The 136,260-nt window shown below is 39.4% G+C and overlaps 8 protein-coding genes across 15 annotated transcripts; 3 read left to right on the forward strand and 5 right to left on the reverse strand.

Annotated features, from left to right (window-relative positions):
• Positions 1–1,972: 1,972 nt before the first annotated feature.
• On the reverse strand, positions 1,973–12,415 carry prph (peripherin). Its single transcript, XM_017704705.2, has 9 exons — positions 11,728–12,415; positions 7,765–7,825; positions 5,982–6,077; positions 5,677–5,841; positions 4,523–4,648; positions 3,660–3,880; positions 3,523–3,572; positions 3,306–3,379; positions 1,973–2,689 (listed from the first exon to the last, which is right to left on the reverse strand). The coding sequence occupies exons 1-9, from the start codon at positions 12,255–12,257 to the stop codon at positions 2,612–2,614; spliced, it is 1,401 nt and encodes a 466-aa protein (XP_017560194.1). The 5' UTR covers positions 12,258–12,415; the 3' UTR covers positions 1,973–2,611.
• A 9,832-nt stretch (positions 12,416–22,247) lies between these two features.
• Positions 22,248–32,788, reverse strand: LOC108431527 (tubulin alpha-1C chain). Of its 2 annotated transcripts, XM_037532269.1 has the most exons (5): positions 32,681–32,788; positions 31,646–31,868; positions 31,395–31,543; positions 30,363–31,307; positions 22,252–22,522 (listed from the first exon to the last, which is right to left on the reverse strand). In XM_037532269.1, exons 1-5 carry the CDS (start codon positions 32,681–32,683, stop codon positions 22,415–22,417), a joined length of 1,428 nt encoding a protein of 475 aa, XP_037388166.1. In that variant the 5' UTR covers positions 32,684–32,788; the 3' UTR covers positions 22,252–22,414. The 2 variants fall into 2 exon arrangements, with proteins under 2 accessions (XP_017560230.1, XP_037388166.1); XM_017704741.2 differs by lacking the exons at positions 30,363–31,307; positions 31,395–31,543; positions 31,646–31,868; positions 32,681–32,788 and adding exons at positions 23,471–23,619; positions 23,830–24,052; positions 27,268–27,399 and having other exon boundaries at positions 22,248–23,389.
• Positions 32,789–34,675: 1,887 nt separating this feature from the next.
• LOC108431526 (tubulin alpha-1B chain) lies at positions 34,676–39,463 on the forward strand. Its single transcript, XM_017704740.2, has 4 exons — positions 34,676–34,828; positions 37,621–37,843; positions 37,946–38,094; positions 38,179–39,463. Exons 1-4 carry the CDS (start codon positions 34,826–34,828, stop codon positions 39,157–39,159), a joined length of 1,356 nt encoding a protein of 451 aa, XP_017560229.1. The 5' UTR covers positions 34,676–34,825; the 3' UTR covers positions 39,160–39,463.
• A 1,351-nt stretch (positions 39,464–40,814) lies between these two features.
• On the reverse strand, positions 40,815–54,468 carry suox (sulfite oxidase). 3 transcript variants are annotated; one of them, XM_017704738.2, is made up of 4 exons: positions 54,366–54,468; positions 46,165–46,237; positions 45,608–45,800; positions 40,815–43,357 (listed from the first exon to the last, which is right to left on the reverse strand). In XM_017704738.2, exons 2-4 carry the CDS (start codon positions 46,221–46,223, stop codon positions 41,891–41,893), a joined length of 1,719 nt encoding a protein of 572 aa, XP_017560227.1. In that variant the 5' UTR covers positions 46,224–46,237; positions 54,366–54,468; the 3' UTR covers positions 40,815–41,890. The 3 variants fall into 3 exon arrangements, with proteins under 3 accessions (XP_017560227.1, XP_037388267.1, XP_017560226.1); XM_037532370.1 differs by lacking the exon at positions 54,366–54,468 and adding an exon at positions 53,779–53,936; XM_017704737.2 differs by lacking the exon at positions 54,366–54,468 and adding an exon at positions 52,050–53,406.
• Positions 54,469–57,022: 2,554 nt separating this feature from the next.
• mcrs1 (microspherule protein 1) lies at positions 57,023–73,759 on the reverse strand. Of its 2 annotated transcripts, XM_017704735.2 has the most exons (15): positions 73,615–73,759; positions 72,328–72,429; positions 70,830–71,001; positions 69,847–69,985; positions 67,490–67,654; positions 64,914–65,023; positions 63,496–63,604; positions 63,116–63,254; positions 62,895–62,970; positions 61,947–61,975; positions 61,703–61,795; positions 60,599–60,681; positions 60,278–60,365; positions 59,871–59,998; positions 57,023–59,356 (listed from the first exon to the last, which is right to left on the reverse strand). In XM_017704735.2, the coding sequence occupies exons 2-15, from the start codon at positions 72,335–72,337 to the stop codon at positions 59,270–59,272; spliced, it is 1,428 nt and encodes a 475-aa protein (XP_017560224.1). In that variant the 5' UTR covers positions 72,338–72,429; positions 73,615–73,759; the 3' UTR covers positions 57,023–59,269. The 2 variants fall into 2 exon arrangements, with proteins under 2 accessions (XP_017560224.1, XP_017560225.1); XM_017704736.2 differs by lacking the exon at positions 72,328–72,429 and having other exon boundaries at positions 73,615–73,745.
• A 13,673-nt stretch (positions 73,760–87,432) lies between these two features.
• inpp1 (inositol polyphosphate-1-phosphatase) lies at positions 87,433–103,337 on the forward strand. The gene is made up of 6 exons (XM_017704733.2): positions 87,433–87,724; positions 93,230–93,435; positions 93,542–93,602; positions 96,131–96,331; positions 97,239–97,413; positions 99,065–103,337. Exons 2-6 carry the CDS (start codon positions 93,232–93,234, stop codon positions 99,564–99,566), a joined length of 1,143 nt encoding a protein of 380 aa, XP_017560222.1. The 5' UTR covers positions 87,433–87,724; positions 93,230–93,231; the 3' UTR covers positions 99,567–103,337.
• A 1,269-nt stretch (positions 103,338–104,606) lies between these two features.
• On the reverse strand, positions 104,607–116,098 carry dnajc14 (DnaJ (Hsp40) homolog, subfamily C, member 14). 2 transcript variants are annotated; one of them, XM_017704732.2, is made up of 8 exons: positions 115,962–116,098; positions 112,363–113,770; positions 109,007–109,105; positions 108,736–108,842; positions 108,299–108,418; positions 107,807–107,967; positions 107,575–107,677; positions 104,607–106,317 (listed from the first exon to the last, which is right to left on the reverse strand). In XM_017704732.2, the coding sequence occupies exons 2-8, from the start codon at positions 113,491–113,493 to the stop codon at positions 106,014–106,016; spliced, it is 2,025 nt and encodes a 674-aa protein (XP_017560221.1). In that variant the 5' UTR covers positions 113,494–113,770; positions 115,962–116,098; the 3' UTR covers positions 104,607–106,013. The 2 variants fall into 2 exon arrangements, with proteins under 2 accessions (XP_017560221.1, XP_017560220.1); XM_017704731.2 differs by having other exon boundaries at positions 115,839–116,098.
• Positions 116,099–121,467: 5,369 nt separating this feature from the next.
• On the forward strand, positions 121,468–133,833 carry nab2 (NGFI-A binding protein 2 (EGR1 binding protein 2)). Of its 3 annotated transcripts, none has more exons than XM_017704729.2 (7): positions 121,474–121,943; positions 122,870–123,860; positions 125,875–126,008; positions 126,295–126,361; positions 128,194–128,323; positions 128,540–128,725; positions 133,074–133,833. In XM_017704729.2, exons 2-7 carry the CDS (start codon positions 122,943–122,945, stop codon positions 133,157–133,159), a joined length of 1,521 nt encoding a protein of 506 aa, XP_017560218.1. In that variant the 5' UTR covers positions 121,474–121,943; positions 122,870–122,942; the 3' UTR covers positions 133,160–133,833. The 3 variants fall into 3 exon arrangements, with proteins under 3 accessions (XP_017560219.1, XP_017560218.1, XP_017560217.1); XM_017704728.2 differs by having other exon boundaries at positions 121,476–121,943; positions 122,934–123,860; XM_017704730.2 differs by lacking the exon at positions 128,540–128,725 and having other exon boundaries at positions 121,468–121,943; positions 122,934–123,860.
• Positions 133,834–136,260: the final 2,427 nt, after the last annotated feature.

The following is a 136,260-nucleotide window of genomic DNA, read 5'->3' on the forward strand; positions in this document are numbered from 1 at the left end:
CCACACATCCTAGTGGTGAGTCAAAGTGGGTGAGGGTGGGTTATAAAGAGAACTGGGGCTTCTATCTATCTCTGTCTGCATTTCATTGTGTGTGTGTGTGTGTGTGTGTGTGTGTGTGTGTGTGTGTGTGTGTATTAAACTGTGTGAAAGAGATTGTTTAGGTGTTTAAATACCAAAATGATGGCGCTTCCAGGGTTTAAAGAAAATGGTTCTTTGTAGAACCATGAACACTCAAAAAACCTTTTGCATGTTTAAATGGTTCTTTGGATTGATGGAAAATGTGCATGTGTGCTTCAGACTGCTCTATATAGCATCCAGAAGGGCTCTTATATTATTACAAGCTGGACATCATAACAATAGAAGAACCCTTTTTGGTGCTATACAGAACCATTTTCAAAAAGAACCATCTACAGCACATTCTCAATCAATCTGAAAACCCTTTCATGATGCAAAGAACAGGACGTGTAGTAAATAAAGTATAAATAAAGTATGATCATGTTATAGTATGATTATAATATATGGATGGATGGATGGATGGATAATCATACTATAACAATCATTTATTTTAATACAACTACACAAATAGCTGTTGTTTCTGATTATTTTAATAATGGAAATGTTCTATACGATCAGAAGGCCTTAAAGGCCATATATTCCCTCCATTTTTCTGTGATAGAAGTTATTTTTGTGTTTTCTTGCGACTTTGACTTATTTATATCATTATGTCACAACACAATGAATGTGTGACGTGGAGTCAGTGAGCAGACGTGTGCGGTTAAAAGGCAACAGTGAAGCTTTACTGTGTAATCAGGAGAACACAGAGTCGTCAGAACACAGGCATGGGTCAAATCCAGAAAAGCAAGCAGCAGGAGAAAGGCAACCACAGCAGAGTTGGGGAAGACAGAGCAAGATCCAAAAAGCAGGCGAGGCGTCAAAAACATATAGCAATCAGGCCCAGCAAAGGTACAAGAAGGGCAAATCCAAAAAGCAGGGTCAAACGAAAACAGGCAGTAAGACACACACGAGAATCAAAACAAGATGCAAGAAACGCTCAGTACGTTCACGGAGGAGTAAATCGCTAATCTACAGCCTGGGCTTAAATACTAAATTAACTATCAGGAGAAAATCATGAACAGGTGAGCAAGAGCGCTGATAGGCGGAGGGTGAACGGTCAGGAGTCATGTGACTCCGCTGAGGAGTCTGGGTAATGGAGTCCGACTCCGGGAACAGCAACGAGGGAAACAGTTCAGCGTCGGGAATTCTGGGAAGTGTACTTCTTGTCCTTTGGGTGGACAGAATGTTTTCTTGAGATATTTATGTCATTGTCACGATATAACTAATATTCTCTAAAGAGCAGAACATTCATTTTGGCATAATAATAAGAAAATAAGTAATCACAGAACAACCATGTGAATCCATGGTCCTTCATGGCTTCTGTTTATAAGGGTATCAGTTACTGTCTCTAAACCTTGACACACACGGATCGTACAAGTCATATTTTCATGCGGCTGTGAAGAACAACATGAGAGCTTTTGTTCCAGTTGACTTTATTAGTTTTGAACATGAGGCTGCAGAAAACACATTAATGTAATTGCAACATATTTTCCCAGCTAATAAATATCCTATTGGCTGAAATGAGAGAGGCATTACTGCTTGTTTTGTTTAGCATCCTAAATCACATTCTAGACTAGCCTGTCTACTGAGGACAGAACCTTTTAACGCTTCCAAAACTTTTAAAACGGCACTGACGTCACAAAATTACTACGACCACTGCTACTTAGAATATAAAGCTATAGGGGAATGTGACGTGGCAGTGAAGCGGGTCGTGAAGTAAGGAGGCTCAAGTTAGTGGAGAATCCCGCGGAGGGAAAACTTTAATGCTTCGAGACAAAAACGAAACTTAACTTGCTTCAAAACAACAACTGAACTACTACCAACTAGTGCCCCCCCCCCCCCCCCCCCCCCCCCCCTCGAGTCTCTTAAAGCCCCTACAGCAGTATCTTTATCTGAAGAGTTAGTGCTGGAAAAAAGCAGTGACCAGCTCAGGATCCACAAGAGAAAACATTTCATTTCTCTCTGCATGGATCATGTAGTGAGAATGTGCATTTCAGACGCAAAGGGAACTGTGGTAGAATGTTCTTGCTGTAAATAAAGGCCACAGTTGGTGTATAAAAGATGACCTAGTTGGTTTTATTTAGTCAAAAATCATTGTTTCCTGCCAACTGTGAACTGTATTGACAGGTATATCTTAGAAAGCACAATGTTGGATTATATTTTAAGGGTCTTTGATGGTTTGTGTCAGGGCTGTGAGGTTAAGGCTGATTAGGCTGTGTTGTTAGCACCATTGCGTAGTAACATTTGCTGATTAAAACTGTCGATGTTCAACATCGTTTCGTGCAAAGTCTTCCCCCATTCAGGATCACAGTAGTGAGTAAAGATAAATGGAAATGTTCTTCCTAACACTTTTACATAATTTGTTTTCACCAACAGTGAGTAATAGATAGGCATAAGCAGCTTTTAATGGGTTTGTTGTCTTTCGGACTTGTCTATTCTTGAACCCTCGGTTGTTGAGCCTGGAACAAACGCTCATTAACAGCCTGTTCTGTTCAGCTCAGTCAGATTCTCGTTGATCATGGGCGTCCTTGGAATCACGGGGGGTTTCTCTCTCCTTCCTTGACTCCTTCACCACCTGAGCAGGAAACATGATACTGTTAGTGACAATAAGGGATTAAGTAAGAATTATAGACCTCTAAAAAGTGATAAACACTGGATTTCTGTATTATGATAACAACAAAACAACTACACTCTTTAAAAAATAGTTCTTTAAGGGTTATTTAGTAAAGAAAATGGTTCTATAAAGAACTATGAACACTCAAAGAACCCTCTGCATGATGAAATGGTTCTTTCCATAGTGAAATGGTTCCTCAGATTGATGAAGAATATGCTGTAGATGGTTCTATATAGAACATTTTTTGAAAAGGGTTCTATATAGCACCCAAAACGGTTCTTCTATTGTTACAAGCTTGACATCAAGAAGATTCTATATAGAACCATCTACAGCACATTCTGAAGAACCTTTTCAAGATGGCAAGAACCCATTAGTCATGCAAAGGTTTCCAGGAGTGTTTGTGGTCCTTTACAGAACCATTTTTTACAAAAGAACCCTTAAAGAACCATCTTTTTTAAGACTATAGAAGGGAAAAGTTATGCTGTCTGTTATATTAGGCCATTCCTATTGAATTCCAGGTGGTTGCTAAGGTGTTGCTCAGCCAACAGCTCTGAGCCAAAAAGGATGCTCAACTAACCTCTCCATCACGGATCTCAACGGTTTTGATCACAACTTTCTTGCTATGTCCAACATCAGCAGGCTGGTCAAATTCTTGTCACCAACGGATACAGATTTATGGTGTTAAACCAGAATAGTAACACATGTAGTCAAATAATTTAATAGGATTAATAGAATTTTAGAGATACAGCAAGACTTCAGTAAGCAGTTGTAGCAAAACATCATGGCTGACTTACCCCCATTGCGCATGCCCATCGATGTTATGTTCATCATGGGAACCACAATTCTGTTAGAGCAGTTGACAAACATCAGGCACAAAATATATCATTAGGACAACTTCATAGACAGCTACATTTGGAAAGGACATTATTACCTGCTCTCCTCTCCTTCTAGCAACTTCCTATAGGTAGCAATCTCAATGTCTAGAGCCATCTTGACATTAAGCAGGTCCTGGTATTCCCTCAAGTGACGGGACATTTCTTCCTTCAGGTGGCGGATCTCTTCCTCCAAACGAGTGATGTTGTCTTGGTAGTTGCCAGCGTCCACACCAAACTGGTCCTCCATTTCCCTCATCTGCCTCACCAGAGCCTCATTCTGTAGGACATGCACAAGGATTTCAAAGTGCTTCATGTGAATTCCTCAGCTAGACATATAGCCACCCAAAAGAGTGAAACTTAACATGGACTAAATCAGATGTACTCTATATAAACTAATATGTCCAACAGTATTGAGATACCAATAAAGCCCCCAAGTACTGGGCTGTGGAGCAGTGGAACTGTGTTCTCTGGAGTGATGGAGCTCTTTCTTTGATGGAGACCTTTGGGATGAGTTGGAGTGATCCAGAGCTGACCATCCAACATCAATACCTGACCTCACTAATGCTCTTGTGGCTGAATGCAATCAAATACTCATAGCGATGAACCAAGTATAAAGCCTGTTTTGAAAGAACTACACTGGTTGCCTGTATCTTTTAGAATAGATTTTAAAGTTTTTTAAATCTCTAAATTGCTGAGCACCTCCATATTTCACTGAAAATCTGTCCCACACACTTTATTATTATTATTATTGTTGTTGTTGTTGTTGTTATTAAAGCCTTACAAAAGCCAAGAATAATAGAGGCTGTTACTGCAGCAAAGGGTGACAAACTCCCTATTAATCCCTTTAATTTCAGAAGAAACACTGGATAAGCTAGTGTCTACAAATTTGTAGCGGTGTAGTGCATTTATCTGAGCTAACCGTGCTCTTGAGGGCATCGATCTCACAATTGAGACCCTGGATCTGCCTCCTGAACTCATTGGTCTCATGCTTGGACTGTCTCAAGGCATCAGCATTGCGCTTTGCAGAGTCTGTCAGGTCAGCAACCTGCAGGATGAGAAGAGAAAAGAAGCATTAGTACTTGGATAGCACAGTGGATAAAACCATTATCTTTAAAAGACTGATGATCCAATTCTAGTCCAGACATGCACGCTATACTAATTAGCTTCACCTGCTCTACTAGTACAAGTCCTTGGGCAAGACTCCTAATGATTAACTGGCCAGTCTTAGGCCCAATTCTATTTCACCCCTCACTCCTACCTCTTAGCCCTTACCCCTCCGTTTTACGCATTAACATCTAGGGTCTCATAATTTTTGTCTTCAGAAAGATGGGTAGGGTTAGAAGTGTTAGAGCTACATCGCCCTCCAAACTGAGTGTTATGAGAAAAAAAAACTGGCAAGACAGCTGCACAAGTGACCAAAGAAACCCACAAATGTGAGTATTCTGTTAAAAACTTACATTAACCATTGTATTATTTTAGTTTAATGTTTTTTTCAGTGTATTATGGTCCTTTTCTTCATAACAAGTATAGAAATTGCTAGTAGTATGCTGATGTGTCGGTAACTAGCTAGCTAAATTTCCTGTTCCACCTTAAATGAAATACATTCTGCCACCTCAGGCATCAGAACTGCTGCACTATTCAAGGTGGAATGGGAAAATTCAAACAAGAAGCTGGCGAATACCTGTCTTCAGGGTCATATCACTGAAGAATTAGGGATGGGCAAAAATAAATAATTGTCACAATCCCTTCTTGTATTTAAGCCCAACAGAGAGGTTGCTGAACATTACACTCCTCTGTCATCACTGCAGACTGGCTGGGTCACCTACAGCGCACCACTAGTATCCTGTTAATGAAGTAATGTTCTTCTTTATTTGAATGTTGTCCCATTTCGTATGGGAATCACCACCCCTTGTAAGTCCAAGAAGCAAGGTGACATTTGAAAACAAAAGTAGAGGTAAAAATAAGAAATGGGACTGGGCCTAAGTTGCTCTGGACAGTGATTCTATAAATAAATATATAATTCATTTGCAGCTGCCAGTAGACATGAGGCATGGCTTATGTTGACCTCCTCACCTTGGACTTGTACCACTCCTCAGACTCCTGCATGTTCTTAGTTGCAATGCTTTCATATTGGGCCCTGATATCCCTCAGGGCTGAGGTCAGGTCCGGACGAACTGTGGCCTCCACCTCCATCTTCATCTGCTGGGTCTCAATGCTAACCTGCACATCCTGGATTTCCTGTTTAGGTGGAATACAAGAAACTCCTGCAGTGAAAAATGCTGGAGGCACCTTTGATGGCTCCTGTGTTTATGCAGTTGAAGTGATGGTGGTCACACCATTAATTTAGACAGGATTCTGAATGGATTTTTTCACCGTACCTCATCATGTACCTTCTTGAGGAACTCTATCTCGTCCATCAGTGACTCAATCTTCCTCTCCAACTCCAAGCGGGCCAGAGTGGCATCATCAACGTCCTGCAAGCAGACATTAACATTAACATCTGTTCAGTGCATAAGCTTATCACTGATGTAGCAAGAAACCCTTCAGGTCTCCAAACATTTTAGGACAGAGGAAATTTTAATGACCAGTGTTTGCTTTTCAAAAGCTGGAGTTGCCAGACTTGATCCTTCCTTTTTGATCATCTACATTGTCATATAGGTTCCTACATCCTTTATAAAAGGGGTTCTGTAGTTTAGCCAGGTTACACATAGAACCATGACAGAAAGAATCATTTAAATGCTTAGAACCTTTTTAAGAAGTAGTCCTCTTTAGTTTTAAGAACATTTTAAGAACTATCCATATAGCATGTTCCATATAGCAACAAAAAGATTTTGTCAAATAAGCTTATTTTTATATAGCACTATTTTAATGGTTCTTGTTTCTTTACATGAAAAAAAAAATCTTTTTCACATTAACAAAAACTGATTCCTTAAAGAAACACCCATTGCACTTGTTGTTTAGAGAAGCAAATATTGCATTTATCCAAAGAACCGTTTAGTTTTAAGAGTATTCTACTAGTACAAATACTACTGATACTACATCCTTAAAAATGATGGTTCATAAAGCGTTCTTTAGTAAAGAAAATGGCTCTATATAGAACCATGAACACTCAAAGAACCCCCTGCATGATTAAAGGGTTCTTTGCATCATGAAAGGGTTTTTCAGACTGATGGAGAATGTGCTTTAAATAGTTAAATATAGAACTTTTTGGAAAAACCGGCTCTTACAACTTACAAGCTTGACATCAAAACAATACAAGAACCCTTTCTGGTGCTGTACAGAACCTTTTTCAAAGCTCTATATGGAACCATCTATAGCACATGCTTTAATGGTCTGAAGAACCCTTTCACCATGCAAAGAACCTTTTAATCATGTAAAGGGTTCTTTGAGTGTTCATGGTTCTATACAGAATCATTTTTAGAGTGCACTAATAGTAAGAAAAGTAATATCCCCATTTGTTTAATCCAACTGTAAATGTATTCCTGGCTTGGCCAAAATTATAGGAATAAACTTTCTTTGACAGAGAACCTTTACACTGCATGGAGGTTTTTAAACTATAAAAAGGTTCTTTATACTCTGACAGCATCAATTGTAAGGTTCTATGAAAAGTATTTTTCATCAATGTGAAGTTTTTATTGATGGCCTTTGTAATAGAGGTGGGCGATATGCAATACTACATTGCAATACTTCAATAAATGTTCACAGTACACAATATTTAATTTTTATGGCATCTGATCTGTTGAGAAAGAGAAAAAGAACCAGTACAGATACATTTTAAATATTACTAATAATTTTTGCACTTAATCCAGTTAAATAGGACTAACATTGCTCTGACAATATACACAATGTTCAGAAAAGCACAGTGTATAATACTGTGATATGATTTATCACGATAATTATATATACTGTCATATTGCCCAGCCCTACTTTGTTATGTGAGCTGGAAATTTTTATTTTGATTTTGTGTGTGTGACGGCCACCAGGTGTCAGTATGAGTCAGGACTAGAGCACATCTACGGAACGCCTTTCAGGTAAGAATAACATGGAATAAAGGGAACACATGCCAAACTTGGTAAGATATTGAACGCAAAAGTCATTCCTGACAGATATAATGGAATCTGCACTTAAACAAGAAAGAGAGTGCGAGTTCTAGGTCATCACCTTTCGGAACAGGACCAGTTGGTTCTCGGCATCCTGTCTTTTCTGACTCTCCTCATCCAGCCTGCAGACACACACAAGAAGAAAAACTGTTATATCTGTAGATACAGCACTGTGCAAAAATCAGAGAACATTTTGTTTCATCATTTCATTCATTCATTCATTTCTGTTCATTTTTCAGCATCATAAAAAACAAAAAATATATTATCAGAGAACAAAAAAAAACCTAAATACCAATACCAAAGTTTGATGTATCTGTCTCATTTTCTCAGTGTGGCTTCTTGACAGCTACACACCCTGTCAGACCCATAGCGCTGAGTTGTCTTCTCACAGTGGAAGGATGGACAGAAACACCTGTGGATGTTTTCAGATCTGAAGCAGCTTGATTTGCTCCTCTCAAAGATAAAAGCTTTAAGTGCTGTTTATCTCATAGGAGCAGTTCTGGTGTCCACCATGTTTTGCACAGTTGTTCTGATTTCCTTTCTGATATTTTGGATCTCCAGTTTTGGAAACTGTGTGGGAATTGTGTGGACTGTGCAGATTCCAAACTTTTAATCCATACCACAAGAGCAATAAACCATAAAAATAAAATTTTCTTTGGGGACTATTTTGCCTTACAATGCCCTGCAGGTATCCCTCCACTATCAATGGATTTTAAAAAATACAATTGGCCAAAATCTTCTCAAAACTATCGTAAAACAATGTCTCAGGCATCAGACAGTGTATTCATTTCATGCAATAACTGTATGTGAGAGAGCTCTTAGAGGCGCTAAACTCTTCAGATGTCTATCATCAAAGCACTCTGAATTACTTTGTTTACACCTTAACCATTTAATTATGTAGAAATGTTGAATTGTAGAATTCCTCTTGAACTATACCGGGGTGGGCACCAAACCGAACGAACGTAGACCATTTACATTTATCCTGCTCTCTTCATTGCAAAGTCCTGGCTTGGCTGTGCTTTTGTTTCAGCCCTTCCTGTCGGCGGTTTAAGAGGGGCTTCATATCAATACATGTCTAGCCTGCTGTCAGGGGTCTCCACACTGTAACAAACGAGGCACCAGCTGGCAAAGAGCCCAATGAACAATTAGCTAATGTGCTGGCCAGTAAAAGGATTTGGGTCAAAGCAGAAAATGGGGGGTCAATCCATCTCCTCAGCAAATTCAGTAAATTAGCCATCCTGTGGAGGTCATACATGTAAACCCAGTTTAAAGTGAATTTTGCAATCAAATCATGCCTTATATTCATTGCGGATGACGTCATGTCCCAACCACACCTTGAGTTTGGCTGGACTCCAAGTAGTCACTGAGGAAATGAGATCATCTCTGCTTTATACATTTATATACTGAAAAAAAGATTATATTCAATTAGAGACGTGTACACCATTTCATTATTCCGTCTTTCCGTTTACTTACTTTTAGGAACTAAATGTGGACATGATGTGTATTTGAATTATAAATATTGAATGCAGCACTTTTTCACTGTCGTTTCATTATCTGAATAAAACATTTTTGATTAAAAAAAGCACTTTTTATTAAAAACATAACTCTGCGACATGATCCCACCACTTTAGCAGCTTTAATATCACCTCTTACGTTCCACCTTAAATGGTGCACTAGCCTCAGACAGCAGAATGTAAGTACCAAACAATTTAATGTGGAAGCCAAAAACCTGAAGAGACTGGTGAATAACAATATCCAAATCCTTTTATTTGTATAGTTATAGCCCCACAACAATTATAATGTACTGTATTTTTAGATGTCTTATTTTTAGCTATAGCAAAGTCATCCAAAGATACCCGAGATGGAGAAAGGGTGTGGCCTGTGGCCTGTGGCCTGTGTGGGGAGGGTGGGGGGTTGGGGGGCTAAGCTCAGATTTTATTCAATTCTTATTGCAGGAATTCTGCATTCCTTAATAGGAAACCTGGCACCGGCCCACAAGCCCAGGACACCCAACACCTATAATGGAGCCCCATTGATTTTTCCCTTTCTCCCCTGTTCCCTCTGTCTCTCCATCAACCTCTCAGTCTCCACACCCTTCCTCCCCCTCCAAGACCCGCTAACGGTGCACACTGTTGCTCCTCTCTGAGGAGATACATTATAAATTTTAGTTTTTTTTCTACTGCAACACCCAAATTTTCACTTAGGGATTAATATATTATATCTGTCTGCCAGTTTACAAAAGTCTCAGTAAAAATAGAACATCTGAGAAGACTGATAAAGGTCCCACAAAGGGTTCTTTGAGCAATGCCACAGAACATTCCCTAAAAAGCCATGTTTAAAAAAAATTGTGAGATTTAAGATTATTGTTAAGGTCTAAAGAAGCTTAAAGGACAAGAATGTTAACATTATATTACATTATATTTACATTATATTTACATGATCATTTTGGAGCAGTATCAGTAGTATCAGAACATCTGAGCAGATCAGCAGTGCAGCAACTATTCTTCATTTCATTTAATGTAATTTGTGTTTGTTTTGCTATCATTAATGAAATATGAGATTAACCGGTATTAAAAGTCATATTTAACAGATTTAAGACTTCTAAACATTTCAGTGTGTGCTGCAACTGAACGTGGTACAAATGTAAGATGTTATTGGTGTTTACAATGAAAAACACATTGAATTTACTTCATTTTTAATGTGTATAGAAATTCTATATGCATGAAATGTTGTTGACCACAAGGACACATTTGCATGAAGTAAATTTAATAAGTTATGTCTCTCGGCGCAGTGATGGAGACCAGCTTCTCTTCAGTGACTCAGCAATAACTAAATTAGGCCTCAGCATTAGTTCTCAGACAGACATGTTTGGTTTCGGTTGTGGATTTCTGCAGGTTCAGGATGATGAAGAGCTGGATTGTGTCTTTGTCTCAGGATGTTGGGGGTTCTGGCATTACCTACATTTATGTGAACATTCATAAACTGCAGTATGATGAAGTGGATCCACACTGCAGGTTCTTTGTCTCTGTGTCCTTCCACCCAGTGCCACACCCACCCATCAACACAGCCCAGCTGATTATTCTGTTGAGGACTATGGGAGGCACCCATGTGATTGTGTTAAGCGGGGGGTGGGTGGGGGAGTCTGGGGGGTTGGGGTGGTGGTGAGAGCTGCAGATAAAATAAAATCTTTTGGAACCATCTAGAATTCCCATCACCACACCCTATCAGTCTGAGCACTTAAAAAACTTGCCATGCCTGAAAACTGCCCCAAAATACTACTTAAGACGTAAATCTCCAGCCTTGTAATTATTTAGTAGTTATTACTTAGTAATTACATGGGCTACAGACTTGTTCTTAGGTAACAGACGTGTGCAATACAATTTAAAGCTACAATACTCCTATATGTCTTCACTGCTAAACCTGACACTAACAGTGTCTAACTGATGCTTCTCTGAATCTGCTGAGTGCATTTAAGTCACATTGGACTTTAATGCTTATTTAGACACATTAAGCCACCCAGAGTGTGACATCTACCTTGAAAACACGCTCACCTCAAAAATACTGATATATCCCAAAATAGCTCTGTGTAATATATTTTAAGTGTCTGTATTCATTATTTATTCATACACAGTGATTTCAAAGTGTAGTGTGATCCCTCATTAATCTCTTAAACTTGAACTATTCATGCTTATTCATTTATTAATTTTAATGTTTATAATTCAGTAACTTCAGAAAAACATGTGATGAATCAACTGCATCAATTTTTGGAATGTAATTATAATATTGCTAACTTTGAATGAAAGTCATGGGAACAAGATTTGAAAGAAAGCTGTCATTTTACTGAATCGTACCAAAATAGTTGAGGTCAAATTTACGATTGAATTAGTTCCTAAAGAATTAGCTCCTAAATTAAGATATGAGGTTTACACCATGTTTAGTACATAGTTATGAGAGTAAGGACAGGTCTCTAGGGTTTATAGGGTTAAACCCAGCCCCTCCCAAAAGGACAAAACAAAAAACACACCTCTGCTTGAGCAAGGCCAGATCTTCCGCTAAGTTGTCTCGTTCCACCTGGACCTGGTCCCGCTCCTTGCCGATCAGCTCCATCTGCCTGCGCAGCTCCCTCATCTCCTGCTGGCAGATCTCACTGGCCCGGTTGGGTTGGCCCTGTTGGTGCTTGCCCTTGTACTGGTTGAGTTCCAGCTGGAGGCCAGCGTTCTGCTGCTCCAGGTAGCGCACCTTCTCGATGAAGCTGGCGAAGCGGTCGTTCAGCTCTTGCAGCTCCTGCTTCTCATTGCTGCGCGTGGCCAAGAACTCCTGGTTGACGGCTTCGGCCAGAGAGAAGTCCACCTTGTCGTAGGACAGACGGGGGGCCGGGGTGGGGGTGGCGGAGCGCATGCGGTAGCCCACTGAACGGGTGGTCACAGGAGGAGATACCGAGCTAAGGTAGCGGCCTCCGGACACAGGCAAACGGGATGGGAGCGGGGTGTAGGCCGGGTAGGAAGGTGCACCAAAAGTGCGGCGGTAAGAAGTGCGGACGGTGGAGTGGCTCATGATTGGATGCTGATTGATCGGCTGGATCTTCGCCTTATCTGGGTTCCTCTGGAGCTTTTGGTGGCAATGGTCGAAGCTGAAGCAACAGGACGTCCAGGAAAGGTTCACGGGGACTTTTATCCTCAGAGGCTGACCGTTTCTCCTCCCCCTTTGCCTACAGACCTCCCAGTCTCCAAGGGCTCTCTTCCCATCATCCATCCACCATTCTTCCACATGGCCCCTGGCCACTCCCTCCTTGCAGCCTCCTCTTTCATGTCCACCCCTCCTTGCTCCTCTCCTCCATCAACCCCCACTCCCGGCCCAGCCCAGATGTGCCCCTCCCTCCCTCCTGTCCTGCGCTACTGGCAAGCATCCTAACTGTCTCCTCCTACATTAAGACATCATATATAACACGTGTCCCCACCCTGCTGCCTTTTCTCCGAAAACAGATTCCCACTTCTTCACGAATTCTCCTAACAGAACTGCAGAAGTAAGAATTTACAGGTTTTTCCAAACATTTTAAGCATGCACCACTGCAGAATACACTTCTTTAGTTTTCCTCTCTTTGCACTTCATGTAATAGTAGAAAGTATTGATGTTCTGGTGGAGCAGACAAAGGATGAGGCATGACTCTGCAATTCTACTCCAGCACCAGATTGCAGTGTGCCATATCGAATATCTGCACTAATCTCATTTTTGTTGCAAAGGATGACATTCCCCATCCCACACAGCCCACCAGAGAACATGAGCAAGTGCTGAAAGTTGAGATACTTTACAAAAGATTAGTGACAGGAGAATCAAAAAAAAAAAAAAAAAATATAACATTTAATACTGTTACAGCTGTTCTTTCACACAGTACACTGATTCTGTTTATTTAAAAAAATGCAGTGAACCATTTTTTATTGCCAGAAATTTCCAGCTCGGTATATTCAATGTATACAAATTTGGTGCCGTTAGCAGTAAAAAAATTTAAAATCACTATTTATGCTATTTTGTCCTTACCCACCATGTAGGTGCTCAGTTAAGACGTCTAAGACAAATTTTGCTTCTTAATTTTGTCACTGGTGCTATGAGACTGACCTTGTTAACAACTGATAGAAGTCAAAAGTCACCCAAATCTTTTCCATAATTACAACATCATTGTGTAAGGTGGCTGCTGACACCATTCACCTACACCAGGGGTCGGCAACACGCGGCTCTTTTACCACCCTGGCTCCACAGCAGAATAGATTTTCAGGTAAAACTAAAATAATCCTCCTTTGGATTCCTACATTCTGGTGCTTCCGTCACCATTTAATGTCTAATGGAAAATTCTAACAAGAAGCTGGCGTATGAGAAGCTGACCTCAGCCTCGTAAAGTCAAATGGTAAAAGACATTTTACAAGAAACCGTTCTACTTTTGTGGGAAAGTTTCCTGCCAAAGATGCAAGAAAAGCAGCTGCAGCTGTATTAAATTTTAAAATGTTAAAAATTCATTTAAATTTTATTTTTTTAGTCTATACTAACACATCAGCACATACTGAGAAATATTTACAACCTAGATGGTAAAATGGAAATAAAATGTTGTGGCTCCCTAAGTGGTTTGATTTTTCTTGAAAGGACAAAGTGAGTCTTCTGAACATTTGGGTTTTAAAATTGAGAAAAATTAATTATATTTCATGAAATGAAATGTAATTCAGTAAAATACAAACTTTTCACTCACTGAAATATACTTCAATTAGCTTTCTCAATTTTACACAGATCATGTATTAATACTAATAATCTGTTTATTAATACTAATAATCTATTCTCATAGTCTCAGTTTGTAGGGGAAACAAGCTCCATTTTTTGGTCCATTCCTCCATTCATACTCTGTGTGTATTTAATCTAAATGAGCTATTTTGAGACATCTTTTCATTTATTCATTGGCTCATCTATAAAGCTGAGTATCCATCAGCGATCAGTTTTGCTTTGTATCCTGCTGCTACATCTTCTGCTGCTAATGTGGACGGCACAGTCTTTTTAAATGTTGGATAAGGAGGGGACAGGGCATCATACAGCAGTGTGGCGTGATAGGAAAATTGCTTCTCGACCTACAGGGAACCACAACACTACAGCTGGCCTCTCATGCACCACCCTCTTCTGAAGCACAGGTCATTAAACAGAGAACAATGCAGCACGTCTTCTCTCTCGTTTTCTCAGGCGTTTGTTTAAGAGATTTATTTGTAAATGATGGTGATTATATGTGCAAAAGTATCCAGACAGCTTTTCTAATTAGTTAATTCAGCTACTTTAACCTCTTAAATTGCCAGGGCACACCAGCAGGCCTGACGTTTTATTACACAATTCTGTAACCTAACAACAATCCCTGTAGATACGGAATAATAGGCCTTAGTATGTAATAAAACTGGGATTTTAAGAGGTTAAGGTGTACCTCTTGTAAGGTGTTATGATCACTGTAGAAAATGACTGGGACATTCTGGAGCAGCTGCCCATGAGCCTATATTAACCACGCCCAATACCATGGGCTAGAGGGGTATAAAGCCCACAGTTATTGGGCTGTGGAGCAGTGAAATAGTGTTCTCTGGGGATCTACCCATTGGGGTAAGTTGGGGGGCATCAGAGAGCCTTTACGAGGTGGGTCTAGGGACATGCTGTCCTAACAGAAAATATCTGTACCTTGAATGACACCAAAATGTTATTTAATTCTTACAGTAATAATAGACATAACATATAAGTATTTGTGAGAGTTGGCACACAGATTCACTCATACAGTTAAAAAAGATGATTCTTCAGGGCCTGTGATGGACTGGCGGCCTGTCCAGGGTGTATCCTGCCTTCCACCCGATGACAGCTGGGATAGGCTCCAGCACCCCCCGCGACCCTGAGGGAGAAGCGGCTTAGAAAATGTGTGTGTGTGTGTGTGTGTGTGCATGTGTGTGATTCTTCAGGGGTTCTTCAGTAAAGAAAATGGTTCTATAAAGATCCATGAACACTTAAAGAACACTTTGCATGATTAAATTGATCTTTGGATCAATTTGAACCACCTACAGCACATTCTCCCTCATTCCGAATAACACTTTCATGGTGCAAAGAGCAGTTTAATCATGCAAAGGGTTCTTTAAGTGTTCATGGTTCTTTATAGAACCATTTTCTTTACTAAAGAACCCCTGAAGAGCCATGTTTTAAGAATGTATTTTGTATCAGGCACTGATCTAATATGATCCGAATGCTATCCATCCACTTGCAACAGAAACAGATCAGGCAACAGTACTAAAGCCAAGCAATGCTTGAAAGCAAGATAAGCTGCAGCTCCTAAATATGCTATTTAAACAGACTATAGATTAGAACCTTCTTCTTACTAAATTCAGATTGACGAGAATTCAGGGCTTATTTGAACTGGCAAAAATGTCTAATAGAGGCGATACTGCACAGAAAAACGTTTCTGTAAAACAAGAACGGCCACATCAGGAACGCAGCCTTTACCTTTCATAGGCCTATAAGCTATATCTGCAAAATGGCTTTGATCTTTGGCAGAGAAAATCTCAACCAGACTGCACTGAAGTTCCTGTAGTTACTAAATAATAAGCCTTAATATGTAATACGCCTGGGATTTTAAGGGGCTAACGCACTAACAAATCAGAGCCGGGCCGGGGGGCGGGGCAAATGACCGGGCCTTTTCATTTTACAACATACACATGCCCACAACAGCGGGGCTTACAAGCTTTGCTTATCGGCGATCCACTTGAAAATTTGCGTGTCATAAAGTTAAATGTAAGAGTGAAAATAAAGCCAGTCATGCAGAACAACATTTTATTCAATATTTTACACCTACTACATCACTAAAGTCAGTCGGTCTTGTAAAGTTTTTAGAAACCATGACTCAGCTAGCTAACAAGCAACTGGGTAAAAACTCAGTATTGACCATAATTTGGCCTAAACTCGTATTAAAGGTAGCTTTAAAACAGGCTCTACTCTGTAACTGTTTTACTCTGTAGTTATATTACGTGTTTGTGATAAACTAGAGCTGGGCAATATGACCATATTTACTCATCGTCTTGGATTGCGTCATTAAGAAGATCACGTCATCGTGTTTAAGGTGAGCTGTAACTCTCACTGCTCTGATAGAGCTTGTGTCCTCACCATGACTGCAAATACAGCCCTGCAGGTGGCTGTAGACCAAAGGCATATTAGCGAAATAGATGAAAAATGACCATAAAAATCGATGTGCTAACACTATAGTTGCGTCTCCAGAAAGCGCAGGCTAGTTAGCTACGTAGTGAAGATGAGCTAGATCGGTGGACGGGATCTTTAGTTATAACCTGCAGATCAGTCTGTGAGATTTTACAAAAAAATTATAAAAGTGGCTACTAAAGCTCTTAATGATTAAACTCACACACGTATATAAAGCTGAAATTAGTGTCGTACTTGCCAGCTTCTCATTTGAATTTTCCGTTCCACCTTAAATGGTGTTGCACTTACGCTGAGCGTAGAACGAATTTCGAAAGTTGGCGAATACGAAGCCAGCATCAGCTAGCCTCAAAAATGCATTAATTTACCGCAACACGTGGATGAATTTATCACAATAAATGCGTCTTTACTCGACAAATACCTCAAACGCTCTCTTGGAGATGTTTGCTGCGAAGCTAACGAGCGAACACGTCTCACTAGCTGACCTAATGCCGCGCCCCAAATCACACACTGCTGTACTTCGCCTAGTACACTACTGTGTGCACTTCTGATTGTATATGCGCTATTTTTACACACTATTAAGTGTGCTGGTATGCGATTTGAAACGAGGCGCTATTAACGCAGCGGGAATCTCAGCCATCTAGATTTCAACTTTCATTTGTTATCACTACAGCAACAAATCAAGTAAAATAAAGACAGCAGGTTTAGTTAGGAGCCTGGTCTCTTGCTAGTTCCCCGCGTTGTCTCAAAAATATGACCGCAAAGCGCCATTTCACGATGAACCATTTCATGATGCAAAGAACCCTTAAATCATGCAAAAAGGTTCTTTGGGTGTCCATGGCTACCAGGAACATTTCTGTAAGACCAGCTCTCCTCGTCTCCCTCTCACTCCATCTTTCACTGTCTTGTGTTCTTATGTGCAGAGCCCTCCAGTATCAGTGGCACACATGGCAAATGATAGCAAAAAAAGGGTATGAAAAAATAGCCTTTGCTGTTTTAATCACTGACTGATTTTAGACTGGATTTTGGACTGATTTTAGACTGGAAATTATGAAAGATAACTGACCTAAGGCAAGATTACTTAGAGGAAAAACAACATGATTTGGAAGAAGTGAAAAAGTAACATTTTTTGTTAATAAGAAACAAATAATACTTTGTAAGGGTGTCAATACATTCACCCTGAAAAAAGAAGGCGCTTAAGGTCATTTAGTAAAGGCAATGGTTGAATATATAATCATGTATAACCACAGAACCATGCATGAAACTAGTAGACTGTACTTAGCCAAACTCAGAGATCACCCTTCATCTTTTGTCTTTAATTTTCAGGCAAAACGTCCATTAAGTAGGAGTAATTTCAGAGGAGATTAGGTATAAAATGACTGAAATAACAAGAGTGTTCAAAACTCTTTTTAACTCTTGGAGTTAAAAAAGGTTTAAAAGCTACAGAGAAAATGAGACTCCTAACAACCACCTGGAAGACCTGGTAGACACCGAAACTGCCCCATCAGATAAACAGCACTGAAGATTTCCTCTTTGAGAGAGAGGAGAAAATCAAGCTGCTTCAGATCTGAAAACATCCACAGGTGTTTCTGTCCATCCTTCCACTGTGAGAAGACAACTCAGCGCTATGGGTCTGAAAGGATGTGTAGCTGTCAAGAAGCCTCACTGAGAAAATTAGACAGACACATCAAACAAAGAAGGTGAACAATGGACTGACCACCCCAGAGTCCAGACCTCAACACTACTGAATGTGTATAAATATATATAATAAATATACATAATACATAATATATATAATCAGTTTACCACTTGCTGTGGGGCTTCTGTTCTAACCAATCTCTATGCGATTTGTCTGCTTTTTTTTTTTTGGTTCTGGTTGTGTTCATTTGTCTGTTTTGTTTTCGGGTTGCTGTACTGCACTGGTCCTGATACTGACCACATCATGCTGCATGGCACAATTCATTTCCTCTGTTTGGCCTTGCGCATGTAATCTAATCAGCCTTCTGTACTGAGAATGAGTTTTTCTCCTCCATCATTCTACCTTACAACTGCTTCCTGCAGGACTGAGCCACATAAATGTCAGTGTTCTTTCCCAGTATTCTTTAAATATGTTGTGGATCAGGCTGCTGGATATCACTTCACGTCAAAAAAGCATCTTTACCCCTAATCTTTGCCACACTTGCTCAAGATTACACAAGTGATCACAATTTTTTCACCACTTCCTTAGTTCTGTATAAACAAGGCCAAGAAAAGAGGAAGTATGTCTCAACTCAGAAAGCCGTTCAATTCAAAATACCATTAAAAGGCACAGCGATATAAACCTATTGTGGGCTTTTCTGAAATCACCTTTTTTAAAACAATAATTCTGTTTAGATGTGTTTCTAACATTTATCCCACGTTTTATTATTGGGAACTGAAACATGGTGATGGCCTCGCTCACCTTTCATTTAGCAAGAACAGAACGTGCAACTATTGTTTCAGCATGACTCAATACTGCACCATTAAAGTCTATAAAACATCTGTCGTGCTCACAGGACTAATAGTAATCTGTGGGACATACTCAGCAGTTACAGCGCAGCCACATAAATAATTCAGGCAGGAGTCTTATTCCTTCCTGTCTACGAAGCAGTCAATAGTGTAATAACACTTATGTGCTGTTCATATCAAATATCATGTACTATATCACATATCTTAGCAATACGATCATAAAAACCGCTAAAACATCACTTTATTCATTGGACATAAAAATGCACTCTATATTAATGGTGCAGTTACTTTTCAGAGCGGCAAATGTGGTAATGGTAGTAAAATAAGTGCTACATACTGCACTCCAGACTTCTTAACTCAGTAAGTAGAATTCAAAATGTAATATTACTACATGCATTAAAGTTTACTGTGAACTGACCAACCAACACTAGCAACTCCTAAGAAACTTAACTACTGCATTTAGCAAAGCTTGCTGCTTTTTGGTTGATATCTTGTGATATAAATATTTGGTATCCTGTGATATAAATTCACTGAGCACCAGTGTTAGCCTGCAAGTAGCAATATTTGAATTTTGGCTCCTTAATAACCTCTATATAATTTAGAGCAGAAATAATAGGTGAACCGCGATCCGAATCTGGACCCATATGTGGACCTGGACCTATAACTGATGCACCATGGATAATTATTTAATTTCGACCGAGTGGTCCTATTTTAATCAGCGTAACTTTTCCAGCCTATACGGTTCTGCTTTAGTAGCCTGGGAGACTCCCAGAACAGCCACATGCGTTAGAAATATCCCGTGACGCTACTCAGCCAATCAGATCTGTGCATTACTATGCGCACTGAGACTTGAGTGAGTGACACACACATAGCACATAGCGGGAGGGACGAGGCAAGAAACAGCAGTCAGAGAAGAAAGTGGTGGCACAACCATCTAAGCGTTGGCCCTATCATCCGGAGATCGCGAGTTTGATCCCTGGTGATGCTTCAACCATCCATAGCCAGGAGTCCAAGAGAGCACAATTGGCCTCGCTCTCTCTGGGTGGGTAGAATGGCCACCCTTCTCCCCCCATCACTCAATGCTATGCTTTGAGACGACTAAATTGGGGAGAAAATCGGGTAAAAAAAAAGAAATATGACTGACTTGTACTTTATTTGATTGGAAATTCAGAGGTTGGCTACATAAGATGTTGATGAGGCTACTTAAGAGGCTACCTCAGTAATCAGCATATGGCACTGAGTCATGAAAGTTAGACATTATGATGTTCTGGACCTTTGCTTGAGGAAATTTTCTCTAACTGGACCTTGAGTTCTAATTAAAGACCCCTGATTTAGAGGATCCAGTGATATTGTGCAGGAAAATGTATGCACAACAAAATGTGATGAATTTGGAACATTTGTGTGATTGTCACAATTTTCAAAAACTACACTTTTTTGTCTCATAGACAAAACCTGGTCAGTCCCGTGTGGTGGCAGAGTGCCGATTTTGCAAAATTTACAGAGCAAGAATTCTTCACTATAGTAGTATTTGGAATCAGACATCTGAAGTGTTTAATGGCTCTAAAAGCTAGAACCCATTAGGTTATTACACAAAATGGGTCTGAATGCGTTACTTCATACCTGAGACATTGTTTTGTGATAGGGATGTTATAAAGTTTTGGCCTTGAACATATTTTTGTAGAAACTATCACTCCAGGATTACTTCCGTGTTTCCTCTCAAAACCGCATTCTCAACTCATCAATCAATGCAGCATGCTGTTGTTGTTACTACAGCCGTTCAACATGGCTGCAGCAATTTTTGTGTAGTTTATTTTGATCATTTATTTGCCTATGTGGAGGACTTCAAGGAGGTGCGTTTCCAAAATATCATAGAACCATATTGCTTTGAACCAGAATACCCAAATGAGTTTCAGCAGCTTGAGGAAGAGAAAGTCAAAACGCAGAGAGAGAGAGAAAGACTGAACCTGTTGGTGCTGAAGCAGAACAACCTCGGGTGAATATAAATTGGTGGTCTCAACAACAAACTACTTGATAGTGGATTACTAGTACTACAATGGTGAACAATTCTGACCATTGAATAATCAAGTAATTTTGCCACATCGGTGGAGTTCTCCTCCACATTTAAGTCAAATAAAACAAAGAGGTTTCCTTTAAAGCTTGAACCCCTTTATTTTCATAAAGAGATAAAGAGTGTACGGGCATTTAGGCTCTTTTTTATACCTTGGCTCACTGAACCCCTTAAAACCTCAGGGTTATTTCAGACCAAGGCTAATTATTCATAACTATAAGGACTTCAACACAAATTGAACAGTTAAAAATGTTGCTTCAAGGGTTCCTTAGTAAAGAAAATGGTTGATGCATGATTAAAGGATTCTTTGCATGATTGCAAAGTTCTTTAGATTGATGGAGAATGTGCTGTAGATGCTTCTATGCAGAAGCTTTTTGAAAAGGATTCTATATAGCACCAAAAAGGGTTCTTCTATTGTTAAAAGGTTGACATTCTAACAATAGAAGAACATTTAGGACCATATACAACACATTCTCCATCAGTTTAAAGAAAAGCGATTTAATGATGCAGAACCCTTCAATCATGTACGTTCTTTGAGTATTCAAGGTTCTATGAATGAAACCATTTTCTTTACTAAAGAACTCTTGTAAGTACCATCATTTTTAAGAGTGTGGTTCAGCTGTTCTTCAGTTATATACGTGTTCTGATAAAGGGGTTCTGATCTATTTTCTATGTTTTATTACCCCAATTCCCAAATACGACAACGGAGACCCTGTACTGTTGAGCAACTGAAGTTGTACATCAAGCAAAAATGGGAAAGAATTCCACCTACAAAGCTTCAACAATTAGTGTCCTCAGTTCCCAAATGCTTATTGAGTGTTGTTAAAAGGAAAGGTGATGTAACACAGTGGTAAACATGCCCCTGTCCCAGCTTCTTTGGAACATGTTGCAGGCATCAAATTCAAAATGAGTGAATATTTGCAAAAAACAATGAAGTTTATCTGTTTGAACATTAAATATCTTGTCTTTGTAGTGTATTCAATTGAATATAGGTTGAAAAGGATTTGCAAATCATCGTATTCTGTTTTTATTTTTATTTTATACAACAAACTAACTTCATTGGAAGTGGGGTTGTATATTTCATTTTACCTTTGGTTCAAATGTCCTATTTTCTCTTGAATGTTTGTCAATAGTATTGTGTACTTGTCTGGTCTGTTTAGCATGTCATACATATGCACACAAATACACCGTACTTGGAAAAACAAACCTGATTCTGACATATAGCAAAACATCAATACTCTTGGATTCAATATTACAGGAGGTGGCAAACAAATAACAAGGTAATCTAGATTTGTTTCTCCCAAATTTATTCAATTCATGCTCCAACAGTGATTACAAACAAAAAAGTGTGAATTAGTTGAATGTGATTTAATGTCACCAAACACATATATCTAGAAAGGAACATGTAAAAGATGAATGAACTCAAAACCTCACTCAACAATCAGGTGTACACTTAGTATTCTTCTCCTTCATCATCTCCCTCCAAGCTATCTGCACCAACCTCCTCGTAATCCTTCTCCAGAGCAGCCATGTCCTCTCTGGCCTCTGAGAACTCTCCCTCCTCCATACCCTCTCCTACATACCAATGCACAAAGGCACGCTTGGCATACATCAGGTCAAACTTGTGGTCAAGCCTGGCCCAAGCCTCGGCGACAGCTGTGGTGTTGCTAAGCATGCACACAGCTCTCTGGACCTTGGCTAGGTCACCACCAGGCACCACAGTGGGAGGCTGGTAGTTGATACCAACCTTAAAACCAGTTGGGCACCAGTCCACAAACTGGATGGTGCGCTTGGTCTTAATGGTGGCGATGGCAGCGTTGACGTCTTTAGGTACAACGTCACCGCGGTACAATAAGCAGCAAGCCATGTACTTGCCATGACGTGGGTCACATTTGACCATCTGATTTGCTGGCTCAAAGCAAGCGTTGGTGATCTCGGCCACAGTAAGCTGCTCGTGGTAAGCTTTCTCAGCAGAAATCACTGGGGCGTATGTGGCCAGAGGGAAGTGGATACGAGGGTAGGGCACCAAGTTGGTCTGAAACTCAGTCAGATCAACGTTCAGGGCACCATCGAATCGGAGGGAGGCTGTGATGGAGGACACAATCTGGCTGATCAACCTGTTAAGGTTGGTGTAAGTAGGACGCTCAATATCGAGGTTCCTACGGCAGATGTCATAGATGGCCTCGTTATCGACCATGAAAGCACAATCTGAGTGCTCCAGTGTGGTGTGGGTGGTTAGGATGGAGTTGTAGGGCTCCACCACAGCAGTGGACACCTGTGGAGCTGGGTAGATGGAGAACTCAAGCTTAGACTTCTTGCCGTAGTCAACAGAGAGACGCTCCATCAGCAAGGAGGTGAAACCAGAGCCAGTTCCACCTCCAAAGCTGTGGAAGACCAGGAAGCCCTGGAGACCGGTGCACTGGTCAGTCTTAAATGAGAAGAAGAGAGAGAAAAATGTTAGTAATTTGAAGAAAATAGGATTGGAAATATTTATTCTTGTATTTCTCACCAGTTTGCGGATCCTGTCAAGCACCAGGTCGATGATTTCCTTGCCGATGGTATAATGACCTCGAGCGTAGTTGTTTGCAGCATCCTCTTTTCCAGTAATCAGCTGCTCAGGGTGGAACAGCTGACGGTAAGTACCAGAGCGGACCTCATCTAAGTGGAAGGGGAGATTCTTGAGATGGCTTTAATGTCACCATGACAGTGCAAATAAGCTGAAACCGTGTAGTATGATTATGTGGCATCAGTGATATCCACGTTTTTGATCAGCAACCCACAGATGAAGGGATTAGCACAATTGCTTTCCAGAACATATGACTAATTATAAGTAATTATAGGACATTAATGATTACAGTTTTAACTTACCAATCACAGTGGGCTCCAGATCAACAAAAACTGCCCTGGGGACGTGCTTGCCAGCTCCTGTCTCACTGAAGAAAGTGTTGAAGGAGTCGTCACCTCCACCAATGGTTTTGTCGCTAGGCATCTGTCCGTCCGGCTGAATGCCATGCTCAAGGCAGTAGAGCTCCCAGCAGGCATTGCCAATCTGGACACCAGCTTGACCGACGTGGATGGAGATACACTCACGCTGTGGGGTTTGAAAGTGAAATGGGTTTAACAGTGAGGCGGTTTTTGCTGTCTTAGTTCTATAAAAACTGCCTTTGTTCTACACTGAGCTGCTCATATACAGGTTCTGGTCTAAAGTGGTGATTAAACCGATATATTGTGTGTCCAGACAGCCCTTCTAATGAATAGATTTAGCTACTTTAAAATCACCCGTTGCTGACAAGGGTTGTTTAATCTCTATTGACAAGTACAGACCAATAGAATTGGAGCAGCTGCTTATGAAGTCTTGGTTATCATGCGCAATGCCAAGCGTGGGCTAGAGAGGTATAAAGCCTCTCAGCATTGGTCTTTGGAGCAGAGGAACTGCATTCTCTAGAGTGATGGAGCTCCATCCAATACCTTTGGGATGCGCTGGAGTTATTCAGAACTGACCATCCAATATCAGTACCTGACCTCACTAACGCTCAATGAAATCCTCACAGCAATGTTGTACCATCTAGTGTAAACATTCCCAGAAGAGCAGAGGCTGTTACTGCAGTACAAACTCAGTATTAATACCCTTCATTTTAGAAGAGCAGGTTTCTGCAAACATTTGGAGAAATAGCGTACTTATGTCTAGCTCAGTATTTGTGAATTGTACAGAAACGAGAAAAGTCTTCTCCAAAGGCTGAGACAGACAAATGCTTGGTGTTGTCAGGTTTTTCTTGTTTTCCATGTGTTGAACTTCTCTTGGTTTAGTTTTGTCAAATGTACTAATCACTTACTATGCTGAATCCCTCTGACTAGATCCCTCATATTCTCATTAGTTGTAGACTGGGACCCATGCTTTATTTTATTTCATTTTCTACACTATGTAAGTTTGGGGGATTTGGAGACCTCCCTGGTGGAAATATGTAATTGCAGACAACATGCAGAAGAATGTTTTGCAGCATGGGTTGTCCTTTTTACCCCTTCCCCAAGTGGATGAATCTGATGACCAAAAGAGAATTCAACAAGCAATCAGTCAAAACACAGTGAAAGACGCGACTTCTGAGGATGCCAATTATTTACTATTATCATCGCATCTTTATCAGAATAACGTTAAGTTTGAGATAATTTGAGATCTTAACATTGAGCCGAACCTTCTTTTTAGGCCTGTGCGTGTGAAGCCCTACAACGTGGTATGAAAAACTCTTGATCCAATGCTTCTGACTTTCAAATAATGATTTCAGGCTTTACAAGTCAACTTTAATTAACAAAGAATCTTAGTGCATTCATACAACTTTAGGCACCAATTTCCTCCTCGTGTTCTTTTTGCATATATTTATGGGAACTGCCTTTGTGTATATAATGTGCTATACAAATAAATCGGCCTGCTTTGCCTTTAGAAGGATAATTAAAAAAAATATTCTGACTTGTAAATGTGCCTGTGAATACTACAGCTTCCCAGAGAGGACATTGGGCACCCAAATAAAATTGGAGCTCCACAGCCAGTGAAAAAGAGATTTCAACAACTGTAAAAACTTCCTCATAATAGAGTGCGAGTTGCATGTGCGTCACCTGACGGTACATTTATAATCATATGGAACTAAGAGACAAAACAGCCCTGTGTGTTACTGCAGCCAGATAGAGAGCAGCACTCAGGCCACATGACTAACAGGCCCTCAACAGCTACTCTGTATTAAACACACTCTTAAAAACATATTAGGTGCAGCAGTGTTTTAATATGGAGTGAGCTACCTTTCATTTAAAATAACTGATTCAATTTAATAGGCGTACAGCTCACGCCATGCTCGTGATTGATAAAGGGGAATTCCATCACTTCTTCGAAATGTAGAAAATGTTCATGATTAAATCATTGACATGAACAAAGTCACGCTGATTGGTTTAATGTGAAATGTATTCAGAATTGTACAATCATCTGGTCATCATTAACACCGGATAATCTCTATACTATTTTCCACCGGGTAAAAAAACTGACATCTTTTGACTGTTGAGCCATATTAATTATGGCCCACTGCTTTTTGCAGAACTATGCACTTTTGCAGACCATGACAATGTAGAGTGTCAGGTCACATGATAATTCTCCCTTTTAAACACTTCTGAAAGGCATCACAGTGTTAATCTCTTTGGAATGGCCACACATGCGATTTATTTCACTTGTTCACACACTTCAACAAGCTAGCTTAGCAATCTTTCAAAGGTCTATTAAAAACCTCCTCGATTTGTAGCTGCTGTATCCGTAGCATATGGTCGATTACCACAGACCAAAGTTACAAGCGTAGGTCTGCATCACTGATTTTGAAGATAACCCACAATACAACAACAAAACAGTCACTCCAAACACATTTAATCATGAATACTGGTGCATTTGCTCATCGGCTTCTATTATATTTTATATTTATATTTGAGCACAGAGGAACTTACAGAATGAATGCCCATGTACTCAAAATTTAACTACAGATGTGGCAGATAGGGCTTACGTTAAAAGACGTTAAAGTATTCCCTTCAAATCTATTACATCAAAACAGGAAGGTTGCATTATAAATGGATTTAATAGTCAGAAGATTAACTGTTTCTCTTCTTAAAATAAACTAGTAAAATACTGTGTCAGTGATGCAAATGGATTACTAAGAATACTTTCAGTTGGAAATATGCATCAAAAGATATCATATTACCCTACTTTTGATGTTTTTACATATTATGTTTCTGATTTACATGCTTATCTCTCCTCCCTCTTTACCTCTATCACTCTCTGCGTCTCTAAATAGTTAGGTTACTCCCCTAACTGCTGTGCTTCATGGCATTATTAAAGCGTGAACACATCTTTTACTCTACAAGGTTAGCTGTGGGATGAATGCAGCGCATTTTAACAAATGAGAGCAACAGTTTAGGCCTACACTGAGAATAATGTGTTCATTAGATCCTAGTTGAACAACACAGTCAAACCTAAGAAGCTAAGCTGTGGTCTTTTTCACTTAAGCTTACACATAAACCAAGCATGGTAGGGGTTTTTGTACAAGGCTTCTAATCTTGTAGAACGTATTCGAATTTCACGTTCGACCTTAAGTGACGCTGCGAAAGTAACTGCTGCGCCAGAATGTAACTCAGGCGCCATTTAAGGTGGAACTGGAAATTCGGGGGAAAAAAAAAACAAAAAAACAGTTGTTTTAAACAAAGGTACAACTTAAACCTCGCCATCTCTAAGACGATATAACATTATCATGTGTAACTGCAGTTTAGTAAAGTTCCACGTACCATGATTACGAAGGAACGAAGCACAAAAATTGGGATGAAGCTTCGCTGCAACTCTCACGTAGAGACCGTTAAGAATCCGCTGTGAGATGAAGGTGTGAACTTCCCCAGAAAAAGAGATGTTTATACGGGTGGTGGCACGTGGTATTTTTTCCCCGCCCGTATTCCGACATGTCCCGCCCACATGCGCGAATAAACCAGCGGTTCACACTTAAAATGAGCCTTTGTGTAAACTAGCATCTTTGTGTAGCTACAGTACCTGTGCAAACGTATCCAGACACTTCTAACTAGTGAATTCATCTGCTGGTACAGGTGTTCATGTCTTGGTCTTGATTGGACACTCATGAGCCTAAGGTGGGCTAGGGGGTATAAAGACCCATCCTTTGTTAACTGTACATTTCAAGTCAATACAGCACAGCTAACTGCTAATGCAAAACACTGGAGATACTCTGTTTACACCTCACCCTCTCTCCCCCACTAAAGAGTCCCTAAAGTGCTGCTGTGGAAAAAAATTGCAATGACCTTGTGCTCCTTTAGACTGTTTTGGAATGCTTTTGCATTCTTTCACAAACATTTTGTGTCACTTGCAAAAAAATTTTTTTAACCTCTTCCAAAATTTGATGCATTTTTAAGGGAATGCAAAATGATTGCAAATGAACTAAAATCGAATCCAAAATTTTGCAAGAGAACCCAAAATATTCATGAGGGATTGCAAAATAGTTGCGAGGAAATTAAATGCCCTTTTTTTTTAAACCACAGCCCCTTAGGGGCTACATGCCCCCTTTAGTCTTTAGTGTAGAAAAATCAGTTTCTGTATTTTCATCAGGGAACTGATTATGACTATAACCTACCCAATGATTATAGCCACTCCTAACGCAGGATGGCCATATGTGGGTGAGGAAAAGATAACACCCCAAGCAAACTAGTCTTCTGCTCTCTGAGCAAGCCATCAATTTGCATAAGTCGAGGAAACTGATGTTACTAGATTAGATACTTATGCGTTATGAAAACAGCTCTAGTGCCTGTTTATGTGTGTATGAATATATATACTATTAGCTTTCAGGCAAATACACTCTTACAGCAAAAAAGGCTGCTATATAGCACATTTTAAACAGGAAAAATATTCTTTAAAGAACCATATAGTTCTCCATCTTGCAGGAGAACCATGTAACCATGCATTTCAAAGGATTCTTTGGTTCTATACAGAACCATTGCGTTAAATACAGACCCCTTGAATAACCCTTGGATTTTTTCTCGATCACTGTTCTCATCGGGTCTACTGTTGATTAAAGACCAAACTTGGCTTCAGTACATGGAGCATAACTTTTGACACACTGACACACTGGAGGTTTTAATTTAAATCTTTATCTTATGAAAAAGTACAATAGTAATATTACAAAAAAGCGTAAAAGAATCTAGTCAATTCATGCAATCACTGTAGTTTACTACTCCTGAAATATAATGGCACGCTGCTAGAATAATTTCACAGTACTATGAGCGTATTATATGGAGGTAAATACACTACACAGTAGAAGTATTACTCGGTTCTGTCGAAATCTTGAGATTTCTTATTATATTACAGATTATTTTTGTAAGAGTGAGAGCGTAAAGAGCTAATGTAGCAGTAGTTACTGGAGATTCAAACACTTTACGCTCAGCACTCCATATAACTGTGTTCCCGGATTTAACGCTACTAATTCAGTATGGCATGCAACATTACAGTAAGAAATCAATGAAATATGAATTCTGTTTTCTGTAACAGGGAGGTTTGCCTGAAGCTCCTCTCTGACATCCTATAATATCCCATGTCTGCCTTCTGATTCCTGTAAGTTTTCCACCATCTGCCCATCTCCTCCCTCCCTAAGAAAATAGTTCTATATCCCTTTGCATGACTCCAGGGTTCTCTGTATCATGAAAGAATGTGCAATTTGAATATTCTATAGATGCTTCTATATAGAAGCATTTTGAAATGTGTTCTATATAGCACCCAAAAGAGTTCTTCTAGTGTTACAAGCTTGACACCATAATAATGGAAGAACCCTTTGCGTGCTATATAGAACCATTCTCAAATAGGTTCTATACAGCACCATCTACAGGGCATCCTCCTTCAGTCTAAAGAATCATTTCACCATGTAAAGAACCCTTTAACCATGCAAAATGTTCTTTGAGTGTTCGATATGGAAGCATTTTCTTTACACTGAAGCACCATATTTTATTAAAATGTAGTTCAAAGCAGAAGGTGCCCAGAACCCCAGAGGTATCTCAAGAGTTTCCCCTCCTACATCATTAGGAATGCTTCTCTGGTCTGGTTTGCAGTCTCTGTGAAATGTAGATATGACTGTAATAGACAACATCATTAACGTCATTATACAACGCAAGATATACTCCATGCCATCAGGGGGAGCCAGAGTGCGAACTGTGTGAATTGAACCCAAACATCTAATTTTCACAAGTATCTTTTTTCACAAGTACTTCTTCAATATCTTTCTTTTATATATTACTTTATTTTAGGGGCTATAGTCTACACTGACTTATTTACATTGCTATATATAGTAATATAACATACAGTAAAATGTAACATTACTTTTTACATTTATTTAATATAACGTTTTTATTTTAGTTATACTACATTGAGATCAACAAATAATCATAATGACAAAGTTATAGATCTGTCAAGTCATCTCATACTTTAGAAAAACTAACCCAAGACTGCAGATAGCATTTTATAAATACAAGATAATAAACAACAAGAATTCAATTCCACTGTGTTTAGGACAATAAGAATCACTACTAGGTTAAAATGATACACAACAATAACTTTTTTTAAGGGTTTTATTAGGTTTTCACAGCAAATAACTGTTTTCACAATGGCAGAGTGACAACAATGACCTCCATTAACAAACTGTTTAAGGATTTCTGGACTACACTGAACCTAACACCACCAGCACTGTTACTGCCTGATCTGCTATTACATCATGGTGACAGCAGCAGTCAGTCCAAAGGATAGGCCCTACTTGGTAAATTCTAACATGGAGAGACATACTGAAGCAGCATTGGGAAATCTAATACTCCTCTCCCTCCTCCTCTCCCTCTCCCTCAATGGAGTCAACACCAACTTCCTCGTAATCCTTCTCCAGAGCAGCCATGTCCTCTCTGGCCTCTGAGAACTCTCCCTCCTCCATACCCTCTCCTACATACCAATGCACAAAGGCACGCTTGGCATACATCAGGTCAAACTTGTGGTCAAGCCTAGCCCAAGCCTCAGCAATGGCTGTGGTGTTGCTAAGCATGCAGACGGCTCTCTGGACCTTGGCTAGGTCACCACCAGGCACCACAGTGGGAGGCTGGTAGTTGATACCAACCTTGAAACCAGTTGGGCACCAGTCCACAAACTGGATGGTGCGCTTGGTCTTAATGGTGGCGATGGCAGCGTTGACGTCTTTAGGTACAACGTCACCACGGTACAATAAGCAGCAAGCCATGTACTTGCCATGACGTGGGTCACATTTGACCATCTGATTTGCTGGCTCAAAGCAAGCGTTGGTGATCTCGGCCACTGACAGCTGCTCGTGGTAAGCTTTCTCAGCAGAAATCACTGGGGCGTATGTGGCCAGAGGGAAGTGGATACGAGGGTAGGGCACCAAGTTGGTCTGGAACTCAGTCAGATCAACGTTCAGGGCACCATCGAATCGGAGGGAGGCTGTGATGGAGGACACAATCTGACCAATCAGCCTGTTAAGGTTGGTGTAGGTAGGACGCTCAATATCGAGGTTCCTACGGCAGATGTCATAGATGGCCTCATTATCGACCATGAAAGCACAATCTGAGTGCTCCAGTGTGGTGTGGGTGGTCAGGATGGAGTTGTAGGGCTCCACCACAGCGGTGGACACCTGTGGAGCTGGGTAGATGGAGAACTCAAGCTTAGACTTCTTGCCGTAGTCAACAGAGAGACGCTCCATCAGCAAGGAGGTGAAACCAGAGCCAGTTCCACCTCCAAAGCTGTGGAAGACCAGGAAGCCTTGGAGACCGGTGCACTGGTCAGCCTAGAAAAGAGGAAAATGGAATTAAAGAAACACAATCACATAATGTTTGGTGTTTTATGTTAGTTTAACCAAATTATAACCTCTTACTAGTTTGCGGATCCTGTCAAGCACCAGGTCGATGATCTCCTTGCCGATGGTGTAATGACCTCGAGCGTAGTTGTTGGCAGCATCTTCCTTTCCAGTGATGAGCTGCTCAGGGTGGAACAGCTGGCGGTAAGTGCCGGTGCGGACCTCGTCTGAGAGACAAGAAGAAGATGATGAAGCAGCAAGTTTTAGTTGAGGACACTAACCTGACAGGCATTGTAATGAATGATAATCAGTATCAGACAATTGCTTACCAATCACAGTGGGCTCCAGATCCACAAACACTGCCCTGGGGACGTGCTTGCCAGCTCCTGTCTCACTGAAGAAAGTGTTGAAGGAGTCGTCACCTCCACCAATGGTTTTGTCGCTAGGCATCTGTCCGTCCGGCTGAATGCCATGCTCAAGGCAGTAGAGCTCCCAGCAGGCATTGCCAATCTGGACACCTGCCTGGCCTACGTGGATGGAGATACACTCACGCTGTAGAGACAAAAGGAAAACAGTTTATTTATGTAGTAAGGTTTAATCAGTGTCATTTATGATGCTTTACAAAAATGAATGTTTAACTGCTGAAAACTCACAATCTGTTCAGTGCTGTATGTCACAGGTACAAAACAATATTTGTATAATGCCTAAATCATATACATTATGCCTAATGTCATAATACACAGATAATGCAGAAATACAACACTGTACAGCAACCACACTTCTTAGATCTTGTACTCATAATTAAGCCAGACGTTTGGGCCTTTCTTAAGGTTTCGGTGCTTAGAGAAAGTTCTGTTATCATGTTCTAGACATGTGTCTAGAATTTCCCTTAATCTGAATATGAGAATCAAGTTCAAAGTGTTTATTGTCATATGTACAGTATGTACACTGTAATAGATTTTACTAAAGAAAAAAGCTGGATTTTTGTTGAATTAGCCAAAATGAACTCAAAGGCCAAACATACTTCTGACAATAGGGAGTGACAGATTATGTTAAATATTCTAAGCATGAACAATCATATATCTTTTCATTCTGAATTTACACTACAACACACTTCCTGTCCACCTCTAGACCTCATCTCTATATTTTCAGAGTCCAGTTAAGACTCCTTTGTCTGTGGACAATAAGGCACGCCGTGGCGCTTTTCTGGAGGATCCACCCTGATGCTTCATGAATGAAAGAACCAAAGCGTTTTCAAAAGCCCTCTGCAGTCAAAACCGTTCGTGAACATCTATTTCCACTTATTAACAAATACAAACAAAAGCAGTCATCATGAGCAAAATCTGAAGAAAGAAAGTTCTCACCATTTTGTTCTCTCTGTGCAGATGATGCTGGCGCTGAAGAGATGGACGCTGTCCAGACAACGGAGGAAAGAGAATGAGGAGGCGGCGCTGTCACTGAGCATGCGCGGAGGGCTTAGGAGGGAGGGACGGGGTTTCTCCCACCTGTTTTCCGACAAGCCACGCCTTCCCGTACTAGGATTGACAAGTAGCTCGTGGCTATGTACTACTAGCCAATCTCAACCCAGCAATCTGGATGGTATTGGCCAATCCCAATGCAGGAGGGCGGGGCCTGTCCGAGTACATGTGTGAAAAAAAAGAGCGGTCAGACCTCCTTTGGCGCAGTGAATTCAATATGCGAATATTTATTAAAGTAGATTTGGTCCTGCATTTCCCCTTTATACCACCAGGTGTGTAATTAAAAAGGTCAACTGGGGACACATTTCCATAATTAATATATACTTCATATATGCATAATTACTATTCACATTGTTTATATTAATAAACATTGTCGTATTATTCGCTTCTATTCTATTCAAAAGATGTTTGCTAATAATATAACGTAAACAAGCTTCATAAAGAATTACAATATTCAAGTAAGAGATGATTGCATTATTTGACCACTTTGTACTTAACTCTCAAAAGCCTCCTTAAATTAGTTGAGCAGTATAACAGTCTTTTATAGTATAACTATAGCATAATATAATATATAAACTAATAAAATAGAATAGCTATAGCCCATATTGTCAAATTATATTTAATATTGATTATTAAAATTTAATATGTAGTATTTCATATTGTATTAATGGATATTCTGTAGGCAATGCAGTGCTATATATATGTATATATGTATATATATATATGTGTGTGTGTGTGTGTGTGTGTGTGAAGACAGAAATGTCTCATTACTTTTGCATGTAGTAGCACACCTCATTCACAGAAGATGCTTTTGCTTTCTAGACATTCAGAAAATCTCATCAGTGCTGGCTGGAACATGTGCGCGCGCCTGTGAGCGTGCACTCGCTGCTCCCTCCAAGCCGCCGCCCTTCTTTGTCCGGAGTTTTGCTGCAGAGCACTGACGTCATCCATCCGCAGTGCGTCACGTGACCTGTATTGCTCATCAATAATGAGCACGCCTGTCTGGTGCCTTCCATCACCACCACCCCCCCCCCCACCCCACCTCAAAATATCAGATATAACTGTATTGTATTAGCAGGTCTATTTCATTATCTGTGAGGCTGAGCGAGTTTCCTTAAGAGGCCTGTAACTTTACCATTATCACAAGTGTCACACAGCAGCGCTCAAACTGTTCCACACTGTGATGATTTTGTAATAGACTCGGACACCTTTAAACAGGCTATCCTGTCTGAGCAGATTCATGAGGCTTTCTCTTCTTTTCCAGGGAGACTTCTGTGGAAATGGTCCAACCTGCTGGTTGCATAGAGCGTCGTGTATAAATGCACACCCCAGCAAAACAACCCTTTTGAGCTATGCGCTATTTAAAACGATGGTGCTTCAAGGATTCTTTAGTATAGACGACGAATTGCATAGAACCGTGCACACAGCGGTTCTTCGCATAGCGAAGTGGTTCTTCAGATTGATGATGAACGCGCTGCATATGGTTCTAGGTGTGACCTCATTCTACATAATTCCATATTGCACAGAAAGGGTCTGACTATTCTTACAAGCCATATACAGCCCATACTCCATCAGTCTGAAAAATCATTCCATCGTGCAAAGAACAGTTTAAGCATGCAAACGAGTCTATGATTGTTCATGGTTCTATATAGGGCCATTGTCTTTGCTAAAAAAAAAAAAGCTCTTGAAGAACCATCTGTAGGACTAAACAGCAATAGCAGATGAAATATGACAGAAAGGGTAGATCGGTGATTTTAAGGAGAGATTGAGAGAAATTATTAATATTTGTGCGCAGTTGGCAGAATGAATAAAGAAACCAAAACGTGCTGATTTACAATGAAATGTGAAGTCATTCTCTCCTGCTTGGCCTCGTATTCATGAGCCCAACCCCCCAAAGCACCAGCGCCTTTATAAAGCGGTGCGCCACAGTGACGGCAAGTAGTTACTACATCGACTCTTAGCCGTCGAAGAAGGTAACCTTTCCGCTACAAGAACCCTTTCCCGTCGGGCTGATAACCTCAACGTCTCAATATGGTAAGAAATATAACTTCAATAATGAAATAACTGCAAAAAGGTGCGTTTTTGTGGCGTTATTTCTTCTTTTAGACGGCTTCTTATTCGAATATTCCCGTTCCACCTTAACTGATGCAGCAGTGCGTGTGGCGCATCGGGCGCCAGAATGTAGTGCTGCACCAGTTAAGGTCGAACGGGAAAATTCGAACAAGAATATGATGAATAAGAAGGAACTTCATCCTCGTCGCGCAAGTTGCCTACACCGGTCACCAAACGATCAGTTGTAGCTTTTGAGCTCATAAAACGCAAGTTGCGCTCGTCGACCGGCTGTTTTTCAGCTGTTTATTCGTTTTTAAAGCTTTATATCATAGATGCTGCTCCTTCCTGAGCGGCCGCGCGAACGTGGCTGCTGAATTTCACACGACTCCGAAAAAATAAATCATTTCAGTTGTGGATGGTTGTTAACGCTGCTGTTTTAGAGGAGATGCTATGGCACACGAATAAACAGTACCCACGCCAGTTTCTTGTATTTTTACTGATTTAACGCCCCATCGCTTAATCGGATTTCCAGCCATTTTCTTCTCTGTGCTGTGACGTTAACCGGCTACATTCGCGGGTTTTTTCTGTGGCAGCACGCGCTTTCCGCAAAAAGCTAAAAAAATATTTTATATATTGTCAAATTAGAGACCAATCTTTTGATTGGTCACAATTTTTGTCATTTTTCGTTTACGTATTTATTTTTAATGCCTACTTCCTTTCACGGTGCGTGATGAATGGAACAAAAGAAATCGAAGAAATCGAAAATTATTATTATTATTACGAAAATTATTATTAACTATTTGCATATTACGTAGTTATTATTTTTTAATAAGGTGTGGCCTTATTTAATAATCACCATGTCACCTTAGGGACTCTGTAATTAAATTCTTTATTGCAGTAGTTGCATGTAACGTTACAGTTTTGTCTGTCTAAAACATTGCCAGTTTGTCCTGCTATGACCAAGATAGTTAGATCGCTTCGTTTTGTCTGGCTTTCTCCAGTACCTGAATAAATAAATGAGTGAGACAACGCCTTACAGTCACCTGTGGGCATCTTTCATTTGCTTAATCTGATCTGACCTAGATTTTTAAAGCAGGTGCTCAGTGTCAATAGCTAGCCGAGCTTTTAGTTTGAACGCTTAAAACACTGTAAGGATGGAGAACCCTCGCCTGTTGTAATGTAAATGTCTTTTACGGAGCCATGTCTCCCCGAGGAGCTGTAACAGAAGGTTAGTCTGTAAAGCCGATTAGCATTTGTGCCTCCCTTCCCTCCTTAGCTGGTATCGTTTTAGCACAGTGAAGAGTGGGAGTAGCGCAGGTTCCCCGCTGAGGGCAAAAATGGGGGGAAGGGGACCCTGAAGACAGATTACAGCTCTGAGCTACTTTTGATAACATTCCTCAGCCAAAATCACGGAGCGTCTCACACAAGTGTCGAATACTGATCTCATTGTTATCTTTTGAGTCTGAAGATGAAGTGCACTAGAACTATTTCGTGACTGTGTTGTGCACTACATAGGGAGCATGGCACCGTTTGAGACTAAACCTCAGTCTGACTCCAGCCAGCTGTTGCCAAGGGATTTGCAATTTGCCTGTTGCCTGGCAACGGGGAACCGTGCAAATCCCTTGGCAACAGCTGGGTGGAGTCAGAGACCAAGAATGAATCTTATATGGCTCCATGCTCCCTATGTAGTGCACTACGTAGAGAATAAATGGGAATAGTTAAATATATTTCCATTATGTGCCCCAATAAGTGCACAGTGAGCTATTTGGGATTTAGCCTGAGAGACTAGGGAGGAGAACACAGTAGGGTGTAGACCGAATTAAAGAAGGAGCAGGGGAGGGAGGAAGGTGGCGTGATTTGTCCTAACCCGCCCCTCTGCGACACAATGCTGCTAGCGTTCTTGCTCTTCTTCCAGTAGTGCCAGGGACAGATCACGGTCTTGCAAAGCCCCTCAGCACAAGTGTCTTTGTAATCTGCCCTTTCCATGCTATTAACAATAATATGTACAAACACCAATAAAAGATAAGTGAGATTTGCTCTGGTTTCTTTCAAACTGACACAAAATCAGAAGTAGTCTAGGCACAGGGAAGGGTAAACGCTACCACAGCTGTCACATTGTCTTAAATATGTCAATAGGCCCTTAAGGCAGTAAGAGGGTCCTGAGCACAGCCCCCCACTTCCCCCCAGCCAGTTATCAATGCCTGGCTAGAGTTCGCATGACTGGTCACTGCAGTTAAAAAACTGATCCAATGTGACTGTACTGAGCACTATTTAATGTAAACATTTTAATAGCAAATAAAAAATATATGTGAAATGTTGGAAACGGGATAAGCAGATGAGAGACATGAAAGTGACAACACCTCGCCCTTCCCTCTGAGTATTCAGTACATGCCTTTTTCTCTTGTAAAAATGTCAAAAGGCGTCATGGAAGATATTAATGCCTTTTTTGTGGGGTGTCTAACTGTCACGAGTTGCTTTACTGTCATTTGGTTTGCATACAGGAAGAAATGATCTTGATAAATCTTTCCTCACCCACAGTATTCAAAAGAAGGTGTGTTTATCGTGCTGGCATGAATGGCACTTTTCACTCCTAATTCATTCATTTGTCAGTCAAAATAGGTGTGGCAGGGATAGGCATGCTCAGTAATTAGTATCTATTTATTTTATGAATTATTAATTATATCTAATCCTATGGAATGTCATATCTTTGTAAATTATTTGCTATGATTCATTTTCTGGCATGATTCAATGACTGGTGCTTTTTCTTTCAACAGCGTGAGTGTATCTCCATCCACGTAGGCCAGGCTGGTGTCCAGATTGGCAATGCCTGCTGGGAGCTCTACTGCCTTGAGCATGGCATTCAGCCAGACGGACAGATGCCTAGCGACAAAACCATTGGTGGAGGTGACGACTCCTTCAACACTTTCTTCAGTGAGACAGGAGCTGGCAAGCACGTCCCCAGGGCAGTGTTTGTGGATCTGGAGCCCACTGTGATTGGTAAGCAATTGTCTGATACTGATTATCATTCATTACAATGCCTGTCAAGTTAGTGTCCTCAACTAAAACTTGCTGCTTCATCATCTTCTTCTTGTCTCTCAGACGAGGTCCGCACCGGCACTTACCGCCAGCTGTTCCACCCTGAGCAGCTCATCACTGGAAAGGAAGATGCTGCCAACAACTACGCTCGAGGTCATTACACCATCGGCAAGGAGATCATCGACCTGGTGCTTGACAGGATCCGCAAACTGGTAAGAGGTTATAATTGGGTTAAACTAACATAAAACACCAAACATGTGATTGTGTTTCTTTAATTCCATTTTCCTCTTTTCTAGGCTGACCAGTGCACCGGTCTCCAAGGCTTCCTGGTCTTCCACAGCTTTGGAGGTGGAACTGGCTCTGGTTTCACCTCCTTGCTGATGGAGCGTCTCTCTGTTGACTACGGCAAGAAGTCTAAGCTTGAGTTCTCCATCTACCCAGCTCCACAGGTGTCCACTGCTGTGGTGGAGCCCTACAACTCCATTCTGACCACCCACACCACACTGGAGCACTCAGATTGTGCTTTCATGGTCGATAACGAGGCCATCTATGACATCTGCCGTAGGAACCTCGATATTGAGCGTCCTACCTACACCAATCTTAACAGGTTGATCAGCCAGATTGTGTCCTCCATCACAGCCTCCCTCCGATTCGATGGTGCCCTGAACGTTGATCTGACTGAGTTCCAGACCAACTTGGTGCCCTACCCTCGTATCCACTTCCCTCTGGCCACATACGCCCCAGTGATTTCTGCTGAGAAAGCTTACCACGAGCAGCTCTCAGTGGCCGAGATCACCAACGCTTGCTTTGAGCCAGCAAATCAGATGGTCAAATGTGACCCACGTCATGGCAAGTACATGGCTTGCTGCTTATTGTACCGTGGTGACGTTGTACCTAAAGACGTCAACGCTGCCATCGCCACCATTAAGACCAAGCGCACCATCCAGTTTGTGGACTGGTGCCCAACTGGTTTTAAGGTTGGCATCAACTACCAGCCTCCCACTGTGGTGCCTGGTGGTGACCTAGCCAAGGTCCAGAGAGCCGTCTGCATGCTTAGCAACACCACAGCCATTGCTGAGGCTTGGGCCAGGCTTGACCACAAGTTTGACCTGATGTATGCCAAGCGTGCCTTTGTGCACTGGTATGTAGGAGAGGGTATGGAGGAGGGAGAGTTCTCAGAGGCCAGAGAGGACATGGCTGCTCTGGAGAAGGATTACGAGGAAGTTGGTGTTGACTCCATTGAGGGAGAGGGAGAGGAGGAGGGAGAGGAGTATTAAGCTGATTCATTCTCCTGAGTCAGCCACTAGTATGCTTATCACGTGTCAGGAGATCTCGGTAGTATAGAGAGCATTCTTTACAAGCACCGTCTTGCTTTCTCATATCTATGTTCAGTGTGTCTGTTGAAGTATGTTCGATGATTATGTGTTGTGTTAAAGGGATGTCAACGTTGAAGGGAATGTTTTTCCGACCTAATGTTACACTCTTGCTCTCTGCTGTGAAAGACAAAACACTCACTAATCTAAACTCCACTGTCTGTCATCTTCTGACTGTGATATGCAATAAACTATTGAGGGAAATTTACGTTTGTGTTGCCTGCTTTATCTACAGAATCTTAATATATTTGGCATTTGATTATTTGGGGGATAGTACCTTCACTAGAACATGAATTAAGATGATGTACACCAACTTTAACAGGCTGATCAGCAACGCTTGCTTGCTGAGTGTGTAACAGTAAGTACGTGTGCAGTTAATTCGTGGTTAATACATTATTGTTAACAGATTAAACTTTATCATGAAGATATTAAAGTTTCTTTAGAAAAATACTCAAAAGAACTACATGCTTAAAGGGTTCTTTGCATTATGAAATAGTTTTCCAAAAAGGTTCTATATATAACCTAGAGCACATTCTGTAAAACTTTTAAGCTGCAAAGAACCCTTCAATCATGCAACGGGCGATTCACAGGGGGATGTCGGAGTGAGGAATTGAGGCAACATCAGTTCCAGTCATTTTAAAATCACTCTTATCTAAGTACATTTGTAAATCCTTGATTAAAATAGAGTGAAATGAGTAGACAGTGAATTAATTTTAATTTTAAACTGAATTTAATAAATCCATGTGATGACTGGAGGCATTTAGATGAATTCTGGAACCAAACACGTCAACTGCTTTTTGAAAACGACATTTTTGCTGTTTTTATGATTATTCCTTTTTATTCTAATATAGAGTTTTCACTGGCCTTGTACACTTACATTGAAATAAACGGATTTACATACATCAAAGTTTGGTCAAATTACATTACATTTTTTTTCTGTGAAAATAAGTGATGGGGGGCACGGTGGCGTGGTGGGTGGCGCTGTCGCCTCACAGCGAGGAGGGCCTGGGTTCGATTTCCCAGCCGGGTAACTGGGGTCCTCTCTGTGTGGAGTTTGCATGTTGTCTGCGTGGGTTTCCTCCGGGTTCTCTGGTTTCCTCCCACAGTCCAAAGACATGCAGTCAGGCCAATTGGACATGCTAAACTGCCCCTAGGTGTGAGTGTGTGAGTGACTGTCTGTGTCTGTCTGTCTGCCCTGCGAGGGACTGGCGACCTGTCCAGGGTGTATCCTGCCTTCCGCCCGAAGACTGCTGGGATAGGCTCCAGCATCCCCCCGTGACCCTGACGGAGAAGCGGCTTAGAAAATGGATGGATGGATGGATGGATGAAAATAAGTGAACACATCCTCATCAGGGAGCCTAAATATGAAAATGTTCAGCCAATTTTAGAGCACAATTTCTACTTACTTTTGAGTTTAACATTAAAAAAAAAAAAAAAAAAAAAAAAATATATATATATATATATATATATATATATACACACACACATACACACACACACACTGTTACTAGCAGCCATTAGTTATAAAAAAGAAAAACAACTGAAATCACAAACGAAAGTGTTTTTGTTTTTTAGTTTATTTTTGATAAAACCAGCATATAATCATTATTGAAAAAAAAATCTTCCATCAAAATTCATATGCATCATGCAATAAAATAAATATAATGAATTTCACTAAACCCACCTGCAAAACTGATCAATAAGTCAGTATTAAGTTGAACCCGAAAGATTTATATTATACTATTTTTAAATTATTATTGTAGTTATTACTATTCCTTCCAGAAAAAGCAAAAAAAAAAAAATGAATCAACCAAAATACTTTTATGATAAATTCCTCTGAAAAACATTCCAGCAGAGCATTATAACACGATTTAAGAAAGCAAAATGAAGCATGTATAATCCTGAGTGCTCATAACTCCTTTGCTTTTATACCTTTAACAACTGTCTGAGCTACTGCAGTCACAGTGTTATTACATAATAACATAATGGGCTAAAAGTGAAAATCAAAATATGACAGAAGCAATATGTGGTTTTAAATATCTTCACATGGCCAGATCTATGATCTGCACTTACAAGGATAGTTAAGATCTGAGTTCTTAAAAGTTTTTTGCTTCCTAATTTTAACTGAAATTTACATTAAAATATTTTTAAAAACTCATTTTAACTGCATTTTACATTAAAAAAAAACACAAAACCCTTTAAGCACCACCAGACGAGCTGACAAGTGCCCAGGAAAATGGAGAGCCGAGAAGTGAAATGAAAAAAATCCTGTTGTTGACAGTCAACACAAGTGATCTGCTAATCCAGTTTCATAAGCTCAATATTTATACAAAACATGTAGAGCTATGATTGTAATGATGCCCCTAAATGAAAGGAATTATTTCATCTATTTATCACAGCCAAAAACTGATGATTTGTGCCCACCTGCAGCAATTACTTTTGTTCACTTACGGATTGAGTATACCAACATACTGCAAACTCAGTTGATGTAAAAATCTCTAACTTCATTTCAGAATGCCTAAACACTGGCCAAGCAAGTGGACCCATATCTAAAATGAATATAATGCCTCTTTCTTTCCTGAGTTTAGTTACAATAAATCTCTCTTTGGGTTTTCATTCCTTTCCTTCCAGAATCTCAATTCACTTTCACCTTCACTCGATGCCAAGAATTATTCAGCACACCCCTCAAGTTCCAAATAGGCAGCACCGTGTCTGGCTGAGAATTGTAGCTACTGTCAACTGCCTTACACACAAGCTCCAGCTCCTGAGCTCCTTCCGGAAATGGGATTGTTATCTCCCACAGTTTCCACGCCCAAGCTTGCCCAGGTGGGGGAGAGAGTTCAGGCTTTTGTCCTTCCTCACTGTTCTGGAATTCAGCCACATGCCACGTCTTCCCTCCGTCGACAGAGACGTCCACTCGCACCACCTCCCTTCCCCCACCGCTCCAGGCATAACCTTTCACGGTCACTTCTTCCATGTTGCTGTCCACTATCGAACCATCTGCTGGCTGTGTGATGGCCGACTGAACGGGGAGCTCCTGGATGGCCGGTGCCGATTTGTAATCCACCGTGTCCCAGTCAGTGCCAGGAGGGAAACCTTTGTAGTCGTTTTGCTGCCAGTGACTCTGACTCTCTTCCTCGCTGACAATTATCTTGCCCAGCCATTTGACATTCCGGGCTCCAACTGTTCCGGGGACGATCACACGAACAGGGTACCCGTGGTCTTTCGGGAGATCCTCCCCATTCATTTCATATGCTAGAAGGACGTCTCCTTCTTCGCTCACTGCCTTGTTCAGTGGAATAGATGCTCCGTATGACGTACCTGTCACGTCAAGGTCTAAACCTTCAAACTGCACGTGCCGAGCCTTAGCCGTCACTTCTGTGTCAAAGCCGTAGTGATACAGGACGTCCCGCAGGCGTGCGCCTGACCAAGTGGCATTGCTTATTGCTGCAACTCCCCAGTTAAGCCCTTTGACCTGTTTAGCCTTGTGCATATCAGAACGGCGGTTTCCGGCACATTGCAGAGTTGCAGTTACTGTGTGCTTGGGAAAACGAGACTTAAGTTCTTCCAAAGTCAGAGAGATGGTACCACCAAGAAGGCCCTCTATCTGCAGCCTATACTTGCTGGGATCTACTTGGGGTACGGGAAAATGGTTGCGCTTGAAGAAGAGGGCGGAGGGAGTGATGTAGTTGTCAGTGAGGAGGGCGGGAGGAGGTTCCCCGTTGAAGGGTTTTAAGCTGTTGACAATGAGAGCAGGGTGGCGAGGTGGGTCGGTGGAATACGGGTCAGTAGAATTGGCAATCTCCTGCTTCTTGCAGTCTTCTGGTCGAAGAACACCAACCTTGTACTCTGAGAGAATTTCTAGAACGTGGTCTTGACCATGAATGGCATACAGTGCCCAAAAGGGTTCTAGAGCGCCACCTGCGGCTAGCAGGATTTTGTCACCTCCAGGATGTTTTGCTACAAAGTCAGTGATATCATAAACGCTTCCCTTGTAGGTGACCCATACGCCCTGGTCCAGGGAGGAATGTTTCGTAACCTCTTCTTGGGAATAAACAGGTAGGGAGGATGTATGAGTAACCGAGGCAGCTGCTTGCTCAGCCTAGAGTCCAGAAAGAAAAGACAAATTGAAAAATAATCTGGCGACAACTTTGACAGAAGGTACACACGGCTCATTAGATTTCTTTCTCATTAGTTTTGAGGTTACTGCAGTGCAGTAACATGCCAAGTAGGAAGTTCTTCTCATTAACATACACACATATTTCACAAGCTTATCACTTTGTGTCTCAATAAATAAAAGATTGCTTTCCTACATGCAGCATGTAGGAAATAGGAATTCTGGAAGTCACATTTTTATTCATTACTCCAACAGCTTAAATGCCTCCCTCTCTTCTAAAGATTTACCGATGCTAACTCTAACCTAACTCTCATCTAACCTAACTCATGTGTAAGTCCTCATATTTAAACAATTATATTTTTAAAAATATTTTATGTTGGTAAAATCTGCTCAGCATCACAAGTAAAACACACTGAGCGTGACTAGATGGCATTTACTTGTTGGATTTATTAGACTTATTTACTATGTACTACTGTATAATTAGTAAGTGAGAAGCATGTGTAACAACTTAAGCAAATGTTAAATACCTTTACTGTGCAAAACAGTTAAAAGCAGAACAGTCTACAGATAAACCTGTGGTGTTTACACTCAGCAGCTTCTCTGGCTCAAAAATGGGAGTTGAATATTATTTCATGTCCAAATTTCTGGTCGTTTGTCTCATACGTGCACCTTCTTCCCTTGTGCTACATCTCTGGGCGTCAGTTCAGTAAATATCAACGTCATTCAGACTGTCAGTATCAGTGTCTTTCAGTGTTTTTCTGGCTTGGTTAAAGCAACAGCCCACAAGACCCTGCTGCCGAGTGATACAGCTGACTGACAGAGGTGCACCATAGACGGGGCTAGTGCACGCACAGGCCTGGCTAAAGGCCAGCTGTGCTAAAGGCCAAATTGAGGCTCAAGGAGTACATCTGCTCTCTCAATAACATTAACTCACTCTGTAAGTGACCACACAGCGTCTGTTGAGTAATTATTGAAAGAAGCAGCTAAGCCGATTAGGTAAGTGGTTCCATTAGAGTGTTCTTCACACCAAAAACCACTGCCATAAGCCTCTCTTCCACTATATAAAGGTAATACCAATACAACGTCACCCATAAATGCTAGCAATTTGTGAAAAGCATACCTGAGTTAACAATGTTCTTAGCTAAAGTTTTTACAACATATAAACGGTGTCAACGACAACTAACATTTCCGTAACCTGCAGCATCACACGTGTGGTCATCAGGAATATGCTTATCACACAATCAACAGTTGGCATGAGGTTTGAATCAGGAGCCAGCTCAAGACAACATTATGGAGAGAGGTGTTGGAATTACATAGCACTAAAGGTCAAACCAGGAGCTCTGCTTGGCAGACACAAATGATTAACTGGTGCTAGAACGTGATGTCTTGTGACGCTGTTTGTCTCTGTCAGCAATGGGTGCATGTTAAAGTAAGGGCTTCTGGGTCGATGCCTGTGACTGTGGTATGATTGTGCTAAATTCTCTAATTATACAACAGTTAGTTCTGGCCACGCAAGCTGGTTGAGAGGCGTTCTAACCATGCTGATATTTTGCCATAACATCATGTTTTTTTTCACACTGTATCCCTCCACTAAGATGCCGTTGCTAAGCAACGACTTTGACAGCTGTAGGAGAGGCTCAAGCCATTTGAATGGTTTTACTTCTTACTTTGCGCACCGAAAATAGATACTTTTAAGATCACATGTGACCCACAGCCGATTTGGTTGGACTCTGATGATGAGACTACACTACATTCCCAAACTGTCATTACCACTGAGCAAGCTTTTCTGCCGGCAGCTGTAACAGAGGAACAGCTAAAAAACCTGGAATCAGCCAGAAATGAACCAAATACCATTCGCCAAATGTGCAGTCTCATCTTCAGAGTCTGTCCAAATCGGACTGAGCCATAAAACTGCCGCAATAAAAACCAAAATTCTGACGTAGCAACGAGGTGCTTGTTAAGGACCTATAATTTGGCAGAAGAAACTGCTAACATTAAAAGATATTAAATGCCCTGTTCACTGCCCACTGTATTTATTTCTTACTTTATTTATTTAAATATTGCATAAAAAAAATAGAACACTCTGTGGTTGTGTTGTCGCGTGATGATCTATAGAACTCGCCTTCAACTGCGACCAAATCACAGCCTTGAAGTTATTTCACGATAACACACTCCCTCTTGTGTGGGAGTGCATACAGTGTATCCTTTCCAGAAACTGTATTCATAATGTTTCACCTTATTGTGATGAAGTCCATAGGCCAGCACAGCTCCAGTCCCAGCCACTAGCCCTGTCAACACATATCTGAACCTTGGCCCCCTCGAGCTGTAGTAGTTGTGACCCTGATGGCTGCTGCCACTCCCCCAGCGAAGAGAGAGAAGTCCTGAACATGCAGATGCCAGGGGGATGTTGTTCTTCAGCTGCTGAGCACTGTGAGAAACATACATGCTTTATAGTAGGACAAACTGGCACTGGCTCCCACAAAAGGAATCTTTCCACAGCTTCCCACTCAATCACAGACGTTATCACAGCATTTTTATTCAATTCAAATATCCTCAGGTCTAGGACTGAATTTGCAGAGTTGCTAATATGTTGCATGTGAAGTTCATAGAAGCATCCAGGGAAGCTGATTACTCAAGATCCAAGTAACTGAGTAACAAAGCAACAACATAGAAAAATGATTAACCTTCAGATGATTTATTGTGGAACTATACCAGCTGCAAAGGTGTTCATAAAAATGAATAGTTTTAAAGCATTACAGCTTACCAGATAACAGCGTGACACACCAACATACCTGTGAGAGCTGGGAAGGAGAACACGAGTGAGTACTTGGCAGTGTCGTAAGTGCTGCATTGCACTGTCAATCTCTAAAAAGAAAAAATGAAAACAGAAGTCAAGTCACTGACTTTGGTTAGGCTGCATTCCACCAACAAATTTCAGAAGCAACCAGCTACAGTGGTGATGACCCTGCTCTGCTCAGTGCAATGATGTACTGTTCTGTCACATACAATCCACATATTTAGGGTCTCTGAAAAAACGAGTCTGACAAAGTGGTTCAGATTGCCCCAGCACAGCCTGAGAAGTTCACATGAGCTTCATATGCAGGTACTGCGCCAACACCTCAAAGAGATGCGCTTTCCAGTGAGCACGCAGAGCGAGACATAGGTACCGAAAAAGAAGTGTGACTTTTTTGTGGTCCTTGATAACTGTGGACTATTCATGAAATCAATTCCACTACACTGCAAGTTCTGTGCAGGTAGATTTCTCGTTCATCAAGGTACAAACAATGTAAATGTTCCCTCAAAGGTACAATAGTGGTTTTAAGGTCTAATTCTGTACCTTAAATACGTTTTTCCCAGTGAACAGTACACCTTTTAACATCCTAATCTTTTAAAACTTAAAACAATAAAATAAAAAGTCTGGAGACGAGATGGGTGTGTGGAGTCACTATTACTTAGAAAATGTAATTTCAGTGGATTATGGTACAGTTATGTTCCCTGACTAAAGATTAAGATTAAGTGACCCTTATTAGTCCCACAACGGGGAAATTTCACCTCCGCATTTAACCCATCTGTGAAGTGAAACACCACATACACACTAGTGAGCACACACACACTAGGGGGCAGTGAGCACACTTGCCCAGAGCGGTGGGCAGCCCAATCCGCAGCGCCCGGGGAGCAGTTGGGGGTTAGGTGTCTTGCTCAAGGACACCTCAGTCGTGTGCTGTCGGCTCTGGGGATCGAACCGGCGACCTTCCGGTCACGAGGCTGGATCCCTAACCTCCAGCCCACGACTGCCCACAAGGTACTGAGATGGAGCCCTGAGGGTCCCACAGTTTAGTACCTTTATTTCTGAGAGTGTACAATAATAGTAATAATACTAAATCGATAATAATACAAAAAATCGATTCTTAGATGCATCGTGATGCGGATGCGAACGATTCTGAATCGATTCAGAAATGTCAAAAATCAATTTTCTAAATTTTATTTATAACGTAATGCTGACGGAATGTAAAAAAAGGAGGAATTTGGAAGTGGGTAAGTGCAGCGCCCCGACAGTGTGTGGCGGCGCATAACAAAAACAACTAGATGAGCGAGAAATCTGAACGGCACACTGCATTAAAGCCAGGTTCAACCAGGAGTCACAACAAATGTTAACAAGAGCCATTTTGTCCTTTCAGCAAAAATCAAACCATCTTAGGAGCCGCAACATTTAATGCCCAGTATGTCTCAGTGTGTGCTGATGTGCTACTACAGGCTAAAAACTATGAATGACAACACAGACTTAAGTTACTTTGCTCTGCTTTAAGCTTTAGCTCAGCTATAGCCGCTTTCCTCCCGTCTCCGCCAGAAGACTTTTCCTCAGAAGTAGAGCAGCTTATTGTAAAATGTCTCTCATCGTTCGGCAGTTTTACGAGGCTGAAGTCGCTTCTTGTTCGAATTTTTCTGTTCCACCTTAAATTCTGACTGAGGCACCGAATGTAAATGCGGCACCATTTAAGGTTGAATGGGAAAATTCGAAAGAGAAACAACTTCTGCTTCACATCTTTTTAGTGTTTGACAGTCTCTCGTTGCAGATTTAACGTTCCAGGAAACCAACTAAGGTGCTTATAAATGCGAATAAGCCTTTTTGTAGCTACTAGCCAGGAGAGACTGTGTTGCTAAGTGACCTGCAGTCTTGTTGAGAAACGGCTTTCGCGCTGTGTTGCTCACGACCCGTCTCAGATATTTTACTGACACAGAGACCCCTGACTCTCTACAACACGAAGAAATCCGGAGTTCTAAAATCACTAAAGAAAACGGGCAGGACGGCTGTAACACGTCCTGCGTGGACGTCCATTATCACTGGATCTTATTTCACAGTAACAGCGCATTTTATCTCAGATGAGTGGCAGCAGCGTCTCATGAGCTCCAAACAAAAGCAGTGAATGAGAGACTAGCAGTTCACTAACCACATCACTTCCATTTGTTTTATCAATAAAAGATATTGGAAGTAAATTCATTATAGATCATTACAAATACTTTGCTTTAAAAGTACCAAGTCATCACAGTGAGAAAAAAAAAAAAAAAAAAGAGATCCTGTATAGAAAAAAAGATGCATCGATAATCGTTTTATAATTGCATCGCAGCCCTCTGAATCTTAATCGAATTGTGAGGTGGCAAGAGATTCCCACCCCTCATACTAAACCTACAACATGATTTTTATTCAATATTTCACATAATGCACTGACTTACAATAATATTATTATTAATGAGAAGTTCAATTTATTTGGTGTCTTTCTCGTTACAAAGGTAGGCTTAAACAAAGCCATCAGTGGGCAGAACAATGAAAGTGCTGAGAAAAAAATTCAGGACTTAAGCTTTAATGGAGGAAAGTGATTGACAATCACAAAGAGATCATGGTAATGTGTTACATAGTTTGGGGGCCATGATGACAAAAGATCTGCCTCCAATAGTGACCAGTCTAACTTTTGGGCCAGCTACACAACCTGTGTCAGAAAATAATCCAGCTAAACAGGCCTAACTACGCTCACTGTGGAATAAAACATGTAGCCAGTGCTCTTTTAGCAATGAAGACATCCACAATATGCTCAGAAAACCATATTGTGGCAGTATTGAGCACAACAAAAATAAAATACCTTCATACTGCCCATCCCTACCCACTGCTGAGTGCAGACTGGGCAGGACAGAATTGTGGAAAAGATCCATATCATTCTTTTCCTAAGTTCTCCTTGTCAGAAGGATATTGATTCTGATGTGTACAGTTGGCAACAGTAGCACCAACTGCCATAAAGGAATGAATTTTTATGTGTTAAAACACTTTTATGTGTAAATTTAAGGAAAATACTATAAATGACACTTAAACATTCAATGAAACATAAGTACATAATACACATTCTGCATAAATCCACTGATTACTATCAATATCTATTATATATTTAAGTATTATTTTATCCTCCTCCGTTTTCTCTCAGAACGGGCAGTTCTCCAACCTACCAGCTCTGTTTATAATGATTAGCAATGGAAGCTATATCATATATTCTTAGTAACATACTCCCCTCACATGTCTACTGCTTGAGTATTTAACAGCCATTTCCCAAAAGAGGTTTTTCCAAATAATGTGAGAGATTTAATTAACATGTAATATGTTCTATATATCTCTGGAACTTCAGTTCAGTTCATATCTACAGTGACATGCTTTAAATGTCTTCACCCAGTCACAGTAAAACTATGACTTCCAAAATAAAGAATATATCACCTGAAAATTACAAATATATCTCTGAATAAATATCACAGAAAGCGAATACACACTGCTGCTAGTTTGGCACTAGCATAACAAACCAGGGTGCTAACTAAATATGGGCTCTACTCTAATTAAAAACCCACTTACAGTGGAACGTGTGCGGCTTTTTCATTAAACATTGTGTTTGTAATTATATGACTGGTTCTCATTGTAAAGGAAATGTAAAAAGAAAAATAAATAAACACTTTAATCATAACTAAAGGGTTATCGATGGGCGGCACAATGGCGTGGTGGGTAGCGCTGACGCCTCACAACAAGGAGGGCCTAGGTTCGATTCCTCGGCCGGGTGATCAGGGTCCTCTCTGTGTGGAGTTTGCATGTTCTCCCCGTGTCTGCGTGGGTTTCCTCTGGGTTCTCTGGTTTCCTCCCACAGTCCAAAGACATGCAGTCAGGCCAATTGGACGTGCTAAATTGCCCCTAGGTGTGAGTGATGGACTGCGACCTGTCCAGGGTGTATCCTGCCTTCTGCCCCAAGACTGCTGGGATAGGCTCCAGCACCCTGACGGGCCGCGACCCTGACGGAGAAGCGGCTTAGAAAATGGATGGATGGATGGATGGATGGATGGGTTAAAACTCATTCAGAGCGGTTTAGTAAAAAAATGCTCTGTTCTAGAGAAACTGACAGAACCAGAATAGTTCACCATTGTGGTGATAGGAACCAGACATTCACTGCTAAAGGCCCCCCTTACATAAAGTTGTTACATGGTTATATATGTGCTCATGTCTGACACATTGTTTTATGAAAGCCCTGACAGAATAAGGATAGTGGGTCCACTGGCATTTTGCTCTGCGTTTTCTGGGTGGCCCACTGGTGTTTAAGCAGAGTATTAGACAAAATTCCACTTATCATTGCTCATTTTCCACTCACAGCCCACTTTACTTGAATTTATTTTCTTTAGTTACACTTTGTGATTTAGCTTAGAAAATCATTTTTAACCTGCAGAGCGGGTGTTTTTCACAAAGTCATTTTATTTTAGGTTAGTAATTATTTTTTTCTCTCTCAGTTATTTGTAATATTTGTTAATTTTCTAAAACAAAAGCCTCTGTGCATTTGAAATTAGTCTGAGAAGATTACAACTGGACAGAGCTTGTATGCAGGACAATAATCTGGGTGGTTCAAGGGTGGACCAGAAGTGGCAAACAGTCAGCTGGATGCCAACCTTATCAAACCAGCAGCCTGATATATGCTCTGGGAGTGTTGTGATAAAGTTTGTGCAAAATGTATTTTAATCCATTCATGGTGGAGGGATACATGCAGGGTGATGTGAGGCAAAAGATTTATCACTATTTCACATCATCAACATTCCATACAAAAACTCAGAAGCCACGTGTAGGTTCAGTGATGGTTTTGGATTATAAATAAAATGGCTTTATTTCTTCTGTAGTTATGGTGACCCCTGGTTCCTATCACCATCACTGTAAAGAAATCTGAGACATTTCACACCAAACCACTCTGAAATACTCTATTTACATCACAACCACTGAACTGTTCAGAAACTTTAAAACAATGGTGGAATTCCCCTTTAACTCCCTAGGCTTAATGTTTCATGACTTTTTTCTGTGTTCATGGGAATCATGATCATCGTGTGCCTTTTTCTTAAGAAATCCTAAGATCCTGAGGCAGATTAAACACACAGGAAGATGAACAGGCTTCCAGAGGAATAGAAGAATTATCCACACTTCTTACCAACAACGCAGAAAATGTCACGTGAGCTACAGTGTACAGAAATGCCCATAAACCCAATTGAACTGCAGTGCAGTTGAACCCATTCAAACCCCTTTCAAAAAGAGCTGCCACACAAAATTATACAGCACAAAAGTGTGCCTTATCGCTGTCAACATGTGGACCACTCTGCTGCTGCCCATAACCCCTCCCCTGAATAGTTTCAGCCCTGGTGGGCCAATCCTGTTGTGGCTCTGGGAGGTAGGGTTGCTTACAAAATCACCATGAGTCTCGGCACACTGAAAGTGGGCTGTGAGCCCACTCGGCTGAGAAAAACAGCATCTCAGCTTCCAGAACCATCCGACCAGACAAATCAAAATGAAGTACATGATTACATAAAGGCGTAAAGAGCAATGAAAACTTGTGGCTTTTCTAAGAGAAAAAGGGTCAAACTCATTTTATGACGAAGCTTCATAAGCACTTTGTGCCCAGGGTGATAAATAAGTCTGACTCTCTCAGAACAGATTATTAAAAACAACACACTGTGTCCTGGAGCACAAATTTAACCTAAGAACAACACATTTTGGGCGACATTTTAAAGAAACTACCTGAAAAAGATAAAAAATATGACAAAAATGTGTTCAAAAACAAACAAGGCAAAAAGCAATGAGCATAGAAATCCATAAATAAATCAGTAGATTCTGTTTTCCTACCTCTACTCTTTCGTAAACACCGATTCCAAGAGATGTTTTTCACGGAAATGTCATTTCTCACTTTACTTCCATTCCATTACCATTCCTACAAAAGCTGTAAGTGCAGAGCACAACACTGTGTTCCAGGACAGAATGACTAGTCCCGGGGTGAGCTGACCATACTTGGTGAGCTGTTGCTCAACGCAAAAAGGTTTTGAACCAATAGCATTTGCTCCAGGAGTACAACACCAGCTGAATTAGCCTATGTCAACAGAGGGAGTTCAAACATCTCTTTTTGCAAAAGAGGAAGCATGTGTGTCAGTGTCACCTGGCTGCCAGGGCTTAAAAGTATGCACTCGTCTAGTTTAGTCTGGCTTAGTTTATTATAGTTCTTTTGCCAGGGACCAAGCAGAAAATACATTAATCTCAAAAGGGAAGAGATGCATTACATTTAATTTCCATCTGCATGTGACTAATACTAAAAACACAAAATATAATATAAAATAAAGTGAGCAGTATGACAATATTTCATCATTACTGAGAAAAACTATGACAAAATCTGCTTTTATGAGCACATCCTGGATATCATCAGTGCTTAAAGAACAAGGGCAGCGCAGCCTGTAAAACAGTTTGTAAAAATCACTGCGGTTGAAGGTTATTCATCATTAGAATTACTAGTAGTAACAGTAGCATCATTATGAGTATTATGATTATAGTATTTTTATGTGACACTACAGTTTCTACAGAAGAAACTAAATATGAATCAGTATTATGATGATCCTGTTGCCAGATTGCCCACCCCAACACAAAATGAGATAAACAAAACACAACAAAACTCCCAATATAAATTTTATATACACCCCAAACCAAGCCGAATGTATTCCAGCCCCTCACCAAGCATAGTCCATACAATTTACACAACTGATATGAACAGCACAAATAACTCATTGCAAACACGGCTGTTTTTGTTGTTGTTTCACAAGACAAAAGTCTTAAAAGTCCACACGAGGTTTTAAAATCAGTAGTCACTGTTTAACAGCTCTGAATAAAAAAAGGAACAACCTGCAACGTTTCAAAGAAATATATCTGTTTTTTTCTCTGACAGGCCAGTACAAGCATTCGACCGGTTCAGTCTCAATATTTGGTTTAGCTGCACACTTGGTTCTTCAAGGGTTCCTCAGTAAAGGCAATTGGTTTATTTAGAAGCATGACTTCTATATAGAACCATTGGCATGCTTAAAAGGGTCTTTGCATGGTGAAATGGATCCTAAGATAGTGTTGTTTAAGGTTCTGTCCCAAACCTTTTTTGAAAATGATTCTAGATAGATAGATAGATAGATAGATAGATAGATAGATAAGGCTTTATTGTCATTCGCATCCCATGTGGTACATGAGGTGGGCGAAACATTGTACTCACGGTCCAGCTAACTCCCAAAAGTAACAAATAAATAAAAGGTGCAAATAACAGCAGCAAAAATAGCACAAAAAAGGTGACACTGTCGCATTAGCAGAACCCTTTTTGGGTGCTAAACAGAACCATTTTCAAAAGGTTCTATAAAGAACCATATACAGCTTCTTCAAAATGGTTCTATACTGCAGCAGAAAGGGTTATGCTATTATTACAAGCCTGACATTGTAACAGTAACAGAAATGGTTCGACACAGAACCAGTCAACACACTCTCCGTCAGTCTGAAGCTGTTCACATGCAAAGAAACATTTAAACATGAAGTGGTTCTTTATACAACTCACGAGCCACTGCCTTTACTGAAAAAGCCTCGAAGGACCATCTTTTTAAGTGCGTAAGCCGCAGTATGGCAGTCAGAGAGGAGCCGGTGGAGAGACAACGATGAAAACAGAGCCGACATGGCAGCGTCATGAGGTTTAACACGAGAGAGAGAGAGAGAGAGAGAGAGAGAGAGAGAGAGAGAGAGAGAGAGAGAGAGAGAGAGAGAGAGAGAGAGAGAGAGAGAGAGAGAGAGAGAGAGAGAGAGAGAGAGAATGAGGTTTAACGAGAGAGAGAGAGAGAATGAGGTTTAACAAGAGAGAGAATGCGGTTTAACGAAAGAGAAAGAGAGAGAGAGAGAGAGAACGCGGTTTAACGAGAGAGAGTGTGTGTGTGTGCGTGAGAGAGAGGGAGAGAGAGAGAGAGAGTGAGAGAGAGATTTAACGAGAGAGAGTGTGTGAGAGAGAGGAGAGAGAGAGAGAGAGAGAGAGAGAGAAGAATGCGTGCTGGTGTGAACCAGCAGCGCTTTGACTCTACCCCGCTAAACTAAACCGGCTTCTCCGTCACGCAGAGCACCGCGTTAAATCGCACCGTAAGCGGTATCGTTACTCACTCCGCGCCGTAGATGCAGTCCGGGCTCCGCTGAGCTGCACGCGGCTTCACTCTCCACACTGACTGACTGAACCGGCGAGCCGTTCTGACGTCAGCGTCATATTTTTTTTTTTGGGGTTTCTATGACAACGGTGACACCGCCTAATATGTCCAAGTCATGTAAACAAACCAATAATAAAATTTAAAAAAAAAGTTTTTCCTTATCAAAGTTTATTTGCTGAAATTAGGCTGTTTAAGAGAAGAAATAATACATAAAATGCGGCTTGTGGAAAAGTTGTCACACTTTAACTTGGATTTTATGTTTTATTTTTTCTCTACATTTTCCCCACTATGTTAAACAGACATTGTGCGCGAAAATTTGTAGGAAAAACGCCATATTTACGCAGGTATTTCTCTCACGCCATCTATACATATATGAATGTTTTACATCATATATTGTTAAATATATATTTACGTACATGTCTTACACAAATGATTGTATATGCTGAAGTATGGATGAAATAACTATGTCCCATGTTTGAAAATGACCAGTTTCAAGTAAGTTGGCATATATGGCAGATCTATATCCATCTAACATCAATACCTGACCTCACTAATGTCCAATCAAATCCTCACAGCGATGTTCCAACATTTAGTGTAAAACATTTCCAGAAGAGTAGAGGCTGTTACTGCAGCACAGTCTACCTATTAAATCACTATTAATACCCTTAATTTCAGAAGAAACACTGGTGTCTACAAACTTTTGGGCACAGCCAACGTCTGATAAGTCAGATTTATTATACACTAAAAGGTTTTATGGCCTCCAATAAATGGCCATTTGCTTATGATAAGATGGAACTGCTACTAGACACTGGGCACCACCTCTAAACACATTTTAACTGATGAAACACTGAAATCTTCTGATTGTTTCATGAAAAAAGAACATTAAGTTACTTTTTAAGTCTTAATTTATTTTGAGAAATATATAGTTTATGTATTTAGATTTGAAAGCTCATCCAGTTCAAACAACATACATTCTTAAAAATATAATTCTTCAACGGTCCTTTAGCAAAGATAAAGGTTCTATTTAGAACCATGACTTCTAAATAGAATTAACCTGGTTAAAATGGTTCTCTGCATGGTGAAATGATTCTTCAAATTAATGGAAAATGTGTTGTATGGTTCTATATTGCAACAGAAGAACCCTTTTTGGTGCTATGATATCAAGCTTGTAGCAAGAAAGAACTCTTTTTGGTGCTACATAGAACCATTTTCAAAAAGGTTCTATGTTTTCTCATGCAAAGAACCATTTAAACATGACAGTCCTATATAGATCCATTTCCATTACTAAAGAATCATTGACGTATTAATATTCAATTAATTGTTTTGCATCAATTTAGCAAACATTTAAACAACAGTTATAGTTAAACCTGCCAGTGGGGTCCAGTCTAGCATTAGCACTTCACCACTTTCTTCTGAAATTTTCATAAACCGTAAATGTTGGAATCAAAGTTTCTGCTGTTGTTTGTAGGGGGGATGGTAGACAGGGGTAGCACTTTATTTGGATAGTCCACTTTAGATGCTTTGTAGATACCTAATCTACTTTCAAGTTACATTTAAATAAATATTTACTAAATAAACCATAATTTTCTTTAACTCTAAACCTGGCCTTAATCCTAACCCTAACATTTACCTCAACCCACACCCTGACCCTAATCCTAACCCCACCACTGTTTAGAGTCAACCGCATTTCAACAGATAGTTTGTTAACAACTGGAAAATCTGTAGATAATCTATAGGGGACTGTAGTGGACTATCCAAATAAAGTGAGACTGTTACGTGCATTAAGAAACAATCTTTCTTAAACACTTTTAAAATGATTAAGCTCAATCAATTGGAAATAGGTAAACAAAACCATTCAGAGTGGGTTGGTGTGAAATGTTATTTTCCAAATAAACTTACCAAATTAAAACTGCCTCAAACATTCCCTCACAGAAAGTTATTACCTGAAATGCTGCTGTTATGAATACACTGCCTGATGCCTGAGGCACTGTTTTACAATAGACTTGAGATCAAATTTTAGCCTAAACCATATATATTTAATCCATCCATGACAAAGTCGTACAGGCAAAATAGTCCCCAAAGAAAACATTGTTTTTCAGATTTTCCACTATTTTACCGTCATCATCGGTCCATATATAACGCAGAAGACGAGTACGTTCTCCGGGGGTTTTGGACAGTAAATGTCTATATTTGTGTTGTAGTCATGGTGACCCCTGGTTCCCATCACCTCACCTGTGAAGGAATCTGAACCATTTCACACCAAACCACTCTGAATCACTCTGTTTACATCTCAATGACTGAATTATGCATTTAGAAAAATTGGTGGAAATCCCCTTCAGCAATATTTTGTGAGCTTTATACATAATGGTCTCCCTCCATTTTACGATGATTGCTACTAAATGTGATTTTTACTTGATGTTTTAGATCTGACCCAAAACAGAAAAACAGAGACATATAAGGATTCAAATAAGATTAAAAGAAGATTAAGGGCCAGTGACCCGCAAAGGCATTAAGCCGAATCTTGGATTACACAGACCTGTAAACAGAGATCCTCCACTGAAGGAGGAAATTAGCCCTGCACTAGGCTTAACCCCTTTCCAGAAAAAAAAAATACAATTTGAAGGAATCTGAAAGTATTTCTTTACTTACAGCACTGGGGTCTATGGGAGACCAAAGTTTGTGAGCACATATCTAGTCTGAGTGAAACAGGTGAGTTAAGATGATGTCAAAAGCCCATTTGTAAGTATACTGATCTAGCATAAGGCCTCTTCACTCCAGGTAATCCTATTCAGTGCCCATATAAAAAGCAATAACTGATCCCAGATCAGTATTTGTATTCGGAGAAGTCCCTAGGCCCTAATATTAACACAACATTGAGCCTCATTCACCAATATCCTCCTAAGGTTGATCCTAAACCTATTCTTGAGAAAGGTCCAAGATTAATGATGTGTTCTTAAACTGCAGAGCTGTTCTCACCTTTGTGCTCTTCAGTGTATGTAGATTCTGTTCTTACGTAAGAACAAATCCCAGATAACATTGGCGAACGTCAGAATCTTCGCAAAAACTGCGCAAGTGGGTTTTACAAAGAAATATCTTCTTAAGAATGGTTGGTGAATGAGGCCCAATAGAGCGACAGTTCTTAGAAAATTCAAATTTTCTGCCTCACCAAATGTAGTTGACCAGCCAAAAATGTTTGGTGCTCTAAATCTGCTTGATTATTATTGCAGTGGGGCTACAGGGCTAACCCAGCTAACAAGTAATAGAAGCAACCCACCAATTACCATCATGCAACACATTCATTTTAAAATAGAAAAATGGGATGTCGCATAGCTACAGACTGTAGGACACATATTCAAGAGTGAACTCCATTAATTCAGTTGTTAAAAACTCATTGAGTGGTTTGATATGAAATGGTTCAGACTTCTTTACAGTGGTGATGATAGGAACCAGGGGTCACTACGAGCACAACACAAATACAGACAGTTTTTACATGATGTTGATGATGGTAAAATAGTGGATAATCAGAAAAAAACATTTTCAATGGTAAGTATTTTGCCTTATAACACCCTGCACATACCTCTCTGCCATGAATGCACTTTAAATAATCCGTTTTAGATTTAGATAATTTAAATTTAGATAGCAAAACTAGGATAAAACAATGTCAAAGACATCAGACAGTGTATTCATAAATATTTCATGCGATAACTTTCTGTGAGGGAGCTTTTAGAGGTGGATGTCTTGCTCCAATCACCACCACTGCGAACAATTCTGACTCTAGAACAAAGCATTTCACACCAAACCACTCTGAACGAACTTTGTTCACATCTTAATGATTTGGTTCAACAGAATTTTTCTTTAGAATTCCCTTTTAAACCTGAATTTTGCCCATATATCTGTCAATTTATATAGACAGAGTAGCTTACGGGCTTTTCGACATTGATACACTACTTTTGAGCACAGTGCCATGTTAACTGTTAGCTACAGGGTTGAAAGAAGCAAACTTCAGACACCAAATACGTCTTCTTCGCTGGTCAAGTACTTAAAATCACATTTCAGAGTTATCTATGCATAACACTAATTTCTTTATTATACTACATATACAGTATATATGCACTTCCATTTTATTCAAAATTTTCATTTGAATAAAATGGAATCCAGTTCCTAAACATTGCTTTGAAACTTTTTTTGGATACGTTTTCTTTTAGTACTGTGTTTGATTTGGTGTCTCCAAGTCGTTCTGAAGTTGTTGTGTATGCAGTGGTATACCTTCTATCCTGACGTTTTATCAGTGTCTGTTATCTGCCTTTAACAACATTATTCTCATGCTCCTTTATAAATAAATAAAAAAAACAGAGTCTAAAGATTTTTTGTTAGCATCTGTAAAAGTATTCTGCACTTATTCAAAAGGACAACACAGTTATTTCAAAATAAAACAATGAAAATGATCAGTTACAGTTCCAAACTAATTCATTTACCATAAGCCAGGACAAGGTTCTGCAATATGTGCATCTCCAGGAATAGTTTCAGTTTGCTGTACATGAACTCACGCAGCAGCGGGTCTTTCGCACAAGCCCACCTGCTCAAATGGCTCTGAAGGGGCTTCTCATTGCGTAAGAAGCTTTCAGTCTGTAATTGGATTAAACCCTCTACTAAGCACTCAAAGGCCCTCTTGAGTTCCTGTTAGAACTGGTCTCTTTGTGTTCAGATTTATCTACAGCACAATCTACTGGACCAGCATCCACTCCTCTGCCTAGATATGCAGTGCATGGGTCCTGAGCTGACTGCTCATTGATTGCTGCGGTCCTTCAGCTTATTGCTTCACCACAGTGAGCAAATACAGTCGCAGTCGTTATATTGTGCAGTTCACTGCTGGTTCATCTTGGCCGTCTCTGCTTTGATAAGAGAAATCAGCTCCTGGTTGATAAGGAACACAAAACGGAGACCTGCAATCTAGACAAAAGAGAGATAAAGTCAACATTGATTTCTTTTCTTGAGCTGTATAGCAGTAATTGTAGAAAAGGCTAATCATTAATTCTAGAAAACAGGATAAAGTAGTCACCATTATTCTCTGATTTTTACACAAAATGTAAACAATTTATGTTTATTCCAATTGCAGTCAATTGATCAAGACAGTTTCTGAAGTTTGCTTCTTTACTGTGCAATGGATGTGATTTTCACAAAATGAACACCACATGCAATTTGAGCAGAGACAGCCAAACTTTTACATGCGAATATATAGTCATTATTAAAAAGAACGGATTAAGGCCACTTTTTTGCCTGCAGTGTGAACACAGCCTATTTAATCCAACAAAACCCAATCTGAGGCAGAAGTGTTATCATTTATGCATTTAGTTAGCTTTATTTCTTAGCTCCAGGGCAAAACTAAAGAAGTAAACATCAGAAACCACATCTTGATCAACTACATTCGCGAAAAGGGAGAAACTCATCGTCAAACTCTTCTGACCTCCAACACAGAGTTGTTGTTTAGCTTCCACTTGTTGCCAGACAGGACAGGTCTGCCGTCTATGTAGATCGGTCTTCGACCTTCATTTGCAATGAAGAAATCACCATTGTTTTTGAGCTTGATGACCCCTGTGGTCAAAATAAGAAAAGGAGCACAGATGAAACATGTCCAGCATTTTGAAGAAAATTTAGAACAATCCTCAAAAAGCCAAAGCTGTTCTCTATACACAGGAGCTGGACAAGAGTTGACATCAACTTAATTTCACCAAACTTGGCAGAAATTAGGCAAAAAATGTTTGTTAAATCTTGAAGAAGAAAATCCTTACTGTCTCCACACATGAGAAAAATAATGCATTGCACTGTAGAGCCCTTTATTTAAAACAAACAAGCAAACAAATAAATAAATACCCTGTTGTCTGGAAATTTTCCATGCCGGTCCCTCTAATGACAGATCCACATCTATCTGTTTGTCCTTGGTTGCACGGCCAAGAGTGATCTTAGAGGAGGTAGACAAACCGTTATTTTAAATGGGGACAGAATCAATTATTAGAAATTATTACAATTATTACAAATAATAAGTTAAAAACAAAACAGTAATACAGTATTTACATGAATATAAATCTGAATAATATAAATGCATTAATAATAAAAAAAAAAAATTAGAGCAATAAATAATATTCTGATGTAAAAAAAAAAAAAAAAAACATTTATCAAAAGAGCTTAACTCACCTCTCTAGACCTCATTAGGTATCGGACCATGCGCCCTCTTAATGCTGCCAAAGTTTGGTTATCAAAGTCTGGGGAGTTCATACCTACGAACACATTACAAAACCATAAAATTCTTGGTATGAAATCTTCCCAATTAATAATATATAGTAATAATATTGCATACATGCGTAAATAATTAAAGAAACAAAGAAATTAGCAGATCATACAATGAGACCATTTATATGTATACTAGTTAGTATGCATCCCCAATAATATCTTAATCATTTGGGTTTTGGCAGATAAATGTTAAAAATAAATATCAGAATCAGACAGATTTTTTTTAGACTTCAGCAATATTTCAAACCGATATTGGATCATATATTTATTGCATTCTAGAAAAGTGGGTTTAGGTGGCTACCATGTTAAAATCTGTAAAGTTTCATTTTACTGCATTTATAAACCTACAGAAATAACTGTTGCATTTCTCTGTAGAACTAATCCAGATAAACTGAGCTAAACTCAGTATCTGATCCAGCAAATAAGTAAAACATAAATAAGCGTTATTTGTTTTTTTAGACACATACACAAGATTTTAATCATTTTATACACTGCATGTGCACTGTTAATTGGGCATTTTTCACATTCCTGGAAGCAGTAAACACTACATACTTAATTCAACATGTCAAAAACAGAAAGAAAGCTATTATAAAAATGCTAAGAAGTAATATATTTGACACTACACCTGCAGCAACACATCAAATCCTTATCTTGTGTGTTTACTGGCCTTGCAAAGCAACTATAGAATTGCATGTCGTCATTTATTTAGATAGAAATGTGATTACTGATAGACTCATATCCGGAGACCCATTATCAGATTACTTAATTACTTCATAAACAAGTTAAATGATAATCAGATATTTTTCCATGCATTCATATTGTTTTGGGCAAATATGCAGTGTTTATATCAGGGCTGCACTGATTCTTCATGGCAGATCACCATTACGGACATTTCTAAATAATAAAATAATGTATAAAAACAAACAAACAAACAAACAAACAACATTGGTTGTGCATAAATAATAATAATAATTAAAAAAGTAAAAGACAGGGAAGACTGAAACTGACCTGTGATGCTGTCCACCAAGACCTGCCAACGAGGGAGCTCTTGTTCCAGTTGCTTGATCTCCCTCTTCTGGTGCCTGTCTGCAACCATCAGCTCTAAAAGGATAAGGGAAAATGGTCAGCATCGACAAGATTAATAATACTTGCAAAATAAATGAATGAAAGAAAGCACACAGTTTACTAATTCATATGGCTGTAGTAATGCAAATGAGGGAAGAAAACCAAATGGAATAAAACTGCAACTCACCATGCTCTAGTACCTCATCCCTGCTGTCTCTGATGGTTCCGCATTCGGTCAGATTTGAGTAATTTAACAAACAAACAAATAAACAAACAAACCCAATTAGTCAAAGTTCTTTTTAAGTGACTACATCATTCCTGAAAAAAACAAACACACAGACACACGCACACAGTCATATGCAAAAGCAAAAGTTTGGGTATTACATGCATCATGACTTTTTTTTTTGCTTTTCTAAGTGAGAAAAAGTAAACGCTTCCTCGACAGCAGGGGTGTGAAACCACTAAAAGGGCCATATTAAAAAAATCTTAGCAAATCAGTGGGCCCGCTGTGTTTTTATTTCATTTTTATTCAACATATTGCCATGACCTGAACGTGCCATTATTTATTTAAAATATGCCAAAACTGCAACAGCAAAATAGACATTGAATATGTATTCAAAAATAATTCTAAATTTTAAAAATAAAAGGGAGTTATTTAACTACCTATTTGCTTGAACTAGACACCAGGCATCTTTTCTTTCTATCTGAGCGCCGGCCCATAGATTGTTGTTGTGGGGAGGGGGTTGTTGTAGTGCATGCTGGGGACTGTAGTGCATCTCAGGATGGACCACACTAATAAAAATAGAAAATTAAAATAATTTTGTGGGCTGAACAGGACTGTGACATAGGACTGACGTGGACCATAGTCCCTGAGAACACACTAATGCACATTTTAACAAATAATTACTGTTTATTTCCTGAATTGAACATACTGGGGGAAAAAAACAAATTATATCCTGTGCAAAGGTTTCATATTTAAGTGTGTTGTCTGTAGAGAATGTGTTAACTTATTGTTCTTTTTTGTTTCTTTTTCATTTTTAAAGGTTTGATTCAACAGCATCAAAGTTACTGTGTAAATGAATTTTAAATATTTCATTCTGTAGCGTATGCATTCAAGATGTGTCAACTGTATTACTTTAGCTTGGCGTCATCAACCATCTGCTCAGCATCTGAGAAGTTAAGAACCTGGTCTGCTTTGGGAAGGGGTTGAACTGAAAAAAGAAACATACCATAATGGGATAAATTAACATCAATATAATAAAATAAACATCAAATAAAACAATTTTAACTGTCAGTTTTAATTTAAAGAGTATTTTTATTTTTTATTCCGGAAGGTCCACAACAAAATAACCTCACCACTCTGGTCATCCAGTAAGTAGTATTGTTTGAGTAGTTGCCAGTGCACCAGCAAGCTCTTAGCTGTGCGAGATGGGTAGAACACACTGGGGTGCTTGTTCAGCAAGTCCTGGAACACCTCCAGTTTTGGCTGACTGTTCTACTCAAAATGGGACACAGTCAAAAACAGGAGCTACTGACCAAACTCACCAGAACCACAAACAAACTCACAAAGACATATAAAAAGATGAAATGCAAAGAAAGAATAAACATAGCATGCACTATAGAAGTGATAACGCATGTGATGCAACTTGTGAATTTGCATTTTGACATCTGATGAACATTCTGTACCCTTGGCAAACATATCTGTTTTAGACGACCCTTAAAAAATGCTGACTCACTGAGCTAATCTTAGCCAGCAGAGCCTCCTCTGCTTGACTAAACAGAGCTTTGCTCTGTATTGCAGCGATAGCCTCTGGGTGGAGCTGTCTCATGGCCTGCCAAGCCAACCTGTGGAAGAGGAAAGAAAAATAGCATTACAAACAGATTCAATGCTGTAAATACATTCATTATAGGTGCTTACTTTTGAAATAATATTTATCTATTCTGACTGCCCTCAATTTTGTCGGATTGAGTAGGGCTGGACAACAATATTCATTGTTATTGTGATAAATTACATCAAGTAATAGACGTTTATTGCCATGCTTGAAGACGGCTGCTTACAGAGGTGGGCAATCTGATATTTTATTGTTCTGGAGATAAATGTAACCATCACGTCACACGATGTGTCAATTTTCATGAGTACATCATGAATATTTTCAGTACTTCTAGAACTGCACAATAATAACAATAAAAGGATACGAGTAAGCCAGTTTAGCTGGATTTAGTGCAAGACAGTTTTCTATAACATTTAATAAAAAAAAAAGATATATACAGTTTCTATACAGAAACCTTTTGAAAAGGGTTCTATATAGCACCCAAAGGGGTTCTTCTATTGTTACAAGCTTTACATCTACAGTATATTTCTAAGAATGCTTTCATGATGCAAAAAATACTTTAAATCATGCAAATGTTCTATAAAGAACCGTTTTCTTTACTAATTAACCCTTGAAGAATCATCTTTAAGAATGTACTACTGTTTTTTATTTGTTTCAATATGTCAGATGTCAGAAAATGGTCACAATATATTGTGAATTGTTGTTAAAAGTACTGTGATTCCATATTTGCCATACTACATTTTGCCACACAGTAAAGTACAACTTTAACACAACAGTAACGCTGCTGATTACAGAGGAACACTATGTCCAAAACCATCCAGACAGCCTTTCAAATTAGTGAAATCAGCTTTGTTAAATTGAACCCATTGCTAATACAGGCATTCAAAGTGCTTGTATGACTGCCATAGAAAAGCAGTAACCAATAGGGCTCCCTGAGCAGCTGCACATGAGCCTAATGTTGCTGCTTTGACAGTTGCCAAATTACAAGCAAGTGTAGCTTTCCATGTAGAGTTTGAGGCTAGTGCTGTGCCCTGATGAAACACTGGTGAGGAAAAAGTTAACCTTTTTTTTTGTTTTTGGTGAACTATTGTAAAAGCATTTCACTAATTTCTCCTTCTGATTTCTAAGTCACTGATTTTTATGTTTATGTAGCATGCAAACTAAAGATAATCTGTGTGGTATAGTAGGTTAAATTACTTGCCAGATCTCTGTTCATCTATTTAATGAACAAACTTCCCTGACTAGAAAAGGGTAGCAAAACATTTTGGCTTGGCAAGAATATAACATCAGAGATTCATTTTCAAGCTGCTAACACCACTTACTTTGAGATGACAGGGTCGTACAGCAGAGCATACCACCGCTCCTGAATCTCTCTAAGTGTGAAACGGCAGCTGAACTTCACTCCAAGATGAACAGAGGTGAGGTCAGTAGTCTGAACACAAAAACATGCCACATGAACGTGTGATACATGTGCACTTCGCAGTCAGCATAACAGTATGCATCATTGCTTAATTACAACACACAACCTGTTATACTGCAGGGGGCCCAAATGTGATCCTACACTTCATAACTTACATATACACTAACAAAGGTTTGAAATCACCATTCAAAAGTTTGTTTTTATTAATATAAAAGCAATGTTTTCGAAGACAAATGCATGGTTGTATTCTGATAATACATCTGATAAAACTTTATATGCTAATAATTACTAATTAGATTGTGCCAAATTGTACAGCTGTAAATAATTTGGCATCTTGTATAGATGTGTCTAGAATAAGCAGCAGAGGTATAGTTGACTCCATAGTAATTGAGAAACTTCTTTGTTACAATAAAGTTACCATCCAGAATGTCCTGTATATGAAAAGTGGTGATCAAATCTCAGGCAGATAATGTATCAAGAAATTACGGTGAAAACTAACAGCATTTTATTTATCGTTTAGTAACTTCCAAAAGAAAAGTTGGGACGCTGTGCAAAATGTAAACGAACAAAATACAATGATGTGCTAATCATTTAAATCCTATACTTACTTGAACAGACTAGAAAGACAACATATCAAATGCTCAACAAACTTGGAGAAACCTGAAACTGAGAAATTGTTTTTTGAAAAATATATGCCCATTTTGAATTTTATGCTCTCATCAGGTTGAGACAGGGCAATGAAGCACTGGTTATGTAATAATAATAATAATAATAATAAAAAAAAAAAAAAGAAAACACCTAGTGGTTAATTGGCAAGCGGTCTGCGACATGATTGGGTATAAAAAGAGCATCTCAGAGAGGCTAAATCTTTCAGCAGTAAAGATGGGGAGGGGTTCAGCACTCTGTGAAAGACCGCCCAGGCAACAATTCAAGAGTAAGGTTTCTCAACATAAAATAGCAAAAAACTTCAAAAAGTACATAATATAATTAAAAATTTAGAGAATCCACATAAATCTCTGTATGCAAGGGACAAGGCTAAAAACGCAATTCTGTAGTGGAAATCACTGCATGGGCTCAGAAAGACTTCTGAAAATCACTGTCTGTAAATACAATGTCCACAAGCTAACAGGGCCCGAGCTCAATTAAGAGGGACTGAGGTGGAAAACTGTCCTGTGGTTTGACAAATCAAAATCAAATTCTTTTTGGAAATAATGAACACCGCCATCTCTAGGCTAAAGACCACCCAGCATCCGTGATGGTATGGGGCTAAATTAGTGCACATGGCAGGGTCACTTGCACTTGTGATGGCACCACTAATGCTGAACTAAAATATATATATATATATATATATATATATATAGAGGTTTCGGCAACATATCGCTGCTGTGGGAACAAAACTTTGTATTTTCATTTTTGTTGTTGACATAATTTGAAAATGCCTGTTGGTCTTTACATTGTGTGTAAATTTCATGAAAGGACCAAAAGAAAAGACCAAAAATTACTTGGAAAAATTCTGGTTCCATTGACTTACATTAAAAGAAATGTATGTTTTTTTTCCCCTGTAAAGTTACCATTATGGAGGTACAAGGATTTGTTCCAACATCAGTGATATGCTGCCATCTAGAAGGCATCTTTTTAGACAAGGCCTTGCTTATCTCAACAAGACAATGCCAAACCACATTCTCCATATACAACAGCATGGCTCCACAGTAAGAGTCTGGGTGCTAAACTGTCTTGTCTGCAGTCCAGACCTGTCACCCACTGAAAACATCTGGCACACTGTGAAACGAAACATATGACAAAGGAGACCCCAAACAGTTGAGCAGCTGAAATCCTGTATCAAGCAAGAATGAGAAAACATTTCACATTCAAAACTACAGCAGTTGGTCTCCTCAATTCTCAAATGCTTACAGAGTGATTAGAGTTGTTAAAAGACGTGATGCAGCACATTCGTTAACATGCCCCTGCCACTTTTTTTTAATGAGTTACCGCAATCAAATTAAAAATGGGCATATATTTAAAAAAAATATCTTTAAACGATTTGCACATCATTGCATTCTGTTTTTAATTTACATTTTGCACAGCATCCTAACTTTTTTAGAAATAGGGTTGTATTTCAAACTACACAGATGAGTTATAACAGCTATTTCTGACCTTAACTTTAAAAACTCCTTTAAGATCAGTACAATTCATGTATTCTCTGTATTCACTGACTACTTTAATTTCTTACAAACAATTACACTTCCTATCAACCAACAAAATGCAATAAGAGACTAAACCTTTGCACTGCAAATGCCCTCACACTCATAACTATATAAGGTACATGGTTATTACTCAGTAAATTGGGTCCAAGCATCACAAGAAACCTTGATTTGGCAATTCGTTTATAGTATTATCTGAATAATAAAATCTGCGGTTTAAAAGCAAAAAATCTAAATGCCCTGGCAACATGCAGTAGAGGCTTTAAAAGGTTTTGACCTGTAATACTGCATTAATAAGCAATAGATCATCAGTGGGTTTCCAGCGACCAAGGTCTTTAGTGATTTGCAGTGGCTGCTTGCTCTTCTTCACTCTTTTGGTAATTGGAGAAGGTGCGATTACCATGGTAGGTGGGGGAGTTAAGGATGTGGTGGACTTTGAAATCTGTGAAAAGAAATACAGGGATTCTCAAGGAGAAACAAATTTTTACCACATTCTTACCATTTGTTTATAAAATCTTAAAACCACAGGAATAATGGTTTCCATTAATGCAGCAATTTACCTGTATAATAGTAAGGGTGAACGATCTGGGGAAAACATCTAATTGTGATTTTTCTGGCTAATATTTTAGCTGCAACACTAACTGCACTTATTTTCTATGAACTAAGGTTCAGGTTTTTTGCCAAGCAGACCAGAATATCATTTTTTTCTTGCCTGAAGCTTGACCCCTGAAAGTAGCGTGCCAAACTGCCAGTAAATTGTGGTTGTCACAGCATATGGAGGTTTGGTCACCTCTGATTGCTTTAACTCATCTACAAGCTGTTTGTCCCCACTTAAGACAACATTTTTGATACTGAGATCAGTCACCCATCCAGATCATTGAATTCAAGTGTTCCAATCACTTCCATGGCCACAGGTGTATAAAGCCAAGCACGTAGGCATGCAGCCTGCTTCTACAAACATTAGTGAAAGAATGGGCCAATTTCAGGAGCTCAGCAAATTCCAGCATGGTACCGTGATAGGATGCCACCTGCGCCAGTCGTGAAGTTTCCTCACTACTAAATATTCCACAGTCAACTGTCAGTGGTGGTATAACAAAGTGGAAGTGATTAGGAAAGACAGTAACTCAGCCACGAAGTGGTAGGCCACGTAAAATGACAGATCGGGGTCAGCGGATGCTGAGGCGCATAGCACACAGAGGTCACAAACTTTCTGCAGAGTCAATCGCTACAGACCTCCAAACTTCATATGGTCTTCAGATTAACTTAAGAACAGCATAGAGAGCTTAATGGAATGGGTTTCCATGGCCAAGCAGGTGCATCCAAGCGCAATACAAAGAATCAAATGTAGTGGTGTAAAGCGCCTCCACTGGATTCTAGAGTAGTGAAGTTCTCTGTCTAGTTCTCTGAGGTGACAAATCACACTTCTCCGTCTGGCAATCCGATGGACGAGTCTAGGTTTGGTGATTGCCAGGAGAACGGTACTTGTCTGACTGCATTGTGCCAAGTGTAAAGCTTGGTGGAGGAGGGATTATGGTGTGGGGTTGCTTTTCAGGAGTTGGGCTCGGCCCCTTAGTTCCAGTGAAAGAAACTCTTAATGCTTCAGCAGACCAAGAGATTTTGGACAATTTCATGCTCCTAACCTTGTGGGAACAGTTTGGGGATGGCCCCTGTTCCAACATGATTGTGCAACAGTGCACAAAGCAAGGTGCATAAAGACATTGGTGAGCTAATTTGGTGTGGAACAACTTGACTGGCCTGCACAGAGTCCTGACCTCAACCTGATAGAACACCTTTGGGATGAATTAGAGTGAAGACTGTGAGCCAGGCCTTCTTGTCCAACATCAGTGTATGATCTCACAAATGTGCTTCTGGAAGAATGGTTAAAAATTCCCATAAACACTTTCATAAACCTTGATGAAAGCCTTGTCAGAAAAATTGAAGCTATTATAGCTGCAAAGGGTGAGCCGACATCATAGTAAACCCTATGGATTAAGAATGGGATGTCACTCAAGTTCATATGTGTATGAAGGCAGACGAGCGAATACTTATGGAAACATAGCCTACACGCATACACACACATTAATGCTTTATAACAGTAGATAACACTCTCACTCACATTGCTAGTTATCTTAATATTGATCATAAAACATATACAGTTGCATGCAAATGTGTGGATACTGTCGGAAAAATGACATGTTAATATTCCAGGTGAAAATAACCATTCACTACAAGGCACAAATTTAAATGTGTCACGTTTGGCAAATTGTAGGACAAAAGGTCTACTATCTGCTGAGTGTAACATACTGGAAAAAATATGAATCCTGCCATAACCTTTGCACAGGCCATATTTTAGGCTTAATCTTCCTCCCAAATATGTTAAATTAAGAAACAGTAACTGTGTATTAAAATGGACAAAAACGAGCTCAACGAAGAGGATGTGTTCACTTGTGTTCACGTCAGAAATCAACAAAATGTGTGAATTGAGCAAGTTAACCCACACATCTGCATAAAACTGCATTTTAACTTTTGTATCCCTTAGGTTTTATAGTGATTTCTATACCCTGATATGCTATATACAAAAGGCATTAATCTTTCATAAAATCATGATGTCATTTTTTGATTCATACTCGTTACCTTCTTTTTCTCATTGGATGACGGCTCAGTCCCAGGGCATCTGATGGGCTCAATGACAGGCTGTCCCTTTACCCTGCTCGAGGATTTAGCCAGGCTGCTCTCAACCAGTTCATCATCAAACTTTTTTCTCTTGATGGATCTGGAAAAGACAAACTGCTTGATAACCTTTACAACGTGTGACTGATTTTGCATTGTCAATTACAGCTCATTTCACCTTCTTCAGTCATTGTAAATAAATGCTGCCTAATTTAACCACAGATCTTTCAGTCCTGCAACGTGGCAAACAATTCAACAGTCTAACTTTCAGCATTTACAATACTTTCTCTTTATTTAAATAAACAGGATGAAATTTTATTTATCTTCTTTAAAATAAAGCTCCACAAACAGTTAACACCACAGAACAACCACTTTTACTGGCAAACAGAAGCTTTACATTAATGGTAAATCAGATATAGAGACATGAAGAACCTTTTTAGAATTTAAAGAACCTCCACATAATGCAATAATGACTATTTACAGAGCAGAAGTGGCAGCTCAAATTGCTTTATAAACAGGTGATTAGGTTTAACAGCAATGTAAAAAAATAAAATAAAAGAATTTACCATTTTAACTATGTTTCATTTCATATGTAGTTTAATGAACATGGAGGATAGGAACTGGCTTTCTACAGTTAGACTGTCTTCTACTACAGTTACTGTTCAGCAACAACAATATGAGGGAAAAGTGTAACAAATAAATGTTAAGAGTATGAATTTACAAATCATATGAAACAATTATACAGATAAAATTAAATAGCTTAATTCCAAAAAGAGATGTAGAATTTTAATTAAAAGTTAAATTAGTGTCCACCAAAATTGACTGTTTTAGCCTGGACCTGTACGTCCAAGAACCATTCAGCAACGTTGATTTTTTAGAAGTCTACAGGTAAATTAACTGAACAATGTGACACTACATTTGGGCAAATGGAATGAAAGGCGACATACCTAGAAGAACTCCTTCTTTTAGGAACCAGCCCGCTGCCACTGAATGCCTGAGCTGCCGTTCTTTTCATATCCTTCACACCTGTTGACTCCTCATCTTCAGATCTGTTCTGTGCCGTCATACTTCCAACAGATGCCCCTCCAACCATTGCAGAGGCAATATCTGCCTTCACGTCTGAATACACATGAAGAACCAGGTCAAGCATCATTGACAAACAGTATTAATCAAAAAGAGTGTAGCATTTATATTTTTTATTCTATTGAAGTTGCAATGCCATTGAAGGGGAATTACAATTTGTAAAATTTCTGCATAATTAAGTGGTTACAATATGAACAAAGTCAATCTCTGATTTGAAGATTTGATGAAAAAAAAAAATCCCACACAGAAAGTTGCTAAATTAAATGGCTATAAATACACTTTTATGATATTATTGAGAAGATTTTAGTCTAAAATGTTTTTTTATAAAGAATTCACGGCAGAAGGATACATGTAGTGCTGTGAGGCAAAGAATCCCCCCCACCCCCAACTACTTTACCATCACCAACAATACATATAAAACTCAGAAGACGTGTGTAGCTTCACTGTTGGATTTGGATAGTAAATTTAATGTCTATATTTGTGTTGTAGTCATTGTGACCCCTGGTTCCTAACACCACCACTGCAAAAAAAAAATCTATTGTTTCAATTAACAATCACTACTTTCCACAAATACAAGCTACTTTGTTACTATCTATTGTTTTGTAAAAAAAAAAAGTGCAATTTCATAGACAAATCAGCTGGTATATTACATAATTAAAATTATGTACAATCCTGACATTTTAGCATAGAAATTTTAAAAACACAATTCAGAGGTTTGTTTTCAGAATCACCAATAATTGCATACTGTTACACCTCTATTTATCAGCTTTATCAAAATAACGTCTCCGGTGATGACACAGTGCAGACATATTCAAATTCAAATAATCTGCATAAATCGTAACACAACAGATGTCATGCACTCTTTATTAATAAGACACTGAAATTGTTAAACCTTGTAATACACTAAGTTTTAGCTTGAGTATGTTAGCCAGCATATGTTCTCAAGGTGCCATAAAGACAACAAGGTCATCCTGCTCTTTATTTCCCCAAATGAATGAATGTAGAGGGGTGGGAGTAATGGGACAGAAGGAAGCGTGGGACAGAATGGAGGGAAGGAAGGGAGGGAGGGAAGGAAGGGATGGAAGAAAGGAAGGAAGGGACAGACAGAAAGAAGGAACGTGAGGGAGGGAGGGAGGAAGGAAGTAAGGAAGGAAAGGATGGAAGGGTGGGAGGGAATGAAGGGAAGGAAGGAAGGAAGGGATAGATGCAAGGAAGGAATGCAAGGAAAGGAGGGAGGGAGGAAGGAAGGAAGGAAGGAAGGAAGGGTGGAGGGAATGAAGTGAAGGAAGGAAGGAAGAAAGAAGGGAAGGAAGAGAATCAAGGGAATCAAGGGATGGAAGGAATCAATCAATTTCAACTGACCTTTATCCATGACTCTGTTTCAGTTCTAGTTCCAATATAAGCCAAGCATTATTTTCACAGAGCAGATTTTCAGCCAGTACAGCCTCTGCTACACCTTTAAATCTGAAAACATAGTTGCAGGAAATGTTAGCTTAAAAAATGGCATAGCACTAAAACAAATGTGAGAAATATCAATATTAGTACTAGGCAGTATAGATAAAATCCAATACCACAATATTTTCAGATTAGTTACAGTATCTGATTATGTATACATAGCTTTAATTAGCATAAATGAACTCTTGCTTCCTGAGCACTGCTATTCTACATTCTGTAGGAGTTTCACAGGATGTAACATTTAAGCACAATTCAACAACTAAGAAGTTCTAGAGAAACTGACTCAAAATCATTCACAGTGGGAATGAGAGGAACCAGACATCCACCACTAAAAGCCCCCAAATAAATGTATTACATTAAATAATTGTACATTTTTAAACTCCTGTTAAAACTTTGTCTTTTCTGAAATTCTGTAAAGCTGCTTTGTGACAACATCCGTTATACAAATACAAGCGCTATACAAATACATTTGAATTTGAATGACACGGCTTGTTCTGACTTCACTGAAGTTAGTCATACAGTAATTATTTCGGGGAGACACTAATGCTGTCACACATGGTAGCTGTGTATGTGTGTGTTATTGAAACATAGACCAGCGCCAACATTACTGTTAAGTTACTATTAAGACTTAAGTTTCAATGACTGTAACGTAATATATATTCAGGACCCTGTCAAAACGAAATGAAGGTTTAACTGAAGGACAGCAACACCACTTTAGGGACGTCTTGTTTCGCGTACCCCAAACATCAAATATCCCTGAAGACTAATGAGGAAAACCCTTATTTCACAAACAGCCGAACATAACTCAACTCAGGGAATTGCATATAGTGACTAAACTGTCAAGAGAACGACTTTAGACAGTTTGTTAGTTAGTTAGTTAGCTAGGTTAGTTAGCTAGCTAACCTGGCTAACGCTGCTAGCCTGTCAAATAATTGCAGCCGGAGACTAAGTTATCATTATTCACTGCCAGTAGCACTTACAATAACCGAAGGAAGACCCGAATATATAAAATACAGATTGGGATACATTACCGCGCTGACAGTATGTCTGTTCATTGGGAGGTTTTATGCGGTGAGTTAGCCAGTTAGCTGTTAGCAGCCAACCTTTGTTCAAACAAAACAAAACGGCAGCTAACGCTAACGTTAACCAGCTAGAGCGAAAGAAAGAATAAAAACAGTATAATATGCGAATTACCTTAGTCTGAACACGGATTACTCCAGCTTGAGGCGTGTTTGAAGTAACCCCGTCCTTTCAGAGAGGTGCAGAAATGTAGCTCTACAATAATCTTTGTTTTTTGCTATCAAGCCGAGCTACACAGCGGAGCGTTTCCGGGTAAAAACCGCTGTCGACATTAGCGACTCTCAAAATGAAAGCGCCCCCAGAGGACAAGTTCCTAAACAGTACGTTTGTGCTTAAGCACTGTACTTTAAAAAGGAAATTTGACCGATTTTCGAAATCTCTGCATAACTAATAATCAGATGGCATTAGTTAAACGTGTTCCCAAATCACTTTCACTTCTGCTTAAGTACATTAGTGTGTGAAGCAACCTGGTTTTACTCAGTCACATTCTGTCTGTTCGTATTTAGTTCCTTTTTTGTGTTTAATGTCATTGTTTTGTTAGTAAAATCATCTGAACCGCTTTGTGGTTAGTCACATCTCTGACTCTGGGCTTTAGCATTTCATTGTGGACTAAAATAATCTAAAAAAAGCGAAACTAAGATGTTCCACTGCAGTGCTATACGATACTCAGTATTTAAGCAGTCTTTTGACCTGATACTTTTGTACTTTAACTCAGATTCTTACATTTGAAGGTACTTTTACTTGAGTATTGTGTCATTATTTCACCCAAGCGTCGGTTCTTTTACTTGAGTATTGATTTGGGATACTCCAGCCACCTCTGCAAAATAATTATTCAAATGAATACAAATTTTATTCAAATTAATCCAAGTTGTTTGATGTGAAATTCTTAAGAAGCTCACATAGTCAGCATTGTTCACAGTGGTGGTGATAGGAACCAGATGTCCACCTCTAAACGCTCCCTCATTATTGTTGGTAAAATTATTTACTAAACTTATTTACAAAGGATAACTAAAAACAGAAAAAAGTAAACATAAAATGAGTGATTAAAAGTGTTTTTTTGTCTACTGTTCTGCTAAACTACCAGTGGACCACCTGCTTTGCTGTCAGGGGGACTTCAGTGGTCCACTATCTACTTGCTACATGGGTAGTCAACTAAGAAGACATGTTTTTTTTTAAATGACCATATAGCATGACATAATAATAATAATAATAATAATAATAATAATAATAATAATAATAATAATAATAATAATAATCATAGCTTTATTGTTAGTGTTATTTTAAAATCATATAAAATAAATAGTAAAATAAATACCAAATAGATGTGGAGTTTTAATTAAACAGCTAAAAAGCTGCATTTTCAGAATATTATAGTGATCAACTCTGCTGAACAAATGCAGCAATAAGTTTCTCAGAGATAGAAACAGCTGAACTTCATATGAACTTTGTATGTGATGTTTCTCAAATGATAAAAAGCTACTTTAGTGATTGTGTTTATAGAACAGAGCTCAGAGCATAAGATCACACCCAGGTTTCCTACTTCAGGTTTGGTATATGAACTTAAGGAGTCATAAAATGGCTTTCTCTGAGTTTTAATGCCAAGAATCAATATTTCAGTTTGTTCTTGGTTTAGATGTAAAAAATCTTCATCCACTAACATATATCTGATACATAGCTGGTCAACCTGTTAGAGTCTCAATATTCATTGGGAATGGAAATATAATTTGTGTGTCATCAGCACAACTATAAAAAGTGTTTTCATTACCTAGAGGTAATATAGAAAAAGAGAAAAGCAAAAGCCCTAATACTAGACCTTGTGGGACTCCACAAGATATGTCAAACAATCCATATGAAAACTCATGGACCTCTGAAGAGTTCATTGCCTCTAAAAGCTTCATCACGGAACGTTATTACAAGAAATGGTTATAGTTGTGCTGCTTGAAGTTTGAGACAATTTTTTGGATAATTTTGAGGAAGTTTTAAAATGCATTCAAGGTGGAGGGGTCCATGCAGGGCACTGCAATGCAGAATAGGCCCCCCAATTGTTTTTTAATTTATCACAATTTTTCCATCATTAACATTACACTTAAAAACTCAGAAGACATGTATAGGTTCACTGGTGGTTTTGCATTGTAAATAAAATAGCTATATACATGTTGTAGTCATGGTGGAACAATTAATGCAATCAAAGTGCCACCCAGAGGACAAAGACTTTTGTACACTTCATACTGCTAACCAGGGCTGGATGGATCTTGACTCTGAATTTCCTTTCGAGAATCTATCCTTAGATAAAGAATACACTGATATCAGAGGTGGGTAGAGTAATGTGAATCAATACTCAAGTAAAAGGATGGATACTTGGATAAAATAATGATACAAGGAAAAGTAAAGGTACTTTCCCAAAAAAGAAATTGAATAAAAATACGAAAGCATCAGCTCAAAGAACTATTTATTCAGTCACTTATAGAACTGCAGTGCAACTTCGTGGTAAGCCCAGCATCAGTCAGCACAGGAAATGAAATTATTACACTATATTTGTCTGTTTTGGGATAATCTTTTGGTCTAAAATAAACATGAGAGCCAACATGAGAGAGGAGTGACCAAGAGAGGAATGTTTATTCCAACATAAATGATGGAAGTCACCTGACTTTGTGGTAAATAGACCACAATATAGAAATATGTACACATATGCAGTCGTGACTGATGTGTCTTTTTTCTGAATTTATACAAACACTATTTCATTTTCTAGTAAATTCATTTTGTCTAGTTTATGTTTGTGAACAGAGACCTAAAGATGCAATATAGTAAAGGAAAAACTAATTTATTTATTAAACTTTAACTTGTAACTAAGCTGCAAATAAATCTGAAACTGAAACTTTCCTTGCTTGCAAAAAGTGATTTCAGAGCCACTCGCTTCAACCTAAAGTAAATTGTTTGCCTTCAGTGTTTTGTGCTTATGATAATTTTAATATACATCACAGTCAGACTTATTAATGACGTTCTATTAAAAGATTGGTTTACCAAGAGTGACACTATAGTGTATAATATATATAGTATAGTATTTTCAACTAAAATGAGTTAATGAAGTAAGAGTCTTGTTACAAAAATGATAACAGGACATTAGTCATAATGAACATTTTAGTACTTTTACTTTTAATACTCCCTTCTTGGATCGGGGTCTTGTCGTGGCGGAAGGGCTTGTGCGGTCTAGGGATCTTCAGAGCTAAGTCATTGGGAGCAATATGCTCCTGGTAGGGCCTCCCAGGGCGAATAGGTCTGGAGTGAAGACCCAGACTAATTTGATCCAAAAACCCCATGAAGAAAGGACACAGACAATTTTGTACCCTGCCCGGGAGAGGGTCACCGGTACCAACCCCTGGAGCTAGGCCTGGGGTGGCGTCCCTCCGCAAGCGCCTGGTGGCTGGGCAGCCCACGTAACCTGCTGGGCTCAGCCCAAAGACGTGTGACCATGTGAGCCCACCAACCGCAAGGTCCAGCATGGGGGAGCAGTGCAGTGCCATATAGGCAGTGGGAGATTGCAGGGAGGCCCTTGGTGAATCAGTGAACCTACATGAGTCTTCTGATTATTTACATGAAATGTTGATGGTAAAATATTGGAAAATCAGAAAAAAATGCATTCTCTTCTTAAAGGCTCTAAACTTCTTCAGTCATCTGGTTCCTATCAAAACCAGTGTGATTCATTAAGTTTCTCAAGAAGGCTGCATTTCATCAAACCATTCTAAATGATTTTGTGTACATCTTAATGATTTAGTAACGCAAAAATTCTGAAAAATCAATTGATTTCCCCTTTGAGTCTTAAGATAAATAACTGATGAACAGCTGTTATGTCGTTTTGTCATCTTTCAAACTGCATGATGGTGTCCCTTAAAAAGGATGTGCTAGTGTTAGTGCAAATTGTGACATTTTTTGATGAGTACCTGTACTCTCAAGATCAGATGAGGTGGAGACTGACCGACAGAATGCTTCCATTGTTCCGTTTATATAATTTCAACCCGTATTTGATTGAAAATAATATAAAGACAAGGTATCAAATGTTGAAACTGAGAAATTTTATTTATTTATTTTTTTAATATTTGTGCATTTTGAATTTGATGCCAACAATATGTTCCAAAAAAGTTGTGACGGGGGCAACAAAAGGCTGGTAACGTTGTGTGATGCTAAAAAAACACCTGGTGGTTCACTGGCAACATCTCCGTAACATGATTGGGTATAAAAAAAGCACCTCAGAGTCTTTCAGAAGTATAAATGGGGAGGGGATCACCACTCTGTGAAAGACTGCATGATCAAATAGTGCAACAATTCAAGAATAATGTTTTTCAATGTCAAACAGTAAAGAACCTTTGCTTTTCATCATCTACGGTACATATTATCAATAAAAGATTCAGAGAATCAGGAGAAATCTCTGTATGTAAGGGACGAGGCCAAAAACCAGTATTTGCTGGCCGTGATCTTTGGGCCCTCAAGCAGCACTACATTAAAAACAGACATGATTCTGCAATGGAAATCATTGCATGGGCTCAGAAACAATTCTGAAAACCACTGTCTGTGAAAACAGTTCATCACTGCATCCACAAATACAAGTTAAAACTCTAAAACACAAAGAAAGCATACATAAACAAGATCCAGAAACACTGCCACCTGGCATGGGTGACGTGCACATCTGTGAAGGCACCATTAATGCTGAATGATATATATGCAAGCATTGGCAACATATGTTGCCATGATGTCTTTTTCCGGGAAGGCCTTGTTTATTTCGGCAAGACAATGTAAAACCACAATCTGCATGAATTATAACAGCTTGCTCTGTATTAAAAGAGTCTGGGCACTAAACTGGCCAGCCTGCAGTCCAGGCCTGTCACCACTGATAACATTTTGGAGGGTTATGAAATGAAAACGAAAAAAAAAACAACAACAAATGAGCTCCTGAACTGTCAAGCAGCTAAAATTCTATGTTAAGTAAGAATGGTAAAACATCTCATGTTCCCAAATGCTTACAGAGTGATGTTAAAAGAAGTGGTTATGAAAAACAGTGGTAAATGTGTTGCCCGTCCCAACTTTTTGAATGTGTTGTAGGCATTTAATCCAAAATGGGCAAATATTTTCTAAAAACAATAAACATTTTATATGTTGTCTTTGTAGTGTTAGCCTTTAAAATATGGTTTACATGATTTGCATAGTATTACACCATGTTTTTATTTACATTCTGTGCAGTGTCCCAACTTATGGAAATGGGGTTGTAGATTTTCTCTCCTTAACTTACAATGTGAACACTTATTCTAAAAACTGGATTTATATAACTAGTCTAATTTGCCCTGCTAAGTGAATAAAGCCCTGAATTCAAAGCAGAATACTGTCATTATAGAAGAATGGGCACAATTCTATTGAATGTTTTGAAAGAGGTGTGAAAAGATTTGAATTTTCATGCTCACACTGTTCTGAAATAATCAAATCAGTGCCATATTTAGGCCAAAAGTTTATATTAATAGAATCAAAACTCTCCCTCTTTAACAATGACCAGGGATTCCTCTATGGGTGGCTCATACATCAGCTGTGAACCAATGGGACTCTTTTGGAGTCTGCAGCCCGCACGTGGAGAGGAAAAAGGTCTAAGGTACAGAAAAGAAAGACAATCATTTTATTGAGGTCGTTTTTCTATTAATGAAATTGTGCACTTACATGATAAACAGCACAGTTGTGTACTGAATTACATTTGCTTTGACTTGCATTCTAAATTGACAGGTTCAGGTTTAATACAACCACATTTAGGATAACTAACTGAAGATGAAAACATTACATTATGCGGGAATACCACAAATTTTTCAGAATTCCTGCATAATTCAATGTAAACCGAGTGAATCAGAGTGGTCTGGTGTGAAATGGTTCAGATTTCTTTGCAGTGGTGGTGACAGGAACCAGACCATTTTATTTATTATCCAAAAACTGAAAGTTTAGAATCTGCTATTTCAGCACAATTTAAACTTTAACCTCAGTTCTATTCCTTGCTTTCAGATTACAGAAAAAAATGTGGACACTCCATACGTGGTACATGCGTCCACGCTGGGAGTTAAAATAGTTTCTAATCACTTGAACAAAACTTTCCTTTAATGTTATAAAGTAGAAGGATGTATTTCATTAAAAAAGCAAAGAAAACTCACCTATATATTTCCAAACGGGTGTTGGGCAGCAGAATGCTGACAATGCAGCTACTGAGTGCTGATTGGTTAGCACTACTGCTACTGAGTGTGGGGTGGTTAGCACTACTGCTGCTAAGTGCTGATAGGTTAACATTCCTGCTACTGAGTGCTGATAGGTTAACATTCCTGCTACTGAGTGCTGACAGGTTAACATTACTGCTACTGAGTGCTGATTGGTTAGCATTACTGCTACTGAGTGCTGTTTGGTTAGCACTACTGCTACTGAGTGTGGGGTGGTTAGCACTACTGCTACTGAGCGCTGATTGGTTAACATTACTGCTACTGAGTGCTGATTGGTTAACATTACTGCTACTGAGTGCTGATTGGTTAACATTACTGCTACTGAGTGTTGACAGGTTAACATTACTGCTACTGAATGCTGATTGGTTAACATTACTGCTACTGAGTGCTGATTGGTTAACATTACTGCTACTGAGTGCTGATAGGTTAACATTATTGCTACTGAGTGCTGATTGGTTAACATTGCTGCTACTGAGTGCTGATTGGTTAGCATTACGGCTACTGAGTGCTGATGGGTTCATATTACTGCTACTGCATGCTGATTTGTTAGCATTACTGCTACTCAGTCCTGATTGGTTAACATTACTGCTACTGTGTGCTGATTGGTTAGCATTACTGCTGCTGAGTGCTGATTAGTTAGCATTACTGCTACTGAGTGCTGATTGGTTAGCATTACAGCTACTGAGTGCTGATAGGTTAACATTACTGCTACTGAGTGCTGATTGGTTAGCATTACTGCTGCTGAGTGCTGATTGGTTAGCATTACTTCTACTGAGTGCTGATAGGTTAACACTACTGCTACTGTGCTGTTTTGTGTTCAGGAAATTAGTGTGTTCTTTTACCTTAAAATGTTTAATAATTTACAAACTATGATTTTGCTTAAATGCTCCATCTTAACCCATTCATTCTGGACTCGCTCGGGAGCGCCCTCTGGTGTTTGAGAAACCCGGAATATATTACAGAGTGGTAACTCTCCCCTCTACAAGTTCTCAGATCGGATTTAGAATCTAAACCCTAGCCCTCTGTTATGTTTTTCTCTTGTCCTTTCTTCTGTATTCTATTTATTTATGTTCTTTGGTTGCACCCATCTTTTTTTCTTTTCCTTTACTTGCAGTACTCTTTTATATTGTGCCTTTTTGTATGTAAATTGCACCTTTTTGTATGTATGTATTTTCTTTGTACAATAAAGTTTAATAATAATAAAATAAAATAAAAAGTTCTCTGATGGGGCTTTGCTCTGGCTCTGACTGATGTTTCTCTCTTTTTTGGCTTGACTTGTCCAGATTGAGAAGCTGGAGGGCCCCCTGCACTGTTGTGCCCCCTGCACTATCATTGTGGGGGAGGAGGACTTAATCTGTGCAAGTATGGAGAACGCAGATGAGGTGAGCTGGTTGTTTTTTAGCTGTTTGGTCATCACCAGAAATGGACTGGCCACTGCATGAAGCATGGCCACCCCAGTTATGGAAAATGAGACAGGCTTTTGGGGTAGTTTTCAATCAGTTATGAGAGTGCGATGAAGCTGCGTTTAGCATACTTAACATACTTAACCTTGCTGGATCGATAGTGAGTGGATGTGTGCTGGGTCTTTAAGCAGTGCCGCTCTCTGAGCTACACTGTGAAGTACTCAACAGTAAGAGGAGTCATCTATCAACTAATAATAAGCTGTAATGGTTATCATGATAATTAATTACTTTTTACAGTTGAGTGCATGCATCTGTTGTAGGTTCCCAGTAACACTTTATTTAGTGAGGTGTTTTGTAGATGATAACTCTTAATGGATTATCAGCAATACATCAACAACATATGAGTGAAGTAGCAATAGTGAAACATCTGAATACAAATAAATAAATATATTGTAGATGTCCTGTTGATACATTACTTACATTAAGTAGATGTAGTGCTAATATGTTGCTTCCATTACATAAAACCTAACGTTACCCAACCTTACCCACGACCTAAACCTCACCCAGGCCGTAATCCTAACCCAGACCTTAACCTTAACCCAAAATCTAATTCTAACCCTCATATGTTTTTGATTTGTTACGGAGAGTCCATAGAGAGTTTTTTTTATCTAAAAATGACCACTCAAAATAAAGTGTCACAGCAGTATGGCCTGTCTGTTTGAAATGTTTCGTTTTCGTTTTGAAATATCAGTTTCGCTCCACCCATTCATACTTCACCCATTCAGTCTACATCAGTTTAGCACCGCTCATTCACGCTTTATTCAGTCTACATCAGTTTAGCTCCACTCATTCACGCTTTATTCAGTCTACATCAGTTTAGCTCAGCCCATTCAGTCAACATCAGGTTAGCTCTGCCCATCCACGCTTTATACAGTCAACATCAGTTTTGCTCTGCCCATTCACGCTTTATTCAGTCAACATCAGTTTAGCTCCAGTCATTCACACTTTATTTAGTCTACATCAGTTTTGCTCTGCTCATTCATGCTTTAGTCAGTCTACGTCAGTTTAACTCCACTCATTCATGCTTCATACAGTCAACATCAGTTTAGCTCTGCCCATTCACGCTTTATTCAGTCTACGTCAGTTTAACTCCATTCATTCATGCTTTATACAGTCTACATCAGTTTAGCTCTGCCCATTCACACTTTATTCAGTCTACGTCGGTTTAACTCCACTCATTCATGCTTTATTCAGTCTACGTCAGTTTAACTCCACTCATTCATGCTTTATTCAGTCAACATCAGTTTAGCTCTGTTCATTCACGCTTTATTCAGTCTACATCAGTTTAGCTCTGCCCATTCACGCTTTATTCAGTCTACATCAGTTTAGCTCAGCCCATTCAGTCAACATCAGTTTAGCTCTGCCCATTCACGCTTTATTCAGTCTACATCAGTTTAGCTCAGCCCATTCAGTCAACATCAGTTTAGCTCTGCTCATTCACGCTTTATTCAGTCTACATCAGTTTGGCTCCGCTCATTCACGCTTTATTCAGTCAACATCAGTTTAGCTCCGCTCATTCACACTTTATTCAGTCAACATCAGTTTAGCTCTGCTCATTAAAGCTTTACTCAGCCTACATCAGTTTAGCTTCGCTCATTCACACTTTATTCAGTCTACATCAGTTTAGCTCTGCTCATTCATGCTTTATTCAGTCTACATCAGTTTAGCTCCGCTCATTCATGCTTTATTCAGTCTACATCAGTTTAGCTCCACTCATTCACGCTTTATTCAGTCTACATCAGTTTAGCTCTGCTCATTCACGCTTTATTCAGTCTACATCAGTTTAGCTCCGCTCATTCATGCTTGATTCAGTCTACATCAGTTTAACTCCATTCATTCATGCTTTATACAGTCTACATCAGTTTAGCTCTGCCCATTCACACTTTATTCAGTCTACGTCGGTTTAACTCCACTCATTCATGCTTTATTCAGTCTACGTCAGTTTAACTCCACTCATTCATGCTTTATTCAGTCAACATCAGTTTAGCTCTGTTCATTCACGCTTTATTCAGTCTACATCAGTTTAGCTCTGCCCATTCACGCTTTATTCAGTCTACATCAGTTTAGCTCAGCCCATTCAGTCAACATCAGTTTAGCTCTGCCCATTCACGCTTTATTCAGTCTACATCAGTTTAGCTCAGCCCATTCAGTCAACATCAGTTTAGCTCTGTTCATTCACGCTTTATTCAGTCTACATCAGTTTAGCTCTGCCCATTCACGCTTTATTCAGTCTACATCAGTTTAGCTCAGCCCATTCAGTCAACATCAGTTTAGCTCTGCTCATTCACGCTTTATTCAGTCTACATCAGTTTGGCTCCGCTCATTCACGCTTTATTCAGTCAACATCAGTTTAGCTCCGCTCATTCACACTTTATTCAGTCAACATCAGTTTAGCTCTGCTCATTAAAGCTTTACTCAGCCTACATCAGTTTAGCTTCGCTCATTCACACTTTATTCAGTCTACATCAGTTTAGCTCTGCTCATTCATGCTTTATTCAGTCTACATCAGTTTAGCTCCGCTCATTCATGCTTTATTCAGTCTACATCAGTTTAGCTCCACTCATTCACGCTTTATTCAGTCTACATCAGTTTAGCTCTGCTCATTCACGCTTTATTCAGTCTACATCAGTTTAGCTCCGCTCATTCATGCTTGATTCAGTCTACATCAATTTAGCTCCACTCATTCACGCTTTATTCAGTCTACATCAGTTTGGCTCCGCTCATTCACGCTTTATTCAGTCAACATCAGTTTAGCTCCGCTCATTCACACTTTATTCAGTCAACATCAGTTTAGCTCTGCTCATTAAAGCTTTACTCAGCCTACATCTGTTTAGCTTCGCTCATTCACACTTTATTCAGTCTACATCAGTTTAGCTCTGCTCATTCACGCTTTATTCAGTCTACATCAGTTTAGCTCTGCTCATTCATGCTTTATTCAGTCTACATCAGTTTAGCTCTGCTCATTCATGCTTTATTCAGTCTACATCAGTTTAGCTCTGCTCATTCATGCTTTATTCAGTTTAGCTCCGCCCATTCACGCTCTATTCAGTGAACGTCAGTTTAGCCCCGCCCATTCAGTCAACATCCGGTTGGCTCTGCACATTCACACTCTTCAGTCAACAAGTAAAATTTTCTACAGTCTGAGGAGTAAACAGCTCTCGGCAGTTAAGATCGGCCCTATCCTAATATTTATTGATATACTTACAGGGAGAGAAAAGGGAAAGAATGTTTCATAACTGAGAAAAGATTCATTTTCTAACATTAACACATCGTTAATTTATAGTAGTTCCAGTAATTCCAGGGCCAAGATATTACTAAAATGACTTGATGACTAATGTAAACTTTATGACTTTCAGAAAGGACAGACAGAGAAGAAGCCGGAGAAATTTGTTTGGCTTGCATATGCAAAAATCCTCTATTAAAAATAGTACATTAAAACACATCTATTTATATTTGTTTATACACATATTGACATATTTTATGTATCTTGTCTTTTTACTATGCACTTATTTACTGCATACTACATGAATAGCATGTATATAATGTATATGGTTTGCTCTGCTGCATGCTGGAGATGCTTCAATCGCTCAGAGAAAGGAATAAAAATTTATGGTTTTTCCTGTGAGAGAAAAGAAAAAATTGCTTTCCCAAGTCAGCAGGAGTGATTACTAAAGATTACAACAACAAAAATGTGACATTGCATTTGCATGTTTTATAAACAAAGGCCACACCATTGGGAAGGTTAATGTTTTGTTTATTAAAAATAAGGAACATAGTCCTTTTCTATAAATGAACCAGATCACATTGCTCCAAAGCATCTAGACACCTTTTTTAATTAATTCAGGTGTGATAAGGTGCAGTCAGTGCTGACAAAGACATTTAATTGCACACACAGAGCTTGACAGGGGGAGGGAAAGTGCAGAACAATGTTAATATTTGCATTCAAAATATTGACTCTCCATTCACTTTGCCTGTAGGGAACTTTTATGAAGTTAAATCAGTGTCTCTAAAATTTTAACCTGAATTTATGATGCTTGAATACATGTGTAAATTTATGTTCTTGAAAATGTTCACTGCGAATTTTAGTCTGAATTTACCTCTTTAAAATTTAGGTCTTGAAAATTCAGATTAAAAAATTCAGGTCATAAAAAGTTCAGGTTGAAAAAAATGCAGGTAGTAAGAGATTCAGTTTCAAAAATCTGATAGTAAACAATTCAATTTAAAAAAAGTTAGGTAGTAAGGAATTCAGTTTAAAAACTTCCAGGTAGTAAAGAAATCATTTTCATAACATTCAGGTAACAAGAAATTCAGGTTAAAAAAATCCAACTGTACAAAATGCAGCACCTAATTTTGGCATGGTGGTGAAAATTCAGGTCAATTCAATTTTTGAATAATTGAATTTTAACCTGAATTTTTCAAGAACTGAATTTTAAAGAGGTAAATTCAGACTCGGTATTTCCAAATACCTAGAATTCACAGTCATTTTTTAAGAGCATAAATTTATGCGTTGATTTTGTCCCAAACATCATAAATTCAGGTTCAGGTTCTAGAAACATTGATTTTACTCCATAAACATTTCCTGTGGGGAATTTTTGTATTGGAGAAGACTTGCAACTGAGAGGTTAGCTGCTTAAATATACATACATTGGCATAACAGGAGGATTTTACAGTACAGATCATTGAAATTTCATCGTTTACAGTATGAGCTGTTATTACAGAACTTTTTCTTGTCATTTTGTAGTACACAATTTTGCTTAAATCCAGTTATGAACAATATATAAAAAATCTTAAAGCAACACAGACCAGCAAGCATTTCATGCTGCTTTAAGCTGGTCAATACTAGTTTATGCTGGACTAGTGCTGTTCTGGTGCTGGTTTAGCTGGTCACCCCAGCATGGTCATGTCAGTTGACCAGCTAAACCAGCATCAAAACACATCAGTAAAAAGTGTTTTGCTGTCTTTTCCTCTGAGATAATCATTTGGATCATTCATATAGTGTTAAATACAACTGGATATAGGAGTGACACACTATGTTTTAATGTGCAGCCTTTTGCCAAAAGAATGGGACACTCTGGAGCAAGTGTCTACAAACCTATAGTGGACATACAATGACCGACCACTTCATTAAAACCACCTCCTTGTTCTCCAATCATTGTCCATTTAATCATCTCCACTGATCATATAGGAGCATGTTGTAGTTCCACAGTTACAGACTAGTCCATCTGTTTCTCTGCATACTTTTTACCCTGTTCTTCAATGGTCAGAACCCCACAGGCCCCCCAAAGAGCAAGTATTATTTAGGCGGTGGGTCATTCTCTGCACTGCAGTGACACTGACGTGGTGGTGATGTGTTTGTGCGTTGCACTGGTCTGTGTGGATCAGACACAGCAGTGCTGCTGGAGTTTTTAAACACCTCAGTGTCACTGCTGAACTGAGAATAGTTCACCAACCAAAAATATCCAGCCGACAGCGCCCTGTGGGCGGCATCACTGATGAAGCACTAGAGGATGTCCAACACAAACTGTGTTGCAGCAGATGAGCTACTATCTCTGACTTTACATCTACAATGTGGACCAACAAGGTAGAGGAGAGAAATGCATAGCAGGACCATTTGTCTAGCATTCTAGACATACAGTCTGAACTCTTGGTTGTGAACAAATAGGGAGAGATAAATTAGCTCAAAAGACATTTGAATGCTGAATTTTATTCATTTTTGAAATGATTTCCACTTCATTTGTACAACATGCGCCTACAAAGATAACAGCTCCTGCCGTGGATGTACAGCCCTAGAAAAAAACTTCAACTGGTCTACACACTTAAAAATGATGGTTCTTCAAAGGTTATTTAGTAAAAAAAAGAACTTCTATATAGAGCCATGATCTCTCATGCCATCACGAAAAGGTCCTTCAGATTACTAGAGAAAGTGCTGTAGATGGTTCTATATCAAATCATTTTGAAAAAGGGGTTCCATATAGCTCCAAAAAGGGTCCTGCTCTGCTGTAAAACTGTATATGCAGTGCGTGCTTCGGACTGTAGTGCAGTGCACTGTAAATATTAAAAGAGTCAAATAACTTTGCGATCCAGACAGAATTGTGCCTCGGGCCTTTTGTTTGACACATGGGCTTTGAAGTGTTAGAGTGATTTTGATTCTCATTCAGAAAAAACAGTGCTTCCACGTTGCCAGCAGGGGGCAGCAGCAGAAGCAGCGGCAGCAGAAGCCCCGCCCCCTGCGCTGACGTAGTCCATGGGAAAATATCCGCTACAGCGCCGAGCGCTAAAAACACAGATACAAAACAAGCCACAAACAGCAGTTTCGGTCAAAATGAAAGTGGAGTTTCGATAGAGAAAACAGTCGGCTCTGGTCGACCTGCCCTGTTTGACAAGTCCGCACAGAGGCCCAGCAGCAGCTCCAGGAAGCAGACACACATCTCACTGCCTGACTGACTAGTGAAGAATTCAGCAAGAATTCAAGGGCGAAAAAAATCAAGATCGAAATCAGCTCGACAGGAGCAGCGATAGCTTAAGGTGAGAGCTCCTTCAAACCCATCTGTAGTCCAGCTGTGCTCCCTCACTGCCTGACCTCTGGTAAGTTTGGACTACATAAACTGCACAGGTGACGAGGCTGAAGTCAGCTTCTCTCTCGCCAGCGTCTGCTTCGAATTGTCCTGTTCCACCTTAAATGGTGCAGCGGTTACACTGTGGCGTGACTGCTGCGCCATTTAAGGTGGAATGGAAAGAAGTCGAGCAGGAGGAAATCTGAACTACAGCTAATGCAATGATCTACTGTTTGTTCGGGATTGTGCTCTAAAGATTTTGGGTTTTGCAAAGCTAATGGTTCTGTTTAGAACCATGCCGTTCTGTGCACTCTGTTCTTTAGAAAAGAGAATGATTCTATAAAGAACCATGAACACTCAAAGAACCCTTTACATGCAAGATTAAAGGGTTCTTCAGAATGTGCTGTAGATGGTTCTGTATAGAACCTTTTTGAAAAGGGTTGTTACAAACTTGACATCACTGCACGTTCTCCAGAAATCTGAAGAACCCTTTAATCATGCCAAGGGTTCTTTCTGTGTTAATGGTTCTTCATAGAATAATTTTCTTTACAAAAGAAAAAATGGCTTTATCTAGAACCATATATAACACTCTCCATCAATCTGAAGAACCATTTCACCATGCAAAAGCCCTTTGAGCATGAATCGGTTCTATAGAATTCATGGTTCTAAATAGAACCATTGAAACCTTGAAGAGCCATCTTAATGAGAGTGTGTATAGAACAATTTCATGCTTTAGTGGTTCTTTAGATTGATGGAGACTGTGTTGTATATGCTTATCTGTGGGACCTTTTTAGAAAATGGTTCTATGCTGGAGGGGCGGCACGGTGGCGTGGTGGGTAGCGCTGTCTCACAGCGAGGAGGGCCTGGGTTCGATTCCCCGGCCTGGCGGCCAGGGTCCTCTCTGTGTGGAGTTTGCATGTTCTCCCCGTGTCTGCGTGGGTTTCCTCCAGGTTCTGACGACCCTGACGGAGAAGCGGCTTAGAAAATGGATGGATGGATGGTTCTATGCTGCACCAAAAAAGGGTCTGCTGTTGTTAGAATGGCAAGTTGTAACAACAGAAGAACCCTATTGGTGCTATACAGAACTTTTTCAGAAAGGTTTTAAGTGAAACCACATACAACACATCAATCCATCAGTCTGAACCATTTTACCGTGCAAAGAGTCTTTTTTAAGTGTGTTGATAAAATAAACTCTCCAAAAAATGGTTCTAAACTGTCACTGGGGCAGTACCCCTCTTATCCCTGGGGTGGAACCTCAAGGGTCCATCTCATTTCGTTTAGTCAGGGAACTTAAATCTACCATGATCTACTGAAATTATGTTTTTTTTTTTTTTTTGGTACTGACTCCGCACACCCCGACTCGTCTCCAGACTTTTATTTTGTTGTTTTTTTTAAACATTGGGCTATGAAAAGATACAAAAATGTACTTTTCACCTAGAAAAACGTATTTAAGGTTCACAGTTGGACCTTAAGACGGCTGTACCTTTGAGGAACATTTACTTTGTTTGTACCTGTGTGTAAATGGTTGTGGTTTATAGTGAAAGGTCTGATGTTTTAATAGTATATTGCTGTTCATGTTTTTGCAGAACGTTTATTGTTGTAGTGTCGGCTCAGGCCGTGTGGTATCATCACTGAGTCACCTTATTCAAAACCAGCGGTGCTCTTTGCAAATCATACTTGCACTGAATTTGAGTGCAGCCTGGGTTCATGAGCTGCTCTGTGTCTGATCCGTGAAACATTTTGTATGACGTGGAAAAGAGGGGAGAAGGAGCTTATAATGTTTCAGCTTTGGTGCGTGAAATCAATCACTGGCCAACCAGCACCTCATTAACATGAAACATTCCCTAATTCTTGCAGATGTTTTGACAGGGGGTCAATAAACAGCACTCGTAGGCGGAGTGCAAAAATTATAACAACTGTAAAGAATGAAATGTGATATGATTGTAGTGTGGTTATTTTCCTAAAATAGTATATTTAAATGCCCCTTTATTGCAGTGTATGAGATGCTTCTGCACTATCTGTATTTTGTATGGTTTATTTTGTTGGCAAAGTCAGTATTATAAAACAAACACCCAGTGTAATATGCTTTTAAATGGAAAATGGAATTGGGGTGGGTGATATAGCAACAGTATTATATCACAATACTTCAAGACATTTTTTGCGATACTTGATATGCATCACAATTCAGTTTTTTGAAAGATTTAATAAGTTGGATTATTTAAAACCGATTCTATATGCCACATATAGAAATACAGAAATGCAGATAATGCAGTTAAACAATTTTAATTATGTTCACTGTTGACAAGTGTTAAGTGTAAAATAAGTACATCCACTTTTTTACTGGATTGTCATGTGCTTTAGATTGTTTTGAAGGAAAATCCTTTAAAATAATCTTTGAAATGAATATTAAATTCAATTTCTGAAAACGTCTTTTTCACCTAATTAATGCTTCCAATACAGAGATTTTAATCGAGGAAAACAGTCCATTCAAAATAATCAGGTTTGTCAAACCTGAGCAGCATGGAGTCATTCACTTTATTACAACAACCTTAAATAATGTTTATGTTTAGAAATATTTTATTGAATATAAAATATTTTATTAATATTTTATTAAAATTTGCCTGCCCTACTGAAGGACTGCATCAGGCCTTCTTTCAGCTCAGGCATCAGCAGTCTTTCAAAATATTTTCTATATTAAACCATTAGAACCTTTTTAGATCTCGGTCCTCTGATAATAGGTTAATTCTAACTGGGTGTCCCAGTTTGTGTGATATTTTTGTTTCTAGTTTTCCCACAGCCTGACCTGATAGTCTTGTGTATAAAGGGTGATTTCAAATGATCCACTGCAGTAACCCCACTTACTGTCTAACTAATACACTGCAACTTCATTGGAAATTATTATATAAATAAATAGTGTCTTAATTATTATTCATATCCAGTGCTGTTGTTTAAACATCAGAGCTTTGAAAGTGAAATTGCAACCCACAGAGCAGAACTTCACTTGGTCATGGACAGGAACGTACTAATACAGTACAGTACATGTATTAAACATACTTCACTATAAATCATATAGCAAGAGGACAAAATCCCCATTTAGTATAGCGTTATTGTCTTGGAGTAGAAAAGGCAGAAAGAGTATCATCCAACAGTTTCAGTGATTTGGTTACTTTATTCTGCAGTGGAGAAACATGGTTGGTGTGAAAGTAGAGGAGGCAGTGGATAGGGCAAGATGGAGGCAGATGATCCGCTGTGGCGACCCCTAAAGGGAGCAGCCGAAAGAAGAAGAAGAAGAGGTTACTTTATTCTGCAGTACATGATTTAAAATAATTTGAAAAGGGTTCTGTGTAGCACCAAAAGCGTTCTGCTATGGTTACCATGTCAAGCTTGTGTTACTAGAAGAACCTTTTTTGGTGTTCTATAGAATCCTTTTCAAAAAGGCTCTATATAGAACAATCTAGCACACTCTCCGTCAATTTAAAGGACCTGTTCATGATGCAGAGAACCCTTTAATCATGCATAGGGTTCTTTAAGTGTTCATGGTTCTATATAAACTATTTTCTTTCCTAAAGAATCCTTGAAGAACCATCTTTGTGAGTGTACTCTGCGTCTTGATGATAAGACATTCGTCCAACGCAGAAAAGAGTGGAGATTTGAGCGGTACATGATTGTAAAATAAATAAATAAATAATTTAAAAAATGTACTAAATAAATAAGTCTTTATTTATGTTGCACCTTTCACACATTAAAATCAAAGCAACAATAGCTGTTAATCACTCAGTCCAAGCAGCATAAACAGAGGGGTCATATAAACAAAAGAATAGAGCCATTAAAAAAAAAAGAAAGAAATGCAAGTAAAAGATTAGACAAGATTTAAAGAAGGTGTTGCTGTGAGGATTTGATTGCATTCAGCCACCGCAGCATTAGTGAGGCATTGTTGCTGGGCGATAAGGCCTGCCTCACAGTTCAGGCTTTGCATTGGGTTGAGGTCAGGGCTCGGTGCAGGCCAGTACAGGTTCTTCCACACCAAAATTTGCAAATCATTTATTTATTGAGCTCATTTGTGCACAGGGACATTGTTCTGCTGAAACAGGAACAAGTCATCCCCAAACTCCTGCCACAAATTTAACACATGATTATCTAGAACAGAGATTCCTAATCTTTTCTAACTCGCAGCTCACACAACCACGAACCTCATTAAACAAATCTAATACAAAAGTCAACGTAGCCTGTCAGTTTTGCTTGATTTTGTAATAGAACACAACACAATAAACACTCAAAAATAAATCATATGTTCTAACTTATCTAATGAGTTTGCTGCTGATGTTTGGCAGCTACCAACTGCTGGATGTCATGCTGAAGAATTGGAAGTTGCGATAAGACTGTCGTAGTTTAATAGGTTTAGATGCTTATTTGTTTATTTGTTTAGCCTTAAACTGACGGGGTAATTTGGCCTCAACGCTTTATTTAAAAAAAAAAAAAGACCTTTGAGGGTTTGAACTAAAGGGCCCAGATCATTATAACAGACCCAGCCAATTATTTCTCTTCCACCAAACTTTAGGTTCAGTTCAGTGCCGAGTGCCAGTTACTCCTTTTCTGTTCTTGAACATGTGAAGCCAAAAGACTTTTACACAACAAATGTGATTTATTTCTGTAGTATTTTTAGACCACAGTAAATTAATTTGATTATATCATACCCTGCACACAAAATGTGATTGTTCAAGTGGTGAAAATGCAGTATTATTGTACTTGCACTCTGATATCTGTGAACTTTCGCCAGTAATAGGATTCGTTTGTTCTCTGCTTGATTACAGATGCTGTAAGAATCTCCAAAAGCTGCTCAAACTGAGTTATAAACATCCAAGCATTTTGTGTGGTGGTCTTGGTTAACTGACAACATCCTTTCAATTTGCAGTGAGGCTCCATACTCCTGTATTTTCTATGTTTTGATTTTAGGTTTTTCTTAGTCTGAGTTATGATGGCTGTTTTGCTTGTATGTGGGGCAAGCCTTTGTGAAACACTGTCTTCTTAACTATTTATCTATGATGGATGAATTTAATACAAAATAAAAGAGAAACGACTTGCACTGAAAATCTAATCATAGCTAGCATTTTGCCAGACTTATCAGTACTTTGTATTGGCAAATAGTTCAGGTGTTGGAGACTGGTTTTACCGTCCTTGTAATAATTGCTGTGCTGTTGTTGCTCCTAGACATTTCCACTTCACAATAACAGCGCTTACAGTTGACTGGGGCAGCTCTAGCAGTGCAGAAATTTTATAAACTGACTTTTTTTCAATGGTGGCATCCTCTGACAGTGCCATTGTTGAAAGTCTGCCAGTGTTTGTGTACAGAGACTGCATGGCTGTGCGCACCTATTAGCAATGGGTGTGGCTGGAATGTGTGTCCACATAGTTATTACCTCAGTAAACTGTATTTTACCTCAGTAAACACTCATTTTTTTTCCTGTGTCATTCACAGTGATGGCGGAGTTGCTGCGTCTGCTGCTCAGCGTGTCCGAAAAGGCTGCCAATGTGGCTCGAGTGTGCAGGCAGGAGGCGGCACTCTTTGAGCTGCTGGTACAGGAGAAAACAGGGGTTGATAAGAACAAGAAGTTTGTCCAGGACTTCAAGACACTTGCTGATGTGGTGATACAAGAAATGATTCGACATGATGTTTGCACACAGGTGCTTAGCAAATATTTGATGTATTTGTCAATCAGGTGATATAATCATTTGGCTGTGGCTTATTGTGATGTTATCTTTCTCATGTGTGTTTATGCTTGTTTAATAGTTTCCAGAGTTGACTGGCTTCATTCATGGAGAGGAATCAAACAAGTTTGAGAATGGACTTGGTGAGTGACATTCCTCAAGATGCAAAAGAGACATTTGTGTAGTGAGGAGGAGAATCGCCATCTAAGCAACTAGCCTACTGTAGCTACTGTAACAGGAGTGGGGGGAAAACAAATACAGCGTACAATTGCTGATCTCACATTTAACTACATGATAACTAAAACAGCTGACGGGATTGAACTTTGTTTCATTTACCCCAGTCGACTTTACTGCTTATACCTAGCATGCTAGCCTGTTAAGTAGTAGCTTATGAATGAGTACAGAATAAGTTTCCATAATCTGCAGAAACAGTTAAGCAGGCTAATGCTGTGTTTTCAGTTTTCTATGCCTTATTGTTGAGCTGGTTTAAAACAGTGAAGGGTTTAAGTGTTTAAAGTGAAAGTACCTGACTGATGGCATTAAGCAGCCATGAAAAGGTTGAGTCCAAGCCCCCATGAACATCGCCACTGGCGACTGTGGCAAGGAAAAACAGTTTGGGGCAGTCGTGGGCTGGAGGTTAGGGAGCTGGCCCTGTGACCGGAAGGTTGCTGGTTTGAACCCCATCACTGACCCCCCATGACTGAGGTGTCCTTGAGCAAGACACCTAACCGTGATGGGGCTGCCCACCGCTCTGGGCAAGTGTGCTCACTGCCCCTAGTGTGTGTGTTTATTCACTAGTGTGTATGTGGAGTTTCACTTCACGGATGGGTTAAAAAAAAGTATCACAACTTAAACTCCCTAAGCAAGAGGAAGAGACCTTGAGAGAAATCATGACTCAAAAGGTCAAAAGGGGAGCCTATCCTCTTCTGCTTGACTCCGGATAGAAAACGCTAACAGCAAAGAATGAGATTTGACCATCAGTACTTATGTGTATGTATATATGTACACACACACACACACACACACACACACACATACACTATATTCCCAAAAGTATTCACTCGTCTGCCTTCACACGCATATGAAATTGAGTGTCAACCCATTCTTAATCCATAGGGTTTAATATGTCTGCCCATCCCTTGCAGCTGTAACAGCTTCAACTCTTCTGGGAAGGCTTTCCACAAGGTTTATGAAAGTGTTTATGGGAATTTTTGACCATTCTTCCAGAAGCGCATTTGTGAGGTCAGACACTGATGTTGGACGAGAAGGCCTGGCTCACAGTCTCTGCTCTAATTCAGCCCAAAGGTGTTCTGTCGGGTTGAGGTCAGGACTCTGTGTAGGCCAGTCAAGTTTTCACACCAAACTCATCCATGTCTTTATGGACCTTGCTTTGAGCACTGGTGCACAGTCATGTTGGAACAGGAAGGGACCATCCCCAAACTGTTCCCACAAAGTTGGGAGCATTAAATTGTCTATTAAAAGTGTTTCACTGGAACTAAGCCGAGCCCAACTCCTGAAAAACAACCCCACACCATAAATGCAATGCAGTCAGACAAGTACCGTTCTCCTAGCAACTGCCAAACCCAGACTTGTTCATTGAGATATATATATATATATATATATATATATATATATATATATATATATATATATATATATATATATATATATAAACCTTTTGGTTTTATTCATGATTGTGAGAACTCAAGGTGAATTACATTTTGTAATGTGTTCATTGGCATCAGAGAAGTGTGAGGACCCAACAGTTTAGGTTTGTGCGTCCTGGTGCTTAAAGCAGAATTAGGATTATGGATGGTCAGCTAACTAGTTAACTACTGTAAGTTATCTTTATATCAAAAAGCTTCAAAATATGTAGTATGAAAGTGCTTTGTTAGCTAACAGGCAACCTAAAATACAGCCAATACTTCCACAAATGTACTTTTTCTTTACATGAAAACAGACAAAACTTGAAAAAATGGAAAAAACTATTCATTTTTTATCTTTATAATATCCTTGCTTCTCATTTTTACTATCAACATGTGCAGTTAAGGAATTTCAAATGTTAACATGTTACATATTAAACAATACAAATCTAGTCCCACATTCCCTGAAACTGCAGGTAGCGCTAAGTGATGCATCGTCTGCACCTGTATTACTTCACACAGCAGTACTTATAGTTAGTTTTAGAAATATTGATAGCAAAGATTTTGCAACATACTGCAACATACTAGTCCATAAACCTGACACCCATAATAGACTCTGCGGTTCACTTTTGTAATATTAAAAAAATTATAATAAGAAGAAGAAAATGAACACAGCAATCTGATCAAAACAAGTTCTGGTTTGTAAGTCATTCTTATGAGATCATTAACATTGTCAGTGCAAGCTTTAATATAACCTGATACTGAGATATTTTGACATATTTAGAAAATATTCTGACATTGAATTGTCAGTATTGCCCAGCACCAACTGGAGGTCTGAAATAACGTTCATAACAAATTCTGTCTCAGCTCTTTGAATTGTTGTATCTTAAATTGTACGGTATCTTCAGCTACACAGAAAATTAACATTTTCTTGATTTAGTCTGTCTTTCTAAAAAATAGCACTTAGAACCCCAAGCTTTTGTTATATTACGCATCATCATTTGGGACATCTCTGTGTTTGCTTTTAGGAGAGAGTGTGACCATTACAGTTTGTGCCAAGGAAGAGGACACATGTGACTTGTTGGCCAAGGTGCTGGACGGTGACCAAACAGCTGCAGTCCTCCTGACCAAAGCTATCCACCAGAACCTGCAGATTAGAGATGAAGCGGCAGAATCCTTGCAGCTCGCTCTCAGCCCAGCAGATGTGGGCATCTGGATTGATCCCATTGGTAATTGATAATCTATTTTCGTCATTGTTTTGTGTAGAATAAAGTTACTAGTAGTAATTCAATGTTAACCTAAGTTCAAATTGGACTTTTGCATTGATAATGTCCTGGTCATGTTAAGCATGATTTGTTGTATTGTATCATATAAAAGATTAAAATTTTCCTTTACTGTAATCTTCCATTAAAACATATTAATATTGACCCGACCTCTAAAACTTGATGATGTCACTGTGCACCAGTGGGCAGGGCAAAATAACATTAACCAATAATATCATGTTTTAGCTACCCCTCCCACCCCCACCCATCATGAAGAGAAAAACGATTTTTAAAATACACATTTTTAAAAATCTTACCTCAAAAGTGCTATAAAACATTGTCTCAGACATCAGCCAGTGCGTTCATAACCATGTCATGTAATAACTTTCTGTGAGGGAGCTTTTAGAGATGGATGTCCAATCGCCACCACTGTGAATAGTTCTAAGTTTCTCTAGAACAGAGCATTTCACACCAAACCACTCTGAATGACTTCATTCACATCTCAAAGATTTGATCGTTATGAAATTTTTAAAAATCTATGGAATTTTCTTGAAGTTATTTCAAAACTAATTGGTAAAGTGGTTTCTGATAGGAATGCACATTGACGTGATCACGTCGATATGGGCAGATAATTGATTTAAAAAAAACTAGCATCAGTCAGATGTTTAAATTTGACTGATATTTTAAAATGATATTTGATGATGTATTTCTTGTACTCCGGAAGAGCCAAATGTTTCAGTGATGCTGAGTTACAGCTGTAAAATATATGATATTTTATGCATTCTACTGCATTTGTAATTCATTACTTCATAGTAATTATTCATTACTAATGTTCATGGCCTATTAAGCGCACTGAAATGTTTTCTTTGTGCAGATGCCACCAGTCAGTACATTGAAGGGAAAGAACAGGAGGTGTCAGATGGGAGATTTTGCCCTTCAGGACTTCCATGTGCATTGGTTCTGATTGGGGTCTACTTACGGGACACTGGAGAACCAGTAATGGGCGTCATTAATCAACCATTTAGCCACAAAGACTCAACAGGCAAGGGGTAAGAATCCTCTTATCAGCAATGCATTACATGCCCAGAGGGCTCTAATTGGTAAATTCCGCTCTACTCATTGCTGACACAAGCATTCAGCTGTGCACAGACAGCTTGTATAGTCTCCATAGAAAAGCACAAAAAGGAATGGTCTACCATCCAAATAATATCTGGACATTAGTGGTCCTATATTGGAGGTGTACCTCATAAATTGGCCAGTTAGTGTATTTTCTTAGGGTTTGGTCATTGTATTTGTGGACAGATGGTGTTTGTTTTTTTTTTGTTTTTTTTTTGAAATTGTATTCCAGAGACAATTCACAGATACTTTTTACTTCTCTTAAGTTATTTAAAAGAGCATTTCAGCCTAAACCTGACATTTAAATGTTATTTGTCCTCCTATGATATTCTTTAGCACAGCACAGCACAGCATTGCATCCTTCAGCCTCATCGGTTTGATAGAATTTTTGATTTTATATTGTGTTCATGTTTCCATTCACCAGTGTTCTCTCACTACAATACCTAGTATACATTGCTCAAATACATCATATAACTGTTGAAAAACAGCGGTGTTGACAGATCTACTTGTTGACTGCTGTCCTAGCAGCTGAGCTAAAGCAAATAAATAAAACTGAACTAGCATTAGTTCAAGTCTAACCTCAGTCATCGAACTAAATCATAAAGGAAACATCAATTCTGTCTTTATTCAGTACAAAATATATGCCAGAGATGAGATTTTACCCTTTTAGACAACAAAAAAGCAGAGCTGATATCTATAGCTGGTTATGCTCCTGATCTGATGAGTCATTTCTGTCATTTAAGGAGTCTATTCTGTCTGTTATAATAATGATTTGAAGCCAGCTATTACAGTTATACACTTATTACAGTTATTACAGCAATAATGTTAGCTATCTGGCTTCCTTCTGCATTTCCCAGCTAATAAAAACAGAAAAAATCTAAACAAAAATTCTTCAAAATTCAACACAAGCGTTCCTTTTTCTAGTTTTTTCTAGTCTTTAAATCACAATTTCACCATATTGATTACAGGAGCACCTCTGTAAAAGGTGGATAGACATGTTAATGACAGGTTTAGAAAGAAATATTAATTTTGGCTGGAGCGTCCCTTTAAAATATGTTTTTTTTTTTTTTTATGTCCACATTAATTTATGTAACTAATCCTATGACTCACCATACATGAACAATTGAATTAACTGTGAGTTAAAGTAGTATTTAAGCAGAAAATCAATTTTCACTCCCTAAATGTAATCAGTTAAGAGTAGTTTTAGCTATGAGGCTAATGAAGATAACAAGTATTGTCAACTAAATTATGGACAAAATTCAGGCTTTAACCTGTGGAGCTTGTAATCATACAGTGTCAGAAACCGCATAAGCAAGTCTGTTAGAGATTACTAAACAAACAGACTGAAACAAGTGTGTGTTGCTTTCAGTGAGCAGTTAGCATCATGCTAATTGGTTATATTGACTGTAAGCTTCATTTACTTATTAGCTTCATGAGCATCTTAGCTCAAGTGCTAAAACTATAGAAGCAAACTTCAGACACCAAACATTTATTAGCAGATCGACTGTATGTGCCGGAAGGGGGTAAATTGTGTCAATTATTGCCAGTTTATGAACCCTATCTTTTATCTTCTTATCACTTTAGGTGGAAGGGGCAGCACTTCTGGGGAGTGTCATATGGAGAAGTCAATAGATGCTCCTTCACATATCCCAAGCAATCTCTTAAGAAGAAAAACGACTCCCTCTCAGTGGTCCTGAGCTCCAGTGAGCGCCGGGAAGTAAAGGATGCTTTAGCGCCGCTTTGCAATGGCTGTTTGAAGTATGCTTCTGGAGCTGGATACAAGATCCTGTGCGTCATCCAAGGCCTTGTGGATGTGTATGTGCTTTCAGAAGGAAGCACCTTCAAGTGGGACTCGTGTGCCCCCCATGCCCTGCTCCGGGCACTTGGGGGAGGAGTTTCCGACCTTGGGGAGTGTCTCTCAGCCGTCAGCAATGGAAACAAGGGCTTTAAAGCCGAACTGACCTACCATCAGCCCCAGGCAGGGTGCCAGGGAGTAGACAGGTGGGCAAACCGTGGCGGAATAGTGGCCTATTTGGACTCTGCAGTTATTGACAGGGTTGTGGGTGCACTTGTTGGGAAAATTTGAATTTATTTTTTATTATGTTGTCAGATGTTTATCTTTGGAGCAGGTTTTATTCTTTTGTTAACAGTTATATGTATTTCCATTGTTGCTATTCTATATTGTCATAGATCTTCATGGCGTTATAAACTATTATATGTATCGAGAGACTCAGTGATGTAAAATCCTTTTAAATCTAGGAAAACAAGACAAATCCTGATAGGGACCTTTATAATTCTTTTATTTGCATAACCTACATAACCTCTTCTGTTGCATACATTTATATTACCTGTTTTCTCAAACTAGCAAATGTTGGAGCTGCCAGTGAACAAACAGGCAGTCAGAATGCAATATTATATTTTGTTATGTCGATTATGTTTTAAGATGCAAAATGTAATGCAATTTTTAAAAAGTAATATTAAAGACATATAATACTGTGTAATCTTTAGGCAAAAGAGCATAAAGTTTGTGAAAATACCATTGAGTTGACATGTTCTACTCCAAGTTGTCAGTGTCGAAACAAACTAGAATGTACCTCCAAAATGCTGACTTTACACATTGTTTGGACAAATTTTATTGGGCTATTCATCATGAAAGTTTCACGCAATGTAAAGGAAAGATGGCACTTTCAAATCATGTATGGGGGAAGCGGGTTTGGTTTGTATAGGAGAACACCTAGATGTATACATTTATTACTCAAATAACTTTGTATTAATTTAATGAACTTGGCATCAGATAGCTTTTATGATTCACCATTTAATTGAGCAGTAAAAGCACTGTTCAACTCACCCATGCAGGTGTTGAGGTCTTCACAGCTCACGGCTCAAACTTCACTTCTTCAGCAGACGCTTCTTGATTGTGATCTAAAGTCTGGCTGGCAGCTCGCCACTTGTTGAGAACTCCCAAATTATTGAAGTCATTGAGAATAAACTAGAGTCGCGCACTTGCGCGAAGTCGGGTTTAGTAAAAGACATCGTCATACAGAGATGTCAATGGATCACCATTTCTTCTTTCTCTTTTCATAAAGCAGGAGTTCACACATTACAGAGAGTGTTATCACCCTCAGCCAGCCCAGACTGTCTTCCCCCGATAAACATCAAGGTTACATACCAGTGATGGAGGCATAGAAAAGTACATAACATTCCTAACCTGAAAGACTCGGGCCCTTAGAGACATTACAACTATGCTGATAGACAGAATAAGCATAAAAAAGCCCTAAAAATGAATCATTTTCCAGCAAAGGTCAAGGCTGAAAAACCGACCCTTTTAATATCAGAAAATATTGGTTGGAATTGGTTGTTCCAAACAGCCCCAGCTTGTAATTGGTTGGCACAGTGTTAAAAGGCTAACATTTCAAAGAATGAAGCAGCAAATAAAAATGATCAGAGATTAAATGGCAACCAAATAAGATTTTTGATTCAGTTAGGTGTTCGGAATGTTTAATTTATTTTATTAGTGTACAATGCACAGCTGTACTGTGTGAAAGAAGAAACAGCTTTCATAAAATATTACTCAAGCAAAAAGTTGTATTTGAAAATGATTTTCTAAGTGAAAATACAAGCTCATCCTCCACAGAGAACACACACAAGCACATTTTAATACACAATTACTGTTGGCTGAATTTAACATATTGGAAAATCGGAAAACATGGTCTGTGCAACAGTTGTTTTTGTTTTCATTATGTTATATTCAGCAAACAACTAGAAACCTTACACTAGAAATTGCTACGTTTTGGTTATTTTCAATTAGAACGTCAATAAAAACATATCATTTGGCCAGGAGTGTTGTCCTACAGCTTAGAAGCAAGAGCAACTTGTTAATAAAATTACATTTATATCAACACAGCATTCTAGTTGTGTTAGTGTGCTTTATAGTATGTGTGTGGTCTATAATATAAAATAGCCATAGTCAGGCCAGGCTGAAACATGTGCCAACCAACCCCACCCACATTAGGACACAACTCTGCTTGCTTCATGTTAGCCAGCTGGCGTTACTTATCCTTCGCTTTAAAATCAAATACAGCTGATTGCTATTTCTTGTATTTTTTTAAATTGCCTTTTTTTTTTTTTTTTTTTTTTACCCTATTTCCCCTCAATTTAGTCGTCTCCAATTACACCTGCTACTTAGGACTCCCCGACTCACAAAATACTACCAATGCTAGGAGGGTGAAGGCCAGCATCTTCCTCCGATACTGCATCTTTTCGAGCCATCCTACCCACTCAGAGAGAGCAAGGCCAATTGTGCTCTCTTGGACTCCCGGCTCCAGATGGCTGTAGCATCACCAGGGATCGAACTCGCGATCTGATGATGGGGCCAGTGCTTAGAGGGTTGTGCCACTCGGGAACCCCCTAAATTGTCTTTAAAAAATGTAATTTGATGTGCTTACTCAGGGAGATTTTTTTATACACACATTAACACACGGTTGCATTCAGAGCTCCTGATAAACTGGATCCCCTCCCTCTGCAAGTTGACGTTGTGCCAGCCAACCCTGTTGTTTCCCAGAGTCCAGTGGTGGTGTACTTTACACCTCTCAAATAGTGATCTTAAGCTCTGTGGTGTGTCGCTTCATGGCTGAGCTGTTGTTGCACCTATTCTGCAATAATAGCAGTTACAGTTGTCTGGGGCAGACTCTAGGAGTGGTGTACACACACACACACATACATACATATGTATGTGTTTTCTGGAACTTGTTCTGGATTTATCAAAAGGGAAAATATCTATTTGAGACCCTTATTTCCATATTCCTCCATTTCCTAAACTGTGAATGTCACAGAGCTGTGGTTTCACTGCGTCCTTTTCGTAGGGTTATACTCTGCTGGAGAATCAGTGTTGTGGAAACAGCAGGGTACATCTGCACTTCTGGTAATGCCTTTTTATGGCCAAAGACCTCTCAAAGATTTCATCTCCACTCAGCTGAAGAAACATTAAGAAGTGTTGCCAAAGCCACATGACCAGAATAAGAGATTAGAAGGCCATAAAGAGCCTTTGCTCTTTAGTTGATTTACTGTAAATACTAGATTAGTCTGTAATACTGGATGAAAGGATGCTTGCAATATCAAACTGGCAAACACGTAAGATTACTGTTACAGTACTTTCTTCACTATTTGGAGTTCATGAGGTGAAATCTATTCTGCCTGTGTCCACATTTTACACGATCTTGCAGCTTATTAGTTTTAAACACAGTAGGACTAAACCATTAGAGCATGTTCATGTAAGGAGTATATATTATATACTATATAACTCAGCTGTAGAGCTAGAATGAAAACCATATTTTAGTTGGAGGCTGTCTAACCTTTAGCATATAATGAAAATGGTTGGTGCTACTGTTGAAAAGTTTGGAATCACTTACAGTAATAAGTGTTCACAAATAATTTTATTCAATAATTCTACGTTCAGGCTAGACTAAAATATAAACAAACATCTTAGATGTTGTGTTCAGTATTTTCATACGTAGCAGGTTATTTGAACTGTTCTGTGTACTGTAATTATTTCTTGTTGTGTCAGTCATCTGCCTTTATTCACTACTTTTGAAATAGGAAGAATTCTGGATATTACTTTCATTATAGCTTTATTTCTTTCTTAATCATTTGATCATTAGAATCACTTTAGACTTTAGACTAGATTTTGATTTTAAAACAGTGATGCCAAACATTTAAACAGTATGTAATCCTGATCACAAGAAATTTGCATAGTGGGCTGTACTTCAAATATACTTAAGTGCTAATTCTGATCTGTGAACTTTTGTAGTTCAAAGTTTGGAATGCAGCAGGAAAACTGAAATAAATTATCGCATCATGATCTTGTTTCTGCCATTTTCTTTGATAAATACACTTCGTTTTCAGATGTCCAGATGTTTGAAGGCATTATTAAAGGGGAATACCACCATTTCTTTCTAAATGTATATATAATTCGGTGTTTGAGATGTAAACAGAGTGATTCAGAGTGGTTTGGTGTGAAATGGTTCAGATTTCTTCACAGTGGTGGTGAAAGGAACCAACACAAATACAGACATTTTGTTTACTATCCAAAACCATCAGTGAACCTGCTTGTGTTTTCTGTCTTAACCACTAAATTATGCAGAAATTTTGATAATATGGTGTGGTTCCCCTTTCATTGAAAAGTACAGTACATAAATCCACAGAATGCTACCTCCCACAAAAAAATTAAAACTGCAAATAGTTACGGAAATCAACTTTAATATGAAAAGAAAAAAAAACAGCAATTGATGAGTGATTATGGGGGAGAGGATGGATATAAGTGTCCTGCACCATCATAATGATTGTCTGAGATTTTAGTCATATAAATTTTTTTGCATATACATTTAAATTCACTTAACACCATATTCTTCTGGGATGGTCATCCAGAGATGGACTGCCTTCATCAAGACACATTCTTGTGTAAACTAGAGCATTTATGCTGCCATGCATCCAATTACTTTTAAGCAAATTTAGTGAAAGTGACCCAGTGGAATCAAACCGTCAAACTGATTTCTAAATACTGAGATGGGGAGGGGAAAACGTCCTTATAGTTAAGAGTCCTCAAGCAAATATAAAGTTCAATTTAATAAATTTAAGATGTGACAAAATTCTGTTCATATAACCGAGCCATTCTTTATACAAATGGTTGACAAACATTAAAACAAAAAGAAAAACAATCGAAATAAATTGCACATTTATCCCCACTTTACACTGAAAACACACTCATACTCTGGGAATTTCTATCATTGTTAGTGTGTTTAGGCTATTTTTTGCATGCCTGCTTTATCCCTTCAGCACTGACATCATCCTGCTTAAGAAACTGATGGCTGATCTGGCGAACGCAGCTCTCACATTCTATAGTACTCTTAAAAAGATGCTTCTTTAAGGGTTCCTTAGAAAAGAAAGTGGTTCTATAAAGAACACTCAAAAGAACCCTCTGCATGCTTAAATGGTTCTTTCCATCATGAAGGTGTTCCTTAGATTGATGGAGAATGAGCTGGAGATGGTTCTATATAGAACCTTTTTCAAAAAAGGTTCTTCTATCCTTACAAGCTTGACATCGTAACAATAGAAGAACCCATATGGGTGCTTTATGGAACCCTTTTCAAAAGGGTTGAAAGGGTTTTAATCATGCAAAGTTCTCTGAGTGTTCATGGTTCTTTATAGAACCATTTTCTTTACTAAAGAACTCAAAGAACCATCTTTTTAAGAGTGCTGAAGCAACAAGGTGGAAAATAAACATAGGAAGGTATTGTGGAATAAATAGAAAGTGGCAAAGATCTTGAATATCAATCTGGACAGTATTAAGACCATCGCTGTATCAAGACCAAGCCCATTAAACATTGTTCTTAGATTACCGTCTTATCAAGATCATTGTGCAAAAAAAAAAAAAAAAACACTTTTCAGAAAGCAGGCTGTTTGCTTTTTGCCTAAATATGGTTTACAATAGATTTGAACAGATTTAATTCAAATACAGTAATTCAAATACAGTAAATCAAAAAGAATAAAAACCAAACAGGTTCTGACATGTATTTTAGAATCTGTGTTCATTATAAATCGCTTGCTGCTTAGCAAGAAACAAACTGCAAAAAGTGCTTATTTTCAATTTTTCTATCATTCCAACTAAATTTCAGTGAGCAGCTCATTCAGTTCAGCCAACAAAGCAGTTAGCAGAAACAAGAGGACTGGCGATAGTTGTGTGTCTAACATCTGTTTCGCAAAGCATGACCAAAACTCTAAAAAAACAAACAAAAAGAACAATAAAGTAATTCAAAAGTCATTCAAGTGTAAACAGAAGTGAACTGGTGTGAGTTTGGGCAGAGTAATGACAGAGTAGCGTTCCTCCTGACCATCTTCAGGAGGGTGGGGACTATCATTACTGTACTCTGTGCAAATTCCATGTATATTTCGAATTCTGAACTGCCCTTCAGATCATCAGCTTCTTCTCTCTGTTCTCTGCAGACCAACTGTGACCGCACCATAGTCATCCCTGAGGTGTATTCATGGTCGACAGAAGAATCATAAACACTGATGCAAAAAATTTTACAAAGAATGGCAAAAAAAATAAAAATATGCAAACTTCATCATGAAAAACCATGCCATCTTCTAACTGTGCATGGCAAAAACATACGAAAGGCCATGGAAATTTACCTTCTGCGAATCATTTAACACATTAAACGATTGAACGAGTGGCATGGTCAAGCTGTGCATTTCCAAACACAAATAGAAAAAGAAAGGGCTTGAAAATTATCCGACAAAAAGGCTACAATTGTAGATCTTTTCTTTCGCCAGCCTTCTCAAACAAAGCACAGTTTTCAGCTAGTTCCTGTTGGCATTGAAAAGATTCGACACACCAACACTGAAACATTCTTCTGAGGTCAACCCAACCCATTTTGTCCTTGTGCCCCAGCACAAGTCCGTCAGGCCAGGTCGTGGCAGCGCTCTGCTGCAGTCCGTCTTCCTCCTGCAAGGTTGTCGGAGCATGCTATGGCATCGCTCAGCGCTGGAAAGGCTTGCGTGCCTTCTTCCGCCGGCGTGGGTGTTTTCCTCCTTCAGTCCAACATTCACTAGCTTCTCCTCGTTGTGCCCCAGGGTTAAAGAAACCTGGCTGGGGAGGGGGACCTGAAAACAGTCCACCAGTCCCTGCGCCAGCCCCTGAGGGATGATGGGGAGGCGTTCCTGAGGAGAAGAACCCACCGTTGGAGGAAGCATCAGCGGGAGAACCCCCCTGGAAGATACGGTTGAAGAAGTCCTGTAGGTCTGCAGGTGAGCCTGCACCTGGCGGATGGTCTGAAGGGGATCTGAGAGAGAGAAAATACATTATACACAAAAGGTCTCAGCTGAAAGTGTACAGCTGGTGTGTTGTGATATCATTTTATATGTACATTATTTTATACACACACACACACACACCATGTCCTGCAATTCATGTACACAGTGGAATTACAATTACTGTTATTAGACACCGGGGTGGAAAACAATAGATTTTTTTTAAGCATTATTTTTGAGGAGATGTACTGAGTATAGTTGAAGTTGAATATATGAAGTACTCTCTCAATTCTGACTGACTGGCTGACCCAAATTTCTGCATAATTCAATCATGAAGATGTTAAAGTCTAATTGATGGTGACACCATTCAGAGTGGTTTGGTGTGAAATGCTGTTCTAGAGAAATTGGCAGAGTCAGAAATTGTTCACAGAAGTGTTGATGGGGACCAGTCAGACTTTTTTTTCTAATACATGCAAGGCAGAGAGATATATGCATAGCGTTGTAAGGTATAAAAGTACATTAAGAATATTATTTTAGTTTTACCACTATTGTACCATTATCAACATTCCATATAAAACTCAAATGTGAAAGTTCACTAGTGGATTTAGATGGTAAATAAAATGGCTATAATTGTGTTGTAGTCATGGTGACCCTTGGTTCCTATCACCACCAGTGTAAAGAAATCTGAGTCTCTACGCTCTTAAAAAAAAAAAAAAGGAAAAAAAAGATGTTTCAAAAAAGGTCTATAGTAAAGGAAGTGGAACTATAAACACTCAAATAACCCTTTGCACGATTAAAGGGTCTGTGCACCATAAACGGGCTCTTCAGCTTGATGGAGAATGTGTTGTAGATGGTTCTATATAGAACCTTTTTGAAAGCTCTTCTATAGAGCACCCAAAAGAGCTCTTCCATTGTTACAGTGTCAAGCTTGGAACAATAAAAGAACCTTTATGAGTGCAATATAGAACAGTTTATAACCCTATACAGAACCGTCTAGAGCACATTCATGCACATTTTCCGACACTCTTTAATCAATGAACCAATTTAGACCAAACCACTACATCTCAATCACTATATTATGAAGATTTTTTTAATTGGTGGAATTCCCCTTTAATGAAGACGCTTGTTTTTTTCTCTTCATGCAAGTATATTTTTAGTTGCTTCCCCATTTAAGAAATTTTGATACAGGATTTTCACTTAAGTATAGTTTTTCTGTACTTTTTCCACCTCTCATAAGATGTCAACTAGGTTAGACTGTGGTTCACCAAAGAAAAACAAAGGGTTGTTACCTATGGCGGTTTGTGCCACTGTTACTTTTGGAACCAAAAGAGATGTGGTAGGGCACACGATGTGTGTCAGGAGAGATTCCTATCCGCTGGCAACCTGCCCACTCTGTATTAAAAATAAAAGATCAGTACACTTCACTGGAAAGCAATTCATTTCAACATACAACGTACTAAAGAGGTTTATATAAGCAGTAGAACCATAAAACAGCTATCAGTCACGAGTAATATAAAATACCAGTTATGTCATAGACTTTGCCATCCATAAAGGCAAAGTATGTGATCCGCAGGCCCAGCATGCTGGACTCTGCCCACAGGTCTCCCTCCTCAGCACTGTGTCGTTTATTGCACTCAGCACAGAACCGGGCTTCATGGGGCTCCCGGTCCATCTCAAAGCGCCTGCAGCACAGAGGGGAAAAGAGGAATGGACTAAATAAGAATTCTTATAAAAACAGTTTTAAAAAGGGCTAACTATGAAAGAAATGTGTGTTAAGTTAGCACTAATTTCTATAATCACTGTCCCTGCTAGGTTGGGATTCGTCCAGCAAAAACATTCAGCTAAGAGTGGCCCTGTGAGTATGTGTACCACAGTCAGGGAACCTTACAGACATAATAAAACAGCCAATGAGTGTAGGAACAGGGTAGATGCACCCAAAACACTAGCAAGTTAGTGTCCCTTGTTGATATGACCCTAATTTAATAATGGCACAATATGGCTTTGCATACGTACTTGTGCTTGCCTTCACATTTGGTGCACATCATGGTGTTCATGGCTTCTTTCAGGTCATCCTGCAGCTTCGTCAGGAACTCATTCATTGATCTGGATAGCTCTGTTGCTGCCATTCGCTTCCTGATTGAGTGAACAGGAATAAAGAGACTTGATATTTTGTCGTTTGATTCTTGATATTTGAAAATGTAAATATTTGTACAAAAATGGACCAAAGAAAGGTCAACATCAGGTACTAAGATGACTGTTACTACTGTTTCAAGATACGCAATGTACTTTAGTCCATGTTTTAAGATAAAAGTCTTATGATGTAAAAACTCACACAAGCAAGTTAAATGAGATTACAACTCAACACAGTTTCACGGAAACATGCCATGACTAGGACAATAGCCTCACAGCTCTAGTACAAATCTAACAGTCATTTTCAGATGTGTACTCACAGTTCATACTCCCGTCTTGTCTCTGGGTTACTGACGATGTCCCATGCTGCTCTAAGGACTTTGAAAGCCTCGCCAGCACGTGGGTGCTTGTTCTTGTCTGGATGGACCTTAAAGCCAAAAATACACATGCCTCACGCTTCATTTTTACTTTGAGTTTGAGTTATCACTTTGAGTGTTCAAGTGCCAAGTACTTCCTTATTAATTTTAAAAGGCAGCAAGAATCCAAGTACATTTAAAGTGTAGTAAATTTGCAGATGAAGGTGAAGTTTACCTGTACAGCCAGCTGCCTATAGGCTCGCTTAAGTTCAGACTCTGTGGCATGGGTGTTCACACCCAGGACGTTAAAGGGGTCCAGCTCATCTTCAGGGACCTGCAAAAGACGAAGGCTTTAATTTCCTAAAGGAAAATAAGATACTTCACTTCCTTTTAAGCATATCTAACATGATAACCAAATGCAGATACCACAACAGTGTAGGTTAAAAGTGTAGTGTATTCATTTCATGACTGAGCAGAAAATATCATGATTCATTTTTGAGTCAGAATGAAATCCAGAACAATTTGAACATGAGGTAATCACTCGCTACCACTCTCAGTACTTCCTACCAATAACACACCCTGGCTTGTTCATCTTTTACAGATACAGAGAACATTCCCTCTAACCACAGACCTACTTGCAACACTGCAAAATGCTGATAGTACTCACTGCTAAAACAGCAAAATGACCCACGTAAACACACTGAAGTTATAAATAGTGAGGGTGCAAGACAATAACACAACTCACTGCCCATCTAATTTGTTAACAGCAATCTGAATTAACACCATCATTCTACAGATGTGAAAAATCATGCTCCAATACCTCACACGAAGACATGCACACAGATTGTGGCTAAATGTTATTTGTTAGTTACTGTTAGAAATCTTAGAGACCTGCAATATGTAAAACTATCTAATCACAGTGTTGTTTTCTTTGAGCACCCTGACCAGTCACACTTCCAGCTGAGTTTCTGTGGGTGTTGTGATGAATCAAAATTTTTGGATATTCCAGAAAAAGGAAATTATTTTCATCAAACTAATGAAAGACAATCTTTAACTGTGTAACACCAATGTATTTTTAATGCTCACAATATGTAGCAATTTAATTGCAATACTAGTATTTTGTCCATGTTGTGCATCCAGACAGTCATGGGCAATATTACTATATATTACATCATAATTACATCACATTAAGCTTCTCTGAGCGTATCGTGGATATGGCAGCACTCAAAGGGCCGACATCATGGAAAACTGAAATTTCCACACTTTCTTCAAATAAAAGAGTTTGATGTAATGTTTAAAGACTGTTACAGGTTTCAAAATATGCCGTTCACTCCCCAGTCCATATATGGAAACTAAGCAGAAAAAGTCAATTTCCGTAATGTTACAGAAACCAAATGCATTTACAAAACCTATTCAACTGACTGCAGATCAACTCTATCCACTCAAAGTGTAGTTACGAGTGCTTCAATCCAGACTGCTTTTTGAATGAGGCAGCCAATCAGAACAAAGCTTTTTTGCATATAAAAGCCTGTTTAATTCCAAGGGATAAAGAGAAGTTAGAAAACTGTCATACAGAAATGAATTAGGTACATAAACCCACACAAATGTTATAATGGGACCTCAGGACATGTGCCTTTTAAGGAACAAAGGCCCAACTGAGCATTTAATTACAAAGAGAGTACCATAGTTATTCTTGCTTAATTGCAGCGCAGTGTGTGAAATGTTGAATAAAAAACATTCTACTTATAGTTTTTGACAAATTTTTTAATGTAGCACAAGTGGCGCTTTTTGTTCATTGTAACCTATCAAACTTATCAATATCATGCCGTATTATTGAGAATCAAGAAGTGTGTGATAAGATTTTCACCATATTCTTATAATATTTAAGGTAGAACTAATAAAGGTAATGAAACAATGCATGTCGAGTGCTAAGTACTGGGTTCGCTATTCAAGAGCTTTTGTTCGGTTTTTCTCTCAAAACAGCAGCAAAGGGAATTTCACATAGCATTGTAAACGTTAACCAGACAGGAAACAAAAGGGAAAGAAGCTTCCAGGACACAAACTATTTCTTTACTTTTATGGATTTTGCCCTTTCAAAACAGTCAATAAATGACAGAGTTAACCATCAGGTCCTAATGCTTCAAAATACAATTAAAAAAACCTGAAAACCAAATATAAAAACAGATGCTTAGAACAAGGACACTAAGAACATGATTATGAGTATAAACGTGTAAATTATATATACTGTATCTCACAAAAGTGAGTACACCCCTCACATTTCTGCAAATATTTTATTACATCTTTTCATGGGACAACACTGCAGAAATGAAACGTAGATACAACTTAAAGTAGTCAGTGTACAGCTTGTATAGCAGTATAGATTTACTGTCCTCTTCATGGAATTCACCAGAGCCCAAGTTGCTACTGGAATCTTCTTCCACTCCTCCATGATGACATCACAGAGCTGGTGGATGTTAAGACACCTTAAGACACTGCAGCTCCCCAGTGCCGGCAGCACTCACGCAGCTCCAGTCCATAATACTACCACCACCATGCTTGACTGTAGGCAAGAGACAGTTGTCTTGTTACTCCTCACCAGGGTGCCACCACACATGCTGGACACCATCTGAGCCAAAGTTTATCTTGGTCTTGTGAGACCACAGGACATGGTTCCAGTAATCCATGTTCTTGGACAGCTTGTCTTCAGTAAACTGTTTGCGGGCCTTCATGCGCGTCAGCTTCAGAAGAGGCTTCCTTCTGGGACGACGGCCACGCAGACTGAGTTGATGCATTGCGTGGTGTATGGACTGAGCACTGACAGGCTGACCTCCCACTTCTTCAACCTCTGTGGAAATGCTGCCAGCACTCGTGCATCTATTTTTTGAAGCCAACCTCTGGATATGATGCTGAAGAGGAACCGGTCCTGGAAAACCTCTGTATGACCTTGGCCACTGTGCTATAGCTCAGTTTCAGCTCAGTTTCAGGGTGTTAGCAATCTTCTTATAGCCTAGGCCGCCTTTGTGGAGAGCAACAATTCTATTTCTCACATCCGCAGAGAGTTCTTTGCCATGAGGTGCCATGATGAATATCCAGTGGCTAGTATGAGCAAATTGTACCCAAAACGCCCTGCTCCTCATTCACACCTGGAACCTCTTCCGACTCACTTGACACCATGGAGGGACAACAACACAATTGGGCACAATTTGGACATGTTCACTGTGAGATGTATCACTTGTGTTGCCAGCTATTAAGACAATAATGACTGCATGTTGAGTTATTTTCAGAGGACAGTAAAACTATACTGCTACACAAGCTGTACACTGACTAAGTTATATGCAAGTTTCATTTGTATAGTGTTGTCCCACAAAAAGATATAATATTTGCAGAAATGTGTACTCACTTTTGTGAGATACTGTGTGTGTGTGAGTATATATATATATATATATATATATATATAAAATATTGTATTATATTGTATTTAGAATGCTCATCATCTAACAAAACTATTGGTAAAAATCATGTCAATATCATGATATAAAAGTGCATGCGATATATCTCCCTACAATTGGGTAAAAACATGAGGTTAACTACCTGCGCCAGTGCCAGCAGTCTCTCAAGCTCTTGTCCAGGCTGACACTTATCTCTGTAGGGAGATTCTGGATTTGATGATTCATCTGAGGAGCTGCGCTTACAGAACCATCCTCTAACCCTTCCAATAATCATGGCTCCTTTCTTCCACACCCAGCAGTTCTGAAGAGCAAGCCACCATCGCCTTCCTCTTTCTCCACCCAGCCTTTCCAAAACACTTTTCATCAATCGGGCACCCAAGCACACTGCTACACTCAGGAGACCAAAACTGGACACAATGCCTCGTTGGGCCATGCTTGTGGCCTTACTAACCCAAACTACAAGAGCTGCACCCATGCACCAGGTCCAGTCTGCAATTCGTCTTAGATCCTGCTTCATTCCGGAGATATCCGTGACCTTGAAGAACACGAGTGAGCCAAAGTCATAAAGTGCAACTGCTCCTGATTCTACGGCGATCCCACAGCGGTGGGTCAAAGACACAATGAGGTCCACTACCATGTGGATACAGGAAATAGTCCACGGGCTGACAGACTCCGCTAAGAACTCACGGAATGCTGCCATCAACTGGGCACCAGTCTGCCTTCGTAAGCGGCCCTGGTTGTGATGGTGGTGGTTCCGTCGACGGACCTGCTTGTGCCTGCTCGCTCCAGAGGAGGACAGACAAGATTTATAGGAAACGGATGATGGGGATGTCCATGACGAACACTGCTCAGCTGGCCCTGAACCTGATCCACTTTTCTTGGACTTCCCTTTCTTCGCTGATGCAGAATTCCGAGATCCAGACTCATTGTTGAACTTTTCTCCATTTCTGCATCCTTTCTCATCAGTTTCATTAAACACGCTATTCTCGTCTTCCTCCAGCTGATCCATCCTGCCATTTGTTCTTGTATACCCACTTTCTTCCGCTTTCTCCTTATCCTCCACTGCTTCCATGTAACCAGAGTCTTCTTGCTGTAGATTGTCCAGCACCTCCTCGGATGCTGGATCACCGCTTTCCCTTGTCTGTGACTGACTAAAAACAGAATGGGAAGAAAGAGATCCATAGCAAGTCTCTTCACATATTTGGTCATTCATTGCGACATCACCCACAGAAATCCCAGCGCTTATATCCACTGGATCCCAGTGTCCAGCCATGATGTCTGTCCTTCTCGAAATCCCAAAGTCTGCCTAAACTGAGGAGGCTCAGGGGCCCGTCATCACTTAGAACAGGCTCCACTGGTCTTCAAGAGAACAAATGAGTCAGGCTCAGGTTAGCACAGCAGCACAATTGGTGCCAACCACTTCTTCACATGCACAAGTGAGACAAAAGCATGATGCCATGGACAGTTATTTATCTTGACCATCACTGCATGGGGACAGGCAAGTGCACGACACTTTTACTAGAAATATTTTGAAACTCTTGCCATGGAACCTGTGAACAAGAAAAAAAACAAACTGTCAGCTCAGTCAACCTGACTTTAGATCAGCTGCCTAAAGGGCCACTTTAACCTAAAACTAGCATTGTATCACTTTTTTGTGACACTAATTTAATTTAATGTATGCCTCTCACTACAATATCCAGCATGCATTGAGCAAATATATCATACAACTACCGGGAATCCTAAACGCCATAAAGAAACACACTAATGCAGGAGGTAATTAATAAATACATAATATTCAGCTTTCCAGATGTAACCCAAGATATCTGGCTTCCTTCAGCACTAGCCAGCTAACAGGGGAAAAAAAATAAAGCAGACCACACTCAGCTATCCAGCCTAAAGCACTCAGAGGTTTTTAAAACCTCCTCCCAACGTCAAGATACATCATCTGAACTTTTTTTTTAAAATGAAAAACAGAAAATATTGTGGCAAGACTGTAAGAGACAGTAGACATCTTCACAACAGATGCAGCAATGGGCCCATTTTCATTTAGGCCGGAGTGGCCTCTGTAATGCATCTGACAACTCAGTTTAGCCTGCATTACATCACAATTTGGTTCACATGTTGGGATGGGCTATATGGCAAAAATATTACATCACTATTCTTCAAGACATTTTCATGATACACACTAAGCATCATAATGTTTAGTTTTTCTTTAATAAGCTGGAATAAACAAAATAGAGCCTGTAGTTCCACATAAAAACACAACAATAATAATAATAATCCTATATCTACAATGATTTATTTAGTGTTTTGAAAACTGCACCAAATCCAGTTAAACAGGCCCAATTATGCTTAGTTTGCAATGAAGCATGTAGTCAATCAGCTTTTTTAAGTACTGATGATATTCATATGCTATCCTCAGAAAACCATATTGTAATTTTATATTATCATATTGAACACCTCAATTCACATGTATTAAGACTTTCAATAAAAAACACGTTTAATATGGAGAGGAATTCATACCAGATTGAAAAGCAATCTTTCAACAGAGACCTGCAGAATACATGTGAAAATAAAGAACAAAACCTACACTACTGTTTTCACCTTGCTGGATTTCTAAATGGTAAACAATGCATGAGGATGTGAATTTTAAAATGAAATGCTCAATTCTCACCAGAATTGAATGTCATCTGCCTTGAAATGTAATAAAGGTATGACTACATTGCTTTCCACCATGCAATCTGTGCACCGCATTTCACTTTTATGGTTGCATTTCATTTGAGAGGAATTCTGTATGTCCGCTGTAGAAAAGTAATGTCACGTGTGCATAGTATTTCACTGGTTTTTACTGTTATGGCTGCATTTCAGTAAAGAAAATGTGTCTAAAGTAGTGCACGGTGGATTGTATTCAACTCTGACATATATTCAGCATATTTAGTTTTTCAGTAAAGAGGCCAAGCAAGGTGAAAACAACATAAAAGAGGTTTTGTTTTTCAATGAGGCACTTATTCTGCAGGTCACTATAGAAAGAATGCCTTGCATTTCAGGTTTCGTCCACTGTAGTGACTGCTTTTTAACCTGCCGTCAATTCCTCTTCATAGTTCAATAAGTTGCTCCTTGTCGTAGTTTTGTCTGTTCTGTTGAAAGTGGACGCCACAAAATTACAGAACAGGCATGGCGAAAAACAACGACTCAAAAGACAGATGAAACGTCCTACTTACATTTCAAACCGAGACGTTTACAGTTTCTTTCTCTTTAAAAATAAATCTAGAACCGCTCTGAGCCAAAGCGAAGCATCCGGCGAAGCGTGGCAGTTTCTTATTTCCAAGCTTCTTGCTGGAATTTTCCCGTTCCGCCTTAAATGGTGCAGCAGTTACATTCTGGAGCTGGAATGTAACTGCTGCACCATTTAAGGTGGAACGGGAAAAATCGAAGCTGGCGAACAGGAAGCCAACTTCAGCCTCGTAGCATCCACTGCTTAGTGATTTCTTAGCTCGTTTCTCGTTGCTGTTTGGCTTCTTGCCGACAGCTTGTAAGGATGAAAGCCGCGTGTTCATGAATAGATGTTTACATATAGTGCATTCACGGTCAAAGTACGAAAGGAAAACGTTCACTTACTGGAAAAATGTTTAGAAGGCTCGGGTTGCGGCTATCAGCTAGCCTAGCGAGCAGGCTAGTCTTGGTGCAGAGAGTGCTAGCGAGTCTTCGCGGCGTATTGGAGGGGGAAATGAACAAACTTACGTTTTAGCACAGCTCTGAAACACCAGCGAGGCAAACCTGCCGTGAGCTGTTCCTCTGTAGATGTTTTAAACGGACATTATAGCTCGCTAGGCAGTGTCTGTCCTTGTTGTTTCTCTTTTTACTGTTCACTTCCGAGGGCAGCTGCAGACTGTGGTTTAGCTTCCGCTCAGAGCTGCAGCGTGGCTGAAGCTGAGACCGGGACCCCAGTTTTTTATTAGGAATAAACTGTTTATAGACACGATTGGGGCGAAATGCTTTGAAAAGTAGATTTATTGAAATATTGAAATATTGAAAAAAGGGCAAAGGGACAAATCACATTGAAGTTTTACATTTCACACGTCCGTTGACTGTTTTTTATACTTTTTTTATTGTCACAGAGCTTTGTGGTTTTGATATATTCTTCAGTTTCATTTAGAAAAACATAAAAGAAAGTTTTTTGTTAAAGGACTTTTAAACTTTAGAATATTAAGTATATCATATATATCTTCCTTGCTTTATCATATTTACAGTAACCAAACAGAAAGTTCATATAACAAAATAAAGGTTTCTTTTATATTATATATATTATACAAATATTTTCTCAATAATAAGCTCAAGAATTAAAATTTGATACATAAGATTTAAATTCTGAGATACTGAAACTGTAATTACTGTAAAACATTGTGTTCAGATCTTCCATGCAAGAACAGAAAGTTTTACTATTACATGAATAGTTCAGCATGAACAGTGCAACGTCCTTTAATGTTGAAGAGAAGCAGTGGAATCTTATTTCAGGTCATACTTCAAGCTGGTCTGTGTCATACTATTATAATAGTGAACTAAACTGCAAAAAACATTAATTCATTCATCATCATCATCATCATCATCATCATCATCTAAACTGCTTTATCCTTCTGGGATAAAACATTCACAACTAGAGGCAATTTAGTACCTCCAGTTAGCCTGACTGCATGTCTTTGGACTGTGGGAGGAAACCCGAGCCCCCGGAGGAAACCCACACGGACACGGGGAGAGCATACAAACTCCACATAGAGTTTGAACCTTATCTTATTTCCTACCTTCATTTTATCATTATATTGTTGTGCAGCAATAATCAAACTTTCTCCTAAGGAATTCTGTTCATTATTTCAGTGCACATATGTACCAAAAACTGGTAACTTTTCATTACATGACCACTTTCTAACCCCTTTTTATCACTTTTAAAACTAATATATGTAAATGAGCTCTGTTCTGATTGGTTGCCCTCTGTTGGCTTTCATTATAAAAGCAGTCCTCATAACTGTGAGTAAATGAATAGGCAGATGTGTACAAATGCCAGGGCACCCAGACGAAACCAACAAAGACACAGGGAGAACATGCAAATGCCACAAAGAGAGGACTCTGGGTGCCCGGCTGGGGAATTGAACCCAGGCCCTTCTTGCTTCTTGTATTTGTGACAACATTCAACCCCTCCCATTGAAGCTGAATCATCCTCCTTCAAACAATATGGATGTGTTGTGGTGAAGCCATATTGCCCTAGTTTAAATGAAAGTTAGCCACGTCATTGACCAAGCATTCAGTTTCCTCTGATTCTGACTCTTCCGGTTTGAGTCATAGCAATAACAGAACCAAAATGCGATTATTTGATTCAAATAAATTAGGGCATTTCAAACTGCCACTCAACTTATGTGAACAAAGTATAACACTATAACATATAACAATTGTCATCTTTTAATCAAGAATCGCAGTAGAGAATTTCAAACCAGAAAAGGCAGCTACATTTGATCAAACTGAGTATAGGATATAGTACTTTAAATGGCCCATATAATACAGATTTGTCTTCTCTTTTTAAAAATAAAAGATATAATATGTCAGAGTCACTTTATTTCGCCAAGTATGTTACACTTACAAAAAGTTAGTCTTGGTCACACTTGGATAGTATGTATATAATATACAGTTTATTACAGAATTATACAAACATTTGTAATAAGATGGTATAGAAAGGGCGATTCTACAGATTCAGGAAATGTCTGAACCGTATTTCTCTGTTGTATTATTGTGATGATAGAACAACATATATAGAAACAGTGAGTTTGACACAGAGGTGAGCGCATGGATTTTAACAGAACTCATTTACATATATTTGTCTTGAAGGCACAGTCAAAAAAATAGCCTTTCTAATTTTAAGTACTGAAGAGAGGGTGGAACATGGTCATGTAGAAATTAATTATGACTGATTTTACATTTACGGTATTTGGCAGACGCTCTTATCCAAAGCGACTTACAATTTGATTATTATTACACAGGTAGGCAAAGGCGGTGTTAGGAGTCTTGCACAAGGACCCTTATTGGTATAGTGCAGGGTGTTTGCCCAGGTGGGGATTGAACCCCAGTCTACAGCATAGAAGACTCATTCTCATTCTGTGTTCATTCTGAAAAACCAACCATTTTAGTACATAAACGATACAAACATCATAAATTGACCTCAGTGACAATAATGAAACAAGAAAAATGTTATGGATATGGGATGCAAGTACTACTAAGTGCTTCAAAAACACTTGGTGTATATTTGAAAGCTGGCTGTAGAAGGTGGTGATGTATTTACTGATAATTATTATGACTATTTTTTGTGCAGTAAATGTAATTGAAAGTGGCACGGTGGCGTGGTGGGTAGCACTGTCGCCTCACAGCAAGAGAACCCTCACCTGGGTTCGATTCCCCGGCCGGGCGACCATGGAGTTTTTATGTTCTCCCCGTGTCTGCATAGGTTTCCTGTAGGTTCTCCGGTTTCCTCCCACAGTCCAAAGACATGCAGTTAGGCCAACTGGACATGCTACATTGCCCGTGAGTGTGTGAGTGATTGTACATGTCTGTCTGTCTGCCCTGCAATGGACCGCCAACTTTCCTGATGACTGCTGGGATAGACTCCAGCACACCCCCTAACCCTGAGGGAGAAGCGGCTTAGAAAATGTGTGTAATTGAAAGTCATAAAATCAACTCATGTGTCTCTAGAAAAGCTTCATTCATCAACAGGCCTAAAAGCATGTACAATACTGTGCAAAAGCAAAAAATAATCTCATTTTCAGGAGATATTTCTGAGATGATTAGATATAAGATAATCCATTTGCACAATGAGTGAGAAAGACAGAGTGAAAAAACAAGAGTTACCAAAACAGATGTTCAAAAATGCTGAAGAGAAAATGGGCCTGCTAACAATCACCTGGAAGACTTAGTAGACACCAAAACGGTCCCCATCAGATAAACAGCACTTGAAGCTTTCATCACTGAGAGAGAGGAGAACATCAAGCTGGATGTGTAGCTGTCAAGAAGCCTCACTGAGAAAAGGAGACAGACACATCAAACAAAGAAGCTGAACAATGGACTGACCCCCCAGCGTCCAGACCTCAACATCCCTGAATGTGTTTAGATTAGTTCAGAAAATGATCAACCAACTTCTAAGACTGAACTTTAGAGTTGTGTCTGCAGATTTCTATGACATGAAAGTGAGTCTCCTGAACAGAATGGAAGCTGTAATAAAGGTAAAGAGTGATACAATCAACACCTTTTCCTGATTTTGAAAAATGCGCTTAATGGCTATTTTGACCGGAAAATAAATAAATCAAGGGTGGGGTCTCTGACTTTTGCACAGAGTTTACTTTGGAGTTGTGAAATCAAGTCAAGAGGCTTTTATTTTCATTCAATCTATCTACAAGTACACAGTGGAGTGAAATTACGTTCCTCCAAGGAACAAAATGGTGCAACATGGAACAGAATAAGCGATACAAAGTGCAATATGCAGACCACGCTCATTTCTGAGCATGAATTAGGGTTGTGGAATAAGGTGCAAAGATTATTTAACATGCTGTGATCTGTGAATACATGAGCACAGCGATTTCTGAGGTAGGATATATGCTGTATTTGAGTCAACAAAGTGTAAACACTGTATTAGCAGCAAGTACCAGTGCAAAAGAGCATCAAAAGAGGAGAGAGTTCAGTCATTGTGAGTTGTTGTGTTATTAATATTGTGAATGTTGTGTTATTAGTTCACTTAGGATGCTTTTTAATATTAATATCTGTTTTGATGGCTAACATTCACTATGTTGCCTCATATCTCTGAAAATTAAACATGTTTAAACACCAATTGTTATTAAACAATAGTTCTGACAAACTGTAGGGTCGCTACTGCTTTAGATAAACACAGCCATTCAACATGAATCAGCATTAAAGGGGAACACCAATAATTTTTCAAAAATTCTACATAATTAAGTGGTTGAGATGTAAACAGAGTCATTCAGAGTGGTTTGGTGCGAAATGCTCCGTTCTAGAAAAACTTGCAGAGTCAAAATTGTTCACAGTGGTGGTGATAGGAACCAAATGTCCACCTCTAAAAGCTCCCTCACAGAGTTATTACATGAAATGGTTATGAATACACTGCCTGATGTCTAAGACATTGTTTTATAGCGGAGGGGTACATGCAGGGCGTTGTGAGGTCCAATAGTCCCCAAAGAAAATCCCATTTTTCATATTTACGACTATTTCACCATCATAAACGTTCTGTATGAAATTCGTGCAGGTTCACTGATGGTTTTGGATAGTAAATAAAATGTCTATATTTGTGTTGTAGACAAGGTGACCCCTGGTTCCTATCACCACCACTGTAAAGAAATCTGAGCTTCTACAATCAACCATTTCACACCAGAACGACCCCAGAATGTTTACATCTCAAGGACTGAATCATTCAGAAATTTTGAAAAATCGTGAAAAATGGAATTCCCCTTTCAGTAGAGACTGACTGCAGCCTGCAATTCAGGTTATGTGATAGCCCATCTAGTGCAAAGTCTATGTGGGTGTGTGTTCAACACCTTTTTCTGCTGCATTATCAGTAAAATGCACGGATAACGATTAACTTATGCTTATTTTGCTGGGCAACCCCAAACGACGCAGTCAAAAACATTTAACATCGTGCACCGCTAACAGCCTCGTCTATTGTATTCAAAGCGTATTGACATCACTGGGGGAATCCCACCAGCCAACCCTGCGTCACGCGTGGAAGCTTATAGCATTCGGAAAGAACTCGAGCGTCCTCCCACAGAGGCGTTTCCTCGGGCGTAGATTGGTTTAACACCCGTTTTCGGACAAGCCCCGCCCCTCTGCGCTGCGATTGGCCAGTGTCATCGCACGTTACGCACTACGATTGACTAGTGACTCGTCCTCCTGAGGTAGTAGCTAACCACAGCGCTGAGGGGGCGGGCTCTTCCGGAAAACAGGCGGGGAAAAAACGTTCCAACGTTGTGCTGCGGCTTTCATTGATTGTTAGCACTAATATTCAGTATCCTACATGTACTATAAAGTGAAAAAAGGAGGAGGGTCAGAAAATGTACAAAATAAAGCTAGCAGGTCGTTTGTTGTCATTTGGATGAGGTATAAATGAACCGCTTGGTTCATGTAACACAGCGGACTGTATTTACGTGAGAACTGGCCGGAAATGGGCAGAAATTTTAACCAAAAACGACGCCGTGAAACCCCATCCACACACACCCCCCACCCCCCGGTGGAGAGGCGCCTTAGCCGGGAGAGGAAAGCTCTTTTTCGGTCAGATGGCGTGCCGCAGTCCGCCCACAGATTTCTCGCGCCCACACCGCCAGCGAAAAGACTGTCATTAACAATACAGCAACACTGGCAGGCGAAGGCAGGCGAGCAGGGACTAAAAGGCTGAAAGGACCACACTTTATGTCCTTCTAGTGCACTTCTGTAAACATGTTAGAGCCCTTTAGCTGAAGATTTAGCGCACACATTTGGTCTGCGTTGCTCGTAGGTAGAGAAGAACTCGTTTCATCACCTTTTGTGAAATGTGAACGCTTCATATAAACTGCGACAGACGTAAACATCATACTGTAAACGGCGCACAGGCGAACACTAAAGCAGGACAGAAGGCAAAAGCGGCACAGGAAAGAAAAGGAGCCTCGAAATTCAAGTCTTGATTTCGTCCCAGAACCCCACGGGGTAAGTAGAGCACTTCAAACTTAATAAAGTCCTGTATAGTTTTTCATTTTTGTTCTATATGCTACCCCATTGTAGTCTATTGTGTATTGCATTGTTAACGCCTGGTCATCTAACCTAATCCTAACCCTAAATCCTAAATTTAACCAGCGACAACTAGTGGTAATATAGTTGTGCATAACCATAATTAAACCCTAAACTCTTTATTAGCCTAAATTTAATTTAAACACTTTGAAAAATTCTGGTTCCTTTGTATCTTATTGTGACTCAAAATGTTTAAAGATCATGCTTAAAGATATAGGGACAGGGATTAAGCCGAGTTCTGGATTACATTTTCTTTCAATGGAGAATTTCCATTCCGAATTGTGTGTGGTTCAAGACTAAGATTGGACAGTGTTCTTAATCCAGGCATGGATTAAGACTAGTCTTAGACTACGTTGTAGACAGTGAATCACTACTGTAAATACTACTTAATCCAGGTTTAGGCTTAATCTGGGTCTGGGAAGCTGGCCCAAATCTTAACGGTATAAATAAACAACTTTTTAAAATTTTACATGGAGAGAATAACTGACTATTGTGTTCCTCATAATATTCCAGCACTATCATTGTTAGTCATTCTGTGGTTTAGCTTTCAGTTTTATGACTGTATAATAAAAACAGTTCTGTTATTTCAGCATCCAATGGGATCCTGTATGTTCCTGATAAATATTTAACTTGCATGCACCCACACTGTGTTTATTACCACAGTGTCATGGTATCATGATTGCCAATTCTTAGGAATGTGCCTGAGCCCACACATCGGAAAAGTTATGGGTGGTTAAGATTACGGGTAGGGGTGGATTTACTTCTGAGCCTCGTTCATGTGAATGCTAATGAAACCCCTTCATAATTCCTACAAATGCTGTTATTCCAACATCTTGTTTTCGCAGTCTGATTCTGAGTTTGACTTTGACGTTATGCTTATGGTTGGTTCACCCTGACCAACGCTTCTAGCCACCCAGGATGTCGCTGCCGCGGACGCTAGGTGAGTTGCAGCTGTACCGGGTCTTGCAGCGGGCCAACCTGCTGATGTACTACGACACCTTCATCCAGCAAGGCGGCGACGATGTGCAGCAGCTGTGTGAGGCAGGCGAAGAGGAATTTCTGGAGATCATGGCCCTGGTTGGCATGGCGACGAAGCCCTTGCATGTCCGCCGCCTGCAGAAGGCCCTCCGGGACTGGGCGGCCAACCCCACGGTCTTCAACCAGCCTCTGGCCGCCAACGTGGCGCCTGGAGGAATCCCACTTTTTAAGATAGACAGCACGAGTGCTGGAGGAACCAGTGTCCTGGGGTCAAGAAAGTCTTTAAGCAATGGTCAGCCAGGGTCTCCTTGTGAGAGAGAAGACCAAGGAGCTTGCCTTACACCATTACGAGACAACGGGAGCCCTAGAAGTCCATGCTCTCAGGCTTCACCGCTGCCACCAGATCATTTGTATCGGGACAAGCTGAGCCCTATGGAGCCTCATTGGCTTAGCCCTGACCTAGACGGAAGTGTTGGAGTGGATGAGGACCAGCCCAGCCCCCCTTTGCCTCTTGCACTTCACTCTCGGCCTGTTGGCCTCTCAACACCGCCCACCTCTTCTTCGTCCTCTTCCTCTTCCACCGCAGCCTCTCCCTGGCCAGGCGGTCAACTGGACCCAGAGACAGTAAGAGCTGTAGCCGAGAGCGTGGACCGACTGCTCAGGACGATGCCCCAAGCCGACCCGGGCGAGGTGAAGACTTTGCTGAGGCTCAACAAGAAGATGGCCAAGACGGTGGGCCACATCTTCAACCTGGACCCCCATGACAAGAGCAAAGAGGAGGAGATCCGCAAGTACAGCCTCATCTACGGCCGCTTCGACTCCAAGAGGAGAGAGGGCAAGCAGCTCACCCATCACGAGGTACGTAAGCCGAAAGGAGATGGAAGGAGTGATTGGGAAATGTGAGTTACGTCGCTGCCTAGTGTGTTTCAACTCCGCCAACGTGCCATATGCTCCAGCAGTCTCAGAGGACCTGCTGAGATAAGGCTTACGATGCGTTATGTGAGGGTATGATGGGGGTGGGGGGGGGGTTGGGGGGTGTTGGGGGGGTGTTATGTAGGAGCACAGGCTGATCGACTGTTTATTATATTTTCAATTGACTAATTCTGGGGGGGCTTTTGAAAAAAATCAGCTTTGAAAACAACAACACCTGAAGTGATAAATGTCAAACAGTGACTCATAATATGATTCCAAGTGATCTATGACTGCTTAATGAATATCCGTTTCAGTAGATCTGATAAAAATGTATTAATAGAACATTACAATGTAAGTAAAATATAAATATATTTGAATATTAACTCCTTAAACTCCAAAAGCCTGTATTTGGAACCTCACCCTCATAACTGTAGTTTATACTGAATATTTGGTTTTACATGTAATAACTGAATTATTAACCCTACAATTTATACACACTGAGATTTATGTATAAAGTACTGTGAAAGTCTTAGGCAGTCAAACATAACAATTCTTGTTTTCTTAAAAGCTATTAAAAAGTACTCTTTAAAAAGATGGTTCGTCAAGGGTTCTTTAGTAAAGGTAATGGTTTGGTTTAGAACCATGACTGCTATATGCTTAAACCATTCTTTACATGGTGAAATAGTTCTTTCGATTGATGAAGAATGTGTTGTGTACAGTTCTATATAGCACCAAAAAGGCTTGTAACAATAGCTTGAACCATTTTTGATGCTATATTGAACAAATCATCAATCAGAAGAACATTTCACCAGGCACAGAACCATTTTATCATGCAATGATTCTATATAGAAGTCATGTTTCTAAATAGAACCATTCCCTATATCAAAGAGCCCTTGAAGAACCATCTTTTTCAAGACTGTAGGTTAGAGAAATACAGTTAGACCACATTTTCTGTTTCTGAAAGCTCCAGCTATGGCTTGGGTTTAATTCCATCAGCAGCATTTGATTTAATTTAATGAAAGATCGATTAGATAAAGTAGGTACTGGACAATAACTGTAAATACTGGGCTTCCTCGAGGAGAGCTTTGGAAATGGTCAAGCTAACTCACTCACTCAAAACAAATCACAATGGATTATTTGTTTGTATTTATCCTAATGACATTGTTTTCTTAACATACAATACTTTCCATTCAGATAAACAGCTTACTATCTACACTACACATTTTCTTAGATGCTTAAGGCTGTGCAGTACTGTAGATTTAAGAGGCAGATCACAATGGGGAGTGTGTTATTGCGAATAACATCTTGGCTCTGATTCTGCTGAAGGTGAGAACAGTAAGTTAGCACATACTTAATGTTACTTCCACCAACATGAGCTTGAGCGCTTTATTGCTTTATGTTCTGAAAAATCAATAAAAAAGTAAAGCAAAGTTGTATCAAAATTCCTTTTCTGTGGGTGATTCCTTCCGCCAAAAAAGTAGTATCCTTTTGCAATATAGCCATAATTTAAATCTCAGATCAGCTTTTTCAGTACTCGCCAGATGAAGTCTGTAATTTCACAGCTCATCTTGATCGCTGAATTTTATTCTGTTGGTTTCTTGCTGATTCCAGTTTGTTTAGTTATTCAGCTGCTGATCGAAAAGCTTGTTAAGGATCAATGGGTTCGGCATTTAATGTAGTCCTGTGGCCACTGTCTTCTTTTTTTCTACTCTGATATTTTCTTATCAGTGTTATCTGTTGTGTCAGTTTTCTGTTTTTTACATGTGGTAAAGTAGAAAGACTGTAGAGATAAGCGAGTCCTTACTTAGCGACCAGTGCTCAGCAGAATGATACAGCTGTTGTGAAAGAAATGCACTGTTGTTTGTGATAACATGCTTCTCAAACTGTGCCGTCAGCAATAACTGTTGCATAATTCTCAACACTGACAACCTGATGGCCTTGCTTGTGTCTTCCTGCTTAGATGATCATCAATGAGGCAGCTGCCCAGTTCTGTATCCGGGACAATGCCCTATTGTTAAGGCGAGTCGAGCTGTTCTCACTGGCTCGGCAGGTTGCAAGAGAATGTGCCTACACCTCAACGCTTAAGCACACCAGGTCAGGACCTGCGTCTTTCTTTTAGTAAAAAAGAAAAAAAAAGAGCGGCTTAATCTAAATTTGATTAACATGATAAAGGGATAAACATATGTTCCTGTGACCTTTCGCATTTGTTATCTTTCCATTTTCACATTATTTTTTGTATTGTTTTTTCTCTGAGGGCTCTTTTTTCTGACACTCTTGCTGAACCCTTTTTGTCCACAAGATATGATAATCTCTACAAATCCAACATCTTGTGTCTGACTGTAAAAGAATTAAAACACTTGTGTTCTTGCCATCTTTGTAGGACCAACCCTGAGGACTGCACTGTGTCCACTACTGACAGTGCAGCTCCAAAAAGAATCAAACTGGAGGTCAGTGTTTTAATACAGACGCTGTTCACAAATATGTCATATAGAGCAAATGCAACAGTTCAGAGTATCTGTATTACCAGAATATCTGTGTCATTATCAGAATGTCTTGTGTTATTGCTTGATTGCAGTGTTTTATTAAGACTAAAGAACACAGAGCCTGGTTACATGCAAAAAGGGAATTTCCAATCAGTTTCCATCCACAGTACGCACCCACCTGAATGACAGTGGCCACTGCTTGGCTTTTTACCCACTTTTTATTAAAGTGTCTTTAGAGTATGTGTTTGTCTATGTGCCTTAGTAAGATGACAGCAAGACATATTAACCACTGAATCATTGTTACTTGGCAAGGTTTTGTGGGAGGAACAATCTGCATACCTATTTTCATATTTTAAAGGCAAAATACCATAAGCAGAAATGATTTTTGTATTTTCTTAACCTCTTACCAAGCTGTGGGCCTGATGGCAGACCCAGAGTTTTATCACATGCTTCTGTAACCTAAGAAAAGCTCCATTAGTGTACATTGAATTCTGTGCCATTAATGAACAATAAGCCATAGTGTGTAATGAGCCTGGTATATTAAGGTGTTAAACTGTAATGAAAAAAAGAACACAGTTTGTTTTGTTTTAATATGTTTTGCCAATTTGTGCCCGCTTGTGTGAAGCTATTTTCCAAAAATTACTGACTTCATTGAAGCCTTAGCTCCTCCGACATCACAACCATGTTATAGACAGTCGTATGCAGAAGTGAATGTGTTTTTTTTATCTTTTAAGCGGAAATACTTGTTCTAAATAAGGGAACAAACTTAAATATGACATTTTCAATAACTGTTACTGTACAAATTTTTATTTGTCTTTAGAGTTTAACATATTAAATAAAAAATATAAGATGTGCCTTGACTTTTGCACAGGCCATGTTTTATGATTTATTTTTTTCACCATTATGTTAAATTTGGCAAATAAACAGTAATTGTGCATTAAAATGTGCAGAACTGTGTTCGCTGTAGAGGACGTGTTCATATATTTACACTTAGAAAATTAACAAAAGCATGTCATTTGACCAAGTGTGCTCAAACTTTTGCATGCGACTGTAACACTGAGCTCTTGCCGAATCTGACTGTTGGATCTGGAATGCTCAAGCATTCATTCAATTCTACCTATTCATTTCAAACCCCATTGTGAGGGGCCTTGCAGAATAATACCATAATATGCTGTTAACGTCTAGAATTAATAGTCCAAAATTACATAAAAACAGTTTATGACACAATGTGGTTAATCTGCTGAAACACTTTTGGTGTCTCAAATGTGCCTCTTTATTTTTACACTGGAGCTACAGTGCTAATATAATAGAAGCCTATGACCCCTTATCTACGATATCTTTGTAGCTCCAAACGCTACAAAAATAATGCAGAGCAAACTGATCACCTAAGTTTGGGCTAGGAGGAAACATTTGTTTCTAATGAACTTTAGAATGCATTTCAGTTCCTCACGCTCATAACTACATGACTTACAAACAAATTTAATAGTAGTTGCAAAATAATTTGCAGTAGGCTTAAGATTTGTAATGGACTAATAAGCCTGCAGTTAGTGAAATAAGAAAAATGTTGTCTTTTTCTTTGGCTTATAAAATAGTGGAACCCTTTCTGGTGCTATATAGAACCATTTTAAAGCATATTCTTCATCTGAAGAGCCATTTCATGATGCAAAGAACCCTTAAATCATACAGAGTTTTCATGGTTTTATATAGAACCATTTTCTGACTAAAGAACCTTTCATGAACCGTCTTTTTTAAGAGCATGTGAGTGCAGTGGATTTAGATGAGTGTTTTCTCTTCAGATCACAGATTCTGACATTATTAACCCCATACGTGGGTTGAAAGGCTCTGAATCAGTTTCCCACGGCAACCTCAGGTCAGCGGCCGACGACGACAGCCTGTCAGGAGAGAGTCTCGACAGTTTAACCCAAGGTAAAATGTGTTTAAATTCATTATGTACCTGCCATTTTTCTTAGGAACATCTTCAGTACGCAGCTCCTCTCTCTCATACGTCATCGTCTTGCATTTTCTGTTGCTTTTGCAGTAAAATCATGTCTCTCACTGGTCCATACAGAATGATCATGTTGTGTTACTGACTGCTCTGATGGCTTTGGCGCCATGTTTGTCTAACTGTGTCTGTCTTGATAGATGTAGGCCCACAGTTGCACCCCTCCTCATCCCCCCGCCCCCTCACGGACACCATTGGCCCTGTCACCTGGAGTCGCCAGCTCATGCAACAAACGCTCATGGACGAGGGCCTACGATTGGCTAGAATGGTGTCACGTGACCACGCGGGCAAGGTCAGCCTAGGTTCAGAGAAGAGACAGACTTCAGGTGAATACTAGAATTCTATTCTATGACACGAGCTTCATTTGGTACACAAAGAAAACAAGCTGAGTGATGGCAGGAAGCAGTGGGTCTCTTACATTCAGCCCCTGCTGGCAGAAGGACGTCTGAAATCGAGTACCTCCACAACTTTTACTGTAAGCTGTGGGAAATTAAATCAGTGTAGTGTACTGCTGATACCTGGATGATTTACTAGGACCACCAACACAAACTGATACACACTGTTTGCGCTCAGTGGAAAGGCAGGGGAGCCATTATTGGATGTTGAGTTGGGCCAGGCAAGCCCAATCCTGGTCCCAGAGTTGCACCGCCATGGAGAGTTCAGATCCTACACACCTGGCTCTAATGTTCACATGTCCCTGAAGGCCTTCATTAACTGAATTGGGTGTGTTAGAGTAGGGCTGCAGCTAAATTCTGCAGGATGGTAGATCTCCAGGACCAGGACTGGGCACCCCTAGTTAGAGTTAGAGTTTGTAATATACAGGTAAGGATGTTTAAAATGATAGAATGATGTCTGAGCATGTTCTGTTATAGTTAACTTTAGCTTACTAGTGTTTACTAACTGCACAATTCATTAAGATGTAGCTACAAGGAAAGGGTGGGTGATACAGTGATATAATATAGTTATCATGATAAATTACATCACAATACATTTTCCAGATTATATTTTCAATGTTATCGATAGGGAGAGTGGCATAATCTAACACATTTTGTTTTGTGCTAAATATTATAGTATTTGTGCCAGAATACTAACTTTTACAAACAAACTTTGCATTATTGCTACAAATTAAATGGCAGCTTCATTTCCAGCACCTACTGCTTGCTAGTAATTCGTCCCAAAGCAGAATGAGAGCAAATCATACTTACTTGCATGTTACAGATTTAAGAGCTAGCTGTAATATTCACTAAAATGCCTGGTAAATCGATTCAAAACACAATTAATTCCATATAATCCTATGTTGTTTGAACCAGATGAGCTGTATAACATAAATAAATAAAAATCTGCATCTAAATAAACGTGGTTAGTGGAAAGAGGCTGTATGACCTGGCTGGACTTTAGCTTGGCTATTTCTCACTGTTAGCTGTTCATACTCCAGTGAATAAAAAACAGCGTGGAAAAGTCACAGACCCCCCTTCTTTTATTTAATTACCACTCAAGTTGTGTCAGAAAAAAAGCAGAAAACAGAAAATTACATAGAAGCCTCAACAACGCATCTAATATCAGAGTTTCTGTATCAATTCTGTCAATCTACCAAGCCTTCTAAGCTCATTCTTAGAAGCTGGTTGATCATTTTCTGAACTAATCCAAACACATTCAGTGATATTGAGATCTGAACACTGGGGTGCTCAGTCCATTGTTCAGCTTCTTTGTTTGATGTGTCTCCTTTTCTCAGTGAGGATTCTTGACAGCTACACATCCTTTCAGACCCATAGCGCTGAGTTGTCTTCTCACAGTGGAAGGATGGACAGAAACACCTGTGGATGTTTTCAGATCTGAAGCAGCTTGATTTTCTCCTCTCTCTCACAGATGAAAGCTTCAGTGCTGTTTATCTGATGGGGGCAGTTTTGGTGTCTACCAGGTCTTCCAGGTGGTTGTTAGGAGTCTCAGTTTCTCTGTAGCTTTTAATCGTTTTTTGAACTTTAGTTTACCTTTGACTTTCTCCTTGCTTATGCAAGTGGATTATCTTATATCTCTTGAGAAATATCCCCTGATATTTGATGATAAATGATGAACTTAACTGCTATTTAGACTGGAAATGAAAAAGTCTCTGACTTTTGCATTTTTCCATATATACTGTCAAAATATAGCACATATTGAGAAGTCTATGGAGTTTTCATAGAGTAAGGGACAGCAGTAAGCTTTGATGTAGAAAAAGGCTTATTGAATAGTGAAGGGAATGTAAACAGCCTCAATGTGGGATCAATGTATCTGATTTACATGATGCACATCTCAGGATTTCTGGTTATCCAAATCTCTGGTTACCCTTCAGTGACAGAGAGAGTGACAGTGGCATTCTTGCCATAAAACTGTGGTTTTGATAAGTCCTTTCAGATGCAAAAGTCTCTGTAATAGGTTGTCGCCATGGGGGATCATGCAAGAGAGGAAGCAACAGAGGGAGAGAGAGAAAGAAAGAGAAAAAAAAGATGTATGGGTGGATGGGGCCACAGGAAGTAGTGTGGGGGCGGCAAATTGGAGCTCCCCCCCCTCCCTCTCTGACGTCAAAGCTTGTGAAAATGTGTGAGCGGAGGGCGGGATGGATGGATTGAGAGAGAGCGGGGGCGAACGAGTGGGAGGGAGTGAGAAGGGCGTCGCATTGACTCATAGAAAGACGGAGTAAAAATAAAACACGTGGGCAGGGAAAGGGTGCAGTCTCTTTTATTTCTTTCTCTCTCCTTGTGCTTAATGAGAGAAAAAAGTCAGCTCAGTAATGCGCCTTCAACTTTCATTCGCTTCTGTCCCTCTTCTTCTGCTCTCCATCGCTCCTTCACCCATGAAGATGAAAATATGAGCTCGTCATGTCAAGTCACTGTCTCTCATTTTACCTCTCTCACCCCTCCTCCCTCTCTTTGTTTGCCCTTTGTTAGCTGTAATTTTGAATTTGATTGGCTTAACAACAGATTCACAGTTCTGAATGATGCTTTTTATCATGACTGTTTCATTTGCTAGAAGAAAAAACTATAAACAGAAGTATTTTGATCAAGATGAAAGCTGATAAGGATGCTTTTCTTATACTACATATGTTCATAATTTGGGCCTGAGCACGTTTGTTGTCATGTTAATATTAAATAACAATGATTATAATAATAAACTTATTTATAGAGCTCTTTTTATACACATAGCAGCTCAGAGTGACTGAATGGGCCACTTTTAGTGTGCAGAACGTCCCATCTACATGTGATATAATTCACAAATACAAGTTATCTTCCCTGGAAAACATTCAAAGGGCCCATATTGTACTTTTATTGCAACAAAAACATATGTAATAAAAACAGTCACAAACTTGACAGTCTTGGTCATTCTTCTCATGACCAGTTTCCCTTTTCCTGCTTGTATTTATCCCTTAAAATTAGTGTGTTACTGTGCCTTTAAGACTGATGTATGTAAATGAGCTCTGTTCTGATTGGCTGCCCTGTATTGAGCCTTATTCTAAAAGTCAGTCCAGGCTGAAAGACCCCTTCTTTGCATAGGGTTTGAGCAAAACTGCTGTAGGCTAAATAGGTGGGTATTTTATGACATCACAAAAACAATGGCAGTTTGAAAGAGCTTGCAAGAACTGCAGTTTTAATAATAGCAAGGCAATATAACAAAAACTACATTTTACAAGCACTGAATGTGCGTTTTTAACCTAATAATACAAAGCTTGTGATCTAGTTAGACCAACCAGAAGCAACTATCCACCCACATGATGTGTACATGACAACACGGAGCATTTCTCACCAAACCTCTCTGAGTAACTTTATTTAAATCTTAGTTATTTAATTATGCGTAAACTTTGGAATTAAAATTGGTAGATTTACTCTTTAACTCGTTAAAGTAACATTTTAGGTGAAAATGCAAACGTTGCTTACAATAAATGAAAACAAGTAGCAACTAACTGCAAATGTACAAATCACATCATGCTAACAAGGAGCTACTAGCTTCCATTCATTGTTAGCCACATTAGCATGCTTGGTAAAGTTCCTCCTTTAACCTTTTAAATGGCTACTTATGACATTTGTGTGGGTTTATGTACAAAAACAACAGTCATTATAAATTTTTTACCATTTTTGCTGTTTTACCGTTTTGCAACCTCTCTTTATGTCTTCGACTTTGTTACCTTTAGGACTGATATATGTAAATGAAGTCTGTTCTGATTGGCTGTCCTGTATTGTGCTTTACTCAAAAAGCTTTCCAGTTTGAAACATTCCTTGTAACTTCAGTGTGAATGGCTGGGGTTAAGCTGCTGTAGCTTGAATATGTGGATGCATGTAAATGAGTTGGCTCTTGTGACATCACAAAAATTAATCATTTAAAACAGGCTGTTTTGGACAAGGGAGTAAACAGTGTGTTTTGAAACTTTAACAGTGTTTGTGTACATCTTTAATTAAAAAAAAGTGAGCAGAATTCTGATCTCATGATATGGGCCCTTTAAGAATAATTTAGCCAGCTTTCACTGTTTTCACTGTTCACTGATTTCTGTTTGCTGAAAGTTAAGCCTTAGAATGTAATACGTTTGGGAACTTAAGGGGTTAACTTAAGAGTGCTTTATTTGTTCTGTATTCATTAAAGTTCATATAATTTACTCATTAGGTCTCACATCAAACTCCTAATGGTCGTTTCTCCTTCCCCTCGCAGAGATAGAGAACAGAGTGTCGGAAAGACGAGGCTTAAGCACGTCCCACAGGAGCGGAAGTCCTGGAAGCACCAAAGACGACCCATAACCCACCACAAGCTAGAATCTGCCTTGCTGCTCAACTCAGGTCTCACACGACTGGAACCCTCTGGAGGTTTTCACATCCGCTTTCCCAAGACGTGTTTCAACCCAAAATCTGTCGCAACCAAAACTACACACAGCTGTATGCATTCCATTTAACATGAGCATTGAAGGACGTCTCCCGTATTGTGATTGGATGAATAGTTTAAGAGGAGGAAGAGGGCTGGAGGACGTTTCTTGTAAATACATAGATAGCATCCCTTTCTTTCTGTCACACCAGTAACAACAAGCAGTGCGTGTTTGCGCCTCTGAATGACACGTTTCTCTAGTTTAATGGCACAGTATAGCAGTAAACCCCTTCCATGGTGCTAATCTTGAGTCACTTGTAGAAAAAGTGTAGAATTAGATTGTAATGTGGTAAAAGTTAGCCTGCTTTTGCCTGAATTCAAAGTACTGTTTGACCCAGTTTAATTGTGGATGTTAAAGAAAATGAATTTTAACACTAATATACTAACTACAATACACATCCGTGAACTCTTGGGAACATTTTGTGTTATCTTTCCGGTAGATTGTACACCATCAACACCACCCCGTAATAGAAATCATTGTTGGCATACTTGCATCAGATAATTTATTTTTTAATATTCTCAATAAATGGTATTTTATTGTTTCCTACTGTTATTTGTTTCCTTCGAATGAGTGAATTCAGCCACTTTAAAGGGCCTCTATGCCACATTTCTTTGAACTTCAAATGTTTACCCAGAGGTCTACTTCTGATCTTTATGTGGGGTTGATGCACCAAAAACAGTCAATCAATTTTTACATGAACATTTTCGTTGGACGTCTGCTTCCTATCACCACCACTGTGAACAATTCTGACTCTGCTGATTCTGAAGTTTCTCTAGAACAGAGAATTTCACAGCAAACCACTCTGATCGACTCTGTTCACATCTAAGCTGTTGTAGCGTGTAGAATTTTATTTTGGTGGAGTTCCCCTTTAATACACTTCACTGTTGTTTATGGCGCTTTTCATGGCGATTACGTTCGGTTCCGTTTTGTTTTCATCCCGCGCGCTGATTCGCCACCCACGCCGCCCACCAGGTGTTTCCCACCGCTCTCATTGGCTCCCGCGAACCGATGACGTCGGCAGTTCACACCTGATCCTCCACGACGTCATCAGCCGGGAGACGCAGGGCTAAATATAGCACGCGCCGCCAAGCGCCCGAGAGTGGACAGGCTGCATGCAAGAACATCACGACTATGATAAAATCCCACGGAGCTCGAGGACCTTCACGCGCTTTCTGATGTGCAATTATGCTTTTATATTTTGCATTATAACGCTAAAGCGCTAATAGTTTGACGTTAATGGCTCTCGCGGTGTTTTGTGGCTGAATCATGCTGAGTCCATTATTTTAACAGCATTAGTCATGATGATTAGTATTGGATGGAGAGGAAAAGAGAGATGTAGATTCCAGCCTTGCTTCTGAAGTGAGATTGCTGTGAGGATTTGATTGCATTCAGCCTCAAAAAATCCTCATGAGAAAGACGCATCAGCCATAACACTAAGACCTCATTTTATCAGTAGCACTTTGTAGGTTTGTAGGTTATAGACTATGGTCCGTCTGTTTCTCTGCATAATTTGTTACTCTATTCTTCAACGGTCAAGACCCCCACAGGACCGCCGCAGAGCAGGTATTATTTGGGTATGATTCTCAGCGCTGCAGTGGCACTGATGTGGTGGTGGAGTGTTAGTGTGTGTTGCGATGGTGCGAATGGATCAGACACAGCAGTGCTGCTAGAGTTCTTAAACGGTGCGTCCACTCATTGTCCACTCTGTTAGGCCTTGTTGGTCCACCTTATAGATGTAAAGTCAGAGGCGATAGCTCATCAGTTTGTGTTTGTCATTCTGTAGTCCTTCAGTAGTGGTCACAGGGCACTGTCCAGCAGCAAGACCAAGGTGTTTAAAAACTCCAGCAGCACTGCTGTAGCTGAACCACTCGTACCAGTGCAACTCATACTAACACACCACCATCAAATCAGAGTTACTGCAGTGCGGAGAATGACCCACCATTCAAATAATGCTTGCTGTGTGGTGGTCCTGTGAGGGTTATGACCATTGAAGAACAGGGTCACAAAGTAAGTGCTCCTATATGGTCAGTGGACTTGATAAAATGGACAAAGAGTGTAGAAACAAGGAGGTGGTTTTAATGTAGGATTGATCAGATTTTTCAAGACATTTTCAAGATACACATAATGTAAAATAGCTATACCGATTTAAGGGTTCTCATTATGTGGAGGTTCTTTCAACTTTCAGAGGGTTCTTCAAACTCGTGTTACTTCCGAAAACGCTTTTCTCAAAGACTCAAAGAAAGGCTCTTTAAGGAAACGAAAAGGTGTTTTTTGATATGAAATCATGAAGAGACCCCTTTTTGTTTATAATTTTTGAGAGTGCAGACTGTTTGAGTATATGGGACTTTGTAGTGTGTTCATGCCACCTAGTGGAGAACTGCTCAGCTTATTCAGAAGCACTTCAACCTCATTTTTACTGAAAGCTCTTTATTGTTTTTAACCTGCCTGCTTACCACGTTATTTGAAATTTAAAATAGCTTTTAGTGTGAGGTAATAAAAATGATCAACTATGGAACTCTCAAATGAAAGCAACATTCATTCTAGTTATGAATTCCAGTAAGATCTTCCAGTAATGTTCCAGTAATACTCCAGTAATAACAGCAAAGTCACAGTGGCATGACGTGTGACGCAGCCATTAATAAAAGTACCTTGGGATTGGCCTGTGAAGCTGACGTAGGCCCACAGAGCATTACTGAGCTCACCATGTGCAAGGAGGCCACACAGACCTCCATCAGTAAAACAGTGGCCTGTTTCAATACCACTTTTAACAAGACCTCGTCTACTCGGTCTTATCATTTTGTCATCAGCGTGAACCCCCAACGCCATCTTAAGGACGGGCCGCTTCATTACTTTACGAGCTCAAGAGATGATTATTAGCTGAGGTCTCAGAGAGAGGAGGGACTGGGTCAATGCAAGAGTCAACTTCAGGAGCAGAACTTGCCAAGAAATCACTACGTTCTGACATGTTACTACAGAGCC

Source organism: Pygocentrus nattereri, chromosome 21, assembly GCF_015220715.1.
Source record: "Pygocentrus nattereri isolate fPygNat1 chromosome 21, fPygNat1.pri, whole genome shotgun sequence".
Taxonomy (NCBI): Eukaryota; Metazoa; Chordata; class Actinopteri; order Characiformes; family Serrasalmidae; genus Pygocentrus; species Pygocentrus nattereri.

Coding starts and splice junctions, on each gene's coding strand:
- dnajc14 (XM_017704732.2), bottom strand. CDS start 113,493: ATGGCTGGACACTGGGATCCAGTGGATATAAGCGCTGGGATTTCTGTG. Junction 108,843..109,006: donor ATAGGCAGCTGGCTGTACAG/GTAAACTTCACC, acceptor TTTGGCTTTAAG/GTCCATCCAGACAAGAACAA. Junction 107,678..107,806: donor CAAAGTCTATGACATAACTG/GTATTTTATATT, acceptor TTTTTAATACAG/AGTGGGCAGGTTGCCAGCGG.
- prph (XM_017704705.2), bottom strand. CDS start 12,257: ATGAGCCACTCCACCGTCCGCACTTCTTACCGCCGCACTTTTGGTGCA. Junction 7,826..11,727: donor CTGGCCTTGCTCAAGCAGAG/GTGTGTTTTTTG, acceptor GTGTGTCTGCAG/GCTGGATGAGGAGAGTCAGA. Junction 3,573..3,659: donor CTAGAAGGAGAGGAGAGCAG/GTAATAATGTCC, acceptor CTGCTCTAACAG/AATTGTGGTTCCCATGATGA.
- LOC108431527 (XM_037532269.1), bottom strand. Junction 31,544..31,645: donor TCTGGAGCCCACTGTGATTG/GTAAGCAATTGT, acceptor CTTGTCTCTCAG/ACGAGGTCCGCACCGGCACT. Junction 22,523..30,362: donor AAGTTGGTGTTGACTCCATT/GAGGGAGAGGGA, acceptor GAGGGTATGGAG/GAGGGAGAGTTCTCAGAGGC.
- LOC108431526 (XM_017704740.2), top strand. Junction 37,844..37,945: donor TCTGGAGCCCACTGTGATTG/GTAAGCAATTGT, acceptor CTTGTCTCTCAG/ACGAGGTCCGCACCGGCACT. Junction 38,095..38,178: donor TTGACAGGATCCGCAAACTG/GTAAGAGGTTAT, acceptor CCTCTTTTCTAG/GCTGACCAGTGCACCGGTCT.
- inpp1 (XM_017704733.2), top strand. CDS start 93,232: ATGGCGGAGTTGCTGCGTCTGCTGCTCAGCGTGTCCGAAAAGGCTGCC. Junction 96,332..97,238: donor CATCTGGATTGATCCCATTG/GTAATTGATAAT, acceptor TTCTTTGTGCAG/ATGCCACCAGTCAGTACATT. Junction 97,414..99,064: donor AAAGACTCAACAGGCAAGGG/GTAAGAATCCTC, acceptor TTATCACTTTAG/GTGGAAGGGGCAGCACTTCT.
- mcrs1 (XM_017704735.2), bottom strand. Junction 63,605..64,913: donor TACGACCCTGTCATCTCAAA/GTAAGTGGTGTT, acceptor CCTCTTCCACAG/GTTGGCTTGGCAGGCCATGA. Junction 61,976..62,894: donor GTTGATGACGCCAAGCTAAA/GTAATACAGTTG, acceptor CGGAACCATCAG/AGACAGCAGGGATGAGGTAC.
- nab2 (XM_017704729.2), top strand. CDS start 122,943: ATGTCGCTGCCGCGGACGCTAGGTGAGTTGCAGCTGTACCGGGTCTTG. Junction 126,362..128,193: donor CAAAAAGAATCAAACTGGAG/GTCAGTGTTTTA, acceptor TTTTCTCTTCAG/ATCACAGATTCTGACATTAT. Junction 128,324..128,539: donor TCTCGACAGTTTAACCCAAG/GTAAAATGTGTT, acceptor CTGTCTTGATAG/ATGTAGGCCCACAGTTGCAC.
- suox (XM_037532370.1), bottom strand. CDS start 53,905: ATGACGCTGCCATGTCGGCTCTGTTTTCATCGTTGTCTCTCCACCGGC. Junction 46,238..53,778: donor TTCAGTAAAGGCAGTGGCTC/GTGAGTTGTATA, acceptor TTTTCTTTTTAG/AGATTGACAGTGCAATGCAG. Junction 43,358..45,607: donor ATGGACTTCATCACAATAAG/GTGAAACATTAT, acceptor TCTGGACTCTAG/GCTGAGCAAGCAGCTGCCTC.